This window comes from Engraulis encrasicolus, chromosome 20, assembly GCF_034702125.1.
Source record: "Engraulis encrasicolus isolate BLACKSEA-1 chromosome 20, IST_EnEncr_1.0, whole genome shotgun sequence".
NCBI lineage: Eukaryota > Metazoa > Chordata > Actinopteri > Clupeiformes > Engraulidae > Engraulis > Engraulis encrasicolus.
The window spans coordinates 18,032,402-18,176,580 of NC_085876.1; the positions used below are offsets into that span (position 1 = coordinate 18,032,402).

At 43.0% G+C, this 144,179-nt stretch overlaps 3 protein-coding genes across 3 annotated transcripts in view; 2 read left to right on the forward strand and 1 right to left on the reverse strand.

Annotated features, from left to right (window-relative positions):
- Positions 1 to 5,370: 5,370 nt before the first annotated feature.
- enpp2l (ectonucleotide pyrophosphatase/phosphodiesterase 2-like) lies at positions 5,371 to 57,292 on the reverse strand. The gene is made up of 25 exons (XM_063185538.1): positions 56,948 to 57,292; positions 55,708 to 55,798; positions 53,084 to 53,233; positions 52,044 to 52,169; positions 50,539 to 50,599; positions 49,730 to 49,827; positions 49,210 to 49,289; positions 46,813 to 46,932; positions 46,428 to 46,483; positions 38,259 to 38,324; positions 37,535 to 37,607; positions 32,977 to 33,085; positions 32,382 to 32,504; positions 32,149 to 32,180; positions 31,114 to 31,241; positions 29,680 to 29,770; positions 29,470 to 29,557; positions 28,771 to 28,940; positions 27,660 to 27,699; positions 26,511 to 26,650; positions 22,948 to 23,083; positions 20,570 to 20,647; positions 16,148 to 16,280; positions 14,719 to 14,872; positions 5,371 to 6,778 (listed from the first exon to the last, which is right to left on the reverse strand). The coding sequence occupies exons 1-25, from the start codon at positions 56,966 to 56,968 to the stop codon at positions 6,605 to 6,607; spliced, it is 2,538 nt and encodes an 845-aa protein (XP_063041608.1). The 5' UTR covers positions 56,969 to 57,292; the 3' UTR covers positions 5,371 to 6,604.
- Positions 57,293 to 82,625: 25,333 nt separating this feature from the next.
- On the forward strand, positions 82,626 to 94,341 carry LOC134435773 (DEP domain-containing mTOR-interacting protein-like). Its single transcript, XM_063184819.1, has 5 exons — positions 82,626 to 82,785; positions 89,108 to 89,212; positions 91,325 to 91,395; positions 92,286 to 92,390; positions 92,583 to 94,341. Exons 1-5 carry the CDS (start codon positions 82,767 to 82,769, stop codon positions 92,709 to 92,711), a joined length of 429 nt encoding a protein of 142 aa, XP_063040889.1. The 5' UTR covers positions 82,626 to 82,766; the 3' UTR covers positions 92,712 to 94,341.
- Positions 94,342 to 101,175: 6,834 nt separating this feature from the next.
- LOC134436371 (collagen alpha-1(XIV) chain-like) overlaps positions 101,176 to 144,179 on the forward strand; it is a 160,939-nt gene continuing 117,935 nt past the window's right edge. The window contains exons 1-5 of the mRNA XM_063185539.1: positions 101,176 to 101,255; positions 101,838 to 102,015; positions 106,906 to 107,022; positions 114,806 to 114,949; positions 115,231 to 115,326. Coding sequence (XP_063041609.1) covers positions 101,937 to 102,015; positions 106,906 to 107,022; positions 114,806 to 114,949; positions 115,231 to 115,326 — 436 coding nt within the window. The 5' untranslated portion in view covers positions 101,176 to 101,255; positions 101,838 to 101,936. The remainder of the gene's footprint in view (positions 101,256 to 101,837; positions 102,016 to 106,905; positions 107,023 to 114,805; positions 114,950 to 115,230; positions 115,327 to 144,179) is intronic.

Genomic DNA, 144,179 nt, shown 5'->3' on the forward strand with positions numbered 1-144,179 from the left:
CGTAACTTATTACTAAAGGCCATGTGCACTGGCATAGTGGTGTAGTACTATGGTAGTTAATTTCTTTCAGTGACTAATCTGACTATTGCAACATCGCAGTGGATGTCAGTGTCTGATAAGGGGCTACGATTGGGAGCAGGAGTGTATATAGTATTTTAGTTGTCAACCTGATTTCTTAGGCGCAAACCTCACGTCCCACAGATAAAGCTTGACGTTCAGTTGAAAGTCATAGGGCAGTCCACCCATTAACATTGAAAGTCATAGGGCAGTCCACCCATTTCCATTGAAAGTCATACCGTAGGGCAGTCCACCCATTTTCATTGAAACACATAGGGGAGTCCACCCATTTTCATTGAAACTCATGGAGTCCACCCATTTCCATTGAAACTCATGGAGTCCACCCATTTTCATTGAATCACTGTCATAAAACGGCTGACCATATAACGAGAAATGTTTTCATGAGCAAAATCACACACACCCAGGGGACAATATTACAGCATGTCATAATGAATCCTATCTTCATCTCTCCAAGATAAGATTATGTTAAAACCCAATTTTAGTAGAAAGTGACTTCTGAAAACATCTTCATGCTAGATCATGTTTGATATTGAGGAGTGCAATGACAGACAGGTGTAAAAGCCATATCTATGCCCATATCTGTGTATATATGAGCATTGTGCATCATAGGCCTACTGTATCTCAATCTGTAATCCCCCCAACCAAAAAAAAAATCCTGGAGTTTCGAGAGACTAAGAGGTACAGTAATTGAAAAATGTAGCCCCTTAAAGTGATACTGTCCCATTTTTGGAAATAGGCTTATTTTACACCTCCCTTTGAGTTAAATAATAGGCTTTTTACCTTTCTCCTGTATTCACAACCGTTTTCTAGTTATGGCAGTGCACATTTTACCTCCAAGCTAACAGTTAACATTGAGTCCTATGAGACCAGTTAGCCGCGAACTGGTCTCATAGGACTCAATGTTAACTGCTAGCATGGGGGTAAAATTTGCACTGCCATACCCAGAGAACGGTTGAAAGTACAGAAGAACAGTAAAAGCCTATTATTTAACTCAAGGGGAGGTGTAAAATAAGCTTATTTCCAAAAATGGGACAGTATCCCTTTAATGCACCCCGTACCACCAGTGGCATGCTGTAATAGCCATTGAAAGGTTAATTTCCAAAGTATTACTCTCCTATGAGTGGCTTTAGTAAGGTACTACGACTTAGTCATTGCCATTCTGGTAACGGCTTATTTAAAACGCTGCGTCTTAACGGAATAAATTGGTAGAGTACTTACAATGAATTTCTTTCTGTCCACGCTGATTGTCTTTAGCCCCATGGTTGGGTGTCATGCGAGTCGAGGATGGACCAGCTCTGCTGTGAGTGACAGCTGGGGAGTTCTGACCTCTGAAACGTGGTATGAAGGAACAGAGAGCTGCATACCTTATCCAGGTAATCGATTACCTATCTACTGCCCGCGCACGCACACACATACAAGCGTGCACATACACACGCGCACACACACACACACACACATGCACGCACACATGCACACACACACATACACGCACACATGCACACACACACACACCCGCGCACACAGACACATGCACACACACACGCACGCGCGCGCGCGCACGCATGCACACACACACACACACGCACGCAAGCATGCACATACGCACACACACGCACACACACACACACACACGTACGCAAGCACGCACATACGCGCACACACGCACACACACACACACGCACGCAAGCACGCACATACGCACACACACGCACACACACACACACACACTCACACACACAGACTTTCTTTATCTCTTGGGCCTGGCCTCGCACACTCGCACATATGCATACACACACGTACACAGGCAGGCAGGCAGACATGCACGCACGCACGCACGCACGCACACACACACACACACACACACACACACACACACACACACACACACACACACACACACACACACACACACACACACACACACACACACACACACACACCCAGTACAGTAGAAGCCACATGGGAGGGGGTAAACCAGGACAATTCGGGGACCCAGAGATGTTTGAACGCTACAATGTCTCCATAGTAGATTTTGAGGTGTTAGTTCAACACTTGGAGACTAATAGTAATGTAAGAAGATTTTATTGTTATTATTGTTAATGTGATTTGTATGAAAAGGGTTAAATTGACCTCTAAGTGTTGAATCAAAACTGTAAACTGTCCCTGCTGGAGTCGATTACTCTGTGTGATTCAAACACTATCCACATAAAACACATCTGGATAATGCACACACACATGTAATAGTACACACATCTGCAGCTTGCACACACACATTCACACACACATGCACACACACATGTGATAGTACAGTACACACATCTGCAGCTTGCACACACACATGAACACACACATGAACACACACATGCGACAGTACAGTACACACATCTGCACAATTCACACCTACTGTACTGTATGTGCACATGTACAGCAGATGCACATGGCATAATATTGAACACACACACACACACGCGCTCACGCGCACATGCACGCACACAAACACACACACTCACACATACACACACATGCGCGCGCACACACACACACACACACACACACACACACACACACACACACACACACACACACACAGAAAGCTGTAAGGGCTGTCCATATCTTTATGGACCCCTGTGAATGGACTGGAGGAGAGAGTGGAGATGGCTGGTGAGCAGTGTTGCCAGATGTGTCTGATCAAATCACGCCCAAAAGGTCCTCAAAAACCGCCAAAATGCGCTAAATTCCGCCCATTTTTTAAAAATTGCATTGATTTCAATGGGCACAAAACTGCAGAAAAAAAAACGCCAGATGGCCAATCTTTCCCGTTTTTACCCGCAGAAGGCCATCCCAAGTAGCCCAATCGGACGGGTAACCACCCAATCTGGCAACACTGCTGGTGAGAAGTGATCATTAACATGCCCGTGGAACAAGTACAAAGGACTAATGACAGACTATTGATAACTCACTCACGTAGAAATTAAGATAATGCGGTCATGTGGTTTTATGGGAGATCAGATCATCACATTTATGATTATTTGGAAGGAATAAAGCAGCCTTCATTTATTACACGTGACAGAAGTTTCCTCAGAACTCAGAACACATTTTTATATCTGTTTATCTATTTGTGTGATTATTTGTCATAATAATTATGTGTTACGTGCATAGAGACAGTAGTATGGGAGTAAGTATAGGTGTGGTGGAGGGCATATGGCAGGTGGAATTTCCCTTTTAAAGGAACAGTGCACCTTATTTCAGGACATTTCTTATCTGTAGTTGAGGATGTTTTCCCTTACTGTTTGCAAGCCTAATGGATGCCAACTATCAGAGTTTTACGTAGAGCAATAGTAAACCTCCCTCCTGAAGCCTCATACAATGTCGGTAGTGGTCTGGACCCTTAGCTCAGTGGTATGGGGCTCTTCCTCCCAGGCCTGAACAGGAGTGTTACCTAACTGGTAGGTTGTCGTGTGTGCAGCCAGGTTGTTGTCTTGACTCCAGCATGCCAGCTGCTCCACCTCCCCTCTTTAGGCCGTGTCATTGTCAGAGATCAGGCCAATCACGGTTACAAGTGTTACCAAAATTGAAATTGTGATGGGGTTGGGAATTGAATGAAGGTAGGCTGTGCTGGAACAATTTCATGGTAACATAAACATAAAACATTTTCCTAGATTCAATGAAAATGTGTCAGCATTATTATCTCCGTCAAGGAGGTTATGTTTTTGATCGAATTGGTTTGTCTGTTTGTTTGTCTGTCTGTTTGTTTGTTTGTCAGCATGATAACTCAAAAACCTATGAACGGATTTGGATAAAACTTTGTGGAGTTGCTGGAAATGACCAAATGAACAAAGGATTACCTTTTGGTGGAGATCCGGATTCCTCAGCATTGCTAGCCTGCGAATCTAGACACCCCTAGTGACAGAAAGTTGAATTGCGGGACAGGGCGTATTTTGACATTTCTAACTAGTCAAATGTTCTATCAAACAGCTTCCTTGGCGGAGGTCTGCACTCTCTGAGTGCATTTCTAGTTCATGCTGTATTTACTTCAGCCTAGCTAACACTAACCACCATGAAAAATATCTTGCGGTTTTCAGCACACGCGCACACACACACACACACACACACACACACACACACACACACACACACACACACACACACACACACACACACACACACACACACACACACACACACACACAAACTTAAATTGACCCTGAAAGGAAATTTTTATTGAAATCAACGTACCATATACTAGAATCAGCACTCGTCATTAACACTAGGGTGTGGAGTCTGGCCTTCCTTCCTGGCAGCTCCAAGGAAAGCAATCCAAAGGTGTAACCTTGGTCATGAACCCCTCTCTGCAGGGTGGGGCTGGTATGGGGTCCAAACATATCCTGGGCATTTTTAACATGGACCAGCCCCTCACATAGATAGCCCCCTCCTTTTCTACGATATTATGATAATCTCAGACCACTGTCTATATTGAACATAGACTTGTCGGCAGACCCGTCTACATTGAGGGCCGGTCTCTGAGGAAAAAAACAAACAAACAAACTAACAAAAGACAACAGCATCACAGGACCATCAGCCCACCGGGAATTTTCCCTGCAATGTCAGATGACCAGTCCAGCCCTGGCTCCCTGCCATACGTTGCTTCCTTGGTACTCTGGTTAATGGGTTAATCTATTGCACATTAGCCCTAATGACTGGGGCTACAACAGTAGGTATGATTACACTAGCTACTTAATTGATTAATAATCTGTATCTCAAAGATAAGTTTTGTCTTTTGACACTGAAGTCATCAGGTTCAGCCTGACTTGCTGTAAAGGGTAAACTTCAGTCGAATAGTAGGTCTACTATTTTTAGAATTCTTGCACACCTCCTTTTTACCAGGTGCGTAGGAGTAGAACCACTGGGTCACCAACGTAGAGACAAAGAAGCTCTCACACACTGTTCACATTTGCAGATTTTTTACTTGCGACGTTTCGGTCTATGACCTTCTTCAATCAATTCAATAGAAATATGACAAACCAAAGGTTATTTATTTGCCATGCGGTACTACATTGTTCATGCGCACGAATTTCCACATCTTAGTCAGCGTATGTGGAGAGAATCCAGTGACATAACACAAAAGTATGTTTGACATTACATGACTTTATTCAAATCACAACCATGCCACATATTGATGGATACAGTATTTCAAAAATAGGGGAAACTACAACGATCAATACACATTTATTTCGTTATTTACCTTTGTCTCATCAAAAAAAATACAGAAGTTTATAAATGCTTAGTATGAGATTTATTATTGCGGTAAGATTTCACATCGGAAAGGGTTAAGAGTTTTTGTTTTTGTTTTGTTTTTTTAACACAAGATCCTCACATATCGCCATGACGGCATTCCTAGAGTCCATTGTTTTTTCACATCCCAATGCATCATGGGAGGTGTCGACTTCCGTGAAGAGTTCAAGTTCTTACACAGTCACCTAGTGGTCAGTCAGAGTGTAAACGTTGTGGTATGGCCAATGGGAGATATACATACAGCTCCAATCAGCTACCCACAGGCCGACACTGCTGCAACGTACTGCAACCAGTCCTATAATACTATCTCAATTCTCAACACACTTAGATCAAACGTCGAGACACACAAGTGCTCTCTCTCTCTCTCTCACACACACACACACACACACACACACACACACACACACACACACACACACACACACACACACACACACACACACACACACACACACACACACACACACACACACACACACACACTTACTTTCCCTCTCTCACACACAATCCTAATTGCTACTCTCTCTCACAGTCTCTCTTTTTACACACACACACACACACACACACACACACACACACACACACACACACACACACACACACACACACACACACACACACACACACACACACACACACACACTAACACACTAACACACGCACACAAAATACAGGACAGAACAAATTGTGAGATGAATGTTACCTCAGAGACATATACAGGAAAAGCTATGGGGGCTAATGTTAGAGAGTGGCACAGTATTGTTATTTTCTCTTTTCAATGAATAATAAATATGACAAATTGTATAAAAATATACACCCAAGCATCAGAGATGTATCAGGACAGGAGAGGTGAGGTGTGAGAAAGAAGAGATAGGAGAGAGGTGTGATAGAGAGGAGAGAAGAGAAGAGAGAGAGAGAGAGAGAGAGAGAGAGAGAGAGAGAGAGAGAGAGAGAGAGAGAGAGAGAGAGAGATAGAGAGAGAAAGGAACAAGTGAAGAGGGCAAGAGAGAGAGAGAGAGTGATAAAGACTGAGATATAGAGAAAGAGAGCAAGAGAATGAGAAAGTAGGAGGTCAAGGTGCCAAAGAGGAGGGTGAGGAGAGAGAGAGAGAGAAAGAGAGAGAGAACACGGCAGGTTTTTCGTTTAAACTTTCTTGTCTGTCTTTCTTTTGTTTGTGTGTGCTTCTTTTATCTATTTCTACTGTGACATGACGCCCCAGATCTCCTCCTCCTCCTCAGATGTCGGGCTCGAAGGTGTGCAGGTGGGTCTTGAGGCTGAGGATGTCCGTGTACTCCTGCGAGGGCGTGTCGCGGTAGAGGTCCAGGCCCGTCAGGATCTCCACGTCGCGGATGCGCGCCGTGTGAAGCTTCAAAACCTCCTCGACCCAGCGAGACTCCTCCTCTCCGCTCTGTCACGCCAACGCCACAACACACAGGGGGGGGCGATAACCATGACGATGACGATGATGATGACGATGATGATGATGAAAGGAAACAGGACAAGAGAGAAGAGATATATCATAAGCTTAGATGTCAATAGTGTTTGTATTATCAGTAGAGTAGAGTATAGAGTAGAGTATCGTTTATTGATCCCAGGGGGAAATTAAGGTGTCAAGTAGCATACACACATAAATAAAGACATTGCCCACAAGACATAACACACATATTTACACATAAAATAATCATATATAGCTTACTGTTGCATACATTTTGCCAAGACATCTCTCTCTCACACACACACACACTCACACAACACACACCAAAATATAAAGTGTTAAGTGTCCACAGTGTTCACATGTGCCAAGTGGCACATAGAAGCCAAGACAAAGTGGCCATAAATCATCATCATACAGAAGAGGCATTCACACCGCTCTGCCACGCCCTGCCGGGGGGACAATGCCCATGACAAAGATGAAAGCAAAAAGGACAGGAGAGAAGAGATGTATCATAAGGTTAGACAATCAATGCATCGACGTCAATATCATGAGTATTTGTATAGCACATTATCATACTGTAGACAGTCATACACAATCACACCACTCTGCCACGCCACATAAGGGGACGATGGCCTTGACGAAAGGAAACAGGACAAGAGAGAAGAGAAGCACAAGATTAGATGAATGGTCGGGTTGGCTAGCTGTCAATGCATCAATATCAATATCAACTTAAAGAAACTCCCGCACACTGACCATTTTGCTGTTTTTAAGAGATTGCCTGATGAAGGTCTAGTATCGGAACGTCGTTCATTAAAGAAAAACAGCGAAATGGTCCGTGTGCAGGAGTTTCTTCAAGTTGTCTATTGAGTGACCCTTGGGCCATCTCCAACGCACCTACCAGCTGAGGTGTGCGAGAAAAATCCAAGTTTATCAATATCAATATCAACAGTATTTCAATAGCTCATTATTATCATACACAAGCGTCATTCACACCGCTCTGCCATGGCACGTGGCATTTCTACCCATTTGTGAGGTCTAGGCCAAATATACAGTAGACATGTGGCCCTTTTGAATGACTTTGATTTGCCAGTATTTACATTGGAGGGGCTGCCAGACAGCCTTATAGGGGCCCGGGCTACAGAGGACAGCTTTCATCCCGGCCATGTGCAATAGCAGAGTCTGACTATTGTTAAAAGCAGCTCTGAGAAAAGTGAAGGATAACACTACACAAAGGGGTCGGGTTACATATAGCAGTCACCGCCATGTGTGTTAACACAAAGGTTGGAGAAAGGGCAAGGTTGGAGCGTGACCGTAATAACCAATCATGCTTTCCTTTCCTCCCATAATATTACATCACTAGGCAGTGAGCAGGGGAGATTTGACCATGAACCTTAGCCCCGTTTACTCTCATGGACAGAAATGCAATTTGCAAACAACACTAGCCCATGCACTTCTTTATTGTATATATCTTTTTACACTGTCTTTTAAATGTTTTCTTTTTCTTTTTTCACATATGCTTCTCCGTGTTGTTTTCTGCTGTACTCTATACTTTTCATGTACAAATTGTAAGGTCCCTCAAAGAACTTCCAGTTGCACCATGGGGAAGTCTAAACTGTCTCTGAGAAACCCCAAAAAGGTTCTCCGAAGAAGCCAAATGTTCTGGAAAGAACAACCACCCCAAGGTAACCTGAAGATTCCTCATAGAATAATACAATACACCATGCTGCTTACAATGCTGCTACTCCAAAGCTCACCACTTTCATATATAACTATTATTACCGTTACTATTGTTACTGTTACTATTATTATTGCCATAATTATAATGTCTTTCCATTCAATTTTTTATCATATTTTTCTACATGTTAAATGTTCAATGTTAAATGCTCATTTGTATTTATTATTAATCACGTTATTGTTGCTAGTTCATCACTGTTACATTTCCTGTCTTGCACTTTAATGTCAGTCTGTTAATGTCAGTCCTGTGTATGTCTATGTACTGGCATGGTATAGAGCAGGGGTCAGGAACCTTTTGGGAGAGAGCCATAAACGCCAAATTTTTAAAAAGAAATTTTCATAAGAGCCATACAATTTTAAAAACACTGAATACAATCAAAAGCATGTAGTCCCTATTTCAATTAAGCCCAACAATTTAAGAGAGTACTGTCAAGTTGTTGCTTTTATTGATAACAGGTAAGTATAGGATTGCAAACTGTCAAATTCATTATGGTGAGGTCTGGGAAAATGTTGTATTTCTTAGATGTAATTACCTGTATTTTAACCCTTTTTAACGTCCCTTGTCCTGTCCTTGTCTTTTTAACCTCCCTTGTCCTGTTTCAACTCAATATGGAACCCGTACTTTTATTTATAAATACAGGACGATTCCATATTTCAAGGCAACCCTAGATAAGTAAGAGCCATATACAGTTCCCAAAAGAGCCACATGTGGCTCTAGAGCCATAGGTTCCTGACCCCTGGTATAGAGAGAGAACCGTAATTTCATTTTCCTTGTATGACTTGTGCATACTGTATGAAGAAAGTGACTATAAAAGCTGACTTGACTTGAGTTGAGTTCTTGCTTCTCTGAGGAAACTTCAAAACGAACAAACAAACAAAAAACCTTCGGATTCATCCACGAACCAATGTGTCAGTGTCAAAGATATAACTTCAGAGCAAAATTCCTTACAGAACTTTTAGGGATTTGTCAACAGTAGCTATCTGATGGTACTTCAAGGTACACTTAGCAGGAAATTGTCAAAAAAGGTACTACAACTATGCTGGTCCTTGAAAATGGGCTGCCTATTGCCAAATTTGATCTTTACATGAAAGTTTAATAAGTAATAAACAAATATTTTCTAGTGTGGTCCAAGTACAGTCATTTTTGCAGCTAAAAATGGCTGTTTTTGGAAATTCAAAATGGCGGAACATGGAGAAGATCCCCCTTTTCATGTATGAAAAGTGCAATTTTTCCATTCATAATGAATACTTAGAATTTGATGGTGGTGGTAAGTATTCATGAAAAATGTAACATTAGTGAATGGGTAGCATGAATTCTGGAAATAAACATTCATTCATTCATTCATTCATTCATTTATTCATTCATTCATTTATTCATTCATCATCACTGTCTACACATCGTGAACTGTCTAATACACCCATTCCCAGACACACTACACATCATAGCATCAAATCCGGGCCCTCCTCAAAGGAAATTACTTTCATTAGGTCCATTAAAAAGCTTACTGCCACGAAAGAGTTGTTGTACCATTTCGGAACTCACAGTCACCTCGTAACTCTTTCAACACGTTGCTTTCATAATGACTGGAATTTAACCACAGCAAGATGATATGGTATACTGGTGGCATACTGGGATACTGGGAAATGGTTTGAACGAGGACTTCATGACCACACACCATAATAAATTGAGTGATTTTCCCACTTGAGCTTTATTGCAATTTCATGACAACATACTGTACTGTCTATTAGAATAAACAAAAAGATGAAAAGATTTAACCACAAGGAGCTGAAAGATGTTAGAAAGAAGTGTTTTGAGGTTTTGTTTTTCCTGTAATAGTCATTGAAAAGTTAAGTACCACAGTACTTCAATACCATGACATAACACATGGCCTTTAGTGATGCACTACGACTTTTTTAATGTACGTCATCGCCATTCTGGAAACAGCAAATTTATAACGCCATGTCTTTACGGGTTAAAAGACATTTGAAAGTTAGGGTGCACTGCACACACATCCACAAAAGTAGTAATGCATGTGGCGACAATGGTAGTCATGCGTCACACTAGAGGAAGATCCCATAGGTGCATCGAAATTTTGCCATTTGTTAAATACATAGGCCTAAGTACATATATTGTATATATTTTTGAGTTTCTACCCAGTGTGCAGACCATTCTCTCACACTGTTCCTTAGAGGAATCATAAGTGTTGCCGTCAACTGCACACAAGGTCTGTTTCGCAACATGTAGGTTGAAGGGTGCTTAGACCCTGATAAGAGCCATTCCTTCCTTGTTGTAAAGACAGACTGCTTGATCACATGGATGGCTTCTATTCTCGTCAGTAAGTTATCTGCTGTATATAGCAACATAATCTCTCTGTTTTTGTAAGAGTCCTGGCTCAAAGGCGATTGCAGTCTCTCTCTCATGCTACCGGAAGATATAGACACAGTTCAGATAGCTTTTGATCAGTAATTCCAGAAGGTTTGTTTTCCCTTTGTTTCAGTGGTAAGCTGAGGTCTAGATAAACCTACCTCATGCTGTCCACTTGTTAAGTTAAGCAACTGGACTTTTTCTTTGGGGTTTGAGAGAGGTATCAATTCCACAAAAGAGGAGCTTCATCTATTTCTGGTTCAAGTTTGTTTTGATGTTTCTTTGGTGGTTATCTTTGCCTTCTGTTTGTCTTACTGGTAATGTATGCACTGTATACGGTATGATACTTTTTCTTTATTGTCCGTTTGGTGCTGCGACCTCCCAGTCTCCGAGACAAATTTCTCCCTGGTGGAGACTACAGTACAAGGAATATAGAAACCTAAACAAACGGTTGGCATGGCAACATCTAGAGTAGCCTAAGTTAAAGTCCGAACATCCCAACGTCTGACCTGGGAGCAGGACAAGCAAATGACCAGATAAAAAAAAAAGTTTAGCTTCAACCAGGACTTTCTGCTGCCACTTATCTTTTATTTTTTTCTGTATTCAATATCAAAGAAAATTGAGATGTCGTACACTCTGCTCCATGTGAAGTGACGTTTCACCCCCCATGCCTTCTTTGGTTTGAAGAAGGAATAATACTTCAAATAAAACATGGAGCAGAGTGTGAAAGCCCCATTGGGAAACTCCAACTCACATTGTCATTGTCACACAGCACTCCACAGCACACAAGTGAACACTGCACACAACGAAATTGCATTCATGCCTCACTCTGGGGCAGCCCTCAATGGCACCCCAAGGGAGCAGTGCGGCGGGACGGTCCCATGCTTAGGGTACCTCAGTCATGGAGGAGGATGGGGGAGAGCACTGGTTAATTACTTCCCCCACCAACCTGGCAGGTCAGGAGTGGAACCGGCAACCTTTGGGCTACAAATCTGACGCCCTAACCGCTTACCCATGACTGCCCAAATTTTCTTGGGTCAATTGATATTGCCTGGATCTGGCAGTGGCTCTTACTGTAATCTGGCTTGCATGCAAACAAGCACAAAGGAGCTGCTCTGTAGTGCCTGAATGAATCAAGTTTGACATTGTCAATGTCTGATGAAGTAAGAAAAACTGGAGATTGGAGTGCAGACTTTGTTTTCGCTGTTCATGTTGATTTGCTAATCCTGCACCCAGGCCTTTTCTGAGACGGATGACTTGCATACACAAGTTTTTCCCATTTAAACTGACATGCCTTGATGTCCTTTCTGGTCCATTTTAAACCGCAGGGGTTGCAGGTCACTAAACATTAAATTCTGTTAAAAAAAAACGGGTGCGTGTTGGACTTTAGCTATAACAAAAGGCACTGAACCTGTAGTGAGTCAGTGCTTACCTACTGTAAGTGCTTACCCAAGTGCTTTGAACTGGGCTGTATGTTCATTTCCTTTCTTCTTGATAAATAACCTAAAGTTCACGTAAACCAGCACAGGCAGTGGTTCAAAGAAACGTTTTACTGTTGTCATTCCCTCCCCACCTCATTATGGTAAGTGGAGACGCCAATCAAAGAAGCTTGGAGATTACGCACATGGCCATGCGTGGAATACTACAAGAGGGAGATATCATCGCTCTTACTCTACAGTACGTCACCATCTAATAATATTTACGACCCAGCCTTAAGGGCAGACACTAACAAGGTCATTTATCTACTGTACAGTGCAGTATAACAGCCTGCCCTGAGCTAAGCATCAGCTAAGCATGACCCGGCCTTCTCACCCAGGGCTGCTCGATTATGAGAAATATCAATATCACGATTATTTCAGTCAATATTGATACCATGATATTTTTAGATGATATTTCTTCTAAAGGCAAATGAATTGTGCTAAACAATTCACAATCTTCCCTCCCTTCAGCATTTTGCAGTATTAAATGACAAAAATATAGTTTCAAATCGATATTATGAAATTTTATATTGTTTACATTATTACATTACATTACATTTCACTTAGCTGACGCTTTCATTTGTTCAAAGCGACTTACAGCTATTATTTTTCAGGGTATTGGTTACAGTCCCTGGAGCAATGTGGGGTTAGGTGCCTTGCTCAAGGGCACTTCAGCCATGGATGGAGGTGTAGGGAGAGGTCGTGGGGGATTCGAACCGGCAACCCCTAGATTGAAAGACCAACTCTCTAACCACTTGGCCATGGCTGCCCATATTTGACAGCAATATTGATATCACAATATTAAGACAATATATCGCACAGCCCTATCCTCACCCAATACATGCGATGTGATGAGGACCCAACTCCAGCCCCCTCCAGTCCCCTCTAACTGGGCCCAGGACAACTGACCCATTTGTCAGCTTTCTTTATTAGGAAACGCAGCAGATGTTTCTCTTCAGACGCACCTCTGTTTAAACTTTAGAGTATCCAAGTGAATCGGCCTGTTTGCTCTATTCTGGACCCATTTAAGCCTCCTTATATATGGGGAATCCTCTGAAAAGGACACGGACACTGTGGAGCCAACCGTCTTTGTTGCTGTGCGTGTATGTGTTGGAGACTGAGGTGGTGTGGGTATGGATGCTAAATTAGACAGAGAGTCGTAGTAGATGTAAATAGAAGACGAAAATAGCACATGCTGAAGTATACAATTTGTGTGTGTGCGTGTGTTCGTGTGTGTGTGTGTGCGTGTGTGCGTGTGTGTGTGTGTGTGTGTGTGTGTGTGTGTGTGTGTGTGTGTGTGTGTGTGTGCGAGCACGCACGCGCGTGTGTGTACACATTTGCATGCGTGTCTGTGTGTACTGTATGTCTGTGAGCATGTGCATGCATGTTTGCATGAATAAATGCCTGTGCATTCATACACTGTATTTGCATACCAACATGTGTATGTGCGCACATTTGCATGCACGTCTGGGTGTACATGCAAGTGCTGTATTTGTGTGTGTGTGTGTGTGTGTGCATGTGTGCGTGGTGTGTGTGTGCGTGCGTGCATGTGTATGGACATGCACTTGCATGTTTGCATCCATATACAGCATTTGAGTGCCTGCATGTGTATTTGTGTGCACACATTTGCATGCACGTCTGGGTGTACATTTTCAAGTACTGTGTGTGTGTGTGCGTGTGCGTGTGCGTGTTTGCGTGTGCGTGTGCGTGTGTTTGTGTGTGTGTGTGCGCGCGCGTGCGGGTGCGTGTGCGCGTGCGCGCGCACATTTGCATGCATGTCTGTGTGTACATGTATGTCTGTGAGTATGTGCATGCATGTTTGCATGAATAAAGGCCTGCACATGCATCCCAGTGCAAGGTACAACCCTTAATTATTATACGCACTAAAGCCGCTGACATCTTTGGCTGGGGCCAGGACAAAAATGAATCTGAAAGCCCCCCCACACAAGCACACTCAATATAACAAGAATCCAAGTATTGGGCCCCCTCCACCCTCCATCCCTCCCTGGGCCTAGGAACAGGGCCGGATTAAGAGGGCCTGGGGCCCCTAGGCTACAGTTTGCTGTGGGGCGCCCCAAAAAGCAAATTGTGCGACACATTTACATAGTGTCATAATTACGTACTACAAATTAAGGATAACATGTCTACCAACTCTACTCAACCTGACATATTAATTTTTCGATATTGTATCTTGTCATAATTCTGCAATGTTTCACTTCTGACCAATCAGTGGGCTCCTGGCAGGTGGGGGCCCCTAGGCTGCGGCCATATCTAGCCTGTGCATTAATCCGGCCCTGCCTGGGACAACTGTCCCTGGTAGTTAGTTAGGGACTCACGTTGCAGCTCTCGTCGTTGTCGGGGCGATGGGGCAGAATGAAGGACAGCACCGTGAGAGGGGCCTCACAGGCCTCTGCAGTCTGATTGGCCTCCGAACAGCTGGTGATGACCGCATAGTAGTGAGAGGGCACCGGCGCCGAGTCCCCTGCATGTCTGGAGAGAGAGAGAGAGAGAGAGTTTGACGCATGTCGAAACGTTAGTCTTACTGCACTGAAAAAATTAATACCAAAAATAGACATCCGTGTGGCACTAGATTATTTTTCCTTGGTACATGTTTTGGGACATTTTGCACAACCCTCTGTTCTTGTATTTGCTACAAGACGAGGCCTGGATTTAATCAAATATTTTGTTTCAGTACAATGAACTGGAAAGCAGCTGTATTTCATTATTCATGGTCAAGATACGCAACATGTTTTGTTCGTAAGGGGTAATGTTTCGACATGCAGTACATGCTATGTTTGTTACAATTAGAGTAGATTTACAACCACAATATATACCAACCATATGTGAAGTACTTAAAAAGAACTGCCACAGTCAACTCTCATGCTTGTATAATGATCAATGTCTTTTTCTGAGCGTTTCGCTCTGTGCGTAATTCCAAAAACAGTAAAGGAATAAAGGAGTCGCACACAAGAGCTGAATACAAAATCAAAGCTATATTAAACAAAGCCGAATAAAGTAAATACAAGGGACAAACGTTTCGGGTCTAACCCATCATCAGTGTTCCCCATAAATTGATCCAATTGCTGTTCCAAAAAAAAAGACATGTAGATTTACTACCACAATATATACCAACCATACAGGTATGTGAAGCACTTACAAAGAACTGCCACAGTCAACTCTCATGCTTGTATAATGATCTTTTCAGGTGCTAGTTAAAACAATTACAGTTCATTCAACTGAAGCACTGCAGTCGTGATTTTTGTGCAGATGTACTGTATTGCAACCAGTATTCCCAGATGGAAAATGTGGAATTATCTTACCAAATCCTCAAAATTATCGTTTTTTAGGGCTTTTGGGGAGGAAATTATTGTACAAGACCCAAATTGTTGTTTCGAGGCATCTAAATGAACTGAATGACAGCTCTGAAATTATCGTACATCATGTTTTTTGATCGTACAGAGGAAAAAAAGGACAAAATGAATGGTACAAATACGATAATTATCGTACATCTGGCAACACTTGGAACCAGTCATGTCAACAGACACCGCAGTGACCATCATACAATTGCAGTATGTGAACCAGTGTCTGCAATTGCTGTTCCAGGAAACCACTTTTGGCGTTATTCACAGAAGTTACTCAGGCCACCCAATCACCAAAAAAGGGAGTAACATGGAGGAGTGTAGAGTTTTTCCGCCCCATTTTTGACAGTGTACCCAATCAATGACAATTAAAATGTTGAGGGGAACACACTTCTTTTCAACTTACTCTTTGATTTTCTCCACTGTGTCTCTGAGACCATCGTAGTTATGATCAAAAATAGGTCCAGCAATGACATTAATGCCATTCAGTTCCTCTGCGTAGCGTTTTAGCAATGAATCTTGGAAGTAGCTCCATATTCCTGGAGGGAAAAGATACAGAACAAGGCAAGGTTTACACACACCATTTCCACTGCATGCAAAAAAAATACATATGAACATATGCATGCTTTTGAAAAGATTACCACAGGTATGGGTATGTATACAAGACACAGTGTGTACAGTATAAATGTGATGTACAGTAGGTTCATTTATAATACACATTAATGGAGTCATTCACTGTACCAATCCAGGAGCTCCATTGCACAGTGTGCAGTAATGCACAGTGTGCAGTAATCCCAGGCCCTTATAAATGAACTGCCTTGGTCTCCAAACAAAGACCCGCGGGCCAAATCTGGCTCGGGCATGGCAAATATTTGGCCCATCATGAGGTCAGAACAAATGAAAACATAAATGTGTGTGACTTTCGATCACTAAAACTTCAGTGGGTCATATCTCTCCAAAGCATTCACAGAGAGTTAAATCTTATGCCAACAGTCTCATAGCAGACATTGACAAGGAAAAGCGAAAATCTTTTCTTCTCTGTCCAGAGATTTAACTTGTTTCCCATTGGGTTGGGGCGTTGTTTTTTTGGCCCGCAGCCTCACTTAAAGTGGAAATGAAGCACTGACAACTATTATCATTTTTTGGCGGCTTATTTATTTTCATAAACGAATGGATGTTCATTGAACTGCACTTTTAAGTAGTTTTGCTGAAAAATGACATGTTATTACCGAGTTTCGCCACAAGGGCGCAGCCATGTTCGCCGCCTACGTAACGCGAGTGGTAGAACTTGGTGGCTAATGTAGCCTTCCATTCACTTAACGTTAGCGTGTGCTAACTACAGCGCTAACTGACTCTAATCGTGGCAGTAAAATTGAAGAAGGACGAGGGGTTCATTTTACATTGTCCCTGGGTTTTCTATGTTATATACCTACTATCAGATGAAAGAGAAATGCCAAGTGTCATTATCACTTTGTGTCAAAAAGCCTTTGCTACGAGCATGGTGGGATAGCTGCAGCCATCCACCCATTGCATCCACCATAGGACAGGAGTCAGGACTGGGGCTGCTCGATCTCATAGTTTTGTAGTGACAGACCGTCACCAATAACGTCTTTTTCCTGCATTGTTGGACGCTAATCTGAAAGCCCATGTCTTTAAGTTGGCTATGTGGTTCAATTCAGTAATAGAAAATAACTTGCGAAATTGGCGGAAGTTTGGAAAGCTTTGTGAAGGGAAGGGACGCAGCCTGTGTGTGTGGCTATCCCATCCCCTCTCTCGTCTCGCTCTCGGAGTTGGAGGAGCTTTGGGGATTTGAAGTTGATGCCACGGGAAATGACACGTTAAAACTATCATGGCCTACATTAAGTTATGGCATGCTTAAAGTAGCTGCATCTATTGTAGTAAATTATTATGTTATTGAAGTCGCGGATGCATCCTCAAACTGGCTGGAATAGCGTTGTTGCCTTGGATTATTGTTGACTGGATAACACCGATAAACGTGGGCACGGAGATGTTAAAGTAGCCTAATTCAGGTGCTTGGAAAATGTTGGCGAAATCATCGGAAGATGAAGGTAGGGAACTGCAACATTGCACGACATCGCACGATTATGAATAGTGATCATGTTGGCTCATACCAAAATGTGTTAGCGACTTGTCACCTTAGCAAAAAAAGCTGCTTGTTTACCTGTGGTTCATGTGATGGGATGTCTTGTCTGCCTTCATGCCTCATATTTGTTCTGTCCCACCCAAACACGTATTCTTGCTTCATTTGGGTTAAGCAAATAAGCTCATAATCAGCCACGCAAGTCCCAAATGTTTAATTCACTACTATCATAACAGCATTAGAATAGGAGACTACCATTCGCGTGACGTCACCCGCTGTTGGCTGGAAACGTTAACAGAAACGTTACGTGTTTGTGCTTTATTTTTTTATTAACGGCTTAAATTTCAGACTTCAAAAATATATATATATTTGCTGGCTTATCTTACTGGTGTTATAGACCCCTATATTAGGTCACTGCTTCATTTCCACTTTAATCTACATAATTTGGCCCTTGGAGAAAAAGAATTGGAGACCACTGATGTACTGTAATGAGGAACTATGTGAAGAGAAGTGAATAAAGAAGCACTTATCAGATTTCTTTTTTCTTTTTTTAATTGCCTACATCACAGACGTTTCGGGCTTACACCCTTCTTCAGTATGAAATCGCCAATTTGCGAAAATTGTGAGGCGATTAAAAAAGAAAAAAGAAATCTGATGAGTGCTTCTTTATTCACTTACTTTTGAGATTTGAATTCATTCATTGACGAAGTTAAGCACCCAGTGTAAAGTATTAGACGACAAGGTGTTGAGCGCGCTTCCTGATCCTTCGAAGTATGTGAAGATCACACAGTTACAGTTTGCCTGGTTAGCACCAGACGATCTTGCATCTGAGATAGTCTGGAGGCTACCCCTATGCAATTTCTCATAGGAAAATTGGGGATTATTAGGGATTATTAGGGATACATCTATAAACACTAATACATACAATGTTAATGCCTGCATAAGTAACTTGTAAGGCATGTACTAAGCAAACACTAAGGCCTACTAGGTCCTTACTAAGGTTAAATTGGTAATAAATCCCTTATTGTGCATGAACAAGACATTTGCGAATACATGCCTAACAAATGTCTGATTTTGCTTTGTACATGCCTTACAAGTTACTTATACAGGCACATTGTATGTATTAGTGCTAATAGATGTATCCCTAAAATAAAGTGTTACCGGAAAATTGTGGTTTATCATTGCCCATAGCTGTTTATTGGGCATTAGGAATGTGTCATAGGGCATGTAGAGTACGTAGCCCATAGCCAACCGCTTTAGTTCATTCTATTCAAACAAACTACTGTCATTGCCTGTCCACCCCTTCCCGCTCTCTGACTGGAGCCCAAGTTCTGGTACAGCCCGCTGAGGGGATAGAATCCATGCGCATGCCCAAGGTCATGTTTGAGTGAACACGTCAACCCATTTACACTTCAGCATTTATTGTACTTGAACTGGCATTTTTAAAATGTATTTATTAAAGATATTTCTTTGGACTTGTATGCCTTCATTTGGGACACGACCGTGAAAGAGTGGTCGAGATTGATAAGATAAATAAGTGGGAGCGACAGACAGGGGAAGAATTGGGAAATGACCTCGGGTCAGAATCTAACCCTAGTGGCCCTACCGTGTCACTAAAGGTACGGCACTCGTGTGCTACATTACATTGCACATAGCTGAAGCTTTCATTTTATTCAAAGCGACAACGATTATTTAACAGGGTATTGGTTACAGTCCCGGGAGCAATGTGGGGTTAGGTGCCTTGCTCAAGGGCACTTCAGCCTTGGATGAAGATGTAGGGATAGGTCAGGGGGGATTCGAACCGGCAACCCCTAGATTGAAAGACCAACTCTCTAACCACTAGGCCACGGCTGCTACGCGGCCAATCCTTCCCCGCCTATCTCTCTCCTCTCGCTTCCTGTCCCATTCTCGACTCTCCTGTCCAAATAAAGTTGATAAACCCCCCCAAAAGAATGTAACCCTATTCCCCCATTGTTATGGTACATAATCTCCGCAGCGCTGAGCCATCGTTCCCCTAACTTGCCTCTTTTTACAAGAAAGGAGCTTACAGTACATGATGTCACAATGAACTTTTCCATTGCGGGTCCAAGTTATTTCATGCTCTGTTATTTCAGTTCTGTAATACACACAACATAATTTCCTGAGCTCTGAGAAAAGCTCCCTACGTCAATATCAGCCTAGTCATGCTTTCAGATGAAGTCTCTGTCACTCTGTGTGTGCACTATGATGTTACAGTCTTCAAACCGCTACATGTGTTAGTCTAACACCCTGCTGGTCCTTGTGTAAGCGTCCTACGTCTACATCAGCCTAGTCATGCTTTCAGATGAAGTCTCTGTCACTCTGTGCACTATAATGTTACAGTCTTCAAACCCCTGCATGTGTTAGTCTAAGACAGTGGTTCTCAATCTTTTTTGAACAAACGCCGCCTTGGCCTCATCTCAAGCCTCCCAACGCCCCCTTGACCTCATCATACGCCTAACAACGCAACAACAAATGGACTCATGCCTCTCAATGGCAGCTAATCACCACCCCCTTTCAGCTGTATCCTTCTCAACGCCCCCCTAGAGCTCACCAACGCCCCCTGGGGGGCTGTACCGCCCCCGTTGAGAAACACCAGTCTAAAACCCTGCTGAACCTTGGCCAGAAGCATCAGGAAACCCACCAGACCACCAAGACATGCAGCACTGTGTGGTACTCTGGTGTAGCCGTTTAAACAGGAATACTCACTCTTGAAGGCGGTGTACATTGGAACAGTGTTTGTAATCAGAGATGCGTCATACTTGGCTTCAGGTGTAACGGCAAGCTCTGGTGATGAGAACACACAGACACACGCACGCACGCACACGTGCGCAGACACACGTACACACATTCACGCGGACAGACACACACGCACGCTCACATGCAGAGACACGCACGCATGTTTGCGCACACGCACACGCACACGCACACACACACACACCAAAGTTGGCAACGTTAGACAAAAATCCCCCAGTTAAGTGTAGACCATTATAATTACAGTATCAAGATACACTACTATGATTCATAATTCTGTAAAACAAAAAATCCCGGTGAGAAGTAGACAATTCCCAGTAGACCACCCTTGAGTTAGAAGTGAAGCATGTCAAAACTTTGTGTAGTTTAAAAAAAAAGGCATGATAATTATACAAGTATATTTTAACTTGATATGTGCTTTTCTTTCTCTCTCTCTCTCTCTTTCTCTCTCTCTCTCTCTCTCTCTCTCTCTCTCTCTCTCTCTCTCTCTCTCCCGCCTTCAATGTTTTTGGGGGGTCAGAAATAGCTTAAGGGCACATCAATCTTGGATTGAGCATGGAGGTGTAGGGAGAGGTCAGTTGGGATTCGTATCTATAACCCTAGGATTGAAAGATCGACTCCCTAACCACTAGGCCACAGCTGCCTTCAGTTGACATTTCTTTATTCAAAGAGTGAAAGCCGAAAGTGAAAGCCCATTGGGAAACTCCAACTCCCATTGTCATTGTCATTGTGACACAGCACACAACAAAATTGCATTTATGCCTCACCTGTGCAAGGGGCAGCCCTCAATGACGCCCCTAGGGAGCAGTGCGGCGGGACGGTACCACGCTCAGGGTACCTCAGTCATGGAGGAGGATGGGGGAGAGCACTGGTTGATTACTCCCCCCACTGACCTGGCGAGTCAGGAGTCGAACCGGCAACCTTTGGGCTACAAGTCTGACTGCCCAACCGCTTACCCATGACTGCCCGAGAGACTTACAATTATAATTTTTCAGGGTATTGGTTACACTCCCTGGAGCAATTGCTGGGTTAGATGCCTTGCTCATGGGCACGTCAGTCATAAATGGAGGTGTAGGGAGAGGTGAAGTGGGATTAGAACCTACAACCCCCAGACTGAAAGAACAACTCCTTAAACACTAGGTCACGGCTGCCCATTTTGAAAAAGTCTGTCTGTCTATCCATCTTAGGGTTGCCAATTGTCAATGAATACAATAAGTGACACTTGGTTTTGATGGGGGTGTGAGGTCCTCTCCCAGAAAAAATGCATTTCTTACATGTCAGGTAAAAGATAACATTTTTACATGTCGTAGCCCCTTAATGTGCGCCGTACCTCCAGTGGCACGCTGTAATAGACATTGAAATGTAACTACCATAGCACTACAATGCCATGACACAACACAGGCCCTTTAGTAATGCACCACGACTTGGTCATTACCATACTGGTAACAACAAACGTATAAAGCCGCGTCTTAAGGGGATAAGGCAAAAGAAAATCTAAAGTGTTGTGTATTTCTTACAGTACATGTAATTTCCTACATTTTAACGTCCCATGTCTCGTTTCAGATCAATACGGAACCCGTTCTTTTGTTTATAAATACGGCACAATTCCGTATTTCAAGGCAACCCTAATCCATCTATTAATCAATCAATCAATCAATCAATCAATCCATCCATCCATCCATCCATCCATCCATCCATCCATCCATCCATCCATCCATCCATCGATCAAGACCGTCTGACTGCTAATTGTTTGCATTATTAATGATGAAGATATGAAAGGACCCATAAGCTGTTAATGTGTATTTGTTACCTTCGCCAATGAGCTTATGTTTTCTTTCTTTATGGATTTGTTGATTTGTTTTTGCAATAGGCTATTTATTCTTTCTCTTTTTTAATTATTATTTTTCTGTTGTTGGTCTTTAATTTCGTTAGTGTTTGAGTGATGCTATTTGGATGTAAAAAACACAGAATAAAAATCACCTACCTACCTACCTACCTAACTACCTACCTACCTACCTACCAACCAACCAACCAGGTCTGCGTTTCCCAAGAACGCTTAAGTAGTACTTAAGTATGAGGGGCCTCCTAGGCAATATATCAGATATAGGTCTCAAATCATCACTAAAGTTTATAAATACACTTTTTTACCTCGCACATGCACTTGGCACAACCATTTTATTTGCATGTGCGAAAAAAATGTATAATATGTAGGCCTATAAAAGGATTGTATGCGTAAACTTTTAGTGATGTGGTATATCGCCTAGGAGCCCCTTAGGCTTAAGCACTACTTAAGGGTTTTTGGGAAACGCAGCCAGTGTGTGTGAGTGGCTCACCTGGTGGGTAGAGGAAGCCGTAGGAGAGCTCTGCGTTCTGGGTGTAGGAGGAGCAGGCCTGGCTGTTGGCCTGGGGGATCCGCACGTCCGCCCTCACGCAGTCACTCACCGGCAGCGGAAGAGGAGTGCCATCTGTCTGGAAAAGCAAATGCAGCATGGAGAGGAGAGTTATGAATGGGAAGCATCATGATATGTGTGTGTGTGTGTGTGTGTGTGTGTGTGTGTGTGTGTGTGTGTGTGTGTGTGTGTGTGTGTGTGTGTGTGTGTGTGTGTGTGTGTGTGTGTGTGTGTGTGTGTGTGTGTGTGTGAATGAGATGCATTAAAATGTTGTGCTTTCGTGTGTGTGTGTGTGTGTGTGTGTGTGTGTGTGTGTGTGTGTGTGTGTGTGTGTGTGTGTGTGTGTGTGTGTGTGTGTGTGTGTGTGTGTGTGTGTGTGTGTGTGTGTGTGTGAGAATGGGATGTTGTGCTTTCGTGCGTGTGTGTGTTTGTGTGTGTGTGTGTGTTGCTTTGGCACACTGCCCAAAGACCCATTAAATAGTCCAGAGTTCAAATCAGGTCATCTCCCAGCCAGCCCTACCCCATCTCTCGCTCCCCATTATGTCCCGTCTACTCTTCTCTTCCTATTGCATTATTCTCTTCCTTGTATTCCTATAGGCAAAATAAAAAGTTGAGTGTGGGTGAATGGGAAGCATTAAGCTCACGGATCAATGGGATGCATTAGTATAGTCGCCATGTCCACAGTAATGTGGTGGATCCTATTGCACTTACTGTCACAGTTTGGTTTTATTGTAACTCTTCCCGGTAAGGTACCGTATTTTCCCTCTACAAAGATGTGCTACCATACGAAACAACACACTACTGTATGCGTACAGCCAAAGCAACAAACTGGTAATACAGGTGTAGAACAAAAAACATTATAAGGCACAATTTGAAGAAGTATGTACTGTATAAATGTATAAAGCAGAACTTGCATACAACTAATATACGTAGGTTAGAATGGTTTAAAAAAAAGGCCGGGTGCCAGATAACGCAACTCTACTCATTTGCAATTGCTTAAAGGGATACGCCACCCCCAGGTCAAATTGAGGCTCTCCCCACACTCCCAAGACTTAAACAAGTGGCTGGAAGCGTTTTCCTGGTCACCCCGCCATTGTCCGAATCTATCAGCACTGATCATAGCGAAGTTTTGCGAAGTAGCTGCATTCTGCCAACGCCATCGAAAGATTTCGCTCCAAAGTCTACTCATTTACTGCATTTCTTCCCCCAATTATTTTCCGCGAACTGTTCCTTCACATCTAATGAAAATGCTGGTATAAATCAACACGGAGGGCTTGACTTGGTTGTTTCATTTTGGGACCAATGCTCCGGTACGGAAACACAAAGCCAATGAGGTGTTCTTCCCAATATGGTGTGTTTTTCCGCACCGGAAAATTAGAAGCGCCAAGAGGGGTGGCGTCTCTACACGATGACACTCCATGCTGATTCTCTATAATAGAATACATATGCAATGTCCTCATGACACTCCATGCTGATTCTAATACATATGCTCCTCATGACAAATGTTCTCTATAATAGAATACATATGCTCCTCATGACAATTGTTCTCTATAATAGAATGCATATGCAATGTCCTCATGACAAGTGTTCTTCTTGTAAATGAATTGCCACGGAGAGGATTACAACAGTGTTTTTTCTCTGGAATGCCCATGACGTGATTGCCATCAAAAGGGATTTCAACATTGGAAGCCAACTGTTGCCACCACACCACATCCACAGGTCATGGACTGAGGGACAGGACGGATGAATAGTAACAGGTCTGTGAAGATTGCTGTTAATCTGTTAGTGTTTCGCAACGGGGGCTCTACAATGAAACTGCGAGGTACAGTATAAACACAAAATGATAGCGATCTGTATGTTTGAAAAAGAATAACCTGCAAATGGTAAATGGTCTGCATTTATATTGTGCCTTTGCACTCCTTCGAGCACTCAAAGTGGTTTACTGTACAATGCATGCCTCACATCCACCCATTCACACTCACATACTGTACACACACCAGTGGCTTCCACGCAAGGTACCACACTGCCACCAGGAGCAATTGGGGTTAAGTATCTTGCTCAAGGACACATTGATGTGGTCAGACAGGGCGGGGCTCGAACCTGCAACCTTCTGGCTCCTCTACCACCTGAGCCACCACTGCCCCGAAATGAATCTAAATATATAAATAATGAACATAAATATACAAATATTACGTTTTGGTAAAAATACATAGCTGTATATTTGATGATGTGGAAGCATGCAAGACTGTAATACAACTGAATATTAAGAGCAGGGCTCTAAATTAACGTTTTCCACCACCAGCCAATTTGGCTAGTAGACATTTAAAGTAAAAATAGCTGTATACAGATCCTGGCCATATAATTAGAATATCATTAAAAAGTTGATTTATTTCCATAATTCCATCAATAATGTTTACTTTATAGATGCATTGGCCACATTTTGAACTATTCCAATCATTCGGTTGTTTATTTTTACATATTTAGGCGGCCTTCCAGCGTCAATTTTTTTATTGCATGAAATATGTAAAAATAAACAACTGAATGATTGGAATAGTTCAAAATGAGGACAATGCATCTGTACAATCCATGAAAGTAAACATTATTGAAGGAATTATGGACATGCATCAACTTTTTCATGATGTTCTAATTATATGGCCCGGATCTATATTTGATTATGAGGAAGTGTGTAAGACTATAATAAAACAGGCCTGCTGTGAATGACGCACAAAGTCTGTGACACTTTGCCCTGGTAACTCATTTGAAAGTTTCCACTGCGCTCATTTTCACTCTCACTTCATTTGGCTTTCAAATATGCAGCCCTGAGCTCTTCCATGTGTTGTTGACATTTTGCGGAAGTGTCTGACCAAGTAAACAGACGACAATGTCAATAGTAGTAATCACCATCATCATTATCATCTTCATCATCCATAAGCTGTATACATCATCAATTGACTATTACAGTTTGTCACCACCACCAGAACCATCATCATCATCATCATCATCATCATCATCATCATCATCATCATCATCATCATCCTTGTTCTTCTATGATTTTCTTGGTATTAAACCCAAATTGGAAAGGGATATGTGTGTTGTTGTTTTGTTTGTGAAATGTCTTTTCCATGAATAAAAATATATTCATAAAAAACATCTGCTATTACAATAATTATTTTCCATAGGCTACCTGAGGGTGAGTAAGTGCTTTGGGGGAGTGCATTCCGTAATTGTATTCTCTAATCAATCAATTCTCTGAATCCATCTAAAACTGTTAAAAGAAAAAAGAAAAAGGCCCTGCCTTGGCCATCCGGTAGGGCACTCGCCTGCCATGCGGCTGACCCAGGTTCGATTCCCGGCCCAGGTCCTTTGCCGACCCCTCCGCGTCTCTCTCCCCATTCGCTTCCTGTCACCTCTCATACTGTCCTGTCCATTATAAAGTCTAAATAGACCAAAAAAAGAAAAAAGAAAAAAACTCCTCATCCTCCTCATCTCCATCTTCATCATCTTACCTGTGCAGGAATAGTGAAGGAGGTCCAGAGCGGCATGGCCAGCTCCTCACTGTAGCCACTGATGAAGTCGCCATGGCGAAGCAGGAAGTAGGTGGCCTGGAAGAGGGCAGCTGGGCGACCATACGGGAGGTGTATGGTGTCTGGGAAAATAGATTATGTTTTTTTTTAAAATGACGTCACATCACAACAACAAAAGAAAGAAGTTTACAGCACAATTGTTTAACCTTTTGCTCATTTATGCATGCCTGAGTGACTCTGATTACGGACAGAGGCGGAATGCGTTGTTCGCTCTGAATAAACAAGCAAAAAGTCAAACAAGTGTGCGGTAAACTTCTTTCTTTTGAAGTACTGAACACTCAAGCGTTAAGCAGCACCAACTGGGCATGGATCTTTGAACTGTTACATCATGACAACATTGCTATGACATTACCAAGAGCCTTAGGTAACAGATTCAGTCTTGCTCATTACAATTTTGTTGACAGTGGGCTAACAGACGCTTCTCGGAAAAGCATAGGCGTGCACAGATAGGGACGAGGTGGTGCTGAAGCACCTGCCCCCATGCCCCACAGCACAAAAAAATGCCCTTTTTGAAAAAGTTTTTTTTGTCACAATGTACGGTGGTCCATGTTGACATGATCATCTATAAAAATGTGTTAACACATTGAATACCGGCGGTGCGGAATAATGTCGTAGAATACCAGCGTTCTAAGCCCTTTTTTGACGTTTTTTTTGTAGACTCACAGCGTATTATGTGATAGGGCCACTGAAACATGTTACGGCTCGTTTGAAAGTGAAGACTCTGCCCTCTTTGACTGCAAATTTTGTCATTTATGTCCATCACAGAGCTCCCAAAATCATATATTGTCCATTGAAGGGTGTTGATTCGAAATATGACATTAAAACGCAAAAACGTATTTTTACTTTTTGGTATACAACGCATGGGCGTGAAAAACGTATTATTACGTCGTCGGTACTCAATGTGTTAAAATAATGCTTCGATATACTATGTAGCGATGTGTGAAGTTCCACATCCCCCCCCAGGAAAATGTCTGTGCACGCTACTGCGCAAAAGGGTTAATGGCATTGATTGATTGTGACAGATATGTGTGAGTGATAGATGACAGTAAAAGGAATATAACTGAAACAAACCATCAACTGTAGATCTCTGTTTATTCTCTTCCACTTTGTTCTGTAAAACAATATCAGCATATTTATCAGCATATTTGCCAGAAGTCAATGCCAAGCATCATTCATCACTTCATTCATGCTAGTTGTATGAACAGTGTGTAAGGTCATCGTAATAGTTTGAATGTTTCAATCAAAATGTTCAAAACATCACTAAGCAATTAAAGCTTTATAGTTTTCATCAGGTATTTCCCATTAAGAAGCATAGCGAAGACAGTTTGGATATGAAATGCGGCAAAAGATGCACACAAGAGTGAGACAGAGAAGAGGATGAGAAAGGGAGAGAGAGGGGGGAAGGAGGGAGGGATATGTAGAGAGAAAATAAGAAATGGAGAGAGAGGGGGAAGGAGGGAGGCATATGTAGAGAGAAAAGAAGAAATGGAGAGAGAGGGAGAAGGAGGGGGAGAGAGAAAGAGAGAGAGAAAAGAAAAAATTGAGAGATGGATGAGTATGCCTCAAAGAGTATGGCTCCACTGCCCTCTGCTGGCGTTTCATTGTATTGCAGGAGAAGCTGTGTGGCTTTAAAGGTGCACTGTGTAATATTTTTAGTAGTTTATTTCCAGAAGTCATGCTGCCATTCACAAATGTTACCTTTTTTCATGAATACTGTACATAAAGACATTTTTAGCTGCAAAACTTACTTTGATTTGGTCATACTAGTAAATATTGGTTAATTATTTAGTAAATATTAATGAAAATATCAAATGTGGCAGTAGACAGCACAGTTTCAATGAGCAGCATAGCTGCGATACCTACTCTGGACACCATCCTATTTTGACATTATAAAAGTATAAAGAGAAAGACTATGAAAAAGAATATGACTTCTTACATTATGAGTGTGTGTGTCTGTGTGTGTGTGTGTTGTGTGTTTTTTATGTGTGTGTGTGTGTGTGTGTGTGTGTGTGTGTGTGTGTGTGTGTGTGTGTGTGTGTGTGTGTGTGTGTGTGTGTGTGTGTGTGTGTGTGTGTGTGTGTGTGTGTGTGTACACACAATCCAAATGTATTCAGATTTGTGAGTGTAAATTCAAGTATTTGTAAATGAAAATGTCTGCACTTCACTTGACGCCTTCACTGACCTCATCATCGCAGCTGCAGCCCAGGTCATAGACGGTGGCTGCGGCCGGGTCCAGGGGGGTCGGGGCCGCCACCTCCTCTGGCTGGGCAGGAGTGTACGGGGGGTTGCGCAACACCGCATTCAGACTGCCATGAGTGCCGTTGTTGGGTGCCGGAGTCAACCCAAGAAGGTCTGAGAAAAATAACAAAAAAACAACCACATACTGTAGTAATGCAGTGTTGTGTCTTCTGCTTCTGCTTCTGGGTCAGGGGCTGGAAATCACAGGACTGATTAGAGAAGTGTTTTTTAACCACTGTGCCGGGGCACACTAGTGTGCAGTGAGAGATCATTTAGTCTGCCATGGAAGATTATAGAATGACTATAATTTTGAATACATTTTTAATATAGGCAACAGGGTTTTATTTTCAGTTAGCATTTACAATTGGTGGTGTGCCTTGGCATTCTGTCCTTGAAATGGATGTGCCTTAGGTCAAAAAAAGGTTGAAAACCACCGGATTATACCAGTGGTGTTGAACATAGGGCCCAGAGGCCTGATGCGGACTGCCAGATGGTTCAATACAATGTTTTAACAACTAGTGATGTTCATCTTTTTTAATGACTTGATATGTACACATAGAAATATTCAGTAAGGTCCTGTTGATTATCAGACAAATCTTTGAGGGAGCTTAAAATGAACATGAAAATGCAGAATTCATCTTACCACACATGACATTGTAAAGTTCAATGTTTTCAAACACCGGCACCTTTGTCTTGAACTTAAAACTAGGCCCATAGCCCATGAAGATAGTCTGTGAAAAAAACACACAAAAAAACCGAATACAATATAAAAATACAAGATTCAAAAAATATTAAGTATCCTTTTTATGAGTATTAACAAGTTGGCAAAAGCACAGTACGGAAACTTGAGTACCTGCATACTATTAATCTTGTTGTCATAGCCGTGATCCCCAAAGAAGCCACATGACCTCTGGACATACATTGGATTCACCTCTGGGGGCTTGCTGAAGGCAGGAACAGAAACAGAAACAGACACAGTTGGGAAACAAATACCAGCAGGTCCTATAAAATTTCACAATTCTAGACCAATGCAACACAAATGCTTTTCTTCTACTGTTAGTTGGTGTTTAGAACCAAAGAGGTTGGATTAATAAAGAGGATTCAAAACCCACCCACCCAATGCAAAAGAGAGTGTTCAAGTTGGGTCTCCTAAGGGGGCGTTGTCCCCGCCTTCTTCTTCTATTTTTGACGTGTTTGTGCGAGACGTGCGCTACCGACATCTACAGCGCTAAAGGGACTCCATTTATTCTCAACCTCAGGACTCCTAAGGTCTCCTAACCGAAGGTCTCCTAAAGGGGCGTTCACCCGACATTAAGAACCGGGAAAGAACTAGAATGACGTATCTCTGTCTATAAGATCTCTGCTAGAACTACACTACTCATGAGCAGTGGCGGAACAATTGCACATAGGGCCCCAGGGCAAGACACTTGAAGGGCCCTCCATACGGCCTTCTCTGGTCACAATAGGGCCCCACTACCAATACAGGAGGGGCCCTGGGCCCAGGGGCAGATGCCCTGCTTGCCCTCCCTATATCTCCGCCCCTACTCATGAGGCTTATATTGGATGCCAGCCAGCACCCCAGAGGAGTATACTAAGAAGCTGGTTCAGGAGTAAACCAGGTTAAGTTATGAGGTAAATCATCTAATAAAAGAGTCTGGACTGAGTCCTCATATTCGAAAGAAAATGACATTACTCTGCCATGGATTAACAATCAAGACAAAAGAAAAGGATTTCAAGTGTTACTGAAAAGGAAACAAAGCAGAACAAAATGAAATGACACAAACCAAACAAAAACAAACGAAACGAAACAAAACAAAATGAAATAAAACCTGAATAAGACTTTGTCCTGCACCTTGAGCAGGGATGTGCTCAGTCTCCCTGCTGTACTCCCTGTACAGTATTAAAGCGATGGTTCGGAGTAGATTCACCCTAATGTCATTTGAACCATGACACCCATCCAGTAGTCCACCCAAAGTGTTTTCTGGCTTGGGCGAACATTAGCAGAGTTACTGAGTTATTCAATGTTTAATCTGAATATCTTGACACAGGCGCAAATGCATCCTGGGCAAACCATCTAACCATCAAACTATCACAAACCTTCCAATGTGGCCCTGCCGTGGCCTTACGGGTAGGGCACTGGGTTACTACACCGGCAACCCAGGTTCAATTCAATCATTTGCAGATTCTTCCCTGTCTCTCCCCTCAACTCATTTCCTGTCTCTCCTCCACTGTCCTGTCAAAAAATAAAGGCAAAAAGCCCTAAAAATATTTTTTTAAAACCCCAAACCTGCCAATGTGCCACTTTTTCTCCACTAGCAGGTGGACGTCCTCGATCCTGCGGTTGTTGGCGTAGTGCAGACGCTTGGGGAGGTCCTTTTTCAAGTAGGGCTTAAAGTGCTGGTTTGGCATCTTACACTGAACACAGGACATGAAAAGAACAAATGCTCAGATATACAAGGTGTACAAAGTGTACATGCATTATGATGATTTGGATTATATGGTTGAAACACTACAAGTAGGGCTGTAACGATATTGTATCGAACCGAGAAATCATGATACGCAGAGTCACGATACTGTATCGCGGTGCGAGAAGGCAGTATTGTGATACATCCTGCAGTCCCTTCAGTCCAGAAAACAAAAGCAAAAAGCAAAGTAATTAATTTAAAAATATACATTTAAAAAATTGTTGGGTGTATCAAACTGTTAGACATAAATTGTGATACAAACCGAATCGTTAGTTGAGTGTATCGTTACAGCCCTAACTACAAGGAAATTGATGCAGCCCATTACTAAACCAGCTGATTAGTGTGTAATGCCATTCATGCTCCTCAGCCAGGACTGTCAAATCATTTGCAATTGACAGAAACAATATGCAGTGTACAGTTTTGTGTGCCACTCTCTGAAGCTATGGTTGATATTTCTAGTAGACACATGAACAACATGGGTAACACTTTATATTAATGTCTGCTTATAAAGGCTTAGTAATTAATTAACTAATGATGAACAAAACATTAACAAATGTTTTTATTATTAGCTACATTTTGTTCATACTTTATAAAATATCTACAAATAATATGTTCACGATTTCACAAATGTTTTAACAGAGTATTATTAGTCATTTAAAAACAATGTATAAATGTTTGATAAATATAAAATATTAATGTAACACTTACAAATATTTACAAACATTTGTTAATGCTTTCTTCAGCATTTGTTCATTATTTACTAAGTGTTATTAATGTTTTATAAGCAGACATTAATATAAAGTGTAACCACAACATTTTCAATGAAGACTGGGTTTAATGCCTTGAAATGGACATACCGTGAGGTTTGCAACAACGTCTTTGGGATCATCTGAAAAGGGTTTAGAACAGAATAGTAACAATACTGTAAGTACCAATGTACTGTATGAACATCACACACGTGGCCAACCCATTAAACCCAATAAAAGGTACTGACATGGTGCTATGAGACATTACAAGACAACTGATGACCTTGGCTATGTGATATGTGTTACGTGAGTGACATGGTGTTGGTATGTGTTATGTGACTGACATGGCGCTGTGAGGTTCTTGGGTCGTAGGCGTCCAGTGGAGCGGGTGATGATGTGGTAGTCGTCTGGGTTGATGGGGAAGGTGCTCAGGTACTCCGTCCTGTCACAGTGGGCCTCCTCCATCCCTACAGCACACACAAACAAATGGTGAATATAATGAAATATATAATGAATGCCCGAAACAGTAATCTCACATCAGTGGCACAGTAGCTGGATAAAACAAGATAACTTTCATATAACTTTAATGCATGACACTGTTCTATGCTGCTCCCAAATATTAAACGACACGTCTGCAAAACAGTTCTACAGTATAATCCCAAATATTTAATGGCACATTTCGGACGATCACTCCTTAGAAGGACTGAGCATCCGAAACGTCGTACGATTAAATATTTGGGAGCATAGAACAGTGTTGTGGACACTGTTATCTTGCTTTATTCAGCTACTGTGCCACTGATGTGAGATTATTTTATGCTTTTTTAGGCACAGATGATTTATGATTCTTATACATGTATGGAGGACAATATCATTTGTTTATATGGTTTATATTATTTATGGTTTATATGGTCTGCAGTAATGAAAAAACAAATGACATACCGTGATCACCAACTAACATGAAATTGACGCAGCGATGGAGATTCATCTGTTTGAGTCCGTTCATGAGTTGCCCGATGATGTTGTCAATCTCCCTCAGTGGATTGTCCAGCTGAAAGACACACAGTAGAGTAATGTGGCACAACTTAACAACTGTACTAAAAACACAAACTGAGTTTAACACATTTAACAAACAACTGAAACACTGTCTGAAGGAAAACCAAAAATGTAATCATCAACACACAGCATATATAGGTCACACTCATCATATTGTTTTTTGTTTTTTATTTCTACACATGCTTTTTATGTTATAGGAATGATCTTTTAAGATACTGTATATTTTGTATAATTGTATAGTCTAGGTGACTTAGTATATATTTTATTAGAATAGCTAGCCTGACCAGGGAATGAGGTTGCAAATTAGCTATCTAGCTACAAACCTTTTATGTACTCACATCTGCAAGCTGTGTCACGACTCACAACATTGCCATGTCATGTTTGTAATAATGTGCACTGCATTGTCCCTGACAAATAAACTACAAATAAATAGAGAATGGCTCTCAGTACCACTAGTGTGAGATTATCCATTTTAGAATTACAGCAACACAGACATTTTCCTCAATCACCAGGTGTGACACCAAGGCCCGGGATGCAAATGTGGTTTTGTGTGGCCTGCCATGTCCTATCAAATGATTATAGCAGCACACACCATTTATACAATATAGTAATATGATTTAAACCCAACACTTTGTGAGGCACAGGCATTGTGATTAGGCCCAGGACAGTGTAACAGCACATACAACAGCATAAGTGCAGTAGTGATATCTCCCACTCAAATACCACAGAATATGTGCAGGTACATTTGAACTATAATACAGGTATTTGATACGAAAGAGTGTCCAAGTACCAGGTCAGTCCAAGCCAAGTGTGTGCATGCACAATTCCCGTCCATTTTTTCACAAGTATTCAATTTGACCTGTGTCGTAGTGCCAGATTTTGATTTTGCCCCACTGTGTTGTGTTCTGTATCAGTTACAGTATCATTTTCAATATGACTTCAATATCGTTACATACTGTACTGGGTCGGCCTGTCCTGCACTGTTGTCAAAATGTGCTGTCCTTATGCAGTGTTGTTATGTGCTGTCCTTATGCAGTGTTGTTATGTGCTGTCCTTATGCAGTGTTGTTATGTGCTGTGTCTATGTGTTGTTATGTGATGTCCTTATGCTGTGATTGCACTCTCATGCAACATTTGGTTGTATTACATGGATTGTGTTCATGTTTGCACTGTGGTGTGTGATGTCATTTTGTGTGGCCCACCAGATCCTATCAAATGATTACAGCAGCACACACACCTTTTATACAATATATAGTAATACAATTAAAACGCAACATTTTGTGAGGCAAAGAGGTTGTGATTGGGATCAGACCAGTGTAAGAACACTTACAAGTCAGTATCAGTAGTGATATCTCCCACTCATATACAACAGAATTTATGCAGACGAACTACCACATATGATGGGAATGAGTGTCCATTGCAAGTAATCAAATAAGTCCAAGTCAAGTGTGTGCATGCACAATTCCCATCCATTTTTCATAAATATTCAATTTGGCCTGCGTTGTAGTGCCAGATTTTGATTTTGCAACACTGTGTTGTGTTCTGTATCAGTTACAGTATCATTTACAATATGACTTCAATTCTGTTACATACTGTACTGGGTCGGCCTGTCCTGCACTGTTCTAAAAAAAATGTGCTGTCCTTATGCTGTGTTGTTATGTGCTGTCCTTATGCTGTGATTGCCCCCTCATGTAACATTTGGTTGTATTACAATACATATTACAATACATGTAATATACAGTATATACATCATGTATATACTGTATATTACATGTAGGCCTATTGTGTTCATGTTTGCACTGTGGTGTGTGTGATGTCATTTTGTGTGGCCTACCAGATCCTATCAAATGATTACAGCAGCACACTCACCATTTATAGGCTACAATATAGTAGGCCTAATATGATGTAGACACAACATTTTGTGAGGCAAAGGGGTTGTGATTGGGATCAGGGCAGTGTAAGAACACTTACAAGTAAGTATCAGTAGTGATATCTCCCACTCATATACAACAGAATATGTGCAGACGAACTGCCATATAGGCTACAATGGGAATGAGTGTCCAAGTAATCAAATAAATCCAAGTCAAGTGTGCATGCACAATTTTCATCCATTTTTTCATAACAATTCAATTTGACCTGCCAGATTTTGATTTTGCACCACTGTGTTGTGTTCTGTATCAGTTACAGTATCATTTTCAATACGACTTCAATTCTGTTACATACTGTACTGGGTCGGCCTGTCCTAGCCTCGCGAGCCATCCTACGTACTTCCGCCAAAGGATTGGCTCCACTACTGTAGTCTGGCCGTGCTTCTCTGTGGAGTGTTTGGAGCAGTAGAATTTTGATTGCAACGCCCCCCCAGAAAACAGCCAATAATCGAATACGCCCCCCACGTGGGGACGAAAGGGGGAGAACGCTCGTGACAATGACGTACACATCTGCGCCAGAGCCATTGGTCTGCGCTATGTTGTTGTTGAGTAACTGCCAGCGATTGGGTGAGAGGTGTCCAATAATTTCAAACTATAACTGAGTGCAAACTTCCTGCTTCCTACAATTGCTTCAGAGCAAACAAATGCCAGACCATAAATACGAAATGAAATGGTAGTATTATGGGATGGTCAGGACCAGGCTAGGCCTGTCCTGCACTGTTGTCAAAATGTGCTGTCCTTATGCAGTGTTGTTATGTGCTGTCCTTATGCAGTGTTGTTATGTGCTGTGTCTGTATGCTGTGTTGTTATGTGCTGTCCTTATGCTGTGTTGTTATGTGCTGTCCTTATGCAGTGTTGTTATGTGCTGTCCTTATGCAGTGTTGTTATGTGCTGTCCTTATGCTGTGTTGTTATGTGCTGTCCTTATGCAGTGTTGTTATGTGCTGTATGCAGTGTTGTTATGTGCTGTCCTAATGCAGTGTTGTTATGTGCTGTCCTTATGCAGTGTTGTTATGTGCTGTCCTTATGATGTGTTGTTATGTGCTGTCCTTATGCTGTGTTGTTATGTGCTGTCCTTATGACGTGATTGCACTCTCATGTAACACTTGGTTGTATTATTGTGTTCATGTTTGCACTGTGCTTTCATGTAGCTCTTCTGGTTATGAAGAAATAGTTTGTTTCGCTCTGTCTGTACTGTGTAAATACATGAGAGATACAGCATCAGACAGAGTGGAGGGAAAACAGAATGTTAAATCTTTAGTTGCTTCATACAATCAGAAAATGTTTTTCTCCTTCAGTGTTAAAGGTGCGGGAAATGGTCGGAAAAGGTACTGCAACAATGCTGCTCATTGAAACTGGACTGCCTATTGCCAAATTTGATCTTTTCATGAAAGTTTACTAAGTAATACACAAATATTTTTTAGTATGGCCCATGTACAGTCATTTATGCAGCTAAAATGTCCATTTCTGGAAATTCAAAATGGCAGACCATGGAGAAGATCATGTATGAAAAATGCAATTTTTCCAGTCATAATGAATACTTAGAATTTGATGGTGGTGGTAAGTATTCATGAAAAAGGTAACATTAGTGAATGGGTAGCATGAATTCTGGAAATAAACAACTAAAACCCTTACATAGTGTACCTTTAAAGGACATGATATACGTGAGAGAGAGTGTGTTTGAGGATCTCTAAAGCTTGTACTGTCACTGCAGAGCAATGTGGCAGGCAATGGAGTAGCCATTTGTGTTGATTTAGTAACCCCTGTCCTAAAGCTCAATGTCATTTGGAAATGGCAACAAATACGCCTGACTTGTGACTTAACTCCTTGGAGTAGAACCTATGTTATAACCTTACTGTCCCCAAAATTGCAATGGCTATGTCTTACGCTAGGGATACATAGACTACGAATTTGGCCAAGCGAAGCGAACTTCGCCATTCATTCCTATGAGGGAGGCAAAGGCAAGCGAACAGGAGTGAAGCGAAGCGAAACTGAATTTCACCTCTCTTCGCCTCGCTCGTTTCGCCTGCTATGTGTCCCTAGCATGATTCTGTTACTTACTAATAAAGGTACACTGTGCAGGAAATGGTCAAAAAAGGTACTGCAACTATACTGCTCATTGGAACTGGGTTGCCTATTGCCAAATTTGATTTGTTTGTTATGATGTACTGTACAGTTAGAGTATTTTCAACAAATAGTGAATAGGTCCACCGGCGATCCCATCTGCAATAAGAGGCTGTGCTATTGAGTATGCTTGACTTCATACCACATCAAATACTAGGTAAGGTGTTGACAATATCTTTTTTTTTTTGGAACTTTATTGCCCATATCAAACTTCCAGGCAATAAAAACACACACGTTCAATGTAAACCTCCCCCCCGCCAAAAAAAACAACCTCAAAACAAAAACAAAAACAAAGCCAATTACACTAAATACACTAAATACACTAAACTAAATATCATACCACAATGCCACCTATCATACTGCACAGAACAAGATTTCAGAGATGATTTCTAACCTCATTGCTGAGTGGACCAAGGCGATGCCCAAACGTGTCTGGCTGCTCTGAGTGGACAGCGTAAACATAGGGCCTGAAATTAAACAACATGACATGATATTACATGCAATTACACATGACATGACATTACACAACATGACATTACACAACATGACATGACATTACATGACATTACACTACACGACTTGACATTACATGCCATTACACAAAATTACATTACATCACACGACGCGACATGGCACGGCATTACACATCATGACATGACATGACATTACTGTTCATAACATTAAAACATTAAGCAAACCCGTCAAGTGTTTCAAAGTGACTTAGTTGTAGCAAGTAAGAATCAATGTGTGTGTGTGTGTGTGTGTGTGTGTGTGTGTGTGAGAGAGAGAGAGAGAGAGAGAGAGAGAGAGAGAGAGAGAGAGAGAGAAAGAGAGAGAGAGAGAGAGAGAGAGAGAGAGAAAGAGTGAGAGAGTGTGTGTGTGTGTGTGTGCGTGCGTGCGTGCGTGCGTGCGTGCGTGCGTGTGAGAGAGAGAGAGTGATTGAGTGTGTGTGTGTGTGTGTGTGTGTGTGTGTGTGTGTGTGTGTGTGTGTGTGTGTGTGTGTGTGTAAGAAGGAGAGAGAGAGAGAGAGAGAGAGAGAGAGAGAGAGAGAGAGAGAGAGATATTGAGAGAAAAAAAAAGAGAGAGGGGTAGCGTAGCGTGTGGGGCAGCCTTCATACCTCTCCTCCTCAGGCAGGTGGAGCCATTGCAGTATAGTCTGGATGCGGCGCTCTAGTGGGATCACCCTGCAACAGGCAACATAGCACAGCACACATCAGACTGGCGGACAGGCCACCAGAAATATTACATTGTGCAGTATTACATTTTGCAGTATTACATCCAGAGTTGTAGAACTAGATGTAGAAATAGAAGTAGAAGTATGTAATTACAACACTAGTAGTATAGTATGATACTACAGAGTTGAAACCATGTCACATCATACCACTAGTGTTGTAATCCAGGCTCTAATTTAACACCAGCCAGCCTGCCTAATGCTGATGAAATTTCAGTTTGGCTGGTGGAAAATACCAACTTACTAGCCACTTTCACCCATTAGTGAGTGTGAGTTTGTCTAGTAAGATTAGCATCTACTAGCCATTTTGGCTGGTGATGAAAAAACTCAATTTAAAGTGATACTGTCCCATTTTTGGAAATGAGCTTATTTCACACCTCTCATTGAATGAAATGATTGAGTTTGACCTTTCTCCTGTATTTTCCGCCGTTCTCTGTGTATGGCAGTGCAAATTTTACCTCCAAGCTAGCAGTTAACATCGAGTCCTATGAGACCAGCTGGCGGCTAACTGGTCTCATAGGTCTCAATGTTAATTGTGCAATGTGCAGTATTACACCCAGAGTTGTAAAACTAGAAGTAGAAATAGAAGTAGAAGTATGTAATTACAACACTAGTAGTATGATACTACAAAGTTGAAATCATATAATATCATACCACTTGCTGTAAAACCTTGCTGTAAAATGTACTTTGTGCCTGCTCAACTCTTAAAAATCCCAACACGGAGGTTCAATTAGTGTGTTGTCATGGTATGTTTTTTTTCTGACAAGACATGCGCTTATGTAACATTAGCAATAGCTCTGTGTAGGGAGATTTCGCTTGAGATATGTGTGTGTGTGTGTGTGTTATATGCAGTCAAGGCAGTTTGGAAAGCACATCAATAACTCACACGTCATTCCACCTGTCTTTCAGAAACACTGGCACATCTTAAAATCAGACCGCAAACTCACACACATCATGAAAGAAATGCCCCTTTCTGTCCACAAGAGGGAAAAGAACTTAAGAGACATGCTAGTTCACGCGGACTTTGCACATCACAAACCAAGGTGCACATCTCAAAGACTATTATGCCCACTCCCGAAGGGGAATTACAGATGCGGTAATTACGCACAAGTGCAATAACACATACAGAACACATACATTCCTTATATCAATGGCTCTTAAAATCATCGTACTGTACCCTTCCTATATTAGCTAAGTGGGAAAACGATTTAGAGACAGATTCTATAGACTGGGAAGGGGTATGGGATAATGTTTTCAGTGCGTCAAAGAACCCCAATCACCAGTTGATTCATTTCAAGTTTTGTCACAGGGCCTACTGGACGCCCATCGATAGGTTCCATGCGAAGCACACAAATAGCCTATGCTGTTTATGCAATAAAGATATCCCAGGTACGTATAAACATATGGTTTGGGATTGTAAAGAGGTTAAGTCTTTTTGGGAAAGGGTAACTTTTAATTTGTCTGAATTATTAGAACTAGAGATCCCATTACAACCAAGCTTACTATTACTGAATGATGACTCTCATTTTGAATGTACAGAGAAAGCGAAAAGTGTTGCTTGCAGGCCTAACAGCCGCAAAAAAACTAATTGTTCAGAGATAGCTCCCTCACATAAGCTTCCAATTAGAAAATGGCTGTTGTACTTTCAAGATGTTATAATGATGGAACTGTCTACTGCAAGAATCCATGAAGCAAGAGTCTCCACAATACAGATGTGGGAAAGAACTGCAGAGGGAGTTACAGACTTGCTGACGTATCACGCACAATGAGATGTCTCACATGCTTTGTTTTGTTTTTGCTTTTTTCTCTCTTATTTTTACATTTTGATATTTGTATGTCATTACTGTATGGTAGGTAGCCTAAATAACATGCTGTGACTATTGCTAGTTTTAACTTTAGGTTTTTTTGTATCCTTTTTTTCTTCAATTTTTCACTTATGACCTAATGGGTCATGTTGATTTGTATCTAATATTGGGGTGGGGTGGGTGAGTATTGATCACTGACTTTGTAATGCCTTTGTTTCCCAGCTTGGGAATTTGTTCATAAATAAAAAAAACAGTGAATCACAAAAAAGAACACATACATTCCGCCACCCTCATAGTAACAAAACATTGCCCATCAAAAGTATGATCACTTGTGCATCCACACATGTGATTTATATTTTAACATGTCCATGTGACCTGATGTATGTGGGCAAAACAAAAAGACAATTGAAACAACAAATCAGTGAGCACAAAATCACCATCCAAAGAAATGACCTCGACTATCCAGTCACGGTCCACTTCAATGACAAAGGGCACGACATCTTAACCCTGCGCTTTTGTGGCATTGAGCGGGTCAACCTGCCACGCAGAGGAGGGGACCATGACCTACTACTTAGAAGACGCCATGCATATTGGATTTTTACACTGCAGACACTTATGCCTATAGGACTTAATGACGAGTTCGATTTAAACATTATGCTGTAGCCCAACTTTCATTGTGATTAATGGGTTCATGTAGTAAGCTTATTCAGGTACACCTAAGAGCTGTGGCCTATTCCTTAATGTTCTCTCGCTGTCTCTGTGAGATCCAAATCTTGTGAAGTCTGACTGATTAGTGCATTAATTTTAAACATAAGGCCGCTTTCAGCGCAGTTTCTACTAAAACCCATACATGTCAGTATAATCTAACCAAAGACCTTAACCCAAGCTAAACTCTTTATAAACACCTAAACAACCACCTAATGATTAGTGTAGTGGCTACAATCCTTGTGCCACCGAGAGGCTAGTAAGGGAGTCACGAAGCTGACGCGCAAACATTTCTCTCTTCGTTTGTTGTCCTTTATTTGTTCAATGTTAAGATCCAATACAAAAGTTAAAACCTCCTTAAAACCCACCACCGTGCAGTTGGCTACCGGTGCGAGGGTAAAGTGCGGTCGTGCGTAATAGAGAGCAATATTTCAAATTGTGCAAAGCAAGCGGTCAACAAATATTGTGCTCTCCCATTCCTAACCCCTCTCCCTGCCAGTCTACCGATGCCCAGGTGCCTAAATACAAATTCTAATTGCCAACTAGGAGTCACGTGACACCACGGTGAACGTCAAGTTAAAAGCCAATACAAAAACGTACAATGATAAGGCATATGGACGCTACAATTAGTGTCACAAACATAAACCCAGTAAAGCCACCACGAGCCTGCACTGAACACAGGAGTTTTCCCCACACTTCAAAGCTAAAGGAGGACTCAAGTCAATGTGAACATGTAGTTGAGTTGCTCACACTACCCTTGTGAGCCTAGGTCAGTTTGTACAAAGTTTGTGAGCCTAGGTCAGTTTGTACAAAGTGGGCTCAAAATGCACACCGTTCTCCCAGTGCAATGTAGTAATATGTAGTCACTGAAAAAACTTTACAACAACAGTATTACGACATTATCACCTGTACACAGAGACTTAAGTAATGTAGTACAAGACACTTTGGTCACTGGCATTCTGGTAACAACCAAGTCATCAAGGGGGCCGTGTAATAACACATTAAGCGTTTGCCTTCATGGAATTGGCAGAAACTCAAGCCCAAACCCAGGCCTGCAGAGTAGACAGGGGGACAAATGAACAAATCGGTCAGTCATCCCGGGCCCAGGGAAAAAGGAGCCCCATTGGGTCCCCATTATATTGTACGGCAATCTTTCTGAAGATTTTGTCCCTGGCTTGGTACTCAAAGCTGTCAAACCCTTCAGACTAGGGGTGGGCAATATGACGATATCAAATTGTGAATCGTGAAAACGAGTACAAGATCGTCTCGAATCTGCCCAAGTGGAGAAATCGTATAGATTTTTTATGACATATGGCCCACCCACTTCAGACCTCCAGGAGAGCTAAATAGATTCAGCCTGTGAGGCCTGTGGATCATTTTCACTCTATTACAAACCTCGGCAGGGGCTTAGCCAACCGTAGGAGTCTTGCTGTAGCTGAACTGCTGTAGCTCAGGGAAACTAGGCCAAATGTGTCAGTTTTGTGGCCAGGGCTTATATTAGACAGACGCACCGTAGTAGCAATCGCTAAAGCTGCACACTTTCACATTGACATGCGGGGAAAAACAAAACCTTTGGATATAAAGCATGGTGAAATAAGCCACTGCATCTGGACATTGTTATAAATGCCCTAGCACAGTGGTTCTCAACCTTTTTTGAACAAACGCCCCCTGGACCTCACCCTAAGCCCTCCAACACCCCCTTGACTTATTCATTATAAGCCTCCCAACACCCTCCTTGGTATTAAAAAACAAAATAGACAAATGAACCTCAATAGCAACTAAGCAACGCCCCCTCTCAACTGTATCCCTCTCAACGGCATCCTTCTCAACGCCCCATGGGGGGCTGTACAGCCCCCGTTGAGAAACACTACCCTTGCACGGGTCTTCACAAACTTAACAAAGTCAAGGCCCTTCATATACCAGTAGATTCCAGCCTTTACATGGGTCAGAAGAACACTTTTTTTCTGTGCACCCCCTTTCACAACCGTAGTGTCGGACTATGACGGCGGGTCTAACTACGTAATGGGAATATTGTTTAGCTTTTGGTTTATTTGGTTAGTCAAGTAATTCAATTATTTATTTTGTTTTGCTATACTTTTCCTGCCAAACCTTCCGCCAAACCTTTCCATCATTCCCCCCTTCAGAGGGTCTGAATGCTTCCGAGCCTCCCCAAGAAACAGCAATTGGCTACTCGCGCAGACTGATTTTACGACCGCTGCGCAGAATCAAATGAAAGTTGACTGGTGAGATAAAACAACGAGGGACTGCAGTCGAATGCAGATGTGTGTTCATTTCCTATGGCATTCAAATGAATGACAATTAATAATATAAATAATGTTGGTGAGGGCTTTAAACTTATTGACTTATTGGCGAGACAGGAAATCATTTCCTTGGGGAAAAAACCCAAAATCAGATGTCACAAGCCCCCCCTGAGATGCCTCTGCGCCCCCCCAGGGGGGCTTACGCCCCACTTTGAGAAACACTGCTGTACATCCTCTGGCACATCGAAATGTTACATGGTAACACTTCAGAATTCTCTCTAAAAAAGTTGTAAAAACATTAAGTAAATAATGAAGTAACAATCAACAAAACATTTACAAATTATTGTAAATGAGTATGAAATACTATGGTAACATAACATAACATAACATAACATAACATAACATAACATAACATAACATAACATAACATAACATAACATAACATAACATAACATAACATAACATAACATAACATAACATAACATAACAGCCGCAGCAGTCCTAAAAGTTTGTCCTCCAAAGAGCAAAAGACATGAAACCACTGGATATAAAGATATAGATATATAACCTGGGGTGCGGGCACCCCCTGGAGGTGCGCCAGAGATTTCAGGGGGTGCACAGAATTTTGTTTGTGTTGAGGTTGTGACCAAAATTCTGCTAGTGAACATTACAATTAGGCCAAATCAAAACCAAATTAAAACATGTTTTGGTCCCCATGTAAAGTCATTAAGGTATTGATTCATCTCTCAAACAATAATCATTGTAATTAATTACTTAAATAATGGGTTGGGGGTGCGCGGCTTCTCTTGGGCACAGGTAAAGGGGTGCGTTGAGAAAAAAAGGTTAAGAACCACTGCTGTATAGTGTTCGTCAGGTAAATGCACATAAAACTCATCTAGTAGGAGCCGATTTGTACACCGCTGTCCAGCCAGTCGTAAGTTGATTCTTATTCATTTATAAACATATATAAATGTTTTGCTTATAATAAGTCCATTCATAGTGTTTTATGAGACCGTTATTCTAAAGTAGCTATCACAAAACATTTCATAAAACGGTTAATCTGCTCAAGAAGCTGTATCAACACACCAAGAACTCTGCCAACAGGACAGTATGGCACACACAACCACTTAGCCTATCAACAACAAATAAATACCGGTACATCAATAAACTACTTCTGATTTAGGCCTATTTGTTTTTGCCATGTGTCCTTGTTGAATAATCAGATCAATTCAACAGAAAAACACCTGGTAACACTTGACGCCGGTGTCATAGGCATGTCATTACAGTGTCATAATAGTGTCATGGCACAGTTATGCATGTGTCATAAACATTATATCCATGTCATGAACAGTTTATGACTGTTGGCCTTTAAGTGACATTCGAATATCTTTTGAAGGAGGAAAAAAACGCACACCAGAGGTTTCGAGGTGCAGGTAGCGGGTGCAAGATCAATTTTGTAGAAGAAGATTTTGAGAAAGGCCATACGGGCCGAAACGTTGTTTTGTTAATAAATTGCAGCACGATGGACAAGATGCGCGGTATCTTCTTCTACAAAACAGCCATAACCGAATGTCACGTAAGGCCAACAACAGTCATAAAATGTTTATGACATGGACATAATGTTTATGACTTATCTATGACTGTGTCATGACACTATTATGACACTGTGATAGCATGCTTAGTGTCACCGAACACTTTTGCATATCATAAAAAGTTGTACTGCAACACAGAGTACATATGCCTTTAAGACGGCATTTCCATACAAAGTTCTGCCACATTATTAAAGAGTTAAAACTTGTGTAATTTAAGAGAGAGAGAGAGAGCGCGAGAGAGAAAGAGAAAGAGAGAGAGAGAGAGAGAGAGAGAGAGAGAGAGAGAGAGAGAGAGAGAGAGAGAGAGAGACGGCATTAAGACGGCATTTCCATACAAAGTTCTGCTACATTATTAAAGAGTTAAAACTTGTGTAATTTAAGAGAGAGAGAGAGAAAGACAGAGAGAAAGAGAGAGAGAGAGAGAGAGAGAGAAAGACAGAGAGAAAGAGAGAGAGAGAGCTCGCAAGAGAGAGAGAGAGAGAGAGAGAGAGAGAGAGAGAGAGAGAGAGAGAGAGAGAGAGAGAAAGAGAGAGAGAATGACTCAGGCTACTTCAACTAAGACAACAATGTCCACGTGTGCATGCGTGCAAGTGTGTGCATGGCATGCGTGCATGAACTTGTGAGTGTGTGTGTGTGTGTGTGTGTGTGTGTGTGTGTGTGTGTGTGTGTGTGTGTGTGTGTGTGTGTGTGTGTGTGTGGGTATGTGTGTGTGTGTGTGTTCTTCTACTACATACGTATGTGTGTGTGTGTGTGTGTGTGTGTGTGCCTGTGTGTCGGCCAGTCTGTGTGCGTACTGCATGCGTACGTAGGGGGCCATTCTCATTCTCCATTGTGGGGCCCCCACTACATTGCCTCTTTGAAATGTGCTCCCTTGAGATAACACGTCTTTGCTTTCTATTGCAGCATGAAGCCAAGTCAACGCCACACAATGCTAACAATAGCAAACAGAAACACAGCAGCTCCACACAGCTCCACAAAGCCCCCAGCTCCACACAGGACAGGGGAGGCTCTCAAGAGATCAATGGCCCCTCAGTGCAGCGTGCGTGTGGGAGGCTATTGTTTCCCCAGACGCCTGCCTGGGAGCATGGCTAGACTGGGACCACAAACCGGCCTGGGCTTTTCTGGCATAGACCAGCCCCTCACCCCCCCACCCCCTTTTCTACAATTATGGTTGGTTCAGTCCACTGTATATTATTAAGGATGCACCGATGAAGCGCCCCCCATCTAAATTCCCCAATGGAAATGTTGAAACAAATGAAAACAATCAAAATCATTGCCCCCTGATGCCTGTCGGCCCACCGGGAAAATGCCCTGTATGCCAGATTGCCAGTCCATCCCTGCCTGGGAGCAGGGGTGGACCAAGAGAGACATGTGCCTGTTAGGTCATGTGTATGTAAATACGTCCTGACTGACTGACTCCAAGTAACATCCAACGCCTCAGGGGAAGGGGAAGAGAGAGAAAAATCTATGAATCTGTTAGCCAGAAGAAGAAGAAAAAAAGCAGCCGCCCAGCACAGCATTTGGGATAGTTCCGCACAGAAAAACAACAGGTTGCCAAAAAATCCATCAATCACATCATTTTTTTCTCATAATCACTTTATGTACTGTTGATCAAACTCATAACCAAGTTTAATTATAGATCCAGTTATAATTATAAAACCACACATATTTCCAAGAGGCAAATATAGCTCACCATGGCCAAAAGAAGGTTCCAGCTTTCACTCCTTGCTTGACTGAGGTGATCCAGATCTGGTGAAATAAGTGTTGCAATCAATAATCCTTGGATATAAACACTCAACACATGCTTACAGTACACACCCTTATAAAAACGTATTATGAGACAGAAAAAAAAACGCACACTGTTGCTTTTTAAGGCGTACAATCATAAAATATAATGATCCCTCTCGGTGTACACACACACACACACACACACACACACACACACACACACACACACACACACACACACACACACACACACACACACACACACACACACACACACTGTAGCCATTATGCTGTGTTTGTGAAGGCCTGGCAGGCATGCAACTGCACTGTGCTGTAATAGTAATGCTCACCGGCTGCCCCCCCCACCAGCGATGGTTGAGCTTCTCCCTGCCCTTCAGGTTAAAGTTGGCGTCAAACACCGGGTCATGCATGGTGTTGCAGACTATGCCATGGGACTCCGGATAGAGACCCTGAAGAGAAAGAGAGAGAGAGAGAGAGAGAGAGAGAGAGAGAGAGAGAGAGAGAGAGAGAGAGAGAGAGAGAGAGAGAGAGAGAGAGAGAGAGAGAGAGAGAGAGAGAGAGAGAGAGAGAGAGGGAGAAAGGGGAAAATTAAGTTTGTGTGAGACAAGTGTACAGTTTTGTTTTAACAGGGCCTAAGATATGACTAGTAAGGAAGTACAGTAGGTATTACTAGTCTACTCTTTAACACATCTGAGGCATAGCAGATTTTATCATTAACAGTAATAGCGCAAAGAAATCCCGCACACTGTCCATTCCACCAACAAACTTCTTCAGGTAAAGAAGAAGGTCGGATGACCGAAACGTTGTATTAAAGTTTGTTGGTGGAATGGACAGTGTGCAGGATTTCTTTGCACTTGACTGACAACCTCTCTGGGATAACATCCTACGCACCTGCCCAACTACAGAGGTGTGCAAAAGCGTCTTTGTTGAACTGATTATTAACAGTAATGAGTTTTGTGGGGGTTGCTGTGGTGTACTGTGTAGAGCACCCGCACTATACTACACATGAGGTCCCGGGTTCGAGTCTGGTAGTGGTGTGCATTGGCACTGCCCTCATGATTCTATTCGATTATGATTCGGGAGGTAGCGATTTTTTGATTCGATTTCATTCGATTCTACAATGCATTGCAATGCATTACATTTCTACTGAAAGCAAAGCAAATGTTTCATCAGTCATGATGAGGTAATACAAGTAGTCAGTAGTCATACTGAGCAACATTTTATTGGTTGTTTTCTGTATCAGTCTTGCAGTTTTCAATGCTTTGAAGTGCTTTTATTTCATTTAACAGTCAGTTGCTCCTGAAATATCCATGGAAGTAATTGAAACTTAAAAAATTGCCGCATTGATTATGGAACTTGCCGCATTGAATTGAATTGTCCATGCCCCGCATTGCATTGCATTGTCGAATCGATTATTGTTGACATCACTAGAGTCTGGCGGGGGTCATTTCCCAACACTACCACATCTCTCTCTCTCTCTCTCTCTCTCCCTCTCTCTCTCTCTCTCTCTCTCTCTCTCTCTCTCTCTCTCTCTCTCTCTCTCTCTCTCTCTCTCTCCTATTGCTGTCCTGTCGCCATCTTCACTATCCTATCACAATAAAGACAATAAAAAGCTCAAAATATGTACAATTAAATCGTTCAGATACAGTGTTATAAATTGTTATAAGAATGGCAATGAAAGTTGTAGCACATTACTAAAGGCCCTGTGTTGTGACGGTATTGTAGTGCTATGGTACTTAACTTTTCAATGACTATTACAGCGTGCCACCGGAGGTTAAAAAAACTGTAATAACTCAACACCACATTCAGGAAAATGTTATCTTGAGACAGCAAGATGATGTGTACCAGGACAAATTGCACATTCATGAACAACATGAACAAAATGAGAGTAAGAAGACAAGACAAGATTAGTACAGTGCGATTAGAAACAGGACCAGATAGACTGTACACACAGTAGCAAAGACCACAGCCACGATGACATTTCTGATGTGCCACTTTAACCCATTGATGCCTGATGTTGCGTTGCGCAACATTGGCCTTGGCGCCTGGAGCTGCATTACGCAACATTCAGGCTCATGAGATTTGAGACAACATTATTAAAAATCTCTGTTTGCTTGAGATGAATGAACACATTCTAATGAAAGATGAGGGTCTTACTTAGCTTAGTGCATATTTTTATGTGCTTCAGAAGCTGAGATATTTAGATTTTTATAGGCTGAGGGCAGCTTTTCTTAAAAAGGGCTCAGGCATTCAGCACCCTTTTTTGCCGGTGCCTTAGGCGTCAATGGGTTAAATCACCAACGCCGTGCAGTAAGAGCTATTCTGGGCTTGGGGATGTTCATCCTGAATAATTCAGAGGATGCCAGTGTTGTATCGAGATGGGCTGTGGTGCATTTCTCGACAGCGTAGTTGTTAGAAGTTAGCAACTTCGGTACCCAAATGCTAACACCTCTAGGGGGCTCTACTGTAGTGCGTTGTAAGTTAATAGCTTGGTAGTTCAGGTCTACAGGTAGTTCATATCGACATGTCTCCAGCCGGGTGTATTGGAGCGTAGCGCAGTGGCAGAACAATTGCACACAGGGCCCAAGGGCAAAAGACTGATAGGGCCCCCCATACTGCCTGCCATTGTCACAATAGGGCGCCCAACACCCACACAGGAGGGCCCTGGGCCCCGGGGAAAATGCCCCTCTTGCCCCCCCCTATAGCCCCCGGCGTAGCGTACGTACTGTGGCCAGGCTGTAGAGGTTGGGAAAGGTCTTGGCTGGGTACATCGGCCTCATGTGGGGGGAATGCGTACCACATGTTCCTGTGGACAAACACGAGTGCACTTAATTAGTTTATTTCATTTCATTATGACTCAATTAGGGTCTGCATGTTTTATCATATCACACATACTATATATGATGCTCAGTTGAATGAATAGCAGTTATCAAGGGATTCATCATCAATGGTTACGTTCTGTACATACAACCACACACACACACACACACACACACACACACACACACACACACACACACACACACACACACACACACACACACACACACACACACACACACACACACACACACACACAACTCACACACACACACACACACACACACACACACACACACACACACACACACACACACACACACACACACACACACACACACACACACACACACACACACACACACACACACACCCACAAAACAGTAACAACAGCACATACAGTACGCATCTCTTACAGTAACGTACTTAGTTTCTCGATGTTTGGAATGACAGCTTTGCCTTTCTTCAAGTATGATGCCCGGAAGCCGTCCAGAGACATGATGATGAGGGGCGGCCGGATGAACCTGCACACCAGGGGTCAGAGGTCACACGGCTCAAGGTCATGATGACAGCCATGCAGCAATAATAAACACTGACTGTAATAATAACTGTATTTTTAAAGCGCAAATCATACTAGTCATGTAGCTCAATAGCTCTAATAGTTAAATTAACAAAAATATTGAAAAGTACTGTAGTAATGAAACAATAAAAAAATAAGTAAATAGAGTTTGTTGATTAAACAAGAAGACACGTAAAAGGCAAAAGTTAGGGTCAAAACATGCTGAGCAATAATAAAATACTAAAATACCATAACATTCAGAGGAATCAAACAGTTTACAAAGACATCCAGACATAACTGTAACTTCAGACATACAGTGCAAAGTAAACTAATATCACAAACTAATATACCATCAATCACCAATCACCAAATCACCCTGAATAACAGTGTGCAATGGCAGGAGAAGTGACAGATGTCTAGAGTGTCAGTTCATTGTCAGTTGGTTGGATGTGAAGGTCAGACCATACACACACACACACACACACACACACACACACACACACACACACACACACACACACACACACACACACACACACACACACACACACACACACTCACATGTGTGCATCCACACACACACACACACACACACACACACACACACACACACACACACACACACACACACACACACACACACACACACACACACACACACACACAGATCACTCACCCTGCAGGGCACTCAGGAGTCTGGATCTCCTCACAGTCTCCCTCCAACCACGTGGTCTCACCTGACCCCCAGAGACAGAACAGAGGACACGCACAAACACAGGGCTCAGCTAGCATCATACAGCACTACTGAGCTAGCACCATAGACATAGATTAACCTAGACTGGCAATGGGCGGTTCAAGACACTAGCAGAATTTCGGATTGACTGGGCGCAGACATCTTTGCGATTTTCGCGCCCCATCGTTTACGTAAAATTTTCTGGTTACGGGAGTCTTCACCAAGATGGCGGTCTGCTTTGGTCTGACTGCTGAGAAATCCAAAAATTTCGAGGCCCATTGCCCAGTCTAGGTTAATCTATGTCTATGGCTAGCACATTACTGGGTCAGCTCTATGTTCCCACAGCCATTGGTCCCAGTGCCCATTGGTCCCACAGCCCAATGATCCCACAGCTTATTCCTGCTGCTCCATGTTCCTATATTTTGAAGAAATGATTGAAATATAGGCCCTATGTTCCAAAACTCCATGTTCCCACATTTCCGAGTAAACTAAGAGAAAGTGTCTTTCTCTCTGCCTAAATTTGAATAAATTCTTAGAAATGTGAGAACATGGAGCAGCAGGAATATGTTGTGGGACCAATGGGCTGTGGGACCAATGGGCCTGAAAATTAATGATACAAATCTTAGTGAGGTTTGACCAATGGGCTCTGGGACCAGTGGGCTGTCGGAACATAGACACACTCCCCATCTCACAGCACAACTGAAATCTGACTGCACGTTACAATTGAACCCCTGCTCTGGAACCTCCCTAAGTGGCCGCTACAGATTGCCCATCTGCAGTAATAGGCTACAATCAGGAGTGCTATTACCTCTGCCAAGGAGGTTATGTTTTCGGTCACGTTGGTTTTTGTCGGTCTATTTGTTTGTCAGCAAGATATCTCTAAAACTTATGAACGGATTTGGATGACACTTTGTGGAGTTGTTGGAAATGACCAAAGGAACAAGTGATTGAATTCTGGTGGTGATCCGGATCTCGAACCGGAACCAGGATTTTTTAAAAGATTCTTCATCATTGCTAGCCTAGAAATCTAGATGCCCCTAGTGACTGCAAATTAAAATTGCGGGACAGACCAAATTTCGACTTGCCAGTTTCTAACTCCACAAAAAGAAGACAGAAATACTTCAAATAAAAAAAAATAGGGTGTAACATAGTCAAATGTTTTATCAGACAGCTTCCTTGGCGGAGGTCTGCAATCTCTGAGTGCATTTCTAGTTAGTCATTCAGTAGTAGGGGCGCTGTGGCGCAGCGCACTAAGCCCCCGACATTTGGGCTTACGTTGCCCACGGGGACCCCGGTTTGAGTCAGTGCAATCATTTCCCGACCCTGCCCCATCTCTCTCTCTCAGTCATTTCCTGTCTACTCTCACACTGTCCTATAATAATAACGACTAAAAAGCCCCAAAAAATACTTTTGCAAAAAAAGTTATGCAGTAGTAGAGGCCAGCTCACCTTTGCATGTGGCCTTGTAGTTGGTGCAGCAGTCTCCTCTCTCCAGACAGTCTTCCGAGCAGTGGCACGCATGGTCCGGGTTCCTCACCTCGCCACAGCGATCCGGCGAACACTCGAAGCCTCCAGCTGGCACACACACACACATGCAGAGAGACTCGTAAACTCAAATCATGCCCCTACTCATGAGCAAAGCATTAGGCAATAGTTTCCCCCACCCCCCCTGTTTGACTGTGATTGCATTTCTGTTGATGCAATAAAAGGCACTTTCTCTTTCTGCTTTTCCCTTTGTTGGCGGAGTGGGGGGGGAGTGTTGTTGGAGCACATTTTTATACACACTTGGACACCTACACAAGCACACAATCCTACAGGCATATGCATGCATACATACTGTGCATGTATGTGCACGCATGCATGCAGACCTTCACACCACTACACACACACACACACACACACACACACACACACACACAAACACACACACAACATACACAGAAGTATGTATGCCCATACTCAACACAAACGCAAACACGTAAACACACAAACACGCGTGCAAGTATACACATACACAAAACACACCATGCCTCAGGCATTGCTAAACACACGCATGCACACAGCACGCGCAAGTGCACACAAGTAAAAAACACACCTTTCTTGAGGCATTGCTAAATCCACACATGCACACGTGAAAGTGAAAGTACAGGCACACAAAACACGGCGCGTTTCACAAATTGCTGAACACACACAGGCACACAGCAAGCGCAAGTACACACATGTACAAAACAAAACACACCTGCCTTGAGGCATTTGCTAAATAAACGCACCTATGGAGACAAAGAAGCTCCCGCACACTGTTCACATTTGCAGAGTTTTTACTCTTTTACCTTCCTCACAGACCGAAACGTCGCAAGTAAAAACTCTGCAAATGTGAACAGTGTACAGGAGCTTCTTTGTCTCTATACACTGGTGACCCAGTGGATCCACTCCTACGCACCTGGCAAAAGGAGGTGTGCAAGAATCCTAAAAATAGTAAATAAACGCACCTGTCTTGAGGCATTGCTCGTCAAAGTCCCTGCAGCACTTGTAATACGTCTTGCAGAGGTTGTCGCAGCGGCAGTCAGGCGCCTCCTCGTTCAGCTCAAAGCAGCGACCCTTACACGACCCGTTGGAGCTCACAAATGGAGCCTCGAAACCTGAGGGGTAGTCCAAGAACATGGTTAAAGGAGAACTTCTGCCAATTTCAATATGCTGATGTATTGCTCATGCTACTCTTGACTTGTCAGTACCCGGTGATGCTGCATTTTTCAACTCAGCCCTTTCCAAACGCTAAGCTAATGGGGGCAGACTTTGTTTATGGGTAAGCGGTTAGGGTATCATACTTGTAACCCAAAGGTTGCCGGTTCGACTCCCGACCCGCCAGGTTGGTGGGGGGAGTAATTAACCAGTGCTCTCCCCCACCCTCCTCCATGACTGAGGTACCCTGAACATGGTACCATCCCGCCGCACTGCTCCCTTGGGGCGCCATTGAGGGCTGCCCCCTTGCATGGGTGAAGCATAAATGCAATTTTGTTGTGTGCAGTGTGAAGTGAACACTTCACTGGAGTGCTGTAGAGTGCTGTGTCACAATGACAATGGGAGTTGGAGTTTCCTCGTTGGGCTTTCACTTTCACTTTCAGACTTTGTTTACATTAAAAATCTTCTTAACATAGGCCTATTCCAAAGAAGGTATCACTGTTTGCTAGTTATCTGCTGATGTTGCATAACCTAAATCAATATGTTTTTTTAAAATGTAAAAGGCTTCAATAAGATGTGCGCTACCGCCATCTACACTGCCAAGGGAATTCCATTTCCTAAGGTCTCCTAACCACAGGTCTTCTAACCACAGGTCTCCTAAAGGGGCGTTCACATGATATCACATGGATCCAGGAAATGCAGAGGCTTGAATCATCTTACTCTACAAAGAAAATGAGTGCGTTACAATATGCAACCTTGCCTCCTCCACTTGTGCTTGTGGCCTCGCCCCGCCTCCTGGCCCCTCCTCCGTGGAGAAAACAATAAAGTTTCCCAGCTGTCAGCCTAGCCACAACAACTTTTGAGGGACTGTTTTTCATTCATCATCCCAATTGCAAATGAGAAAAAGACTTCACAATTGAGCTTTTGCAAGATATTGAAATATAATGCTATTGTCAGTGATGTCATCATGACATATTACTTCCTGGTACGAGGAAACAAGCACAAGTGGAGGAGGCAAGGTCGCATATTGTAACGCACTCATAGATTAACTCACCCTATTTAACCTACAGGAAGTATAGGTAATTTACAGTAAACCTGCTAATAGATGCCCGACAGGTTTAATTTAGTTAAGTAAATTGAAGACTCCTGGCTCTTCTATTAGACGACTTACTACTACCTCAAGGTTTAACTTAACCTGGTTTACTACTGAGCCAGGTTCTAGGAATACTCTCCTGCTTTAGAGAGACCACATGCTCATGCACTCGCCACACAATAGAGTGAAACAGTGGGGAAATGTTGGTCAGTCTGCTCATTGCACTTAAACGTGGAGTTACACTGTAATTCATTGAAGAAACATGTTTCTTTTTTAAATATTGAATATCTTTTAGAGAATATTGCACTGTGTAGAGTATTCTGAACGTTTCGTAGCATCTTAGTGCAGATGGGGTAGCCGGCGGGCCTATTCACTATTTGCTGAAAATACCCAACTACATCACAACAACATTGCTATGACAGTTCTGAGAGACTTAAGTAACAGATTAAGACAAAGACATTACAATTTTGGTGACAGTAAGGTTATAACATAGGCTCTGCACTAAGGGGTTAACCATTGAAGTGGTGCGATATGGCTTGAATTGGGGAGTCCAGGAATACTAGCAAACTGTGCCACAGCTAATGAGGATCCTTTCATAACTTTTTTTTTTTAATTCTCAATGTCAGCGCCAGAGGCGTCACACATCAACACAATACAAAGTCCTCTGCCCCCCCCCCCCCCCCCCCCCCCAGAGGGCTCCCAAGGGGCCCCCTAAAAACTAATGCAGAACAGGCCCAAAATCTATGTAGAACTAGCAGGGGGGTGGGAGGGGGCAGTTAAATCTTTTTTTCAAAAGCAGGCGCTTACGTAATGTGCAATTTTCTTGACCAATGCTTGAATGCATCCAATCCCTTTCTCTTGAAACTTTTGCTCTGTTTCTTGAGCCAACTCAGTGAATAAATCTATTGCTTAACCTTGTCACTGTGCGCGCGCGCGCACACACACACACACACACACACACACACACACACACACACACACACACAAACACACACACACACACACACAAACACACACACACACACACACACACACACACACACACACACACACACACACACACACACACACACACACACACACACACACTGACACATCCACCCACGCACAAGTACACACACCTAAACACATACACCCACACATGTGCACACGCACACACACACACTGCATGTAAACACGCATACATACACTCACTAAAACACACACACTGACCCCCCCCCACGCACGCACGCACACACACACACACACACACACACACACACACACACACACACACACACACACACACACACACACACACACACACACACACACACATACACACACACACACACATCTCACCTTTCGATGACCCGTCTACATCTTGTCCAGCTTGAAATACATATCCCAAGGAGACTTCAGTGCCAATCAGGAGTGCAGAGACAATTACTACCTGTTGACAGAAATGAAGGTCACATAGATAGATAGAAGGCCTACTAATGTCTGCTTGCACATATATTTGTCTTGCACAGCACTTCACCTCCCCACAATCCTCACATGACATTAAAACAACACATAGCCTATAACACAGCATGTAATATCCCTGTAGTAGGCCTATGTGGTGTGTTACAGCTTTTACATGGAATGGTGACTATACTACCATGTCATGGGATGGCAACTAATGGTCACACTTTACTTGACGCCGGAGTCATACGTATGACATAACGGTGTCATAACATTGTCATAATACAGTCATGACTGTGTCATAAACATTATGTCAATGTCATAAACATTGTATGACTTTGTCTTTAAGTGAGATTCGGTTATGCCAAAGACAGGCCAAGCAATGTCAACTTTTTATGGCCATAAAACGTTTACGGCATTGTGTTTATGACTCATTCATGACACTATTATTAACTGCTATGCTAAACCTGGATGCAGATGGGGTGATTACAGGTCTTGACATGTCTAAACACGGCAAAGGCCAGAAACTGTCACTGATAGCAGAACAACATTGACCGGTCATTGGGGCGAGCGCATTTACGCACACGGGTTTTCCACATCCTTACATCAGAATCCACATGTTGAACACATAGTATCACACCACAGCTGCTGAATATCATGCCGCAATTTTGAATCAAATGCCTTCATTTACAGCGTGAAAAAGAAACGTTGCGTGAGGTTAATGATTAACTGATGCGCCCGTGGTCCATGCAGCTAAACAAACACATGTCCGCTTCCACAAGTCGTTTCAACTATATGCTACTTCTTATTGATCTTTTGATCATCTGTCTGAAAAGTCTTGTCAATAGCCTAACGCACACGAATACACAACATCTCCGCTTGGTTTAAGCAAGGCTTAAGACGACCAAAACACCAAGACTGTTACAACTACAGCTAAATAACAATTGACCCAAATCCCATACTTAATCGTTACAAAGCAAACGTCACAGTGGGTTCTGATTTCACCGGCAAATAATAATAATTAAAAAAAAACTCCAGACGCACTGCAACTACAAGGACACTGCGGCACAGAATAAAACATGACGAGGATATGTGGTGGCCGAGACGCACAGACATACAAAACATTTTCTCTACATACCCAGTGTCCTACTAGTAACATGTTCCAACAAAAACCGTATCCCCTTGGTGCATTCCCAGAAGAATCCGCGATCCCAGCACCACTGCACTTCTGACCGGGGAGATCGAATGGTCAGGCAGTGGGGTCGGCTCTGTGGCGTTGTTTACCTTGCACAATGTGCGCCTTTCTGCAAGCCAATGCGAGCGGAGTAATGATTACGACTGAGCTCCCCCTAGCACAACTGCTCTATTCGTGATGTGATGTGCTCTCCAAACAACAGTCAGCATTAAACTATCGCCTCACTCACTCCTACTCATGTTCTAGGCTATGGCAGGGCTGGCGGCTGAGTGAGTAGGAGGGAGAACGAGAGATTTAGTCAGACTCACTCAAGGTCATTTAAGACTTGAATACTAATAATTGGAAACAAAAACATGCTTATAACACATATCACACCTTAGTCCAGGGAAGGTAGAAATAACTTCAATATTTTTTTTTCTCTACAGAAAACTGGAAAATATGACATGATGCGACAAAATCTGATATTGACATTTGGTATCCTCTCAGTAGGCTACGGTGCAGGCTCTACATATGACAGTGTGTATTGTTGGTCAAGAACTTCAGTAAAAAAATATAGCTGCAAGCAGCAATGCGGGGCCAAGCAGTAAACTTGCCCAAGTCGCCACTGCAACAAAATTAACTGCAGCGCCCCCTTTAGGCCAAATCTCACCAATGTTGGTGTGCAATCTTTGGAGGGGAAGGTGATCATGTGAACCAAGTTTAGTTTGAACAGACATTAGAATAGAGGTGAATCTTCAGTCTGAGGGGTGCAGGGGCTGGGGCAGTGGGTCTTTGGTTGACACTTTAGAGCAATAACAGAACTACGCACACACATCAGCTCTCGTCTCTTGTGTGTCCCGACCCCCTGCCGAGAATGGTGTCAGTGAACGTGCGCAAGGGGAGCAGAGGGGACAGAGAGATGAGAAAAAATCCCTCCATTCTTTCCACAATTTTGAATGTCTGCTGTGAGCTGATAGTTTTTTCAATCGTTACGAAAATCCATACCTGGGTGCAACATGGTGTGAAGATGACCTGTGTACCAATATTTTGAAAATTGGGAGTACGGTTCAAAAGATACAGGCAAAAATGTAGCTAAAATTTTGACCTGCTGGTGGCGCTACAGAGTTTGAGCTGGGGATTTGATTTTTTTTGTGGTAGGTCATGGGATGGACTACTATGTGTGTACAAAATCCCAGGCTAATTCAAGAAACGGTTGCTGAGATATGACCTCACTTCCTGTTTCACCACTTTTACGACAATTTTGATTGGCTGTCACGGCTAAACGATAAAAGATATCCAATATTCCTTGAGACCCCATGTGTACCTCAGTCCAGAGATACTATATACCAAGTTTCGGGCGAATTGGTCAAAATTTGTGGGAAAATTAGCATTTTTATTGAATTTTACAAAATTCAAAATGGCGGGAAAACTATCCTGGCGGAAAATGACGTCATATGGTGCGTTGGATTCGTCTTGGCCCAAGGATTCCAGGGATACCAAGTTTATGAAAATTGGCCCAGCGGTTCAAAAGTTACAAGCAGAAATGTACCTGCAACTTTGACCTGCTGGTGGCGCTAGAGCGTTGGGACTGGGGACCTATAAATCGCTGTGGGTAATGCTGAGACTGTCCCTAATGTGTGTGCCAATTTACAGCATTTTCCTACCTACGGTTCTATGGGCTGCCATAGACTTGCTAAGGAGAAGAAAGGTGCCTATACAACAGGGGTACTCAATTAAAAGTCCCCGAGGGCCAGTTTTTCAAAATTCCTCCCAATAAAGGGCCGGGCCGGGCCGACATGACCCCCCCCCCCAAAAAAAAATAAAATAAATAAATAAAATAAAGCATGATAAGTCCTTTGTAAGCACAATACACAGGCACTCACACCCACAGCAAATATTTAGTTTCTAGTGACAGGATGGGAGAACATTTCTCTCATAAAGGGCCTGCATTGTGGGGTGAGGTGCCTGCCTTGCTCTCATTGCCACCCACCCTTCAGTATTTTTTTTAAATAACATAAGATTATCTGTTAGCCTATATTTGCAGACTACGTTCATAAAGATTTATTTCTTAGTGAGAAAACCAATAAGCCTGAAGATAACACTTTTCAAACACGTTGCTTATTATGACTTTGTTTATGCAGCTCTCACATGCCATGTTGATTAAATGCAAAAGCCAATAATACATTGTCAAGTTGCTCATAACTTTGTTTGCAGTCTTATGAGGGTCTTTGCATTCCAAACGAACTATTTGGGGACTGTTTAAAAGTGTGAAAAGTTTATTAAGCAATTCGTTTTTAGGCTACAATAGTTAGCTGCCAGCAGAGTTCAAACACAGTTTGCCTTCATTTGTGTTAGCAACTAGCTACAGCTACTGCTAAACCAATTCGAAGTCCTAACACACTGTTTGCAATCAAATGTGGACCATTACTTTCAAAAACGATGCATAGAGAACTTTGTGAATAATTTATTTACAGGCTCTGATACAGTCCTTCCCTTGTAGTCTACCCACAACCTCTAATGCCAGCGTCGTAGGTGCTTCTGTCTGGAGCCTGCAGTGACTGACACAGAGGGAGAAACTGCCTGAGGGGGCGGGGCACGGCACGCTTCTTCATTGCGTCTGTGGCGCGATTTCAAAATAAGAGCCGACAGCGCGATCGGACCAAAAAAAAAAAAAAAAAAAAAAAAATTTTTTTTTTTTTTTTAAATTTTTCAAAATGTTTCGAGAGCCAAAAAATAGATGCCCCGCGAGCCACAAATTGCTCGCGAGCCGCTATTTGAGTATGGGGGCTATATAATAATAATAATAAGCAGAAAACCTACTAACTCTAGAGGGGCCTTCGCCAGCTTCGCTGCTTGGCCCCTAAAGAAAAAAAAAAATCAATTCCACTGAAGTAACAGTGTCTTGATAATGTCAGGTTTTCGCTTTCCCAAGAAAATAGGCGTACAGCACAAAAATGGGTTTCACACCACAGCAAAAAAGATCTAGGCCTACAGCAGTTATTTTAAATTAGTGATTTCCCATGCGAAGCCAACTTGACATTTTTAACTATTCTTAACATTTCCATAAATCCGTATAGCATGCAGGACAAAATCAATGGATCTGTGTCCTCTTGGAGGTGTGCTGAGGCACTGTGAGCGGTTTTAACTGTGCTCTTGTCTGTTTACAGAGTCACTAATGGATGTCCCAACGTTTGAGAAACGGTTGCTCAACCCCTCTATGGCTGTTCCAGTAGTATTTGGGTTCAAACCGTCTGCACACATTACTCAGACAAATAAGTGTCTGCCTAACCCTGAATGCTTTACTCTGTGCCAGCCTACAATAATCTGGGGTATTTCTCAAAATCACTATTGCATGCAAACATACAGACTTTGTGTGAAATGGTGGGACATTGATATGATAACCTGTCATGGACCAATTTCTCCCTATTGACTGTGGGAGTCAGAGGCGGACTTCCCATTAGTCAAACCTAGGCAATTGCCTGGGGCCCCGACCAAATCTGTCCTCCATAGGGGCCCCACAACTGTCACACCAGTAAACACACCCAAAAAATGCAGGCTTGATCTTAATGTGTCACTTATGTAGGCTAAGTAAGTTATCAAAGATCTACATAAGACAAAACTCTTATGTCTATATAGAGGGCCCCATGTTTATATTTCGCCTAGGGCCCCAAAACGGCTAGATCCGTCCCTGGTGGGAGTAGAGTGGCACAGTAGAGCACCTTTGCCATCACTGGGCAAGTGGCCATGGGGATATAGACTTCTCAAATCTGCTCTGGGACATTTCCCAAATCTTCCCAAATTCTCCTTCTCACTCATTTCCTGTTGAGCGTCTAAAATGTAGAATGTGCCGAAAAAAAACCCAAAACAAAACAAAGCAAAAATTCAGACTACAGATTAGTATGGAAGGGAAAAAGTTACCAAAACGCAAATACAGTACGTTATACAAAAAGGTGCTTGAATGAACGAATGTGAATTTGAATCAGGACAAGACACAAGATTTGAGTGTTCATAGGCAATAAGCAGCTTCCCCGTCAGACGGTGACCCCCCAGGATCAAAGCATACTGCTGCAGGTAAACGACATTTGGATGATGCCTCTTGCCCAGGACACCCTGGCAAAGAGATGATTAATCTGAATGGGTCTTTTCTCCTGGTTAAATAAAGTAAAACATTTAAAAGACAGACAGGTGAGCTGAGTACAGTTTAAGAAGGGTGGTTGGGATATCCCACTTTGTTTTCATGCCTGCCTGCCTGCCTGCCTGCCTGTTTGCCACAACCGTCCAAGCCTGCCTTCCTGCCCTCTGCCACATCATGACAACTATCATCAACACATCTCTGGAATCTGGTGTTGTGCCTGCCAGCTTCAAAACTGCTGCTGTGATCCCCACCCTGAAAAAACCTGGTCTGGACCCTGACGACCCCAACAACTACCGTCCGATCTCCAACCTTCCTTTCCTCAGCAAAATCTTGGAAAGGGCAGTGGCGGCCCAACTCCAGCAGCATATGTCCCACCATGAGCTCTTTGAACCCCTGCAATCTGGTTTCAGAGCCCACCACAGCACAGAGACTGCACTTGTCAAAATCACCAACGACCTCCTCACTGCTGCTGACAAAGGCCACCTTACCATCCTCATCCTCCTGGACCTCTCAGCAGCATTTGACACAGTCTCTCATTCCATCCTGCTTGAACGGCTCTCAGGGTTCACTGGACTAACTGGCACAGCACCTAACTGGTTTCATTCATATCTATCCAACCGCCAACAATATGTCACTCTCAAAGACTCACGCTCCACCACAGTTACCATCAGCCACGGCGTTCCGCAAGGTTCGGTGCTTGGCCCCCTTCTTTTCACCATCTACAGTGAGGAGAATAAGTATTTGATCCCTTGCTGATTTTGTTGGTTTGCCCACTATTAAAGACATGATCAGTCTTTAATGTTAATGATAAAATGTATTCTAATATGGAGAGACAGAATATCAAAAAGAAAATCCAGAAAATAACTTTGAAGAATATATATTTATTGATTTGTATTCCATTGAGGAAAATAAGTATTTGACCCCTCTAGTCAAAGAAGACAAAATACTTGGTGGCAAAGCCCTTGTTTTCTTGTACAGAGGTCAGATGTTTCTTTCAGTTAATGACAATGTTTGTGAATATATTAGAAGGGATTTTTGTCCACTTTTCTTTGCAGATCATCTCTAAATAATTTAAGTTGTATGACTGTATCTTGGCAAATGGGAGCTTCTGTTCCCCCCACAGGATTATTATAGGGTTAATGTTTGGGAAACTGTCTAGGCCACTCCATGACCTTAATGTGCTTCTGCTTGAGCTACTCCTTCGTTGCTTGGGCTGTATGCTATGGATTATTATCATATTAGAAGGTCAATCCATGACCCACCTTCAGTCTAGTGGTGGTGGGAAAGAGGTTGGCATGCAGCATTGTACGTTTACATGTCTCCCTCCATTCATTTCTTGACGATGTGAAGTTGTCCTGTGTCTTGGTCAGACAAACAACCTCAAAACATAATGTTACCACTTTCATGTATGATGTTGGATAAGGTGTTGTTCTTGGGATCATAGGCAGCATTTGTTTTCCTCAAAACACATCGAGTTGTGATTTTGGTGTCATCTGATTCCAGCACCTCCCAATCATATCCTAATCCAGTTTGATGTTCATTGGCAGACCTCAGGTGAGCCTGAACAGGTTCCTTCTGAAGCAGGGGTACCATACATGCACTGCAGGATTTTAATCCGCTGTGGTATTAAGTGTTTCCAATAGTTTTCTTAGTGATTAAGGTCCCAGCTGCCTTGAGATCATTTCCTAGCTCTTCCCATACAGATTTAGGGTGCTTTATCTCTGTTTTTTCTGGTTATTGAATCCCCACAAGGTCAAATCTTGTATGGAACCACAGACAGGCCTAAGATTGATGGTTGATTATCATGTTGTATGTCCTAAAGTTTGGAAAAAATGCACAAACAGTTTGCTCCTTAATATCCAGGAGCCCATTTCAGCCTTGTTGAGTTCTAAAATCTTGTCCCTGACATCCTTTGACAGCTTTTTGGTCTTTCCCATGTTGGCGAGTTTAGTTTGATTAATTGACTGATACTATGGACTGATTCTGCAGATTCAATGTGTCTTTTGTGCAGGTTGCTATTAACAGGTGTGTTCAATTCAGATAACAAGTTGATTGGAAGTGCCATTTGATCTGCGGGATCAGAACTCTTAATGGTTGGCAGGGGATCAAATACTTATTTCTCTCAATTAAATATAAATAATTTAATATATATTCTTTAGAATTAATTTCTGGATTTTCTTTTTGATATTCTGTCTCTCCATATTATAATACATTTGATCATTAACATTAAAGACTGATCACGTCTTTATTAGTGGGCAAACCAACAAAATCAGTAAGGGATCAAATACTTATTCTCCTCACTGTACATGCTCCCCCTTGGTCGTATCATCCGCTCCCATGGTCTCAGTTTCCACTGCTACGCCGACGACACACAGATATACATCAGCACCAAACCCTCTCCTCTGTCCCCCCCCACCCCTCTATCCCCCCCACCCCTCTCGTCCACTGCCTGCAGGACATCAAAACCTGGATGACACACAATCTCCTCAAACTGAACAGCAATAAAACTGAGCTCATGGTGGTGGCACCAGCAATGCTGCAAAGGAAGGTTGGAGATCTCCACCTGGACATCGATGGATGCACCATCACCCCATCCCCCGAAGTACGTAACCTGGGTGTCATCTTGGATTCATCACTTTCACTTCACTCCCACATCAAAAAAGTCACCAAATCGGCATTCTATCATCTCCGAAACATCTCCAGACTCCGGCGTTCACTCTCTAAGACAGTTACGGAGACGCTCACTCACTCCTTCATCTCCTCCCGTCTGGACTATTGCAATGCCATCCTGCTTGGTCTACCCAACAAGGCCCTAGACAGACTGCAATATGTCCAGAACTCTGCTGCCAGGATCATAACAGGCACTAGACCCTGGCAGCACATCACCCCCATACTCAAGCAGCTTCACTGGCTCCCCATCAAGTCACGGATTACCTACAAAGTCCTCCTCCTAACCTTCAAGTCCCTCCATGGTCTGGCACCCCACTACCTCAGTGACCTCCTTCACCCCTATGACCCCTCAAGATCCCTGCGGTCCTCTTCCAAGGGCCAGCTGATCGTCCCTCGTGCCAGGCTCAAGGCCACCAGTGACAGAGCCTTCCATGTTGCTGCTCCCATTCTTTGGAACAATCTGCCCGACCACATCCAAAATGCCCCTTCACTGGCCATGTTTAAGCAACACCTTAAGACACATCTCTTCCTGGAGGCTTATGGCTGCTAGTTCCACAAGCACTTTCACGCATTCACACACATGCTCACACACTGACGCGCACACACACTCACACTCTCCAACACAACACTCTGTGAAGCGTCCTTGGGTGTTTTGAAAGGCGCTATATAAAACGAAAGTATTATTATTATTATTATTATTAAGCCAACTAGGCAATTAGTAACCCCAGCTGAAAGGGGACCCCTTAGTAATGACTAGTTATTTAAGCTTACTTGTATTCAAATGACAGTAATGACTTAGTGAACGAGACAACATCTTCCTGAAATATGATATTGCAATCAAAATATCTCTCACCCTAACCCTAACCCTAACCCTAACCCTAACACCCCCCCCCCCCCCGCCCGCCCCAATACTTAAAGAAAAAAGAAGAAAATGACCCCCAAGTGAGTCTCTCTTTGCCTAGGGCCCCCAAATACCTTGCAATGGCCCTGCCTGCCTGCCTGCCTGCCTGCCTGCCTGCCTGCCTGCCTGCCTGCCTGCCTGCCTGCCTGCCTGCCTGCCTGCCTCTCTGTCTATGCCGAGTCTGCCTCTGCCCCCTGGCATGGATTACCTGGCCTCAGCATCACATCCATCCCACCTGTGACTGGATCCCATCCCAGCTCGCGTCTCGCCACGGGCCACGATTAGCTTCCACATGACAGGTTGCCAGAGAGCATGATTAGCTGCCAGATGACAGGTTGCCAGAGAGCATGATTAGCTGCCAGATGACAGGTTGCCAGAGAAGGTCAGCTTTCATCCCTTCATACCTAACCAGAGGTGGAGTTTTATTAACTCCTCTTTGGAGAGCTCTCTCTCTCTCTCTCTCTCTCTCTCTCTCTCTCTCTCTCTCTCTCTCTCTCTCTCTCTCTCTCTCTCTCGCTCGCTCTCTCTCTCTCTCTCTCTCTCCTTGTCTCCTCCTCCTCCTCTCCCTGTTAGTTCATCTGTCTCTCTATTGCTTTCTTGTCTCGGCTCCATTTCTCCCTGTCTGTCACTCTCTCTCTCTCTCTCTCTCTCTCTCTCTCTCTCTCTCTCTCTCTCTCTCTCTCTCTCTCTCTCTCTCTCTCTCTCTCTCTCTCTCTCTCTCTCTCTCTCTCTCTCTCTCTCTCTCTCTCTGTGTGTTGTGTTGCTTACCATCCTGTATGTCTGCCCAGGGCTGGACAGAGACATAAATATGCCACTGGCTTTCTTGAACTCTCACAGGCTTTCTTGAACGGCCTCCTCTAAATTGTGGGCCAGCCTCAAATGCTACCTACAGACCAAGGGCGACCTATGCTGCCTAGTAGTGGAGGTAGCAGATGTTTTACCGTGAATTTGCTTTATTCGCTCGGGACGTGACATTGACATGCATGATTTAGCTAATCACATAACAGCTCTGGCTTTACAGCGTGGGACATTGAGAGAAATGAACATTCCAATTAGTTTTTGCATTAATGTTTTCATTTGTTCTGAACTAATGGCGGGCCAAATGTTTGCCATGCCCGGGACAGATTTGGCCCGCGGGCCTTTGTTTGGAGACAACGGCCTTAGTCCTTCACAATAGCCCTGTGTGCCAGAACACCAGTCCAACCCTGTGTTTACTCGTATGCCAGAACACCAGTCTAGGCCTGTGTTTACCCGTATGCCCGAACACCAGTCTAGGCCTGTGTTTACCTGTATGCCTGAACACCAGTCTAGGCCTGTGTTTACCTGTCTGTCTGAGTGCTTTGCCTTTTGCTGGCCTTGCATGCTGGCACGGCCCTCTGTCACCTTCAAACGTGACACCATTTTGGTCAACAAATAAACAATAAAATGACTGAATAAGCAGACCATTAAATCACATAATTTAACGATTAACCTCTCAGCAAACAAGAGGATACTGCACCAAATTAACCTAATCAAGCCCCACCCTGCCTGGGCACTGGCAGAGGAGACCTGCAGGAGAGCCGCACTGGCAGGGAATGGCCTGGAGGGGGAGCACAGGGGGTTGTAACGTCATTCTCAATACCAAATCATTTACTACTACCCAAGCAGCCTCCTCAATACATTACACACACTGTACAGAATATGCTGTCAATTCACCCCTCCGCTTGTGAGCGAAAGTTTATGAAAGTTACTTTCTTCAAATAAACTCGTGCTGCCGTTGTTTGACAAAAGTCTTCTAAGCACGGACGGGACACACGTTGACCAAAGGTTATGCAAATATTGACTTCCTAAAGTGCGCACCAAGTGAATTTCAAATGCATAGTCAAAGTTGAAAGGTAAAGGATAGGCTTGTGACGTTTGCGAAAGAGACGATTCTTTTGAACGGCTCCCAGAAGTGAACGATGAGAACAGCTGGGGGAGCCACTTAACCGCTTTTTCGTTCATTTTTCATAAATTGTGACCTTGACGTGAGTACTTTAATTTGGGGAAAAAACACAATTGTCTGCCGTAAAGAGTGGCAGAAACTGTCTTTCTCAGCACGAGGATAATCAGTTGTTGTTTGGACAAAATTTAATTAGAGGTGGAATCAAAATATTACATTCTAAACACTGAAGAAATCATTTTAAAAAGAGCCAAAAGAGGCAGTTTTTTCAACAGCTCTTTGAAAGGAACGAGCCACTATGATCCGGATCCCGTCAAAGAGCCATAAATCCCATCACTAGAAAGGATGTGGTTCTGCTACATGGAGTCCTGGCCTGTGAGTTCTCTTAAAGAGTTCGGGTTGCTACTGTCATTCTGTTCCCTTTGGTTTTGCATTCCTGGTCAGCAACAACAACATTGTGGTTTTGTGGTGCCAATTGTCAGCACACACGCAAAGAAAAGTGTACGCTTGCCTCTGACATTTCCTGTCATCGTGAATCCAGTTGAGGACTTGAAATCCAGATTTAAACAAATTTCTTTAGCAAAAAATACAACTCAGAAAAGCCTTTCAACCACTAAGGTCATACTCAGAGTCCCCCTATTACTAGAGAATCTGGACGCACGCACGCACACACGCACATACACGCACACACGCACATACACGCACGCACGCACGCACACGCACACACCACTGGGCCCAGTACTGACCCCTTTTTGGCACTGACCCTGTTGGCTTCCCCGAACATCAACTCTCAAGTTCAGTACTAGCACAACTTCAGGCTCTCGCACCCTCCTAATGAAAAGAACAATGGCCCCATGGTCTTTGCGGTTACTGTGTCAATAATCCCAATTCTCAGATCTGGTTGTTTTGTTTTGGTCCCGTAAAAGGAGGCCTGGTGTAACTATATCTCCATCTGCGTGTGCTGTGTGCTGTGTGCTGTGTGTGTGTGTGCATCTGTACTGCCAGGGCTGCTGACAGCTTTAATTGGGCCCAGGACAAAATCATCTGAAAGCAGGGGCGTAAAGTATACCCCCGCAGCCCACACGAGGCGGGGGCCCCACATGGGCCCTTGAAGAAACGGGCCCCCTCCACAAGCCCTCTTTTTTCGTTCGGGGGGCACATTCTTGGAAGCTTGCAGGGGGGCCTGAAGTACTTGCGTTAAGTCAGTGTCTGATAGGGTCCCCCTTCCAATACGTACAATGTAATTGGGCCTGAGACAACTGAGCCGGTTGTCTCCCCCCCCCCACCCCCAATCCATCCCCAAGAACAAAGCCCTGAACTCACTATGACCGAATGGGAATTTGGTTCCCAGAAAAAAAAAAAAATTGAAGTAAAGAAAACAAGAGCAGTTTTGCAGACTTTGTTAAAGGAACGGTTACATACTCATTACAAGGCGCCCTCCAGGTCACAACTTATTAAACTACAGTACAGTACATGTGCAGAATATATAGTGGCATGTCCAAGACAGACAGCCATGTTTCGCTTCATGTAATTATGATGCTTGTGTAAACAAGGAAGTCAGCCTTATTTCATCTTCTTGTCTAAGCAGGGCCTTAAAGTATACCCCCGCAGCCACCGCGAGGCAGGGGGGCCCATACGAGGCAGGGAGCCCACATGGGCCCTTGACTTGAAGAAACGGGCCCCCTGCACATGATATTAGGCCCTCTTTTTTTCGCTTGGGGGCCCATTCTTGGTAGCTTGCAGGGGGGGGCTGAAGTACTTGCGTTATGCCAGTGTGTCTAAGCCTTTGTATGTTGTAGAGTATATTGAAAAAAACATGTAGGCACATCCGCAGACAAGCCCTCGAGCGTCAAGATCCAACAGTTGTGTAACGAGGGTACCTCACTCTCAAAATATACACATAAATACAATAACAACGAGAGAGAGAGAGAGAGAGAGAGAGAGAGAGAGAGAGAGAGAGAGAGAGAGAGAGAGAGAGAGAGAGAGAGAGAGAGAGAGAGAGAGAGAGAGAGAGAGACAGAGACAGAGGCAGAGGCAGAGACAGAGACAGACAGACAGAGAGAGACAGACATGTCAGAGAGAGAGAGAAAGAGAGAGAGAGACAGAGAGAGAAAGAGAGACAGAGACAGAGGCAGACAGAGACAGAGCGAGAGAGAGAGAGAGAGAGAGAGAGAGAGAGAGAGAGAGAGAGAGAGAGACAGACAGACAGAGAGACAGAGAGAGAGCTTTGCCTCTGTCCTTTCCCCTCCTATGTATTAAATATAAGTGGGCGGTGTCATTGTATAATGTCACTGATGCAGAAGAGGATGAAAAGAAGAAAACCTCAGCAGCATACAGTACAAGCATACAGTGAGAACACAGAGAAGCACTGCTGACCTGTCCTGTCTTGCACTTTATGTCAGTCTGTAAAATGTCAGTCTTGTATATGTCTATATGTCCTGGCATGGTATAGAGAGAAAACGTAATTTCATTTTCCTTGTATGACTTGTGCATATGAAGAAAGTAACAATAAAAGCTGACTTGACTAGACTTGACTTGACTTGACCTGCTGGGTTAGTTAATACAAGGAACATCAGCCAGACTCACCACACACACACCCCAATATGTGTGTGTGTGTGTGTGTGTGTGTGTGTGTGTGTGTGTGTGTGTGTGTGTGTGTGTGTGTGTGTGTGTGTGTGCGTGCGTGCGTGCGTGCGTGCGTGCGTGTGTGCATGCGTGCATGCGTGCATGCGTGCGTGCGCGTGTGTGTGTGTGTATGTGCGTGCGTGCGTGCGTGTGTGCTTGTGCATGTATGTGCTGCCGACAGAAAGATAGTGAGAAGCATGACACATAGACAATGTTACCACAAGTCACGTGTGCGCATGTAGAGACTTTGTTGTGTAATTACTATGTTGTCAATGTGTCCACCATGTTCCACTGACCAGAAGGACTTCTCGTTCTGTTGAACAGACAGAAATGCTGCCTGCACATGTCAACATCAACAGCGTGCAATTTGTAGGAGTTATCCCCCCCCCCCCCTTCTGGTTTTGATACCTCCACTTCTTGTATTTGATTTTATTCTCGCTTTAATGGAACTACAAACCCCAACTCCGATGAAGTTGGGACGTTTGGTAAACAGTGAATAAAATCAAAATGCTATCATTTTCAAAACATTCAATCTATTCATTAGATGGAGAATAGTGAAAAGACAACATATTAAGTGTTAAAACCGAGAAAAAATATTGTTTTGGGGGACATATGTACTCATTTCTAATTTGATAAATCTAACACGTCTCAAAAGAGTTGGGACGGGGATCAGTGAAATTTAGTAAACATCCAAATAAGATAAAACAACAAAGAAGAACATTTCAAAATGAATTGTACTGACGGACAATATAGGTGTCCAGGTATAAGATCATCATAGAGAGGCTGAGTCACTCAGAATTAAAGATGCAAAGGGAATAATTACCATAGTTATTACATACATTTTTGAATTCCCTTTGATTTACCACGATTGAGTGTATATAAGACATATTTTTGTTAATAAAATCATTGTATAGGTTCATGACATCATGAAATATATATTGGCTGTAGTCTCACTCTAATTCCTGAAGTGCTAGAGCTATTGAAAATTGACCATATTAAGAATGCTTAATGCATGAAAATGATACAGGGGTTTAACATTCTCCTAAGCACCTGAGCTCACTTGAAATAGACCCAGAAGACATGGGAAACTGTCCTTTGCTTACAGAAGTCAGCAGAAGTTGTAGAAGTCCATTCTTTTTGACAATAATAGAGCATTGCACATCCTGTGCTACAGTGAAAATGGACCATCCAACTTGTGTTAGTGCTAGCTTCAAAAGTCAGCCTCCATGATGGCATGCGGATGCAGTAGTGCATTGGTTAAGATGTTCTCACTCATCTGTAGAGTTAAATACAGTGCTGAATGGTATAAATGGGTTTTAAACAGCATGAAAAGCCACTCATGCATTATATTTTGAAGGGAGATCTTCGATTACTGCCACATAGTAAGGTCAAATTGCATTCTCTACTATGTTTTAACAGTTTGGCTCCATCATAAGGACCAGCAGGTGATAAAATGGTGGGTTTTTGGTCAAGACCTGTCACACTGTAAGCACTACAGAAAGGAAAACATTGCAAAACATGACAAGGAATACACCCACCATTTAAGCTGGTGAAATCATGTCCAAGATAGGAATTAACACTGTTTTTTATATACAATCATCTCATCGGTTAATGTATTAATCTGTTAAGTGTTGTCTTTTGTTTTGCTTTTAGTCTTCCTCGACATTTGCTGCCATTTATTGTCCCCGTCCCAACTCTTTTGAGACGTGTTGGATTTATCAAATTAGAAATGAGTACATGTGTCCCCCAAAACAATATTTTTTCTCGGTTTTAGCACTTAATATGTTGTCTTTTCACTATTCTCCATCTAATGAATAGATTGAATGTTTTGAAAATGATAGCATTTTGATTTTATTCACTGTTTACCAAACGTCCCAACTTCATCGGAGTTGGGGTTTGTAAGATTTAGCTTAAAATCTATCTGAAAACTATCCCCCTCCTACCTGTTTTGTTCTACAACTCACACCCCACCTGGTTTTTGAGAGAGAGAGAGAGAGAGAGAGAGAGAGAGAGAGAGAGAGAGAGAGAGAGAGAGAGAGAGAGAGAGAGAGAGACAGAGAGACAGAGAGAGAGAGAGAGAAGTAGTATCAACATGCACCTTGTTGCGCCCTCTGCAGGTCAAAGTAGAAAGTGACAGTATGAGCATCTGGGATACTCAAATGATCTCTCCAGTACCACTCTGTGCACATCACCACCACACCAACTGCTGTCATTTCCCTTGTGGCCTACAGGGGGCAGACTTTGTCCACCGAGTTGCTGTAGTCATCTTCTTGGCAGTGGCACATATGGATTTAAGGTTATAGTGCATAGGCCTTTACACTAGCCTGGTTCTCACTGACGATGCATGTGTGTAGCTCTGGAGCCTAGTTTGTGTACACAACCGCACTGTCTGTGACAATCAGGCTACATTTATATACGGTAGAGTAATTCAAAATGTTGTGATAACACTCATAGCCTTCCACTCATGTAGACAAGTCAGTTGCAATATGAACATGAAGGGAGATTGTGCCTCATAATTGCAGTGGGGGAACAGAGACAATGGTTGTTATCTAACTCCAGGGCTGGACTGGCCATCTGGCATAGCAGGCATTACCCAGTGGGCCCCTACATCAGGGTGCGGGGCCCACAGGTGACTCAGTTCTGCACCGCTATTTATGAGGGGCCCCTTTTTGTTAAAGTATTTTTGGTGGCTTTTTAGCCTTTATTATTATAGGACAGTGTGAGAGTAGACAGGAAATGACTGGGATAGAGAGATGGGGCAGGGTCGGGGAATGACCTCGGCCGAATTCGAACCCCATGGGCAATGTAAGCCCAAATGTGGGGGGCTTAGCGTGCTGGACAACAGCGCCCCTATGAGGGCCCCCTTTAAGCCAAAAGTGCCCAGGTCCTATTTCTCCTCCAGTCCAGCCCTGTCTAACTCCCTTCTGAATTACTGCTCTGCTCTGCTCTCCTACTGGGTGTGACATCAACAGCTGTTACTTACTGTACAACTTGGATTTTTTTTTTTCATTTCATGGGCAGTCATGGGTGAGCGGTTAGGGCGTCAGACTTGTAGCCCAAAGGTTTCCGGTTCGACTCCCGACCCATCAGGTTTGTGGGGGGAGTAATTAACCAGTGCTCTCCCCCATCCTCCTCCATGACTGAAGTACCCTGAGCATGGTACCATCCCGCCACACTGCTCCCTTGCACGGGTGAGGCATGAATGCAATTTCGTTGTGTGCTGTGGAGTGCTGTGTCACAATGACCATGGGAGTTGGAGTTTCCCCATTGGGCTTTCACTTCACTTTAAACAGATGATCAACATCATCGCCCATTCAAGTAGCAATCATCCTGTGTGTTGTTTGCCTTGTCTCCCTGTCACTGCACTGAGAGCTCTCCAGTCCTTTCGCAATCTCCAATTTCCTCTGTGTGACGTAGCCTGGGAAATCCCATGTAGCTTTGCACAATCGTTCCAATCTGAAAAGACAGCATGGAATCTAGTCTACCCTCAGCGAGGGTACCAGATCATGGTCCCTGTCTCTCTCCAATCAGAAAACAGGGAGGCGTGGAGAGGCACTTTGTTAGAATAGATACTGCGCCACTGACATGATTGGTTACGGCTACGTATGCCAAATGATTCCATTCGTAATGTCCATTAAACAGCCGTCGTCAATCGTAAACCACACACCCCTAAGAGATTTACAGTAGGCAGGTCTCTAGATCTTATCTCACTTGTGATTAGGTCTGGTGATAACCAGGCTATGTGTGATGTGGTCTATTGTCCCAATTAGACCAAAAATCTAAAACTACGGGTCGTCATCACCCTGGCAATGCAGACTATAATATGAAGTGGATAGCCTGGTATCGCACCATTGATTAAAGGGGTATGCCACTATTTTGGGGCTGAATACGGTTAAAATCATTGCCCTGGGTTTATAAAGATGGCAAAGTATCTTATCCCCTTAAGACGCGGCTTTATACATTTGTTGTTACCAGTATGGTAATGACCAAGTCGTGGTGCATTACTAAAAGGCCTGTGTTGTGTCATAGTATTGTAGTGCTATGGTAGTTAGATTTCAATGTCTATTACAGCGTGCCACTGGAGGTACGGCGCGCATTAAGGGGCTATTTTTCATGTTAGGCGTTTTGTTTTAAGGAGGGAGTAAGTATCTAAGCTAGTGAGAGTCAATGGATCACACATGCTACAGTGATCTATTGACTTTCACTAGCTTAGCTACATACTCCCTCTTTTAACTTGTCTTAAATTAAGACAATGCCTAACATGAAAAACAAGACACTTTATAAACCCTGGCCAACGATTTTAACTGTATTAAGCCCCAAAATAGTGGCATACCCCTTTAAGCCAAAGATTGTGAATGGAAATATTGGCTGCGTTCAAACTACTTAACTCAGGGGTGTCAAACATAAGGCCCAGGCGCCGGACGCGACCTACCAGTCTGTTTAATGCGGCCCATGACTAGGACGGGAATTTGATTCAGTATCATACGTAAACAAAACAAAAATATTCAGTCCAAAAATAAACCAGTTGTTTGTGAGTGAAATGCATTTTATTTGAAATCTGTTTTTATCTGTGAATATACAGTATACTGATCATTCATCATTATGATCAGTAATTAAGCAACATAATGTAGGCATAAAGCTTATACTGTAAGCTTTCTGTAATAAAAAGAGAACAATAATATAATGGCGATATTAAACAATAATACGATTAAGAAGAATATTTCATAATTACGTGGCCGGTCCGGAACAACTGAGATCAAGTGGGCTGTATGTGGTCCCTGAATCAAAATGAGTTCCACAGATCTTCTATACAGATCTATACAAACCTAGGCAGTTGCGTGGGGCCCCGATCAAATCTGTCACCCATAGGGGCCCCAACTATCACCCCAGTCACAGTAAACACACAAAAAAGTAGGCTTGATCTTAATTAGTCACTTATGTAAAGTAGTCAAAGATACAGTATATGAGAAAAAAAACCTCTAAAATAGCAGCAAAACACAGAATTGTATGTTTATATAATGACTTTTGAGGGCCCAATGTTTATATTTCGCCTAGGGCCCCAACATGGCTACATGCACCACTGAGGGGGAGTTAATCATTGACACCCTATACTGTTTTCACTCCCCAGGTACAACCAGGGAGTCGGTCTGGATTATGTGGAAACAGGGTGCCTACATCTAAATTGCCATCTCTGGGGAAACGTCCAGACACACATCTCCACTGCGAGCTTCCCTCAGTCTCTCCTACTACTCAAACACTTTTCCTCCTCTTGCTCACTGATTTTAGTGGTGGCCACCTCCATCGGTCACACAGGAAGTGCTTTCTCCACACAGCCCACCATTCTCATACTGTAAGTTGTCATCAATGAGACATCAATGTACATGTGTTTTAACCCCTTAAGACACAGCGTTATAAATGTGCTGTTACAAGAATGGCAATGACCATGTAGTAGTGCATTACTAAAGGCCCTGTGTTATGTAATAGTATTGTAGCACTATGGTAGTAACTAGTAGTAGGACACAGACCTATGTACATACATCACATACATACCGACATACATAACATGAGGACAATTTTCTCCATGGGGTGATTGTACTACATACAGCTCTAAGACTGCATATTCAACAAAATAATTGATTGATATGTGAACAAAATTCAAAAGACACCGCACACTGCTTACTGTTCTTTTTCTTACTTTATTTTTCGGAGCGAACAACGAGTAAGTAGTGTGCGGTGTCTTTTGAATTTTGTTCATTGTTCACCTTCTCCTGCCTCACACCTGCACGCGCATTGCTGAGGGCTTGTGCACATCTTGAACTTAGATAATTCATTGATATGTATTTACATGTAGGCCTAGGTACAATATCACAACATTGAAGTTGACTCAAAGTGCTTTCAAATACACATTCACACACCAGCTCTAGAGGCTGCTGTATGGCATCAATTGTCCAGAGTTCATGTGACAAAGTGCACACACACACGCACGCACGCACACACACACACACACACACACACACACACACACACACACACACACACACACACACACACACACACACACACACACACACACACACACACACACACACACACACACACACACACACACACACACACACACACACACACACACACACACACCTTTGGTGTTGCTTCTAGACTAGTCAGGTCAAGAGCAATGCATCTTTCTGAGCTCTGGAGAAATCAGGAAACTCCACCCACTTTGTCGGGAAGCAATCAACTTTGAACAGCTCCAACGGTGGAGGCGTGTTCAAGGCAGTGATATTGTTTAAGCTGAAACGTTCTATTGGGACCAATGACACAGAATAGAGAAACGTTATTCGTTATCTTCTTGGTCACACCTGAATCTCGGTTTGAGATTTGAAAGTCGATGATAATCAGGCTGGCAGGTTCTGCCCTTTGGTCTGTAAGGATGGAATGTTGTTTATGTGTCAGGAAAGGACACAGCTGCACTACGCATAGATACTGCTGTGGTGTGATGTCACAGACAGTACGTATAGCCTATAGCATTTTGGAAAGAGAGCTCTTCACTTGTTGTCATGACATCATGTATTGACAAAATTGACCTGTCTTCTGGTCCTAGAGGGAGGGTGGGTTTTGTGTTTGTCTATTGTGTTTTTGTCTATTGTAATGTCTTTGTATCAGATGCACTGATAATGGCACAGAACAATTTCCCGAAAGGACAAAAAAACAGTCTATCTATCTATCTATCTAGTCTCTGACACTCTGGGATGAGATCCCTGCTGTTCCAGGGCCGACCAATGCTGTCAGCGCCCTGCCTGCCCCTGACCGCGACTTTCATTCATCTTTTATAATTTGATTTGATTAGCATCAGGCACTGTTAGATTCATCGCATCTGATTTTTCCTTACCAAGTTCAATCAACACAACTGTGATTTCACTGATATTTACTGAGAAGTACAACAAAACATGTCATTATTTTGGGGCTTTCATGCCATTTTTGAACATTATAGTACGGTGACAGGAAGCAAGTGGGAAAGAAAGAAAAAAGTGAAAGTGAAAGCCCATTGGGAAACTCCAACTCCCATTGTCATTGTGACACAGCACTCCACAGCACACAAGTGAACACTGCACACTGCACACAACGAAATTGCATTTATGCCTCACCCGTGCAAGGGGGCAGCCCTCAGTGGCGCCCCATGGGGAGCAGTGCGGTGGGACGGTATCATGCTCAGGGTACCTCAGTCATGGAGGAGGATGGGGGAGAGCACTGGTTGATTACTCCCCCCACCAACCTGGCGGGTCGGGAGTCGAACCGGCAACCTCTGGGATGCAAGTCTGACGCCCTAACCGCTCACCCATGACTGCCCTAAAGAGAGATAGGATTAGGAAAGAGTTTGCCTGAGTTTGCCCACATCTGTAGTATAGCGTTTTGGAAAGAGAGCTCTTCACTTGTTGTCATGAGATCATGTATTGACGAAATGACTCAGCTGTTATCTACAAGAGAAACGTGGCATGATGTGTTTGTTTGTTTGTTTGTTTGTTGATATGAGGAAAGCCCTCAATTCAAACATCGCTGATAACTGGGCTCATAGACATCATATAGAATATGCCTGGGCTTGTCCAGAAGGACCATCCTGCTGTAGAGACTGAAGATTACGTACAGTACTTGTGACACTACACGCGTCTACTTGATTAATAGTAGGGGCTCTAAGCCGAGAAATCGTTACGCGCTGGATAGAAGCATATAATTCGGTAAACGTGTTCCTTGACTGATTTGAAGACATCCTAGAAGGGGTGCCCCTTGAAAAAAAAATGTCTACCATGTCATATACAATATGTCATGTTGGTAACGCATTACATTGTTATTACATGACATTATACTTAGCTGACAATGTTAATATAGTCCTCAGAATAGATGAAGCAAGGGTAGCCTGCTAGACCAGATTGATAAAACTACAAAATGTACCTAGTGTATGGTAAGTATGGGCGAGTCTGTGCTTACGTGCTTGACAGCATGTAACATTGTGAACGATTTGAGAAGATTCTTGGTCTGAATTAAAATGAGCATTGCCAACACTAAAACTATGGTGAGAATAGACTGCTGCTAATGCTCGATTTGAATGGGATAGTGTCAGTGCAAGATGCCCTAGGTAGCAGGTTCTCCATCCTCTAATTTCCATAACAGATATACATATTTTATTTGTATGAGAGAGGGTAAAGGACAGGACCTTTCCATATGTATGAAGAACCCCATAAGATCACCTAATTCTATATTTTTACAAGTGCATATTGTGAGAGCATTTCAGTCATCTTTAGAATGGCATTACAGATTACTCAATATAGGCCTACATGTAGGCCACAGTATGGCTTCAGTTCAAATAAAATGGGAATGATTTCTTAGTGTATGTTGAGTAAGAATACAGAGATAAAAAAAAATGTTTATTTGCAGACAAGTCCTCACCTAGTACTTGTGTCAAAAGTTGTATTAGTTAGCTCAGTAATCATTGAGTACTTAAACTGCTATCAAAACTGACAGCTGATGGACAACATGTACTGTAGGTCTTTTGCCACCCTTACCCATAGGAGAAATATCTATATAGAACAACACTTCTCATATGGTATATACTATGAAAGTAAATCATTACCTGGACTCATTTTCTTGATATGCAAGGCATATAAATAGTCTGGGCGGAAGAATAGTCGATCATACCCCGCCCCCCAAACAAAATGCCACAAGACTTTTTTTTAACCTTCAAGATTTTGAGTGGTAACAGTAACATAACTCATTCCCACTACACCTTTTTGCATAATATTGTACATGTCCTCAGAATGCTCTACATCAGTGGTTCTCAAGCCTTTTGTGTGAAGTACCCCCTGAGAAAATATTGAGCTCTCTGAGTACCATTTTGACAACCAACATTAGAATATCGCAGTAAAGGCCTTCCATATTCACTTTTGCCAGTCAGTACAGGAGAGGTTTATAATGGCATTCCAAGTACCACCAGAGATGTCTGAAGTACCACCAGTGGTACGCGTACCACAGTTTGAGCACCACCGCTCTACATGTTTCAGTTCTATAGTTGTACTGTACAGTACAGTGCAGTGCAGTGGAGTGCAGTACAGTACAGTAGCATACAGAATGGTGCAGTATAATAAAGTACAGTAGAGTATAGTACAGTACAGTACAGTAGCATACAGTACGGTGCAGTACAGTACAGTAGCATACAGTACGGTGCAGTATAGTACAGTACAGTACAGTACAGTAGCATACAGTACGGTGCAGTACAGTACAGTAGCATACGGTACAGGAAAGTACAGTACAGTACAGTAGCATAAAGTACGGTGGAGTCTAGTTAAGTACAGTACAGTAGCATACAGTACGGTGCAGTCTAGTACAGTACAGTCTAGTACAGTACAGTACAGTACAGTACAGTACAGTACAGTACAGTAGCATACTGCACGGTGCAGTAGAGTACAGTACGGTATATCACATTACAGTACAGTACAGTACAGTACAGTACAGTATAGTAGAGTACAGTACAGTGCAATACAGTAGAGTACAATATAGTCTTATAGACGTTAGCCCTACAAAGCCAATAGGATTTCCACATGCTGTTGTTTTAAGTTTTTGAAAGACTATTTTAGTAGCCTATGTGAGAGAGGGAAGGCAGGCAGACATGTTTTAAACAAAGGACCACACCCACAAATAAAAAATAACGAGCAAACAATAAATTAAGTGGTTAGGTAGCCAACATGTCATCTAGATTAAAGCCAAAAGTAGATGGAAAAACAGACATGTTACCATTTTGCTCTTTTAAAACAAAGTATCTGTCAATATACTGTATGGATGGTGTATTGCATATTGATTATTCATAATTTCCTAAGCATAAATGCCCTTATCACTCCATTGTACACTTAGGACTGCGATATACATATCTGAACATTAATCAGCATACATTTGTCATTTGACAGCTGTCACTGACACTTGATATGTACATGTATTATTGACTTGATTGATATGAATATATTTCAGTTGGACTCCTAGGGTTAAATCATTGAGGGGGTCCTAAGGAAGTAGTAGTAGTTTGTGTGTGTGCGCGCATGTGTAAGTGGGATTAAAATTATTGTTTGCCATCTTTATCTGAAGAGCAGACTGATGCTGTGTTCCAATACTCGTACTGTCCGCCCTTTCCGCACTGTGTTTGGGTACGCAGGGTGTTCCATTTCTAATCGCAATGGTTAAGTGTACTGTAAATTACCCAGATAACGCCCCAAAAATGGCCATTTTTTGAAGTGTGGAGTTACTGTACACTTTCGCACTCAACGGCTGCACTGTTTGTTACGTAGTTGAGTGCCAGATCTGTCAAACGGTTGAATCTCCGTGATAACAGCATAGTTTTGATTCCAAAGACAATCGCCATGTGTATTAGAGGCAGGGGTAACTTTAAAAAGTGCTAGCATAACAAACAGTGCCTTCCATGTTGAATTGCATATTGGCGGTTGGTAAACTCGGATAACACGCGACCAACCGTCATTTCCGTTAAGTGTATCAGACAGAACGGGAATCGGAATGTACTCGCCTCGTGAATTGCGGAGGGTGGAAAGGGTACTTCACTGCACTCAAACAAGGTACACAGTACAGAGGGTGAATAATGGAACACAGCAAGAGTGTCTGAACCTGCTAAATGCTAGTATGCTAACATTGGGACAGTTATGTCAGAGATTTCTCTCTACTCTCTCTGGTTATGTGTGGCCCAGTTCAAGGGTTTATCTCTTCTCCCCTAAATTTTCTAACCACAATTTTCTTTTTGGATGTTATAGATATGACCCACTGCAAATTTTTAAAACTCTTAATGAATGTTGGTTCAATAGCTAAATGCCCAGAAATGAGCTCTCAATTGTAGAGTGATCTCATTCTGACCATGGTTTTTATGATTTTCCTGTTTTTGAATCTAAATAAGACATATATAACATTGTTTTTATGGTAAGTTTTGTACATATTTTCAAAGTTCAGTTTGTATACATCACACACAAATAGGTGGATTGGCCCATAACACCATTATGTCCAGGCAGTACAGCATTTTACTACTATTGGCTGGTTTTGGGCAGCCATCTTGGATTTACCCCATAAAAATGACCTTAATGACATTGAAATTTGGGGCACCCCTTCTGAAATGATGGAGAACACCCTAAGGAAGGTCTACACCGATTTTGGTGCTTCTATCCAGCGCGTAACGATTAGGCCCTTTTTGGACGCTAAGAGACCCAGCTATAAGTGTATTCGACAGTCAGACAGGGAGGCTGACAAGGGTGGGTGGGTTTAGGGTGGGTAAATGGGTCAGTTGTCCCTGGCCCAGGGAGAGCAGGGGCCAAGAATTGGGTCCTCAGTCATTGCACTGTCTGTGTGTGTGTGTGTGTGTGTGGGGGGGGCGTCAGATGACTTTGTCCTGGCCCTGTTTACCTGCCTTGGCCTTTGTTCAAACAGCTGGGGCACCATACTGTTAAGCCAGGGACCTGGGTGTGATTCCGCCCCGAGGTCATATTTTTCAGGACAGGAGAGTGGGAGATGACAGGAAACGAGATGGGAGAGAGAGACGGGGAAGGATCGGCAAATGACCCGGGCCGGGAATCGAACCCGGGTCGCCTGCGTAGCAGTCCAGTGCCCAGCTGTTAGAGCCACGGCCGTAACTACCATTGAGGACACAGAGGTCATGTCCTCAGTATTTATTTATTTTTTCCAAAAATGTGAACTCTATCTATGATGAAAATCGATGTATGATCAACAATGATAAATTCAGTCTGTATACGCCTACCTTTATCCTCAAGACAGTGATGAATGAAAACAGACTGAAGAGTTTGACTGAAGAGTTTGAAGCATTCTAAATGTACAGTATGCAGTACAGTACGCAGTTGACCTTGGTATTTGAAAATGTCTTGTTACGGCCCTGGTTAGAGCCACAGTCGGGCCCTCACTGCTTCGAGTTGACCAGCAGACACGTATTGATCTCATTCCGATCTCACTAAGTCATTCTCTGATTCATCACCTCTGTGGAATACAACGTGTCAAGTCAATACATTTGCTTTGGTTAAGATTGACATGACCCACGTACCTGTAGATGAGGCATTCACTAAATAAATACACCAAATTTTGACCTGCGTGAAGCTGCCCCCCCTCAGACCCAAAATGCTGAAATAACACTGCAGATTGTGTGTGCTATATTTGTGCTGGATAGTGCTGTACATTTTTTTGTTTGTGCTATTAATAAAAAATAGCATAATAATAGAATGAAAATAATAATATAAAATAATAAAATACTACAATAAAACGGCTGTAACTTTACAAAACAAGTGATTGAAGCGTTCATTTTCACAGCACAAATGAGCACAAACAAATTCCCTTCGATTGAGACTACTTTGGAGAAATTTGGACATGGAGGGGGGGTTGTGTGACGTCACAGGTCAGAAAATGCATTAAAAGTATCTTTAGTATTTAAATTACTCAAAAGCACAAACTATTTTTTTACAGCACAATCCGGCACAAAAATAGCACAAACAATCTGCAGTGTAATTTCAGTATTTTGGGTCTGAGGGGGGGCAGCTTCACGCAGGTCAAATTTTGTCATCCCAAGAAACCCAGGCTTGGCCGTGCTTGGGTGTTCAAGGAGCTGTTTATGTTTGATGAGGGACGAATGATCTAACTCCATATTGGATAGCACTACTCATTCACCGGAAACCACAAGAGCCATTCACACATGCCTTTGTGAGTCTAGCTAGTATTTTAAACAAGTGTACATGGTAATACCAATTTCATATTTGGAAAAATAAATAGCCTTCTTTTGTGGCATGTGCCATATGAGTAAACAACCATACACATTCTATATATAATATTTACGTATGTTGCAGTACATGTAATGTCCATGTGTGCTTAATTATATGAAGAAAATGATCATTAACAGGCGACTTTCATAGAGCATAACAGACAAGAAGTGTGCAGTCCATATCTGATTGATATAATAATGGTACAGTCCATATCTGAATAATACCATGAGCTTTTTACGTAATTTTGCCTTTGGCATGTGTGTTGTTATATGAATCCACCTTGAATGTCTATTGATATTGTGCTGTGACTGTTTTTTTTTACACCTTGAGGAAAAAAAACATCTTGTAGGTACATACTACATCTGAACTTTGACTTTCTTCCAAGTAAGCAATGGAAAAAGCCTGCTGCCTGTGGTCCTCCTGTGTCTGTCCAAGGGGGATGAGTGATTCCTGCTCTTTCCTGACCCCTTATCTCCTCCACCTTCGCATTGCCTGGCAACAAGGCACACAGGCCCCTCCCAGCGTGTGCCATGTGGCTCGCCGGCTGTTTGCCTTTCTAGTTTAACATTTACACCAGATCAGTGCACTCTCTGCGCTGTGTTGCTCCGATCCGAATCGACTAGAGCGAGCCACGGACACCGAGCTCACCTTGCTTGGCTTGCACACTCTCTCGACTTGGCAACTTTCTGTTGGTCTGTGGGTCGTCGAGAACAAAAACAAAACAAAACATGGGACCCCGCACATCTCGTAAGTCTCAGGGACTGCACACAGCGTACTGTTGATAACAACTGGAGTAACTGGAAAAGGGACAGAGTGATTTTTTCGTATCCTAATCTTATCCATAACTGATTACCTATTCTTCGATTTTGTTGCTTTTTTCTTTTTCAGTGGTTTTGCTCTCATGCTGTAGATGTGTTGTAAAAAAATGCATTGTCACCTCATTTACTAGATTCATTGTTAGATTTCTTTTTAAAAAGTGCCAATCAATGTTCCTAAATTTAGGTTCTGTTTAATCACTGGCAAACAAAACCAGTAGTCAGTGTGCATAATTTCAGCTTTTAGCGTGAAGGAAGAAGATAACACAGCATGACTCTCCTGTCCCCTAGGATGACATAGGCATCTGACACCACAACACTTGACACACTGATACGTATTGTTCTGTAGAGCTGGCAGAGACAGAAGAGGAAGAAGAAGAATAAGTGTTCTTGTTCCAGCATGTCAGAGTGTGGCCACACACACACACACACACACACACACACACACACACACACACACACACACACACACACACACACACACACACACACACACACACACACACACACACACACACACACACACACACAGAGACACACAGAGTTTGTTAGTGAGAAAGACACTCTTGACAAATAGCTGGGCCGCACTGCACATTGCTGTGTGCAGCATTGGGGATTTAATTTAACTCGTAGGCACTTAATCACAGCTTGATAAATATAGTGTTGTGCAACAGAAGTCACCCGCTCGCTGCCAGGATAGTGGGTAAATATTAGCTTGCTTGGAATGCAGTGATGGCACAAATACAGGGAGTAAACAGTGGCACTTGATAGAGCCAGTTTCCAGATCGACCTTGGAGCTTACAACACAGACAGCTGGCTTTTAAAAAGGTTGACGGCTGGTTCACTTGTCAACACAAAAACTCATCTTGTTAACATTTATTCGCCCCTATGGGTTATATATTTCTTATTTCTTTCAAACTATTGCAGGAATTTCTTCTCTAATTTGTTTTGATATGGTGCTATACTATGGCAACGAAAGTGTCAACAATGGCCTCCATATCTTGTAGAGATGAGAATGGATGATTCATCTATGCAGCATGCACTTCCTGTTTTTCTGTCTATCTCACCAAGATCAGGACACTGCTAGTCAACAATTCATCACACTGCTACTAAGGGGGTACTCCAGTCTCCACAATGCCGGTTAAATAGTAAACCAGGTAATGTTAACCTTGGGGTAGTGGTAAATCATGTAATACAATGGCATCTAGGGTTGCCACATTTCAGTGATAATAAACTGGGACACATTGACGTGCAAGCGCAAAACATTAATGATATGTGTTTATTTCAATGCCGTGATATGAAGACGTGCATTATAAAAAAACGGGACGGTTATTACATTTAGCTGGACAGACCATAAAAACTGGGACAATCCAGGAAAAACCTGGACATGTGGCAACACCAATGGTATCCTCATTGTGTTAACTTAATGAGACCCGTCCCGTGGTCTACCTATTAGCAGGTTTACCACTTCCTGTAGGTTCATTAAAGGATAACTTTTGCCAATTTCAATATGCTGTTGTATTGCTCACTCTACCTTTGACTTGTCAGCACCCGGTGATGCTGCATTTTTCGACTCAACCCTTTCCGAGATCTGGGCTATTCTAATGGGGGCAGACTTTGTTTACTTTAAAAACTTTCTTAACATAGGCCTACTCCCAATATTATCCCAAAAGGTATCGCTGTTTGCTAGTTGTCTGCTGATGTTGCATAATCTTTTGGATGTTATTGGGAATCAATCAAGACGTTTTTTTTAAATGTAAACATACGCCTGCCCCCATTACAATGACCAAGATCTCAGAAAAGGTTGAAGAAAAAAAAAGAATCTCAGGTACTGACAAGTCCATGGTAGTGTGAGCATCACATGTCAAAATTGGTACAAGTTACTCTTTAAGCCTGATTTATCACTTAACCCATTTTAGCCTGATGACTCGTTTATGTTGTTTGACCTTTGGTGCCTGGAGACACATATACGCTGTATTCAAACTCTTGAGGTTTTAGCTTTTTAAAATAAAAATGTGGATATGTTACAGCTGAATGAACACATTCTATTGCAAGATGAGGGTCTTATAAGGTTTAAATGTAACTTATTTCATGTTTTTATGTGCATCAGAGGCTAAGCTATTTAAGTTTTTATAGGCTGAGGGCAACTTTCCCAACAAGGGCTTGGCATTCAGCAGGTGTTTTTGCAGGGGCTTAAGGCATCAACGGGTTAATATGTTCTTGGAATACTTATTGTGCAGTTGAGTAAACACATACAGTAACAGTATAGGTCTACATCATGCTGTATTTCACTGATTCTTGGGGATTTGGCAAAAAAACAGTTTTAATTTTTAAAGAAAAAATGTAGTTAAATCCAAAATATAGAATTATATTATAGACAAAAGCCTTGTGCATTTTTGGAAAGCGCAGTTGCTTACTACATCAGCTACTTTGTTGTTTGCAATGCATTTTCCCATTGGCAACTAACGAAGTAACTAACAGTCTAACAACTTCTCTTTTGAGAAACGCACCCCTGATGTGTAATAAATCAAACGGTGCATCAACTTCTACTTTATGTAGCGTTGGCAAATCTTCAATGCTCATTTTCGTAAAGAGAGCACATGAGTGTCATCACAGCTTATAGTCGGGGAGGAACGGCAGCCTACCATGCACCCCCCCCACAACAAAACGCCATATGATTTTTTTTGATCATCAAGATGTCCTGAATAAGAATTTGAGTGGTAACAGTTATATAACTCACTCCCACTATACTTTTTCACATCATATTGTATATGACCCCAGAATGCTCAATGCATTCTAGTAGTACACTGCCAAGTCCTCTAGAGCCATGATTCAGTTGGTTATCATAGCTTATGATATACCATATGAAAGCTTGGAGTCTGCAGTATACATATATTAAACTGTATTTGGTGTAGCTTTTTGCATAGCAACGGTTGCTAGGCAAAGCATCTTCCTTAGCAACCAACATCAGTGACACAGTTCCTCTGTGATTACATTGCGCTATGATGTCTGGATCTAGACCACTTTTCCAAGGTTCAACATGACTTGTTTGAACCTCCAAGATGTCCTTAATAAGAATTTGAGTGGTAACAGTAATATAACTCATTCCTATTATACTCTTGTACATCATATTGTATATGACCCCAGTACGCTTTATGCGTTTTAGTTCTATGTAGTAGTAAACTGCCAAGGCCTCTACAGCCATTTTGCAGTTGGTTATCATAGTTTGTTATATACAATATGAAACATTGGAGTGTGTAGTTTATGAACATTGTCATATTTTTGGTGTACTTATAACATTTGGGAAAATATACTTGGTGTAGTGGTATGATGTCTGAGAGCTCTGTTTTTTTTTTTCCTTGATTCTTTAAATGAGCAATTCTTACATATAAAGACCTTAAAAGGAAATATATTAACAATTTGGAAAAGTCCAAACCGTAAGCACTAACTACTTGAACTATTGACAATGTTGCAATCTGTACGGTCTGTGTCACTGTCACAGTCCATGCAAGTTGGTGCGCAAGACCACAAGACCCCAATAGAAGGAAACCAGTTGAATCATAAATAAAGTTTATTGAACATTTGGGGAAAGGTATAGTCCAAGGTGGAAAGTTCATTTACTGCTACTGTCACTGTCTGTGCTTGACCAATCACTTTCAATTTCACTCTCACTGCTACCACCACAGTGCACTTTACAGTGATACAGCTGGTGATGATACTCTCAATGGTTCCTCTGTAGAAGGTGGTCATTATGGCTGGTGGGGCACTGGCATGCCTCAGTTTGCGCAGGAAGTAGAGGCGTTACTGGGCTTTCTTGGCCAGTGATGCAGTGTTGGTGGTTCAGGAGAGGTCCTCGCTGATGTGTACTTCAAGGAATTTTGTGCTGCTCACCCTCTCCATAGCAGCACCATCGATGGTCAGTGGCAGGAGTTGGTGGTGACCTTTCTGGAAGTTGACAACAATCTCCTTTGTCTTGCTGACATTCAGTAGGAGGTTGTTGTCACTGCACCACTTGGCTAGGTGGTCCACCTCTGTCCTGTAGTGTTTCTCATCAATGTTGGTGATGAGACCCGTCAGGGTTGTGTCATCTGCAAACTTCACCTGGTTGGTGATATTTTGCAGTCGTGTGTGAGCAGGGTGAAGAGTAAAGGGCTTAGCACACACCCTAATGGAGCTCCTGTGCTCAGCGTGATGGTGTCCGAAGTGTTGTTGCCAACATGCACTGCTTGTGGTCTCTCGCACAGGATGTTTAGCAGTCAGTTGCAGAGGGAGGTGCTGAGGCCCATATTGTCCAGTTCGCATATCAGCTGTTGGGGTATGATGGTATTGAATGCTGAGCTGAAGTCAATCGTTGAAGCAGGATGGAGATGACTTCTTTGGTACCGATATGATGGTGACGGCTTTGAAGCAGGAGGGGACAATGGCTTGTTGTAGTGAGGTGTTGAAGATGTCAGTGGAGACATGCTTTAGTTCCTCAGCACAGTCTTTCAGCATCCGTCCAGGGATGTTGTCTGGGGCTGTTGCTTTGTGTGGGTTGATCCTGAGAGCCCTCTTCATGCTATCAACAGGTAGACACAGGTATTCTGTGGGTGGGTCTTGTTTTGTTCCTCGAAGTGTGTGAAAAAGCTGTTGAGGTCGTTCAGCAGGGATGTGTTGTTTTTGCAGCTCCGAGGTGATGGCTTGTAGTCAGTGATAGCTTGGATGTCCTTCCATAGGCTCCGTGCATCTTTGCTTGTGTGTATTCTTGTTTTGCCTTTCTAATGCCTTGTGACAAGTTGGCCATAGCTGTTTTCAGGCCCGCTTTATCCCCAGCTCTGAAGGCTATGTCTCTTGCCCTCAGCAGCCTGTAGACGTCCCCTGTCAGCCATGGCTTCTGGTTGGCTCGAGTGATTATTGTTTTTGTGTCTGTGACGTCGTCTATGCATTTGGTGATGTAGGATGTGACTGTATCTTTATACTCCTCGATGTCTATTTGGTTGTTGTTGGTGGCAACTTGTTTAAAAATATCACAGTCAGTTATTTCAAAGCAGTTTTGGAGGGCGGATAAATCCCATCCCTAATTATGATGCGCTAATTAATTCTCAAAACCCTTTAAATAATTAAAAAACTACAATATTTAAATATATGATAATTGGCTAGCATTGTGGAAGGGAGTCATTTAAAGAATCGAAAAAAATCAGAGCTCTCAGACATCATATCATAAACCAAGTATATCTTCCCAAATGTCATAGGCCTACACTATACATATGTAATATTCATAAACTACACACTCCAAGCTTTCATATGGTACATAACAAGCTATAATAACCAACTGCAAAATGGCTGTAGAGGCCTTGGCAGTTTACTACTACATAGAACTAAAACGTGTAGAGCGTACTGGAGTCATATACAATATGATGTACAAGAGTATAGTAGGAATGAGTTAAATTACTGTTACCACTCAAATTCTTATTAAGGACATCTTGGAGGTTTAAACAAGTCATGTTGAACCTTGGAAAAGTGGTCTAGATCCAGACATCATAGCGCAATGTAATCACAGAGGAACTGTGTCACTGATGCTGGTTGTTAAGGAAGATGCTTTGCCTAGCAACCATTGCTATGCAAAAAGCTACACTAAATACAGTTTTATATATGTATACTGCAGACTCCAAGCTTTCATATGGTATATCATAAGCTATGATATCCAACTGAATCATGGCTCTAGAGGACTTGGCAGTGTACTACTAGAATGCATTGAGCATTCTGGGGTCATATACAATATGATGTGAAAAAGTATAGTGGGAGTGAGTTATATTACTGTTACCACTCAAATTCTTATTCAGGACATCTTGACGATCAAAAAAAATCATATGGCGTTTTGTTGTGGGGGGGGTGCATGGTAGGCTACCGTTCCTCCCCGTCTATTAGCTAAAAGTAACAAAACATTAGCTTCAGTTCTGTCTGTAAAGTTACAAGGTCTTCAAAAGCGAAGCATGATTTGAGGATTGCAAATAAACATGTCAGTTAGAGCATGGCAAGGTTCCTATTCGCCAGAAGAAATTGGGTTATGTAAATATTAGAATTACCAACATGAACAGTATAACTCCTTTTCATCTTTTATCTCCCCTTTTAGAACACATAATCTCTCCTTCCTTTGCTCACCCTCATTATTATCCATCTCTCTCTCTCTCTCTCTCTCTCTCTCTCTCTCTCTCTCTCTCTCTCTCTCTCTCTCTCTCTCTCTCTCTCTCTCTTTCTTTCTTTCTTATCTTCAGCCACTCCAGCAAAAGAGGTGAAGCCCAGGTCGGGGGGTCAGCCAGGCAGAGCAGGTGACGCTGAGTGCCATGGCACCTCGCCCGTGTTGAACAACCCAAAGTCAGGTAGGACACATATCTGGGTTTTAAGGCCTGTCTCAGTAGCCTTGTCCTGACCATCCCATAATACTACCATTTAATTTCGTATTCATGGTCTGGAGGTTGTCTGATCTGACGCGATTGAAGGAAGAAATTTACGGAAAAATCAGGATAAGTTGTTGAACAAACATGTCTGATGTCTATCTTTGGCGATGTAGGACCGTTTATCAGACATGTCTGACATAACATCCTACCGTAGGATGAAATTACAATGTAGGACCGTTTGTCAGAACACCAGTCAAATCCTACCACTCAACATCGCTCCACAGAAAACAGTTACCAGACGTAGTGCGGAGCCAAGTCTCTTGTCCATAGGATGGTGCACGAGGCTACTGTCTCAGTGGAATCAAACAACATATTGTTTCAAATAATGTTACAATAGAGGCCATTGGCAACTGGCCAGGGGTGTGTTTCTTGGCAACTTACTTGGTGACAATGCAATTTGTCATTGGAAACCTATTAAATTACTAACTGGTTAGTAACAATTCTTTCAGGGTCCAGGGGTCCAGGTCTTGACATTGGCACCTGCCAATCGGCCAAATGCTGTTAAAACCTGGCTGTGGCTTAGCGTGGCCAGACGTCCGTCTTAAGGATGGACAGTCCGTCTTTTCAGTGTGTTGTCCGGCGTAAGGCATAGCATTAAGCTGGAGAAAAATGCATTAGAATGCATGAAATTGCATCTGAGAAACACATAATTTTCTTAGGGGAGGATCCCCAAACCCCGTGTCCAGAAATATGTCCTCCTTTTACCTGTCACGGAGATGGTCACCCTACTGTGATTTGTAATAATCTCAGTGTCATTAGCCACTTTGGCAGGTAGTTTACTCTTGAGTATGTCAATCAAAAAGAAAAAAAAGAAAAACAAGATCACCCTGTCCAAAAGTGTGGCTTGTAGAGAGGCTGAATGGCTAGTTACTTTGGAAAGGCAGTCAAGCCCTGCAACCGGGGTTGAAAGTATATTTTTTATGTCTTACTGGTGCACAATTCAAAGGTCATTTTCTCATTTGCAATCGGGATATTGAATGGGGAAATGCCCCTCATAAGATGACCAGACAGACGGACAGCAGGGAAATGTCATTGCTTTCTCCACAGAGGTGGGACACCAGCGAAACGTGAGGCCATATGCACAGGTCAAGGACGGGAGTCAGGCTAATAGATAGTGGTGTGCATTTGCACTGCCCTCACAATTCGATTCGATTACGATTCGGGAGGTAGCGATTCGATACGATTCGATTCGGGAGGTAGTGATTCGATACGATTCGATACGATTCGATTCGATTCGATTCGATCTGATTCAATTCTACAATGCATTGCAATGCATTACATTTCTACTGAAAGCAAAGCAAATGTTTCATCAGTCATGATGAGGCAATGCAATTAGTCAGATCCTGAGCAACAATTTATTGGCTGTTTTCTGTATCAGTATCACAGTTTTCAATGCTTTGACGTGCTTTTATTTAATTTAACATTCATTTGCTCCCGAAATATCCACGGAGGTAAATGAAACTTAAATAAATTGCAGCATCGATTCTGGAACTTTGCCGCACTGAATTGGATCGCCCATGCCCCGCATTGCATTGCATTGCATCGGCGAATCGATTATTGTTGACACCACTACTAATAGATATGTTAAAAGGTAACTTCAGACAAGTTCAACATGCAGTTGTAATGCTCACACTACCATGGACTTGTCAGTACCTGAGATTTTTCTTTCTTTTTCTTCAGCCTTTTCCGAGATCCTGGTCATTGTAATGGGGGCAGGTGTTTGTTTACATTTCAAAGAAACATCTTGATTTATTCCCAACATCAGCAGACAACTAGAAAACAACGATACCTTTTGGGAAAATGTTTGGAGTAGGCCTATGTTAAGATTTTTAAAAATGTAAACAAAAGCTGCCCCCATTAGAATAGCTCATATCTCGGAAAGGGCTAAGCCAAAAAATGCAGCATCACCGGGTACTGACAAGTCAAGGGTAGCGCGACCAATGCAACAGCATATTGAAATTGGCAGGAGTGCTTCTTTAACTCCATATAATAACATATGACATATAAACTCCTGCACATGTATCTCTCCCACAGTTGTGAGGAGGCAAGTCAGTCCCCAGGAGCTTCAGACGCCAGGAGGGCCGTACATCAAGCGCACATTCACTGTAAGTGCTCTTACTAACCACCACATTTCTCCACATAGCAATAATGGTGCTGGGTGACATGGAAAAAAAACATGCCGGTATATCACGATATGGATTATGCTTTATCAAGATGATATATATCACAATATACAACAATTCCGTATGTTTTCATTTATTCTCTTTACTGTGTCGTGAAAGCAAAACCATGTTTCTTTAAAATGAGAATTTTTATTCTTCTTTTTACAGTTATATGAACTGAGAGTGTGCATAGGCACTTTGAACAAAAGTCTAAATGTAATGTACTATGTGCTGCAGTGATTCTTAACCTGGGGCGCGGGCACCCCCTGGGAGTGCGGCAGAGATTTCAGGGGGTGCGTGGAATTTTGTGTGTGTTGAGGATGTGAACATTATAATTAGGCCAAATCAAAACCAAATGATGGAAATCTTGGTCCCTATGTAAAGTCATTAAGGTATTGATTCATGTCTACAGGGTAAAGCAAGAATCATTGTAATTAATGCCTTAAATCATTTTTTAGTGCGTATACACCACCCTCTCTCACACACACACACACACACACACACACACACACACACACACACACACACACACACACACACACACACACACACACACACACACACACACACACACACACACACACACACACACACACACACACACACACACACACACACACACACACACACACACTAACCTCCAGTATTTGGTTGAGATTCCAAGGAGATTAGATTCAACCAAATCTCTTGTGAGCCCTGTGCCCTGGGTCACTCTCTGTGCCTCTCTCTCTCTCTCTCTCTCTCTCTCTCTCTCTCTCTCTCTCTCTCTCTCTCTCTCTCTCTCTCTCTCTCTCTCTCTCTCTCTCTCTCTCTCTCTCTCTCTCTCTTCCCAGATTGTGGGGGATGATGTGGGCTGGGGCTTCGTGGTGAGGGGCAGTGCCCCCTGCCACATCCAGGCCGTAGACCCCAGTGGCCCTGCCGCAGCAGTGGGAATGAAAGTAAGGAATGTTTATTACAGATTATTTGTAGTACATTACATTACACTTTAAAACCCTATATATATTATATAATAGAGAGAATATTATAGAAAATATATTATATTTTTAATATATAGTATATATAAAACCCTAGAAGTAGGCCTACATTTTGATTCTTGTCCATTTTTGTTTTGTTTTTGCTCTGTACCGTAGATGCGCCAGTTTGTGGTGTCTGTGAACGGTGTCAACGCGTTGTCTCTGGACTACCGAACGGTCAGCCACCTCATCCTCACGGGACCCCGCACCTTTGTTATGGAGGTCATGGAGCCTCTTGACCCCTGAAACCAGAAAAAAACATCTTCCTCTGGGACCCCTGAGACCAGGAAAGAACCATCTTCATCTGGGACCCCTGAAACCAGGAAAAAACCATCTTCATCTGGGACCCCAGAAACCAGGAAAGAACCATCTTCATCTGGCCCTCGGAGACCAGGAAAAAACACTCATTGTCATTTAGAACCCTGAGACATGAAAAACCCCATCTTCAACTGCACTCCTGAGAACGAAAAAAAAAACCACGGGACCCCGCACCTTTGTTATGGAGGTCATGGAGCCTCTTGACCCCTGAAACCAGAAAAAAACATCTTCTTCTGGGACCCCTGAGACCAGGAAAGAACCATCTTCATCTGGAACCCTGAGACCAGAAAAAAAAATCTGCAACGGCTGTTGCTTCTGTTGCTTCTGCTGCTGATGCTGCTGCTGCTGCTGGTATGTCGAGAAAAATTGATCACAGTAAAATATCATCATCATGATATGTAAACTCTGGCTGCATTCTCCTCCTCTTAATCCTCCTCCTCCTCCTCCTCCTCATCCTCGTTCTAGTCCTCATGAACCCCAGAAAGAGACCAGAATACCAGAATACATCATCTGTGTCTGCCGCTGCCATTACCAGTGGTGTGTGGACTCGAGACATGTTGATCACCAGGAAAAGGTGCAGGACAAAGGCTGACTGTAAGTTTGGAGCCAGGAGTCCGTACATGGAAAATCCTTTTTTTTATCAGGATTATGTTTCGACCATTGTCTTCATGTCAAGTCAAGTTGGTTTTATTGTCAATTTCTTTACATGCACTGGTCATACAAAGAATTTAAATTACGTTGCTTACTATCCCATGCAGACATAGACATCGACTTTAGGTGTGGACAATTAGACATAGACAGTACACATACTTTACACCTAGAGTACCTATACAATACACATGAAGACATATAAAGTGCAAGACTGGGCAACAGCAGACATGCATAGAACATGTATTAAAATGTCATCATGAAGACAATGGTCGAAACGTAATCTGCCATGGTATATAAAAAAAGGATTTTAAGTGTGCGGACTCCTGACTCCAAACTTACAGATCTACAGTGGACATTGAGCCTTTCCCATCCCATCCACTTTTCTGGGGACCACACCGCATGTCCAGGCCTAGTTCATTGCATCTTAGAGGAGGGGAGATGCAACAATATTACAGTCAAGATGAGAGAAGATGCACAAGAGGAGTTTCTTTAACTCTCAAAATGACAGCAGTACAACATTTTCTCTTACAGTTGTCTAAAAAAAAGTTTAGAAAGTTTGGGAAAAGTTACCTAAAAAAGTTGGCAGCACTTTAAATAAGCCAGTAATGTTTAGTTAATTTTCCCCCCCCGTTTTTTTTGCATTTGGGTCATTTAGAGGTAAAAATATATATATTTGTATTATCTAGAAAAAGGTTATGCTAGAAAAAGGTCAGTAATTGTACACCTACCGTAGGATTGTTCTATATTATGTGATAAATTGAAAGGTCAAAAAACAAAGCTGACTGACTCGTGAGTAAGGAGTGGCATGTATAGATTAGTGACTGGCCATATTAGTGTTGTATGTACGGTATGAAGATGAATTGGAATATCGTGGACAAACAGCTTTGGCCTACTGATTTATTAACCAGCGTTTCCCATACATTGAGGAAACTATGGCGGCCCGCCATAGTTTAAATTTGGCCGCCATAGTTTCCGAAAATTTAAAAAAAAAAAAAAAAAAAAAAAAAAAATATTTTTTTTTTTCTTTTTTTTTACGATTTCCGTGTTTGTTAAAAGCGATTTCAATTACGATTTCCTTCGCATGTTCCTCCTGGAGTAAATACATCCTATAGAGAAAACCACAAGTGCTTGAAAGAGAGAGGGATCAAAAGCCTTGTCAAGTTGTTGTAGTTAACTTGGGTTTGGGAGCAATAAAAAAAAAAAAAACCTTCCGAGAAGGGACAGTTGGGATGAGTTTACTAACACTCCCCAGCCCAGGCTTTGTTTTACAGTTGTAATGAGTTAGGTGACAGGCCTTCATTGACAAGGCAGAGGAGACATCGGGCTGCATATAGAAATGAATGTGTATAATGAATGTGAATATAGACATAAATGTGTAATATGTTGTTCAGCCCTTTTAATGGGAGGAATTTTGAAAAACTGGCCCTGTGACCAGCACCCCTCATGTAGAATGTGTGTGTGGGGAAAAGGCATAGCCTACCCTCTTAGACCATTTTTGTTTATGCGTTAACAATTTCACAGCGATCTTAAATTCTTATCTCTGCTCCTATTTTGTTTTATTATTTTTTTCATTACATAGACCCCTGCATGTGTATTATGTAGCCTTATGTCTCAAAATATAAATGGCTGAAATGTAGGCGTAGGCCTATAATTTCTTCATGCGCCAATGTCATACTGTACTCATTGTTTTGCCATTTTGCATTTACACTTCGGAATAACAACCCCCCCCCCCCCCCCCACCCCCCCCCCCCTCCCCACCCCCCCCCCCACCCCCCCCCCCAAAAAGGGCAGTGAAAAGACCCCCCCCCCCCCCCCCCCCCCCAAACAAAAAAAATCCCCGCTGCCCCCATAGTTTCCAAAATTTCTGTGGGAAACACTGTTAACCAAGAAAAAGTTCAGAACATCTTAATTCAAGATGCTTTTTTTGTTTTGGCAAAGCATGTGCAATATTAAGTACAATATCAAGGATTTTGACAATGTATCATTTCCACTGAACCAACACCACTGAATGTGTAATGTATGTGATTATGTGATTCTTCCTTTCAGTTTAATTTATATGTTGTTGACACCCCCCCCCCCTTTCAATTATGTTGGTACAACAATTGATGGATGTATTGTATGTAGAAGGGATATATTCCAGGAAATATTTAATTTTATTTAAGAATATGAATGTGCCAGTGCTTCAGTTGGCATTTGTCAGCCATTTTCTTTCAAATGTAATTGATAAAGTTCCTTTTATTGATCAACAATCTTATCTTGGTCACTGGTTTGTGTTCTGTGCAATAATCAGAGGTGGAAAGAGTACTAAAATATTGTACTCAAGTACAAGTACTGTTACTCTGTTGAAAATGTACTCAAGTACGAGTAAATTTACCAGTCAAAAAATCTACTCAAGTAAAAGTAAAAAGTAAATAATTTAAAATGTAGGCTACTTTGAGTAAAAGTAAAAAGTTACTTTTTAACAATCAGCATTTTCTGCCTCTAGATGTGCAAGGGGTGCACTGGGTTAGAGGAAGAACAGCTAATGTTGATCTCCTCTGAGTTAAGTGAATCTCCATCGTCAGCCTCCATGTCAGCCAACATCGTTTGAGTGAGAGACAGGTCGCACGCGCCAACTCTTTATAAACTAGGCTAGAATTCTAGAGGTTTTTTGTTTGTTTGTTTGGTTTTTTTACTCAGTAACGCTTGTGCTGAAAAATGTACCGAAGTACATTCCTCGAAAGAAAATGTACTTAAGTAAAAGTAAAATTACAAATTTTAAAAAGTAGTTTAAAAAGTACAAGTACACAAAAAAGCTACTCAATTACAGTAACACGAGTAAAGTAATTAGTTACTTTCCACCTCTGGCAATAATACAGTATATTCATGTAAGTGATTATTCAACACTATCTGGCATGATGACCACACTACTCAAGTAAGTGCTTGAAGTCAGTAACCACTAGATGGCGATGATGATTCAAAAGCTTCACTCTCCCACCCAAGATGTTAACCCAGGTCTCACAGTAAATCAGTGACAGAGACTATGGGTTTGCTTTTTTTTTTTTGGAGCAACGCTTCCTTCCATTTTGGTTTTCAAGCTTCACCTGCAATTTGGGAAGAAAACCTCAACTTGACCTGTTCTCTGACCCCTTTAACTTTAAACGAGGGCTAACTGCCTGGATTGATATATTGCGGGCACTCAGCACTTTGCGGATGACTGTAGGAATTTACGAGGACGGCCTCCTCTCCAAGCTACCGTTTTAGAAGTCCACACAAAATTCATTGTTTCTTACAGGTTGCTACTCTCAGTGTAATAATTTCATCAGGCCATAAAGCTCCAATCTGAATGTGATTGCACTAGAAGAAAGGGCTTTCAGAAAGAAAGATTTCTTTCTTTTTTTTACACAGCACACATGCTTACTCCCTATTGCAGTGTCTGTCTAAGCGGGATTCTCTCGACTCCTTTGTGCCGGTTTTGAATGTGTGCCTGTTGCCTCTTTCACTTTCAAAAGCCTGTAGAGGCACCAAAGCAGAGCAAAACCCCAGATGGAGATTTTGTGCGTCTGCATCAGCAGATGGCAGTGTGTGCCTTGCCTGTTACCGATTGTTTATTTTATTCCAGTGAGTCCTCATGGGGTGAAAATAAGGTCTTTTGTGCCAGGTCTTTTGATGGTGAGAATTTGAAGTTGTCCTGATTCTTTGCTCATTTGTGCTGCATCACCTGTGCCAGTTTGTATAACTAACCAGCATCTATGGTATTAACTAGGTGCGATTAGCATTTAAATTTCTGAAAATTGTTCAACTTTTTTTCCAGGTTTATTTATTTTTTAAAATATTTGGGGGGCTTTTTGCCTTTTTTTGATAGGACAGTGAAGACGTTGACAGGAAGTGAGTGGGGAGAGAGATGGAGAAGGGTCAGCAATAGACCTGGGCCGAAATCGAACCCGGGTCAGCCATGTAGCAGACAAGTGCCCTACCGTTAGTGCCAAGGTAGGGCCCCCAGGTTTATTTTTTGAACACCTATTCAGGCTGTAACTTAGTTAATTTCTTTGCCACAGGCGTCTGGTCCAGTTGTCCATTTTTTTACACTGTTGTAATTGTCCAAAAGGGCACTTAACGACGGCTAAAGTTAAGCTGTCTTGATTGCTATTAGTGTTTATTAAGCTGGGTTATTAGCACTTGTAAAATGACCCACTAAACTGACAAAAAAGAACGTGTCCTGGAGTGAAGGGGGTGTGGGGATATGGTCAGGTTCAATGGTACTAGTCCTCCACTAGTCTCCACTGGAATGTTTCCAAAAGGTCAAAGGTCAAGTCAGTATTCTGATGGGTTTGGTGGCAATTTACCTTTAGGACTGAAAACTCTTTGGAAATGTTGGGGTGGGGTTAGGGCGGCTCTCGTGGCCCTAAATCTTATCCTGGCCTCCACAGTAAGTGCTTCATGACATTGTGCTAAGAAGATGTCTGGGTTGGTTTAGCACTGATGACGTGTCCAGTGGTTGGTCCAAGCCACACACACCACTGTAAAGTCTCTTGCAGCTGCCGTTGTAAGCAAGTGGACCTCTTTTAGAAGGGCCAAGATATAAGCCACTGGAATTCTTGTGAAAGTGGTGAGTTGTAAGCAAGTTGGCCCCTTAAAATTAAGTTTTAAAATTAAGAATTACAACCGAGCATATGACGAGCTTCACTCAAATGACATAGGTATATCCATTTTGGAACATTTCGGGGAAATTCACATTTTTGTACTGGGACTTGCATTGCATTGCATTGCATTGCAAAAAGTACATTATTTGAATGGTAAGAATTCAAACATATAGATGATAGGATGTCTGAGTAGTCGTTTCCAATAATAAAATTCAAAAGTAAAAAAAAAAATGGTGCTTACATCAATTTGCAATGAAACTCTTCATATTCACCACCTCTAGCTTTTTAATTACATGACCTTGATCTTGATCATGAACTTTCACATAATACATACACGTAGGCCTATTCAAAACTGACTCCCTCCAGACAATATTGAAGTGTCATCCTCTACAACATGATGGAGTGAGTGTAAATTATCAGTTTGCACTTCAGTGTTTGCATTTAAAAAGTTACTGATGTGTACAGCTCTGAATAATGGATAAGGGGAAGACTTTTGACCCTGTTTCACCTGCCAACTGTGACAGTGTTTTCCGCAATATTTAAAGTAGAACAGCTAAAATGGATCATTTCCTTCCATCTCCATCTCCATCTCTACAATCTCAATCTTTTTTTTTTCAGCCTCCGCTTTATTTATGTGCAGACCCATACCTGGGTTGTCACTCACCCAAGCGAAAGCATGAAGCCCGGGGCCTGGAGGTTGAAGAAGACATGGAGCTCGGAGCCTGGGGGTTGATTCCAAAGCAGACTTGCCCTGCATCACACTGAGCCGCACCGCACTGCACCGCTTCTCTCTTGCACTGCGCATGGCCTTGACCTTCTGGGAAAATGACTTCAACATTCCTGGCAACCTGTAGAGACACATAGCCAGCACCTACCTTCAGGGCTGGCCTGGGATGAAAAACAGGCCAGGCATTTTCATCCAAGACCACTCCAAGCTATGCATTGAGAGAGACAATGTAGCCTGTAACTATCTTTTTAAGTCATGTAATATCAGTTCTTTTTACCCAAACAACCGAAATGAATATTGAAATCAGACTCAGAGAGGTTTGCCGTAGCGACATAAGGCACGATACCATTAGGCTACATAAAGGGGAAGTCCAGGCCAAAATCATCAACAATCCACCGGGCAAATACCCTGCATGCCATATGGTCAGTCCATCCCTGCCTACCTTGCTGGGTGTAGTGTGGTGTGGTGTGTGCCTGCCTGCCTGCCTGGCTTGACAGAACGCTGGAGGGGGATGTCTTCCTTTTACTGTTTGTAGATGGAGAAAGGGGCCAGTTATGCAACTAGATTGGCATACACAGAAAAAAATGAAGTGTTAATTCCACACTTACAGAGTCGATTTTGGCATCTTCTAGATTGTATTTGGTCCCAGAATAGGCCTAAGTGTTGAATTGACATATCATTTTTACTGCCTGCTGCTGTACTGTTGCTACAACCCATTTGATGACAAATAAAGTGATAAATGTTATAAATGTGCTCAATTATTTTTTAATAGGCTACCTTTGCATGCCCATGCCCATGCATTTTGCCCATGGGAAATATTTTCATTACTGATTAGTTACGTTGTTTTCATGTGCAGCTGTCAGAATCACTCCAAATGTTTTTTTGTGGTGATGCATGTTTAGAATGTTTCCCCAGGGTGCCTACATATCATAATTATAGTTGTCATGATATAATTCAATGAAAGATTAATGATAGGCTATATAGGCACTGTGCCTTACACATGTATAAAACGTTAGGACTAGGCCGTAAACCTGTTCAAAACAAACGTCTAGGGGGGTGCTATGGCGCAGCACGCTAAGCCCCACACATATGGGCTTGCATGGGGTTCCACGGGGACCCTGGTTCAAATCCGTCCGGGGTCATTTCCCGATCCTCCCCTGTCTCTCTGTCTCATATAGGCATAACAGGCCCTAATATATATAGGCCTATATATATATATACACACACACACACACACACACACACACACACACACACACACACACACACACACACACACACACACACACACACACACACACTGCTGCTGGTGTACTTGATAGACCCTTTTTAATATTTATTTTTCTTCAAATGCTACTATTACTATGTCAGAACGCTACAAAGGACTTTTAGAAAAGCACAACAAAATACCTCCTCTTAATGTATGTTCTCTACAAGTCTTCTGTTGTCCAGTCTTGCACTTTAAATGTCTGTATGAGCACTGTCTATGTCCATACTGTCTTATGTCCATGTATGAGTATTGTCTATGTCTATACTGTCTATGTCCTTACCTAGATTAGTCTATGTCTGCATGGGAAAGCAAGAAACGTAATTTCAAATTCTTTGTATGACCAGTGCATGTAAAGAAATTGACAATAAAACCAACTTGACTTGAACTTGATATATATATATATATATATATATATATATATATATATATATATATATATATATATATATATATATATATATATATATATATATATATATATATATATATATATATATAAAACGTCTTGAAACAAGGAATAATATCTCACCACCATTTCCCTTCTTCTCAGTGCAAGAAAATGTGTAGGCCCTACAGTAGGCTATCATGATGTAATCTCTTACACATGTTCCACAAGATGACAGGTAGATTGTTGGATTGAAGCCTGTTTGGTCCAAGCCTTTCCTTGCAGGTGATGTTAGGACAGAGGAATGTGTGAGCATCAGAACTTGTGTGTAATTGTAGTCCATGCGTTATCCCTACCCCATTAATAAGTCTGAAAACAACAAGATCTATGTTCAAATGTGCAAATAAACATCTTAATAAACATAAAACACAATTGTATCTTAGTTAAGCAACTGTGACTTATTGTCTGATAACTGTTCTGAAAGAGACCGTCTTTGTTTGTAAACTCCATCACCACACAAACCCACTATAGCCTTTTGGGCTATAGCAAATGAGGTCGAAAAGAAAAGAAATCTTGTTGCCCAGAGAGACGTTTTCTCACACTCAGGAATAAATGAGCCGCCCGGTGGAGAAATGGATAGCTGGGAGGGATGGATGAATGAATAGAAGCGCAAGCTACACCCACCCTCGCATGCATGCCTCAACTGCCAGCGCGCGAGCTGAGGATAGTTAAGCTCGAGGAGCCCGCGGTGACAGACTCAAGGTGCAGTGCACAGGAAAATCCCGTCGCTGCGTTTTGAAATCCATCTGTTTTACAGGTAAGCGTTCACGTTTAACCGAATGACTGGATGTGTTTTGTCTGCTTGAGATTATCACCTTCTAATGCGATTTCACTTTGTGTTGGTGGTGTGTGGACCTGCATTGAATGGGTTCGGACAACCATGCGCTGCACATTTGTTGTTGTCTTCTCGTACCTGTATTCAAGGTGTTCACAGACGCGCGAGCTGACTTTTTAAATGATAAATGTGTAGGTCGTGTATTTGTATGTTATTTAAAAAAATAAAATAAATAAGGCTTACGGTCATTTTGTCTCTTGCCTCTAAATGTAACCAACACTTCTTTACATAATAGTGTAATCTAATGTAACAGAACGGTCACTGTTACACGTAGTTTCCTCCTCCTAGTGATAAACTATAACTCAGGTGAACACGTAGAGGTCTTAATCACAGGTTTAATACAAGTGTGTTCACCAAAAAAAAAAAGAAAAGAAAAAAAGAAACCCAGATTAGCCTGAATAAAGAATAGCCTTTGATGTAGCATACCCAACTTTTGGTAGCTGGAAAGTTTGTTCCACAAAGCTACCTGCAACAGATGTTGTTTCATGTATGCTGTAATGTCAGCCTGCACAGGATTCAATCAACTTTTGGACTGAGACTTCACTTGAGTGATCTTGGATCGGAATTCGGGACCTGCTCTTGGTGCCCACTGAGTCCATAAAGATGAGGGTGGCAGCGGCGTGCAGCTCTCTGCTGATACTCGCGCTGGGATGCCTGGTTTCCCTGCCCGTACAGGGCCAAGGTAAAATCTTTGCATTGCCTGGCTGGCACTTGCATTGCCTCCCCATCAATGCATTGCCAGGCACTTCCAGAGCTGTATAAAGTACTGTAGAAGTAGAAGTACTCTTATTGGTGTAGGCCTACAACTCTATAGTAGCCTACTACATTATCTTGCACAGTTTAAAAGTACTTCTGCTTTTACTTTTACTTAAATACAGCTCTGTACCTCCAAGTGCCTTCTCTGACTTACCTCTCTCTCATTGATGTGCAGAAGGGTCCATGTCTTTTTTTTGGCAGTGTGTGTTTTGTGTCACTGATGTGTCATGTGATATCACTTTTTTTTCTCTCATGTCTCCTACCGTATGTGTTTTTTGTGTTTATTCATGCTGAACTCTTAATCCCCTAATATCTGACAGCTCTGTTTTATGTATTGCGTGTTTGTTTTCATGAAAGCTGCTGAGGAACTCATGTGTATGGCTGCAAATCATCTCAAGGCAGCTCCATACATCTCGAGTTCACGACTACTCTTGCAAGAGACATCACATATTGTCCTCGTGACGGGAGGAGTTGTTGTCTCTCTCTCTTTAGATCTGTCTTTCGATTGAATGAAGACTGACTGACTGACTGACTGACTACCAAGGACCTCCTGGCTGCCCCAAGGGTGGTTTCACACTTTCCCAAACCCCAGTTGAGTTTAGACTTGACTTGAATGCCGGCCTTGCCTGCGAGGCATCCAGCCAACAGGTTACGAGTAAGAGAGATGTTAGTTGAGGGGTGTAGGCCTACATCCATCCCTCCAACACTTAAGTTATTACCCTCCATGTTTTCATTTGAAAAATTCTTTGTGGTGACAGTAGGATTTAGTGAGGAGTCCTGAGATTTGTCTTAACACAGGCTCTCACTTGGAGGATGTTTTTGATTTTTTTTTTTAAGTAGTTTTTCTGCCATGCCAAATCTAACTTAATTGCATGGGATTAGCAAAGTGGTAGGCCTAAACGGCATGCACCTGTTTCAGATGTATGTGTAGAGAGAGAACCTCTGAAATAGTGTTACTTATTACTTATAATAATACAATTTCTGCATGCTTGGTATGCCATACTATTGCATTGAGAAATAGGCTGAATATTTTCTTACCTGTAGCCTTCCATTTTTTTAATGGTGTGGCCTACTGTAGGCTTACATCAGCAAGAAAATAAGAATATACTGTGTTCCTTTTGAGAGACGTGACCGGCAAAAGTCGCCTTAGAAACCTTTGTAACTTTTGAACAAATGAAGTGCGTTTAACAAGGACAAAAGGAACAACAAGCCTTCTCTCCCTGTGCTGCATCTGCACTGTCAGCTTGCAGTAGGTCTCGCCCCATTGGCAAGACAAGTGCAGCATAATCCTTCACTGAGTTCAGACTCAGAGATCTTCTTTTCAGAAGCATTTAAGATGCACCAAAGCCCTGTTGTCTTGACCAGGTTGGTGAGCCCACTCAGCACAGTGTTTTTTTGCTTGTGATTGCATCCCAGCACTTCAAATGTGCCTAATGTTAAGAGCATTGAAAAAAACTTTAACTCATACTTTTTTGGGTGTGCTACATCTGGTCTTGCTATGTTTTATGTACTCCAGCGCACGGTGTTTAAGCCACACTTGTCACTTCCGTCCTGCTTCCTGTTGCTTGTGACCTGTTGCCTTGGTGACGCCCCGCCTCCGTGGAGAACTTTGTCACTGGGGGGACGTGGTCTAACGATAGGGCACTGGGTTACTATGCCGGCAACCCAGGTTCGATTCCGGCCCGGGTCATATTTTGCCAGCCCTTCCCCGTCTCTCTCTCCCCACTCGTTTCCTGTCTCTCCTTCACTGTCATGTCACAAAATAAAGGCACACACATTAAAGTTAAGAAAGCTCCCGCACACTGTTCTGTCTTTGGTGCGCGCACTGAATCGCGCTCCTATTCCAGGTATTGGCCAGACTGGAGACTGGAGCCGCCTAGCGCACAGACAGAGCGCTCTATTCTTGTGAATGACTTACGTCATTCAGGAATGGGACATGATTGGTCCAAGACCACAAACCGAATTATTTTAACCTATGTTTGTAACCATTTGTAAGTTTGAATTGCTTGAAGAAGATCGGTAGACCGAAACGTTGTAGTAAACCATGCAAATGTGAACAGTGTGCGGGAGCTTTCTTTACTTTAACGTTGGTAACCCAGGGGCTCCACTCCTGCGCACCTGACCAAGGAGGTGTGCAAGAATTCTTCACTTAGCCTACTTAATAAAATAAAGGCACACAAGCCCTAAAAAATATCTTCAAATGTAGTCAGTGGCGGGCTTTGACCCATTCACAATTTTTTCATCCAATCTTTTTTTCCTTTTAATATATTTTTTGGGCTTTTTATGCATTTATTATGACAGAGACGGTGAATAGCCACAGGAAATTATCAGGGAGGGCTTGACATATTACCTCGGTCTGGAATCGAACCCGGTTTGCCGGTGCAGAGGTCAAGTGCCCCACTGGGTGAGCCACGGCCGGGTGCCCCATTTGTGTTCTTGATTGCAAATTAGATAATGACCTTTAAAGTGATACTGTCCCATTTTTGGAAATAAGCTCATATTACACCTCCCCTTGAGTTAAATAATTTAGTTTTACCTTTCTCCTGTACTTTCAACCGTTCTCTGAGTACGGCAGTGCAACTTTTAACTCCATGCTAGCAGTAAACATTGAGTCCTATGAGACCAGCTGGCGGCCCGAAAATGGGACAGTATCACAGTATCACTTTAAATTGGGCTTTTGTGAGATATTGAAGCCTGTTGCGTCACGAGGCCACAGGCACCAGGACAGGACGAGAGGCACCAGTTTGACTTACAGCCACAGTGAGCTGGTAGTGGTGGGTGGAGACCAGCGGTAGCGATCCAAAAAGTGGAGTGGCGATATCAGAAGGTGTCATGTCATCGATGATGATGAGCGCACAAACAGTGTAGTGTTTGTGGGGATTGTTTGCTGCACTGCATCCTGGTTTTATTCATTTATTTAATGACTTATCTCTTTCTATGGTTGTTTTTTTTTTTATTCGATACTTATTGGCCTTGTTTGTGGATGGAATTTGCACTGGGCCTGGCAATAGCAATGTGAAGTAGTGGATGTGGAGTCATGTGGAGTAGTAGGTCTACATGAATGAGGAATGAGGAATGGTGAAAGTGGTTTGCTTCTCTCTTGCTCTTTGGATGGACGATCTACTGGCACGAATAGCCTTTAGGACTGCTATTTCTGTATATCTGTCTCTCTTTCTTTATAGTTTTCCTTCCAGACTTTCTTCTCAGCAGCCTCTAATGAAAAAAAGTCTCATTCTCTTGTAAGAAGTACAGAGTAAAAGTTCAGTAAAAAGTCAGGTGAAAGCGTGGTTTACCATGGCATACAGTACCGTGTGTGTCCATGTATATAGATGTTATTTTCAGTTTCACACTGTTAATTAGTCTGTGAGACAAATGGCACTGCTTGTTTGTGTATGTATACCCAAGCAGTTCTTGAGTTTCCAGCCTTGAGAGAGAATGAGACTTTGCTTGAATGTGACGTGTCTACCTTCCGCCATATTCCTTGTCTTGTTTCGTGCTTACTGTACTATATATATTTATATATATATACATAATCTCCTCTGACTCCCTATTAAAACAGATGGAGATTTCACTCCTTTGAAGCAGTAGGTGGGGTTCAGTCCGTCTCAAAGCCATCTGCTAACATTAACTTTAATCATTTAATTTCAGATTTAGCAGACTGAAATGCCTTACAGGTGCCTAGATTGGGTCAGTGTGTCTGATAGAGCCTACAGCAAAATTAAAGGGGTATGCCACTATTTTGGGGCTGAATACGGTTAAAATCGTTGCCCTGAGTTTATAAAGGTGGCAAAGTGTCTTAATTTTAATATTATGCGTTGTCTTGTTTTAAGGAGGGAGTAAGTATCTAAGCTAGTGAGAGTCAATAGATTGCACATGCTACAGTGATCCATTGACTTTCACTAGCTTAGCTACATACTCCCTCTTTTGACTTGTCTTAAAGCAAGACAACGCCTAAGATGAAAAATAAGACACTTTACCACCTTTATAAACCCCGGCCAATGATTTTAACGGTATTAAGCCCCAAAATAGTGGCATACGCTTTTAAGACTTTTTTTCAAATATCAAAATAAGCCACTGAATAAAGTTCAAGAGAGTCCTTGTGCACAAGCCCTCAGTAATGCAGGTGCAGGTGTGAGGCAGAAGAAGGTGAATCAATGAACAAAATTCAACAGACACCGCACACTGCTTACTTTTCTTTACTTTAGTTCGCTCCGAAAAAATAAGGTAAAGAAAAGTAAGCAGTGTGCGGTGTCTTTTGAATTTTGTTCATTAAGTCACTGTGAATGTTGAAGTAAATGGTTGCATCTGCTGTGGCACTAGACATTATACTGGCATCTGCTCAGTCTCCTCCAATTAATAATGATAGTGGTTATCGCTGTTATCCCCCCCCCCGCGGCTGCGGGCCTGTTTTAATATGAAATCTTGTTGCTGCAGAGCCAAACTTTATAGTACAGCACACTCATTTTCCCTCGTCCATCTCCTTGTCATTTACTAGTGCTACTCACTGCTGACTGTAAACAAAGCTCTGGCTCTGTCATATGAAATTGGCACAGAAGTACACAAGTACGAGCAGTTTGACATCATTTTTACAGTGCATCACAGTTATGTTAACTGGTAGCAGAGTCTGAGTCTGAGACTGAAGCCCACCCACTGTCCTTTCTTCCACGGTTTGTGCATGTGGCTATGTGCATGTGACAATGTATTCAGACATGATTATACATTGTGCATGTGGCCAAATTAAAACTATACATTGTTGTAGTCTAGTATCCACAGATGACTGAGAAGAGTTTTGTTATTGTTTAATTGTTTTCGTCAGTTTCATCCCCAAGAAGACTGCGTTTTAAAGTACTGGGCACAGATAAACTCAGTGTGTCCTGGAAAGAGCCCAAGGGAGACTTTGATGGCTATAGGGTTATCTATGGTCCAGAATCAGGTATGTATGATGCTTTGTATCATTGCATGCATGAGAACTGTAACTGCAAGATATAAAAACTATTACAGTGAGTAAAAAAATGTTTCAGGATTGTTACAGAATGAATGACTATTGTTACGTCATGAGTGTACGGTATCTCCTTCTTGTCCAACTTGCAGCAACTGCTTTATTGTAAACAACCTCACATCCAAGTTTTAGGATAAAAGTGTTGTCTACACTGAACGTTCTCAGTGTAGAAAGTTTCTTCACCCCAGAAGATTACTCAGTGTTCTTTGTTTTACTTGCGCTGATTTGGCCTTAAAATGTTTACAGGACAGGATCAGAATTCACTGATTGTTAGCAGCAATTAATGACAATAACCATAACTTAAACCATTGAAGAGGGATTGGGAATGGTTGTTCTGCTTTCACCTCTCCTCTCCTCTCGTCTCGTCTCGTCTCGTCTCGTCTCCTATCCTCTCCTCTCCTCTCCTCACATCTCCTCTCCTCTCCACTTCTCTCCTCTCCTCTCGTCTCCTCTCGTCTCCTCTCCTCCTCTCTCCTCTCCTCTCCTCTCCTCTCCTCTCCTCTCCTCTCCTCTCCTCTCTCCTCCCATCTCCTCTCCTCTCCTACTCATCTCTCGTTTATTCCTCTCTCCTGACCTGACCTTTCTTTCCTCTCTTGCCCTCCTCTCCTAACCTCACCTCACCTCACCTCTCCTCTCCTCTCCTCTCCTCTCCTCTCCTCTCCTCTCTTCTCCTCCCCCCAACAGCCTGACCTCACCTCTTGCTCAGCTCCTCATATCCATTAAAGTCGCACCTGCGGCAGTGCCCCAGTTGTCTGGCTGTGTGTTGATTTAAGGTGCGGGAGAAGGGCTCATTTCTCCCCACCGGTGTTTGGCTTTCACTCCTGTGCAGTGTGAGCAGCCAACACTGGTGGCCTGGCCTGGAGGGAGCGTTGATCACAGAGATGGAGTGAGGTGTCAGGAGGAGGGAGAGAGAGAATGAATGAATGAGAGAGGAAGAGAGAGCAGGGAGGGCAGGGGAGGGGAGGGTAGCAGGTAGAGAGAGAGAGAGAGAGAGAGAGAGAGAGAGAGAGAGAGAGAGAGAGAGAGAGAGAGCTGGGAGGGGAGAGAGAGAGAGAGAGAGAGAGAGAGAGAGAGAGAAAGAGACAGAGAATGGATGAGAGATGAAGAGAGAGCGGGGGGAGAGCTAGGGAGAGAGGGAGATGGAGATAGATAGAAAAAAGAAGAGGTGTACGAGAGACAGAAGGAGGAAGAAACGGCTAGAGCTGCAGCTGCCTTGCTTATTCATAGTTGCAGGATCGGGGTCAAGAATCTTCAGCCACCGCCTCTGGCTTCGCATAGACGTCACATAGACATGACTACGTAACCTCATCTGATGGAGAGAGGCAGGACAGGACAGGACAGGACAGGACAGCAAAGCAGTGGCGTCTTCAATGCCACAGGATTGGGGCAAGAGTCTCCGGTGACCGCCTTGGGCTTTACGTAGACATCACATAGGGTCCCTTCGAAACGGGAAAGGCAGCTGTCCTTCCAGTGAGCTAACTGGACATTGAGTCAAGTGTGATTCAAAACATAATTGCTTTATTTCCTCCCTTGGCAGTTCACTGCAATTGTGGGCGTAACGGGGATATTTGAGGGCAACATCAGATGCTGACTTGGTGCTGCCTTATACCCAAAATGCTGTGCGCCACCTCTCTCTCAACAGGGTACCTGAAAACAAATATGGCTACCACCCAAGCTACTACCTTATAATGCTCTTTATTCTGACACTTATGTACATAGATATTGAGAATCGAAGGGATAAATCAACATTGTCGTATCTAAATATGCGGTCACTAGATCTACGATTCCGCCATTTGACAGTCATTCACCGCTCAAATAGCATTCGTAAGCTAAGCGCTAAAGTGACGAACATAACTCCCACCATAGAATAGCCATAACATCAAATGCGCAGGGCAGCGCACTCGTTAGTGCTGTTCGTAACGGCAGACTCATCAAGGCAAGGCAAAGCAAGGCAAGGCAAGTTTATTTGTATAGCGCATTTCATACACAGGTGCAACTCAATGTGCTTCACAAAATTAACAAATGCAAAAAAGAAAGGAAACAGGGAAGAAAGAAGGAAATAAATTAGAGTCAAAGAACATTTAAAACATTAAGATAAAACACAAGGTAAAAAAAATAAAAATAAATCATCAGCTAACTTCACCTATCTGATCAGAGCCCTCTTTATGTAGGAGGGGAGTCATCGAGTCACTGCCTTTTATTCCAAACGCCACTCATACGTAGACATACTGCACCTAGCCGAGCGGTTTAATTTAGTAGATCGTTTACCTAGCCAGACCTAACCTAGCTTTGTGCAGACTCCACAAACCTGACACTCAAGTCTACAGTAAAGCCACAGCCTCCATTGGACATAGTCATTACATTGTTGTACAGACAGACAGTAGACAGACAGTATGGCATACAGTACACAGACCAAGCCTGGTGGGAGTTTGTATCCTGATGTAAAAGCATTACTCTGAACTGATACATGATCATTACCGTGATGGAGAACACAAAAGAAACTTCAAGCTAGCGACATTTTAGGTGCCGGAAACGGGGTTGCTATGGTACTTTTGTAGCCTGATTATCATCGACTTTCAAATCTCGTCTGACCAAGAGCATAACAATTAACATTTCCCAAACGGTATGGTTGACCCATCTCCCTTAGTGGGAGGAATTCCCGTTTTTTTCCGGAGCTCAGAATCGTATTTGTATTGTTCTTGGCCTGACTAGAGGCAACGCTGAAGGTGTTGCGTCACTAGGAGGACACAGCCTGGCTAGTACTTTTGCATCCCCACTTTTGGGCTGCCTAAATGAGGCTTTCTCAACTTGCACTGCAGACAAATGAATGGAGTGCAGCAGCAGTAATATTGTTAAGGATTAAAAATTCTGGGGGAAAAAATGCACCACCACTTGTAAACTTGGTCAGGCGCCCTTGATCCCAAATCACATATTTCTACAGTACTGACTTTTACAGTAATAGCCTACAGGTGATGTGATGAATTAACTTTTCTGCCTGGACAAATAGCTACAGGTAGCTGTGCGTACAATCACAGGTAGTTGATTAAACGGTAGAAATGTGTGGCATGTGGATTGTATCATTCCCTCATGATCCTGATGCTCTCATCATTGTACAACTCATTGCCCTGTCAGGGCACTGCCACGGTCAATGGTTTTCTACTGACATGGCTGACAGCTCTCTAGTTCCAACAGCGTGTTCAGTCATAGGGAAACATATTGGGCTGCTGCTGCTCCGCTGATTGTTTCTTTACCCCTGTACTGGGTGGGAACCAAGGGGAAACCTTCAGGTTCAAGACATGAAGACAGTTTTTTCCCCGTCATGCTGGGGGCTGGGTACGGAAGCAGACTTTCAGGCTCTGGAAGTCTAAAAATCACATACTGTAGACTCCAATGGTAACCCCTAACCAGAAAATTTTCACACTTCAAATAAACATATACTTACAACCTGGTTTAAATATTATTATTATTATTAATAAAAATAAAAATATAAATAGTTAGACAAGAATAAAGTAGAATACATAAGCTATGTATATAAAGTAAAATGAAAATAAAGTAATAATTAAAGGAAGTGGAAGTGCATGTCAGTGGTGTACATGATTGACTGTAGTGACCTGTTCTTTCACACCTCGGAACACTTGGCAGACAGAAGTTCCAGTGTCTGGTATAATAATTGCAGCCAGGGTTCTAAATTAACACCAGACAACCATCCAAATTATGGTGATGAAAAAAGTTAATTTAGAGCCCTGCTTACAGCCATATTTGGAACTGGATGCGAGCCAGCGGATTGCAAACGATGCTCAGGTGCACGAAAATGGCAGCCCCCTGTAGTTCTGTGGTTTTGGCTTCATTCGGCTCTGCTAAAGCCTATGGGTGATGATGTCACTGATACGATACGATACAATACAATATGATACGATAGTACTTTATTGTCAGTTTGCACTGAAATTCATTTTGCATCCCTGTCAAAGACTCATTTAAGACAGGACATACACATAACATCACAAGACTATTGCACATGTGCCATGCTCCACATGCATAAGCACTAACTGGCAAAAACAGACAGAGGACAGAGGCCTACTGTATATACAGACATACAGACAAACATGGATGCTGAGATGGGAACAGACCTTTGGCTGAAGTACTGTAGGGGGCACAGAGTCCATAGTGATATTTAGACGTTGTGTCTGCAATGGCGTGCAGTTATTATTTTTTGAAAAACAAATATTTTTGGGGGGCATTTTTGGCCCTTCTTTTGATAGTGCAGAGAAGAGTTGAACCGGAAGTGAGAGGGGAGAGAGAAACGAGGAAGGGTCGGCAAAGGACTCGGGCTGGAATCAAACCCGGCTCAGCCGCGTAGCAGACAAGTGCCCTACCGTTAGCGCCATGGTACGGTCATTTTTATTGTCCCTCTTATCTTCCTTCTAAGGCACTACAGTACAGAGGGAATATACGTAGCAGGCATTGCTAAAGCCTGATGAATCTCTCCTTGCATAGCACAAGGTTAATGTTAATTGTTTTTAAAAAAAAAATGGAATTAACACTAAGCTCGTAAAAGTCTGTTGTGATGTTTGGAGTTTGTGCCGTATCTGCAATGATGGATACAGTAGATATTGTGTATACTGTAGTCATGGAAGTCTTTATTGTCGCTGGTGTGGCGTATGCACTTACAGGTATCTTTGTTGGCCATATTTTTAGTACCCCGAGGCATAATCATTTGTAAAAATCTGGTGGTTTATTGCTTGTGTTTTGCCTAGTACAGTAAATACAGGTTCAAGATCCATTATCATATTTTACTTTGCAAACAAGGCTCAACAGAGGGTTTTAAAACGTAACAAAATAAATATGTGTGTACGGCAGGCGCATGCACGCATGCACATACACACACACACACTCACACACACACACATGCACACACTTTTCTCTCTCTCATCTCTCTGTCTCTGTCTTTGTCTCTGTCTCTGTCTCTCGCTCGCTCTCTCTCTCTCGCTCTCTCTCTTTCTATCTCTCCACACACACACACACACACACACACACACACACACACACACACACACACACACACACACACACACGCACACGCACACGCACACGCACACGCACACGCACACACACACGCACGAACGCACACATGCACGCAGGCAGGCAAGGCAGGCATACACCCAAGATGGAATTCTTCTGTAATTTGAATAACTAAAACGTTGGTTCTGGCATGCCTTGCAGTTAAATATGCTTGACGGCTCCGGTCGTACAACATGCCCACACAATATCCTCTGCAATCTGTAGCCCCAAGGCAAGCAGGCAGGCAGGCAGGCAGGCAGGCAGGCAGGCAGGCGGGGCTGGAAGTGGAGAGAGTGAAGACGAGAAAAGAAACCCAAGGAACGACAGCCACAGCAGATTACTTTGTCAGATTATCGCTGTACAGTAGATCCTGGCACTTATGGGGTACAGACTGAGGAGTTGGGTCAGGTGACACCTCCCAGACACCACCAGCACAGCATGTGGTGCTACAGTACTGTACTGTGATGGTTAGTCATTACAGGGATACGGGATAAATGACAATCAAAAGCCGACACTTTTCGGATAAGATAGTAGAGCACCGCCGCCAGCATTAGAGATCCTTATCCACATATCTGCTTGTCTTGTGGTCTGACCAAACAGCCGGTTTAAATGGAAATAGTCATTAGGAGATTACTTTTAGCGGTCTTCAGTAGTCTTCTGGGTTTTAGCCAGCGGTGTAGTCAGAAAGAATAATATAGTAGTGGTGCAATGAAGAGGTGGTTTAAGTATAACCATTTGGTGATTACGATGCGGTGAATGGATGCACAGGGCAATCTTTAACCGATGCTTCAAATAGGCATGCAAAACATGTTTGAACAGTCCCAGTGCAATTTGCCGGTCTAGTGCACAGATACTGTACGAAGATGACAAAGTGGGATGTTGGAATGTGACAAATTGTGCTTTGGGTTCTACTGCAAGGTGATGGATAAGCGGCATTTAAAGATTTTAAAAACTCCACTGTAGTGTAAGGTGGATACTTTAAACCTTTTTTCTGAAATTTGAGGTGGTCTTGTTATAATATTATTGTAGTATTACTGTAGTATTACTGCAATATTACTGTAGTTTTAGGCAGTGACTGCAGTGATTTGAATACAGCATACTGTTCTAAAAAACCCAAACAAAAAACACTGCAAAAAAGAATGCATTATGCAGTATTGTGGATACAACACTTTTATATTCTTGAAAAAAAAAAACCTTCTGTGTGTCTGTGTCTGTACAGTATGTATAGTATGTATGTATGTATATATGTATGTATGTATGTATGTATGTATGTATGTATGTATGTATGTATGTATGTATGTATGTATGTATGTATGTATGTATGTATGTATGTATGTATGTATGTATGTATGTATGTATGTATGTATGTATGTATGTATGTATGTATACAGTATATGTATGTATGTACGCATGCATGTGTATGTTTGTATGTAAATGCACATACCAGAGTTACAGCAGTAGGCCGCAGGCCCATTGTAGGGGACAGTGCATCTTATGTAAAAAGGCCCCCTGTGCTCCAGTAGAGGTATGGAGGAGTAAAAGCCGAAGGCTGTCTGTCTGTCTGTCTGTCTGTCTGTCTGTCTGTCTGTCTGTCTGTCTGTCTGTCTGTCTGATTATTAGTGTGTCCCAGCCAGGGTTAATTAGGCTTCATGCCTGGCTTTCCCTTCTGTCCTTTAGGGCCCACAGCAGCTTATGTAACAAGACCTAGCTCCTCAGGCCTGTACCGGGGGTTCCTCAGGCCTTTACGGTACTCCCTGGGCCCAGGACAGCTGACCCATTTGTCGGCTTCTCTGCATGCAGTACAGTACCCTGGTTGGGCTGACCCATTTGTCGGCTTCTCTGCATGCAGTACAGTACCCTGGTTGGGCTGGGCCCCTTGTAGGGTACTGTACAGACCTGGAGGTGTTGAAGGCGAAGGCTCTCCTGTCTGTCTCTCTCCTCTCCCTTTACCGTCCTTATAAAACATCCAGTTCTTGGAGCTCTCCTGGGGGGCATACAGCCCCCCGCCCCCCATACTGTAGCTGTGTGGAGAAGTAAAAACCCTAGCCTCTCATTAAATTAGTGTTTCCCAAACAGGGTTACGTGTACCACTAGGCCTAGGGGTACGCGAGCATAGCCTCGCGCACCATCCTACTGTATGTACTTCTGCCAAGAGACACTACGTCTGGTAACTGTTTTCTGTAGAGCAATGTTGAGCGGTAGGATTTGGCCAGTGTTCTGACAAACGGTCCTGCATTGTAATTTTATCCTAGGGTAGAATGTTTTGTCAGACATGTCTGTTAAACGGTCCTACATCGCCAAATATAGACGTCAGACATGTTTGTTCAACAACTTATCCTGATTTTTCCGAAAATTTCCTTCCCGCTTCCTGCAAACACGTCAGATCAAACAACCCCCAGACCATGAATACGAAATGAAATGGTAGTATTATGGGATGGTCAGGACCAGGCTAACGCGAGTACATTGTACTTGGAAAAAAATAACCCAATGGCGCATTGAAACAAGAGCAATGTTACTGTAATTAAAATGTGTGTCTGACTCAGAAATTAATGTCTGAATGGTGCTGTTTCTATTGTGCTGTGCTATAGGGGGAGAGCTATAATGTTATGATGCTATAATGTAATGTAATGAAATGTAATGTAATGATGCTGTGCTATAGGGGGAGAGGAGAAGGAGATCCGCGTGTCTAAGGCGGAAGGCAAGACTGTGATCGAAGGCTTTAACCCCAGCCAGGAGTATAACTTTAAAGTGGTGGCTTTGAGAGGGGGAAAGGAGAGCAAACCACTCACCGGACAATATAAGGGTAAGTAAGGATATCACCAGCCAAGGATTCAAGCCAGGTTGACCGAATATTACAGAATTAGATTTCAACTTGATTGTAAATTATTCATAAGAAAACATTATTTCATAGGGTGGTCTCATCTATGTCAATTACAAGCATGTAAGATCTTATATCAAGCAGTTTTTTATTGATTCCTTTCTTTCCCTGCCCAGGGACTGCAGATGGAAATTAGCTGTTAAGATATAATCTGGTGCAGGTCATCTCTTTACTGTGTGATTCATGTATTTTTTTCTCTATTGCAGTACAAGGGGCCGACACAAACAATGTAAACGTGCCACAGCCACAGAAACACCAGAAAGATCCCTCGCCTAATGAGGAGGACAATGAGATCAGAGAAGGTAAGGTCAAAGGTCACTGTCATATCATGTCAACGATGCAGTTCTCTGTCTAGTGACGTCGCTGGTAATTGTTTTTTTTTATAGCCCTGAGTGTAAGTACCCAAAGCCATCTATAGAGGGGAGTTGGACTAATCCCATTGACCTCTGTTTATTCATAATGTCTGTGAATTTAAACGAATGAAGCATAAATAAGCCAATTACGACTCGAGTGAATACAGTATGTTGGTAATTGCCCAGAAATGTAGTTCGTTTTCTCTTAATTTTGCTTGTTATGTAGTGGTTCTGGTTCAGTGCAGTGAACAGAAAGCCACTTCTTGGCAATATTTCATTCTACATAGAAACAAGTGGCAAATCTACTTCTGGTACCTGATTCTTACCACCGGATATGCTTTCGGTAGTGAGGCATGGGAACGCCCCCGCGTGACGTAGCCGAACGCAGCCAGATGATGTGAATCAGGTTACTACTTCTGGTACCCCTGTTGTCATAACTCTCCCTATACATGGCTCTGCAAGTACCCACAGAAGAACCTAAAATATACAGTGTGCCTCAGGATCGTGGAAAGGAGTGGAATGGGATGGTTTTAGTTATCAAATGTTCACATGTACTAGACAAACAAAGCAATGTGTTGTGGTATGCAAGCCAGACCAGGTGTGTATGAACAGGAAAGCTGTTCAGCTGTAATGTGACAATGTGTAGGGATTATCATATTGATTAAGAGAGGACTTTGAGATGTAATAGCCTATTTTTTGTCGAGACATAAATAATAGCCTACTGTTTTTAGTCTGGGCCTTGTATAAGAGCAACTGAACAATGCATCAGAGGGGGAAACTTTCACTTTCAGAAAAAAAGAGTCCTGCTATGAAATGACCCAACCTGCAGTAAGCACATGAGTAATTATAGACAGTTACTGTATTTAGTACATGACAGTCCTTGACACTTTTTTTGACACTTTATCACTTTGTTTTTTGGCTGATCTGTTACGCTGATATCCCTTACAAATCAACCATGGGAAACCATGATTTCATGTTTTTTGAGCATGGTTCGGCATGGTTGGGTGGGTGATCTGCCTTGGGTGCTAAAATATGTGGAATGATGTGTGTAATGTCTGGTGTGTAATGTCCTCTGTATTTACCGTATGTATGTATGCTACTTGACACCTTAATTTCCCCTCTGGATTAATATATGATACTCTACTCTACTCTATGAGTAATTAAACAGGGATTGTATTTAGCACATGTGTAATTAAACAGGTACTGCAAGGTAGAGTATACAGTATCGTCTGCTTTACTTGTCTGACAAATTGATGTAATTAAAATCAGCTGATCCACTAAATGATTGCAACAGATACAGTCCATTGGATATGTTTTTTGCTGTCTGAAGGTTTTCCATCACACAGCAGACCTACTATGATAGTACCGTGACGTCAGCTTCCAACGGGTGCGCATCTCTGTGTGCAGTCCTCTGCTAACAAGATCTACTTCTGGTAACTGTGGTGGCTATTAAAGAAATCACTCAATCGTCAGATCTTTGTGAAGTTTCTCGCCAGCGGGAAGCCACCAGACAGTAGACAGTCAGAGAGAGAGAGAGAGAGAAATGGAGAGAGAGAGAGAGAGAGAGAGAGAGAGAGAGAGGGAGAGAGAGAGCAAGAGAGAGAGATAAAAAACCACCCACAGGGACTCTAAAAAGCTCTTTTCTTTTTGTCTGAGGAACTTCGACAAAATACATGGTGTTGGGCACCCAGTTGGATTAAAAAATAAATCACTAACAGATTTGTTGTGCTGGAAACTGAAGTGCTGGTGGAAGGAAGTCCATTACAAAAGTGGAACTGGGGCCCGAAAAAAAAGAGACTGTGAAACTTACTAGAGGCAAACAACTACACATGGAGCCTTATCTGCACAAAAGGATGCGATTCGATGCGATGGGGAAGGATCCTGGCCCCAGCCAGTCAGTAGACCACACCACATAGAGGCCATGACCCAGACCGAAACCAGCCACCATCATCTGAGGATGGAGGCTTTGGGCTGTGGTATCCATCAACCAGACTCAGAAAGAGCCAAGGTAAGCTCAAAGACCTCACTCACTCACTCACTGACTCACCCTGCCCTGCCCTGCACAGCACACATACCTAAAACCCCCACTCTCTCAGCCCGCCCTGCACCCATGCCTGAAACCCCCACTCTCTCACCCAGCCTGCGTGCATTCCTCAAAGATGCACCACTTACTTACTTAACATTCCACGTCAGCTTAGAGTTGTTCCTAAATGCAACGCGTTTATCCACTGTCATGTCTTGCCGTAAACATTGGCTTTATCACGCGCGGCATCTGAAGCGCTAAATCACTCATTCACTATACAGTACAGGGTATTATGCAATGTGACTGACACCCTGGTACAGTAAATTGCATGTTCTGAATTGGGATCAGGTTATTATTTTGGGCAAAGTAATGGTCTCTATCGCTGCCCTACAAAGGCAAAGTGCAGTAACTATTCCGATATTGAAACTGAGAAAAATGCCTTCAAAGCCTTAGTATTAGGTTAGATATTGTAGAGAGATACTGCAAATTTGACGTAGCAATATCTCTAAAACGGGATTAATTTGGTTTGTCACAAGATAAAGACCATTGCAGACCATTTTCAGTCTTAAGTCAATTTAAGTCAGTGTAGTTACTGCACTTTGCCTTTGTAGGGCAGTAATGGTTATATCATGTTCTGCATGATGTTTCTTTGGCCTTTAGCACTATTGTCATACATTCTGTAGGAAGTGTTTGACAACAATGTCAGGTTTAGCTTGTAATGTTACAACAGTGTGTGAGATACTGAACGGTGCTGGTGAAGTTTGAACATTGCAACATATAGGCTGTATTTTTGTGTGTTTTTTTGTGTTTTGAGTGTTGTCTTTTATACTGTCTCGGATTATTTTCATCGTACATTTTACTTACACTCAAGTGTGATGTGCCCGGGGGCCATACAAAGATGCTGTATGTATGCAGTATTTTAGAACAGGAGCGTGGTTACTAAAAGTGAGCATCGAGTGGGAAACGTGCTATTAGCGGGAGACTTCTGGAGAGCGTTTTAGCGACACAGCGGATAGTAACAGGTTGCTGTAGAGCTCCCTTGGTGTTGGATCAAGACAGCTTGGCTGTCGACGTGTGTCTGGCTGCTTAGACTATCATTTTGGGGAGATTGGGTGGTGGTGGTGGTGGTGGAGTGGATCTTGGGGTGTGAATGTGTGTGTGTGTGTGTGTGTGTGTGTGTGTGTGTGTGTGTGTGTGTGTGTGTGTGTGTGTGTGTGTTTGTGTGAGTGTGTGTGTGTGTGTGTGTGTGTGTGTGTGTGTGTGTGTGTGTGTGTGTGTGTGTGTGTGTGTGTGTCTATGTCTGTGTGTCTGTGTGTGTCTGTGCACTGTACATGTGTGTTTGTGTGTTTGTGCATTCATTCATGCAAGTCTGCATTCATCCATGCAAGTCTGTGTGTGTGTGTGTGTGTGTGTGTGTGTGTGTGTGTGTGTGTGTGTGTGTGTGTGTGTGTGTGTGTGTGTGTGTGTGTGTGTGTGTGTGTGTGTGTGTGTGTGTGTGTGTGTGTGTGTTGAAGGAGGAGGGGGTGAGAAGGGGTTCCGAGATAGATGCTCAGGCGTTGCGGAGAAAGTGAGAGATTCACGGCGGGATGCTGGAGAGGGTTGAGGACAGATCTGAGGAGGCCCCTTTGGCAGCATGAAGAGGAGATGAGAGAGGAGAGGAGAGGAGAGGAGAGGGGAGGAGAGGAGAGGAGAGGAGAAGGGGAGAGGAGAGGAGAGGAGAGGGGAGGGTAGGGGACGGGAGGACAGGAGAGGAGAGCAGAGGAGAGGAGAGAGGAGACGAGAGAAGAGGAGAGGAGAGAAAAGGAGAGAAGGGAAGAAGAGAGGAGGGGAGGAGAGGAGAGGAGAGAAGAGGAGAGAAGCAGAGAGGACAGGAGAGTCGAGGAGAGGAGAGGAGAGAGGGAAGAGGAGAGGCAAGGAGAGGAGGAGGGAAGAACAGAGGCAAGGAGAGGAGGGGGAGAGAGGAGAGGCAAGGAGAAGAGAGGGGAAGAGGAAAGGAGGAAAGAGGAGAGAAGCAGAGAGGACAGGAGAGTCGGGGAGAGGAGATGAGAGAGGGAAGAGCAGAGGCAAGGAGAAGAGAGGGGGAAGAGGAAAGGAGGAGAGGCGAGATGCAGGCGGTGCCCGTGGGCACAGGAGCAGACAGCTTGAGCAGATTTAGGCAGCAAATGCTACTCTTTATCTACTTCGGCTAACAGGCTCTCTTTCTCTCACATTCTCTCCTCCCCCACCTTATCCCTCACTCTTCTTTCCCTCTTTCTTTTCTCTCTGGCTCTTTCTCTCTCTCTCTCTCCTTTTCTCTCAGCCTGCCTGTCTGTGTGTGCGTCTCTGTCTATCTGTCTCTTTTTATTTCAGTCTCTCTTTCTCTCTCTCCCTCTCTCTCTCTCTCTGTCTTTCTCTCATAGTTCTGCTTTTCCTCTCAAACACTCTTCCTTCTTCATCTTTTGTTGTTCGCATGGCTGCGTGCCGCCGCTCCACTGCCCATGCATTCTGGTTTACTCCCTGTTTTCCTTCACTCTACTCTATGAGCTTTCATGCAAAACACCTAATGCCTTATCTTCAGCCATGCACTCATCCACATTTTTCTCTCTGATATTCTGTCTTTCTTTATTTCCTTACTTCCTTTCTTCCTTCCTTCTCTCTCTCTATGTTTTGTTCTGTTCTCTCCCTCTCTCTCTCTCTCTCTCTCTCTCTCTCTCTCTCTCTCTCTCTCTCTCTCTCTCTCTCTCTCTCTCTCTCTCTCTCTCTCTCTCTCTCTGTTCTGTTTTTCTTTCTTTCTTTTTTCTCTGCACTACCTACTTGCTCATCTCCACAGCTCTCCCTCTGTGCTGAATGTTCTCCCGAGCTGCCTATGCCCACACTTGCAGAATACCTTTGAAATGCTATCATGACTGAGCTGAGCTTGGGGTGCCCACTCTTTCCACTCTCAACTCCCGTTTTACAGGCAATTGCTTCGCCTCCTCTAGCTTCCTCCAATGTCCTACTGTAAGTCCTATCCTTTTCTTTCTTTCTTTCTTTCTTTCTTTCTTTCTTTCTTTCTTTCTTTCTTTCTTTCTTTCTTTCTTTCTTTCTTTCTTTCTTTCTTTCTTTCTTTCTTTATCTATCTCTCTACTATCTCTGTAGCTCTCTCTCTCTCTCTATCTATCTATCTCTGTATCTCTCTCTCTCTCTCTCTCTCTCTCTCTCTATTTATCTATCTATCTCTATCTCTCTCTCTGTGTGTGTAGCTCTCTCTCTCTCTCTCTCTCTCTCTCTCTCTCTCTCTCTCTCTCTCTCTCTCTCTCTCTCTCTGTCTCTCTCTCTCTCTTCGCAGGCATGCCTTTTGGCTTCTCGGGCTAGGCTGGATGCCCTTTTGCTTCTGGCATTTAGCCGTTTATGTACAGTAAAGCGGGGGCCCACTAACTGTGTTGCCAGATTGAGCGGTTACCCGCCCAATTGAGCTACTTGGGATAGTCGTCTGTGGGTTAAAACTGGAAAAATTGGCCATTTGGTGTTAATTTTCTGCCGTTTTGGGCCCATAGAAATCAATGCAATTTGTTGAAATTGGTCGGAATTTAGCGCATTTTGGCGTTTTTGAGAACCTTTTGGGCGGGATTTGATCAGACACATCTGGCAACACTGCCCACTGAGGACAGAGGAAGGCAGAGAGTGGCAGGCAGCCCTGATATTACAGTGAAGGGGCCAATGGAGACACTCTGTGAAGGGTGAACAGAGTTTTCTGTGAACACCACAACAAAAACGATGGCTTGCTTGCTTAGTGTGTCAGCCAGCAACAGCTGTGTGAAAGTCACATGACCACACGAGCAATCATGACTCACTCACACACCAGCCACGCTGGAAATATGGTGGAAAGGGGTGTAGTGTGTGTGTGTGTGTGTGTGTGTGTGTGTGTGTGTGTGTGTGTGTGTGTGTGTGTGTGTGTGTGTGTGTGTGTGTGTGTGTGTGTGTGTGTGTGTGTGTGTGTGTGTGTGTACTGTATGTGTGCTGACTTGTGAAGGTGAGTGAAAGATAGCAGATAGCAGAAGCTAAATGATATCATGATGACCTCATGAGCAATACAGCTGTACAATACCTTTGCAAATTGCTGTAACAATTATCACGACACAGTACACATTACTGTAGGCTATATAGCGCTCTACCACCTATTGCATTTTTGCATACTTGTATGATTTTGCATACTTGTGTTGCAACACAAGCGTGCTCTCTGTACAGCAATTAACATGTCACATGAAAAATGCTTGTGTGAATATTTTTAATAGTGTAGTACTGTATATACAGTATATCACGAAAGTGAATACACCCCTCACAGTTTTGCAGATGTTTGAGTATATCTTTTCATAGGAAAGCATTACAGAAATATAACTTTGACACAATGATTAGTGACCTTTTAACAACATATTTAACCGCTTACATTTCTTGTTCACTCAGAAAAAAACAAAATACAGCCATTAATGTTTGAACATGTACTCACAAAAGTGAGTACACCCTAGATTAAAATCCGGTAGAGAAGGGGCTATGTTGGCTCGAATCATCTCGAAATGAAACGAAATGAAAAGGGATGACAAGGGAGGTCATCAGTGTGCGTTTCATCCTTTTCATGTCGTTTCATTTCGAGACGATTCGAGCCAACATAGCCCCTTCTCTACCGGATTTTAATCTGGGGTGTACTCACTTTTGTGAGTACATGTTCAAACATTAATGGCTGTATTTTGTTTTTTTCTGAGTGAACAAGAAATTTAAGCGGTTAAATATGTTGTTAAAAGGTCACTAATCATTGTGTCATAGTTACATTTCTGTAATGCTTTCCTATGAAAAGATATACTCAAAAATCTGCAAAACTGTGAGGGGTGTATTCACTTTCGTGATATACTGTACACCATTCATAGTTAAGATGAACATATTGCTTGTGACAAGTAAAGTCACCAAGTAATAAAAAATATCTTGTCCCATGGACAAATGCCTTAAAACAAGTATAAATCGTCAATTTCTAGTTCTAAATTCTTGTTAAAAGTACTAGTTATTTGGAGATTTTCACTGAAATTAACATTGAGGTTTCTGCTATGAGGCACTGTGCGTTTCTGCTATGAGGTACTGTGTGTGTGTTGCGTTTCTGCTCAAATGAGGCACTGTGTGTGTGTGTTTGTGTTGCGTTTCTGCTATGAAGTACCGTGTGTGTGTGTTGTGTTTCTACTATGAGGTACTGTGTGTGTGTATGTGTTACGTTTCTACTATGAGACACTGTGCGTGTGTTGCGTTTCTGGTATGAGACACTGTGTGTGTTGCGTTTCTGCTATGAGACGTTGTGTGTGTGTGTGTGTGAGTGTGTGTGTGCGTGTGCGCATGCGTGTGTGTGTGTGTGTGTGTGTGTTGCGTTTCTGCTATGAGGTACTGTGTGTGTGTGTTACGTTTCTGTTCAGATGAGGCACTGAGTGTGTGTGTGTGTGTGTGTGTGTGTGTGTGTGTGTGTGTGTGTGTGTGTGTGTGTGTGTGTGTGTGTGTGTGTGTGTGTGTGTGTGTGTGTGTGTGTGTGTGTGTGTGTGTGTGTTGCGTATGTGCTGGGAGGACAGTGGACGCCTCGTTTGTTTCCCCTTAATTACGCGATCATTTGTTTACACTCCAAGGAAGGTATCTGAGGAGACAGGGGGGGGTAATGAACTCACAGTATGTCGCGTAATATGGTGCACACGCACACACACACACACACACACACACACACACACACACACACACACACACACACACACACACACACACACACACACACACACACACACACACACACACACACACATGGTAATATGGTGCTCATCAGGGACATTTACATACAGACACATATACACAAGACGTAGGTACGCAGACATCTGCACAGCACACGCACGCACGCACGCATGTACTGATAAGCGGACACACACACATCCATACGTCTAGTATACGTAAACATGCATACACACATACACAAACACACACACACACACACAAATGCACACAGAGTAATATACAGAAAAATATATTCATACGTATGCACAGATACATACAGTACAGTCAGAGGTGTCGAAAGTAAAAGTAAAAGTACTTTTGTGGTGTAATTACAACACTAGCACATGGCATTACATAAGCGTTACACCATTTACTCCATTGTACCTAATGAGATAGATAGACTGTGTTGCTACTGAAAAACGCTGATCGTAAGACAAGTACTCAGATCTACTTGTTATTCAGCTAAGCTTCTTGAGTTGGGAGGAAACTGCTTCTTTTTTTTACTTTTACTTTTGACACCTCTGAGTACAGTATGCATTCACACAGACACACGTTTCATTGCTCAGGCAGTGAAGTACAGTGCATATACAGTACATGCTTGCTGTACACTCCATACGCCAGGAGCACAACAACACAAACATAAACAAACCAGGAGAGCTGTTGTAAAAATGTAAAAGCACTCTACAGACTACAGTAAATATCCTTTGGCAGCTACAATATGAGGCCTAGAGCAGGGGTTCCCAATCTTCACTGTGACAAGGCCCCCCATTCAGGTCAAGGGGTGTGTTCAAAACAGCTCGAACCTGATTGGAGAATTCACGTGACTTTTTTTAAAATCACATACTACAAACCCCAACTCCGATGAAGTTGGGACGTTTGGTAAACAGTGAATAAAATCTGTGTAAAGCCGGATCACACCGCACTCTCGATTAAAAGGTGCCAAACATAAACAAAAACTGTGTAAAATTGAAAGAAAAATGTCTGCACACTTAAATCCCCTTTGTGTTCTTTTTAATAGGCCAAGCTTTCGGTCTACTGACCTTCCTCAGGGCTCAGTAAACTGTAAACAGTGAATAAAATCAAAATGCTATCATTTTCAAAACATTCAATCTATTCATTAGATGGAGAATAGTGAAAAGACAACATATTAAGTGTTAAAACCGAGAAAAAATATTGTTTTGGGGGACATATGTACACATTTCTAATTTGATAAATCCAACACGTCTCAAAAGAGTTGGGACGGGGATCAGTGAAATTTAGTAAACATCCAAATAAGATAAAACAACAAAGAATAACATTTCAAAATGAATTGTACTGACGGACAATATAGGTGTCCAGGTATAAGATCATCACAGAGAGGCTGAGTCACTCAGAATTAAAGATGCAAAGGGAATAATTACCATAGTTATTACATACATTTTTGAATTCCCTTTGATTTACCACGATTGAGTGTATATAAGACATATTTTTGTTAATAAAATCATTGTATAGGTTCATGACATCATGAAATATATATTGGCTGTAGTCTCACTCTAATTCCTGGAGTGCTAGAGCTATTGAAAATTGACCATATTAAGAATGCTTAATGCATGAAAATGACACAGGGGTTTAACTTTCTCCTAAGCACCTGAGCTCACTTGAAATAGACCCAGAAGACATGGGAAACTGTCCTTTGCTTACAGAAGTCAGCAGAAGTTGTAGAAGTCCATTCTTTTTGACAATAATAGAGCATTGCACATCCTGTGCTACAGTGAAAATGGACCATCCAACTTGTGTTAGTTAGTGCTAGCTTCAAAAGTCAGCCTCCATGATGGCATGCGGGTGCAGTAGTGCATTGGTTAAGTTGTTCTCACTCATCTGTAGAGTTAAATACAGTGCTGAATGGTATACATGGGTTTTAAACAGCATGAAAAGCCACTCATGCATTATATTTTGAAGGGAGATCTTCGATTACTGCCACATAGTAAGGTCAAATTGCATTCTCTACTATGTTTTAACAGTTTGGCTCCATCATAAGGACCAGCAGGTGATAAAATGGTGGGTTTTTGGTCAAGACCTGTCACACTATAAGCACTACAGAAAGGAAAACATTGCAAAACATGACAAGGAATACACCCACCATTTAAGCTGGTGAAATCATGTCCAAGATAGGAATTAACACTGTTTTTTTATATAAAATCATCTCATCGGTTAATGTATTTAACTGTTAAGTGTTGTCTTTTGTTTTGTTTTTAGTCTTCCTCAACATTTGCTGCCATTTATTGTCCCCGTCCCAACTCTTTTGAGACGTGTTGGATTTCTCAAATTAGAAATGAGTACATATGTCCCCCAAAACAATATTTTTTCTCGGTTTTAACACTTAATATGTTGTCTTTTCACTAAAATGAATAGATTGAGTGTTTTGAAAATGATAGCATTTTGATTTTATTCACTGTTTACCAAACGTCCCAACTTCATCGGAGTTGGGGTAAGTACTTAAACCACTGACGTGTATATACCCCGCCCTGTGATCCCACCCCGCGATTCTAATTGGACAGATTGTGAAATTTCTGATTCCGTTCGGGCTCGTCTAACAGGGCTCTAAATTAACACACGCTAACCCGCCAAACACGGGTGAAAATTAATTTTGGCCGGTGGAAAAAAATACCTACCCGCCCATTTGGCTAGTAGCGCCCGAGTAGCCTACAGTAAATTGTGAACGGTAAACGGCGGCTTGAAAATAAGACAACGTACGGCGAGATTTCCTACATTACCCATAAACACTCCCGTCATGACCCCACCCCACCGTGAGCTTTCCGAAGCAGCAGCCACTCCGTGCTGCTGTTGCGCGCGCCAGGACAAAAAACATTTCAGAGTTCTTGTGCGCTCACATTATTTTGACAGGCAACTCTGCCCTGCTCCTGTCGCTTTCGCTCCACCACTTTTAACGTAACTATTAGGCCTACTGTTACTATTAGCATTCACCGACACCGACACACCTTGCTCTAACAGGCTGCCTTTTTAAGCTGTGAGGACCTGACCGAAGAGTTTCAATAACAGGAGTGTTGTGGAACGAAATAGCGACAAGGGCAGAGGAGGAGAACGGGCTGTCAGAGTAGTGTGAGCGTAGCTGTCAGTTGTCTTCTGAAATGTTTTAAGTCCTGGCGCAAGTTGGAAAGCCCACGCCATCGGAAAGAAAGGCAGACCTTATGCCCGTGCGAGTAGGCTACGTGCGCTACGTACGCTATGGAAGTAACAAAGGAAGCGAACATTTCCGTGATATTATTTGCTTTTAGTTAAACATAGCGTAGGCTTCTTGTTATTTTGTTGCGCATGGTAGAGAAGAGCTCCTGGAGGAAATAATGGTGCCTATAGCATCATACTGTGTAGGCCACATAAACACACAATAGGCACACACGACATCATATCCATTATTGCACAACGTGTGTGTGTGTGTGTGTGTGTGTGTGTGTGTGTGTGTGTGTGTGTGTGTGTGTGTGTGTGTGTGTGTGTGTGTGTGTGTGTGTGTGTGTGTGTGTGTGTGTGTGTGTTGACCTCTCCTCTCCTCCTCTTCTTTTCCTCTCATCTCTTCTCCCTCCTTGGAGTGTGAGGTTTTGTAGTGTTTGGCTGTGTGTTTGGTTTAAAGGTCTGTTGTGTGTGTGGCTGGTGATTCATTGTTTTCAGAGGTAAAAATAAGTTAAGGTAAAGTTTTAAAAAGTTTATATAATATGCTTATTATAGACCTAGTATGTAAGGCAAGGCAAGGCAAGTTTATTTATATAGCGCATTTCATACACAGGTGCAACTCAATGTGCTTCACAAAGTTAACAAATGTAAATGAAAGGAAAACAGGAAAATGAATTAGAGTCAGAAAAAACATTTAAAACATTTAAATTTTATGTAGGCCTATAGTGTTTATGTGTTGTGGAAATTTGAATGAAATAACCATAATAATAATAATAATAATTTAACAAAAAACACAACTAGCCTAACGCATAGCCTATTTTGGCAATATTAAAAAATGGCTTGTTGAACTTCTGTTTGGCTGTTAAGAAAAAATGTCTACTAGCCAAATTGGCTGGTGGTGGAAAAAGTTAATTTAGAGCCCTGTCGTCTAAGATTTCCAGACCCTCATGCGAGCTCACGAAGTTGACACGAAGTTGACACGAGTTCAGGTAGATTCCAGCCAAGGCCCCACTTGACATGGGCCGTGCCACACACTATTTCTTTCTGGGCACCCAATCTCACAACTCGATGAAGTTGGTGCATTTCTAAACCCATTCGAGTACCTCAGAAAGCATAACACATGTATAAACTTTGTAAAAAAGAAAAAACATTCCACTGGGATTGTTTAGCTTATTTTTGGTTTATTTTGTCTACTTAAGTTATGCAAGTTATTAAATTATTCATGGGTGTGGGAAGTACTTTTTAACAGGGGGTGCTGGGGCATCTCAGCATGTTAAAATAATCGAAATATTTCAATACTAACAGAAAATAGTAGTTTTGAAAACGTATTGCTTCAGGGGGTGCCTGCAGCACCCCTACTTCCCACCCGGCATCTCCTCGCGGCCCCCCGGGGGTCCCTGGCCCCCCCACTTTGAAAACCACTGGCCTAGAGTGCAGTACAGGAGGTCCCCTCAGCATGCAGGCTGACTCCATCAATCTGTGACCATTAAGAGGCTAGAGAGAGACTAGACTATACACTGTGATAAACACCACCACTGTCTCCTGAAAGAAAAAAACATAAACTGCACTATTTATTTACCAGAGGAGAAGAGCAGGAGGAGAATAAGAAGAAGACTCCTTCTTCTTGTTGTTTTTTGTGCCTGAGAATTGTCAAGTGCTCAAGAGCTGATTTGCATAGCCCACGGATACTGGCAAGCATCTGTGTGTGTGTGTGTGTGTGTGTGTGTGTGTGTCCTCGTGTTTATCTGTGTGTGTCTTTAGGTGTGTGTGTGTCTGTGTACCATGTGTGTGTGTGTGTGTCCTCATGTTTATCTGTTTGTGTGTGTGTTTAGGTGTGTGTGTGTGTTTGTGTGTGTGTGTGTGTGTTTAGGTGTGTGTGTGTCTGTGTACCATACCGCGCTGGCGTCTCCGTCTCCCGGCCGGCTGGCTAACGGGAGCCAAGTGCTGGCATGATTTACAGGGTACCGTACCGGCTCCTTTCACTTCACGCTGCTGTTGTTAAGCACTGCCAGAGAAGCCGGCAAGGGAGGAGCCGGGCGGGTGAGGAGGGGGGCAAAGGGGTCAGCTGTCCTGGACCAAGGGAGACAAGGGGCCCAGAATTGTCATCCCATTGCATTGTATGTATTGAGGGGTGGGGGTGTTCAGACAACTTTGTCCCGTGTCTGGAGGCCCTAAGCGCTAGCCTGGTTCTCTTGCAAACATTATCAATCGCTTAGCTTTGGAAAGGCGTGGGTGTGTTCAAAACAGCTCGAACCTGATAGAAGAATCCACGTGAATCCAATAGGAGAATTCACATGACTTTTTTTAATCACGTACTACTTCAACCACTGACTTGTATATACCCCGCCCTGTGATCCCGCCCTGCGATTCTGATTGGACAGGCTGTGAAATTTCTGATTCCGTTCGGGCTCGTCTAAGATTTCCAGACCCTCATGCGAGCTCACGAAGTTGAGCAGAAATACACAAAGGGTCTGCCTGAGAGCCAGGCTACCTAAGCGCTGCTGTGGTGCGTGACTTGATGTAATGGCCCGAAAGTACAGGCATGGCTTGGCTCGACTCGACTCGACTTGGCATCCCCCATAACAAATGACTGGCTTTTGTTGTGCAGTTCGCCCTGCAGAGCTTGATGCCTGACGCTTGACCCTGAGAGCTATCCTGGCCTGGCGTTACCTCTGTCTGACTCCTATAATTCTCTCATTGCTCCACCATACCCACCAACCGACAAGCCCTCCAACCCACGGCCTTCACCATCCCCACCCAGGGCTGGATTAAGATGGGCTGGGGCCCCTAGACTACAGGTTGCTGTGGGCCCCCCCAGAAGGCAAATTTCGCTACAAATTTACATAGACAGTGAGCAATTACGAGCTGGGAATTAAGGATAACATGTCTACCAATTGTACCGAGCACAACAGAAACATTTTCAATATTGCTTCTTGTCACAATTCTGCATTTTTTTCACTTTTGATCAATCAGGGGCCCCCTGGCAGGTGTGACGGGGGGGAATCCCACAATTGGGTTCTCATTATATGAAGTGGTGGGACTCTTTCAGATGGCTTTTACATTACATTACATTATATTAAATTGCACTTAGCTGTTAGCTGACGCTTTCATTTATTCAAAGCGATTTACAGTTATTATATTTCAGGGTATTGGTTACATTCCCTGAATTAATGTGGGGTGCCCTTGCTCAAGGGCACTTCAGGCATGGATGGAGATGTAGGGAGAGGTCAGGGGGGATTCGAACCTGCAACCCCTAGATTGAAAGATCTCTAACCACTTGGCCCACGGCTGCCCACAGGCTTTCGGACGTCCTGGGCCCGGCCAAGGCTGTGTTACTGTACGTATCGGCCCTGTCAAGTGTCCACCCCTGCCTCAGGATGGTTCTGAAGGCAGCAACAGGAGAGAGGCGAAGGGAAATGAATGGCTAGGCTAGGCAAGGGGGGCTGTGGGGAAATGAATGGCTAGGCTAGGCAAGGGTGGTTGTGGGGTCTGTCGTTCCAACCCACTTCATCTGAGCGATGGATCAACAAATCAGGCCCATCCTGCAATAAACAGCGCTTTGCAGATTGCAGGCCTGCATATCAGCGCTGGTCACACACACACAAATGCATGCGTAGAAGTGCGCATGCACACACACACACGCACGCATGCACGCACGCACGCACGCACACACACCCCCACACGCACACACTCTCTCCATCCAAACGCGCATGCGCACACGCACGCGTACACACGCACACACACACACACACACACACACACACACACACACACACACACACACACACACACACACACACACACACACACACACACACACACACACACACACACACACACACACACTCTGCTTGCTTGCTCAGCCCCCCTCTCTCTCTGTCTTCAGTCTGAGGAGGTAAACACCCTCTCAGTGAATGTTCAGCCTCTTTGACAGAGTCGTTTAGAGGTGCAGGAAATATTGCTGGAGCGCACACAGCCCCTTACCTTAGTTGACGGCAGAGAGCTTGGGATGGGGAGTTAACGGCAGCAGCGTTCCTTTGACAGGAGCGGCACACAGGATCCACCTTTGAGGCTTTCTTGCAAGTCAATTAACAAAAGATTTTGGGCGGATCGGATCCTCTAGCCTCCAGACACATTGTCAGCACATTGACAGGAAAACTAAAGGGAGAGAAAACTGAGAGAGAGAGAGGGTGAAGGGTTGGGATGGGGGTGGGCGTGGGGGGGGTGTAGACGTGAGAGGAGGGAGAGGATTTGAATTTTACTCGGTTACTCAAGTGGGCTCAAAAGAACAAAAAAAAAAACCAGCATTCCTCTAAACACCTATCTGCAGCGACAAACTGACATTTACCAATTCGAACGTGCTGGGAAGGAGATTTTATTTTTAGATAAACAAAAGGGAGTAGTATGGTGATATGTAATTAGCATTCTGTTCGGAGAGCTCAAGCGGCACTTATGAAGTGAAATCTCTGCTGTACCTGACAGATGTGGGCAAGGGGACCGCTGGGAGTAGTCTGACATTAAAAGGGAGCACATACTGTATAAACACACTAGCACACAGATGCACACACATTACCGGGCGAATAGACCAGCCGTGACACGTTTGAAGCGACAGAGGATCGCTTCTGTGCAGCAAAAGCGATACAAGCGATTGAAGCGACTAGAGTATGTCCGTTGAAAGCAGAACGCAAACATTCCAACATTTCCATTGGCTGTGGTTACTGACCTCTCTACAGTCATTGGCTGTGGCGGCTTGTCACCGAACCGCGTCATAGCTCATTTGCACAGCATTTCCAGGAGTTCAACTACAAACTGTCTGTTGTCGAGTGAATTGCCTCTTGTCTCCAGAATCGCTTATGTCGCACGACTCAATACAAAGTCAATTGCTTCCGTAGCTCACCTCGCTCATGTCGCGGCTGGTCTATTTACCTGGTTAGCGCATATAAACAGACTAGCACACAGATGCACACACATTAGTGCATATAGCCATACTAGCACACATTAGCACACATTAGCGCATATAATACACAAGCACACAGAGGCACACACATTAGCGCATATAAGGTTACATTCCGCCATTCAGACATACCTCCATTCCGACATTGACGTTCAATTGTCTGAATGACGGTATCGATTTTTCCATCTCCGTGCATCACTCGGAGCAAATGCAGATTTCAGCACCACACACGTGGACAGCTCCGGTCACACCGTTTAGGTGTAGGCTCGCGCGTGGACAGCTCCCCACAAGAGTAACGTGGTGTCGGAATGGCGGTATGATTAAGTGTGGAGGTGTGTCGGAATGGCAGTATGTCGGAATGGCGGTTGCCCCCCGCATATAAACACACCGGTACTAGCACACAGAGGCACACACATTAGCGCATATAAGCATGCTAGCACACAGATGCACACATAATAGCACCTATGATACAATAGCACACGATGCACACATATTAGCGCGTATAATACACAAGCATACTAGCACACACATATACACACGTTTTACAAGCACACAGATGCACACACATTAGGGCGTATAATACACAAGCACAGAGGCAAGGCAAGGCACATTAGACTATGAAACGCAAGCACACAGTGTCAATTGCATTATGCACACAGATGCACATGCACCCATATAATGCACAAGCACCGATACAAGCATATTAGCACATATAACAAACGCACAAGCACACTGATGCACTCACATTAGCGCGTATAATACACAAGCACAGATGCAAGCATACTAGCAGACAGATGCACACACAGACGCCTGTAAAAAACAAACAAACAAGCACACAGATGCAGCCGCAAGCACACCAGCGCAACGTTCATAAACCCACAGACGCATACACACACACACGCGCACACACACACACACCTTTGCAAATGAATATAAGCCATACTCTGACATAATAAATTCAACACACATACGATACAGCATTGCAAACATCAAGCATACAGACACACGCAACAGAGTAAGTATATCAGACATGAGACACATGAGTACCCGCAGACATACGCATACCATACATTAGTGCTGTCTTCATCATGTTGGGGGAGTGCTGCTTTCAGTGTTGCTAGATTGGGCGGGTACCTGCCCAATTGTGCTACTTGGGATGGACGTCTGCGGGTAAAAATGGGAAAAATTGGCCATTTGGCGTTTTATGCCCGTAGAAATCAATGTTGAAATTAGGCGGAATTTAGTGCATTTTGGCGGTTTTTGAGAACTTTTTGGGCGGGATTTGGCCAGACACATCTGGCAACACTGGCTGCTTTTGTTTCATACAGGGCGCTCCGCAAACCGCTAACTGCACGGCAGACTAGACGTTCATTTGAATACGTGCCAAACGCGTGTGGCGGGATGCGGTAATTTCCCCGGGGCGGGCCTCCAGGGCAAACAGCAGCAGAATATTTCATCATAATGTCAGAGGCTTGTTTGTTTGTGTCACTTATGCTGACGGATAAAGACGTTATATTCCACTGTTGGTCCCCACGCTGTTGCTACAGACTGAGCGTGGCAAGTCTCACCATATGCTCAGCTGGAGCAGAAACACACGCGCGCACACACACGCGCACACACACACACACACACACACCATATAGTCTGCTGGTGTGCGCACACACGTGACGCGCACATACGTGACGCGCACACATCACACGTGACGCGCACACACACACACACACACACACACACACACACACACACACACACACACACACACACACACACACACACACACACACACACACACACACACACACACACACACACACACACACACACACACAGACACACTCACACCATATACAGTAGTCTGCTGGTTGCCTCACTTCACATTTGGGAACAAAGGACCACAAAATCATAGAGGAGAATGGCTGGGCTGTCTCAGTACTGGCTGTGGTCAGAAACGCCCCGCTGGTTTATGACCGGACTGAGCACCACTTAGAGACAATATTCAGGGTCAGGGAAGCCGACAGGAGAGGACAAAGGGGTCACTTGTCCCGGGCCCAGGGATATAGGGGGCGTAGATTTGGGCCCTCATTACATTGAATATATTGGATGAGGGTAACCTATCAGATGACTTTGTCCCGGGCCCAGCCAATGCTGTCAGTGGCCCTGTTCGGGGTGACACAGGTCACAGAAGTTTCACCTGACTTATGCCATCTGGGCTGCGTTTCGCCAAACTACACCAAGGCTTGACACTGGCACCTGCCAACCAGCCAAATGCTGGTTGAATGTGGCTGTGGCTAGTAATAATTTCAGTATCACTAGCCATCTTGGCAGTAAGTCTAAGACTTATGAGTTTAAGCATATACTATAGTGGTAAAAAAGATAACTATATCCACAAGTGTGGATAGTAAAAAGGTTGAATGGCTAATGACTTGCGAACACATTAGCCACAGTGGCCGATGAGTGATTTTTTTTTATGTCAAGCCCTGACACACGTGAGTGGGTTCTGGTTTACTCATGCAACCATCTGAGGACCGAGAAATTCAGAATAATTTCTGAACGATTGAGCCAATCAGGATCATAAGGTGGGATTTTCCATACCTGTGTTATGGCTCTTTTTTTCCACCTATGGTTTTTAGCTGCATCATGGGTCGAATTTAATGTGAGTGGCTGGTGATGTGGCACGTCAGTTAAGATGCCGGACAGATTGTTTATCCAATCACATGCAAGGACTTTTCGAAAACCTGTCTGTTGTGGAGGATTCCCGGATGGCATCGTGAAGATGAAGGCAGAGCATACCAGCTGGCGAGCGTCAGGTTGAGGGAAGCTGACAGGAGTGGACAAAGGGCAAAGAGGTCTGTTGTCCCAGTCCCAGGGAGAGAGGGGGACAGAATTGGGTACTCATTACATTGCTTATATTGGTTGAGGACCCAGCAAAAGCTGCCGGCGGCCTTGAACACAGTTCAACTCTGCAAATCAGATTTAGTCAGGCAAAATGACTTGGACAATATCACTCTTTTGTATTGCTGTGTATAATCGTTGCAATACATAACCACGTATGTGAATTTATTTTATGTCATTTGTTCAAATGTAGAGTTTTTGGAATTCGGTTGATCTTGCAGACAGTTGTTTTTCTTTTCATTTATGGTTTGTCTCAGCCCAGCCAGCCACGCAGGGTCCCAAGTTTGTGGTTTCCAAGGAGTGTCAGCGATTGCATCAGGTATTGGCAGCGTAGCTCGACATTTACAAGCATTATCCTCCTCGTTTTCACAGTAGCAGAGTGGTAACTGGCAGCTCCGATTCCTTTCTCCTCTGCTGGTCACGTCACGTCTCTTCACATTGCTGGTTTTTTTCTTCTTTTTTTCTCTTTTCTCACACTGTTACTCAGGTGATAGTGCCACAAAGCCTTGTTATCCCTCTATCTAAACAACATGTCATCATGCCAGAGCACGCCGACTTGAACCATCTTTTCGCGTTTATGCATCACGTGTTTTCATGTTAACTCCTGCTCCACAATGTGTGTGACAGGTTAAAGTGTAGGCATGGTTTTGGTCCGGGTACAATTTTGACACAATTTCACCATTTTCCTAGCTTGTTTTGCTATTCTTGGCAAAAGTAAAGCAGCAGAAATGTTGATGACAGGTTAAGGTGGGGTATGCTTTTGGTCCTCGTCACGTGACAAAACTGGGGTGCATTTCTGGAAAGCGTAATTGCTAACTATGTTAGCTACTTTGTTGGTTGCAGTGCAATTTCCCATTGGCAAGTCCCGAAGTTGCTAACTGCCAGCAACTACGCTTTCCAGAAATGCACCCCTGCTTGGAATGCACTTGGGTGAAATACATGTAAATATGCCTTCACATGATGACTGTCTGCTGTGGAAATCAGCACGTCTGTGTGCAGTATCTGATAATCACAGAGACTCCCTTATAGTTTTTTTTTGTTTCTGCAACAGTGGCAGCCGGCGTGGTCTAGTGTTGCAGGAGATGGGCTTTAGATCAAAGGGTTGCAGTTTCGAATCCCAGCCTTTCACTCCCTACCTACCTCACTCCATGACTGAAGTGCCCTTGGGCAAGTCACCTAACCGTACACTGCTCCAGGGACCGTAACCAATACCCTGTACTCAAAAGAACTGTAACTTGCTTTGGATAAAAGTGTGATTTTAATTTTAATTTAACCTTTATTTAACCAGGAAAAATAAACCCGTTGAGATTAAGAACCTCTTTTACAAGGGTGTCCTGGCCAAGTGGCGGCTCAAGTTACAAAATTAAAATTACACAGTTGCATTAAAATAACAAATCAAGTAAAATAAAACGTCAATTGAAACAGTTACAGACAATAGACTCTGTCTCAAGTGATCTCATCTTGGAATTAAAATCGTTCAATGGAATCAGATCTGTTAGTTTCAAGTCCTTTTGCAGATTGTTCCATGAGGTAGGGGCTGAAAACACAAATGCCCTCTTCCCCAGTTCTGTGCGGAAGCAAGGGACAGAGAGTAACAAATGGCCTTTAGAGCGCAGACCATAAGACTCAATATTCCTCACTGTGATTAGGCTGCAGATGTAGGGTGGCAGTAGTCCGAGTATTGCCTTGTAAATAAATGTATACCAGTGAGTAAGTCTCCTGGTAGTCAGTGAAGACCATTTAACTCTGGCATAGAGTTCACAGTGATGAGTTTGGGCCCTACAGTTAGTGATGAACCTCAGGGCACCATGATACACAGAGTCAATCTTACTCAGACATTGGGATGAAGCATTCATGTACAGCAGGTCTGCATAGTCTAAAATGGATACAAATGTTGCAGAGACAAGGCGCTTCTTAACATGAAAGGAAAAACAAATTTTATTTCTAAATAAAAAACCTAACTTTAGTTTAAGTTTCCTCACAAGATTTTCAATGTGGGCTTTGAAGTGATGTAATGTAATGCAATGTACAGTGTATATGACACTATTCTGAAGCCTCATACTATTTCAAAACTTGTTTTGAGGTACTCTCAAGGTAGCGAAGCCTACCGCTAATGCTCAACCTTGACACTATTTGCGAATCAGTACACATATCATTTCTTCCAAATTTGTTAAGGTTTTGAAAACTGTTTCATTTTGGTGGCATGAAAACAGAGCAGTAGTGTAATTAGTGTGCAGTGTTTTGGAAAAAAAACACAGCAAGTGTGAAATATGTGTGTAAGTAATCGAAAGGAAAACATTTGAACATGTGTCTCACGCACAGTTGACTGCCCGTCTGTCTAGCATCGGTAATGACTTTCTGTTGGGATTCAGAGTCGGCCACAGTGGCAGTGACCGGGTGATTGACACGTGGCTGGACTTAGAGATTATGAAATCGATTTCCTCCCCAATGTCTCTGTGCTGCCGTCCACCGATTGATCCTCTGGAAAGGCAAGGCAAAGAAGAAGACAAAAGGGGCCAGTTTTGTTATTTTTGGAAGGATGGTTTTGGGGTGTATGGAACATGGTGGGGAAGGGTAGACAGGCTGTGGCCTCCTAGTGACGCAACACTTTCAGCGTTGCAACTAGTCAGGTCAAGAGCAATGCAAGTACTTTCTGAGTTCCCGAAAATACGGGAACTCCTCCCACTTTGTCGGTAAGCAAACAACCATAAGCAAACCAAGGGAGGCGGGTCAACCATGTCGTTTGGGAAATGTTAATTGTTATGCTCTTGGTCAGACCAAGTCTCGAAGAGATTTGAACGTCGATGATAATCAGGCTAGGGGAAGGGTGGACATTATTTTTTATCTGTATGTATGATTTTCTATTGTATACAAGGTTTGTTTGGAAGTATTCTTTTATTTGAGTGTGTGTGTATAGTGTGTGTGTGTGTGCATGCATGTGTGTGTGAGAGAAAAATACAGTAGAGAGGGAAAGAGAGAGATGGGGCAGGGAAAGAGAGAAAGAGAAATGAATGTGTTATTGCGGGTATGCATGTGTGGAGAGGTGTTTGTGTGACTCTGGGTCACCGAGGATATGTCTAGTCGTGAGGTGTTGGATGTATGATGTGTGTGAGTATGTATTTACAATATCTGCCCGGGAAAACTGTATATTCTGCAGTCTGTGAGTGTATAATAATATCGGCTCACTGAAGCAGATTGAAGAAAGTGGCTTCTGAGCTACATTAGATGCTGATGCAGGAGATGTTTATGCAGGAGATGCTTTACACCGCTGTCACCGCCAGCCTGAGCTGACTTTAGCCAAGTATATATTATTTAATGTACACAAACAGCACATACTGTATACATCAGACTGCTGTGCACATCTTTGGAAGATCTCATTAAAGCAGGCAGTTGACTACTTATTAACTTAAAATGGGGAACAAACGCTGAGAAGATCCATTACCTTTTGTAGGAAGGTTGGCATTTGTGTTAGTCATAGTATATAGGTAGGGAAAACCTTGCAGTCTGTCCACAAGTCTTTGTACCGGTAAATTGATTTCTGAATGGAAAAAGAGAACGCAGTGGGAGTGTAACCTGGCCACAACTGTACATAACAACTTCCACACTTGTTCTTCAAGGCAGACCATCATCCGTTTCCTGAAATTAGTCACAGTAATTTTGCTTCAGAGAATCCTGATCCGGGCGAACTCTGTCACCAGGGTAGTCGACTCGACAGGGGTGGGGCAAAGGGGTCAACTGTCCTGGGCCCAGGGAGAGGGGAGACCCCAGAATATGAGTTTTCATTGCATTGCATTGGATTGCATTTCATTGCCTCAGGTGCAGGGCAGTGGTGTAGTCTACTTTTTTGAAGTGGGTATACTGTATATTTGAGCATTTTTTGAAGTGGGAATACTGTATATTTGTGCTATTCAAAACAATGGATCAATCAATTTTAAGTGGGTATACTGAAATCCCTGAAATTTAGAAGTGGATATACTCCATATACCCGCGTTCTACGTAGACTACACTTGTCCTGGGGCCGGCCAAAGCTGTCAGCAGCCCTGCCTGTCACACACTCCAACAGAACACAGGTGTCTGTCAGTCTTTACCTGGTTACAAATCTTCCTCCTAAACTGGAGCGGGACAGATTGACTCTCTCCACTCTCCCCCCATTGGCTACGCCCACCCACCGGCCGACCTTTCACCTCTCGCCCCTTTGATCCCCCTTGAACTCCCAATGCCCCCTAGGCTGGATGCCCTCCTGGCATACGTAGTTCTGTGCTGTCAGGAGAGAGAGAGAGAGAGAGAGAGAGAGAGAGAGAGAGAGAGAGAGAGAGAGAGAGAGAGAGAGAGAGAGAGAGAGAGAGAGAGAGAGAGAGAGAGAGCGATCTCCTTAGCATAGCCCGGGGGTGTTTGACAGGCAGTGAGTGGAGGGGAGGGGCCCCTGATATTAGAAGACACTGTTGACTGCTCCTCCAATTTGATGCATGCACACGGAGGGGCCCCTCTGTCCTGTTCTGTCTGCCGCCGGCGCGTGAACTGTAAAAACCAGACAGGGTAAACTCCATTCACTTTCATTTTGTTACACGCTTCCCCTCAAATTACCCTTTACCTCTTGGCTTGGCCTCTGTACTCCCTGTGCGTGCCGTGCGTGGGTGTGTGTCTGTGTGTCAACACTCATAATTTATTTTTATGTACTGTATGTATGTATAGCCACAAGTTTTTTTCTTCCCCTTGTTTGCTTTTTTTCGTGCTGCTTCTGTGGTGTTACAGGCAGTGTTGCCAGATTGGGCAGTTACCCACCTAATTGGGCTACTTGGGATGGGCGTCTGTGGGTAAAAACAGGAAAAATCGTCCATTTGGCGTTTTTTTCTGCAGTTTCATGCACATAGAAATCAATGCAGTTTGTTGAAATTGGGCGGAATTTAGCGCCTCTTGCCGGGTTTTGAGCACCTTTTGGGCAGGATTTGATCAGACACATCTGGCAACACTGGTTACAGCGTACTGTGTGAGCCAAGGACTCTGCAGGGACATGTGGGGGGAATAGATCTGCATAGTCGCATAGAGGGCTAGACAGGCCTGTCACAGCCAGACAAGCAAACTAGGCAATTACCAAGGGCCACCCCCAACCACCCCAGTAGTTTGAAGAGAAGAAAAACACAGCACACAGATAAGTTAGAATGTACACAAGTGTGAATGACACAATGTAATGCAATGCAATGTTCACAAGGCAGCCTTGGCCTAGTGGTTAGAGAGTTGGTCTTTCAATCTAGGGGTTGCCGATTGGAATCCCCCCTGACCTCTCCCTACATCTCCATCCATGGCTTAAGTGGCCTTGAGCAAGGCACCTCACCCCACAATGCTCCAGGGACTGTAACCAATACCCTGAAAATAAATAATAGTTACAAGTCGCTTTGAATAAATGAAAGCGTCAGCTAAGTGAAAATGTAATGTAATGTGTGGCACTAAGTCTCTCTGTACTTAGGGCCCCCAAATTCCTTGAAACGGCCCCAGCGGTAGGGCTCTGTCTACTGCTGCGGCTGGCTGCACTCTTAACTTTGTCCTGGGCCCAGCCAAACCTCTTTGCCTAGGGAACCCAAATACCTTGAAACGGCCCAGGGGTTAGAGCTCTGGCGGCTGCTTCTGCTGATGCTGAAAAAAATAAATGAATAAAGAAGCACTCATCAATTTTATTTTATTTTTAAATTTTTATTTGGTTTGTTTAAAAAAAAAAGAAGAAAACTGATGAGTGCTTTCCTTTTCCATTTATTTTTGAAATTTGAGTTTATTCATTGAAAACGTAATGCGCCCAGTGTAGAGCAGTAGGCTACAAGGTGTTCAGCGCACTTCCTGATCATTCTGTGCTGCACCCTTGACTGCTGGCTGTGCTGCACCCTAAGATGTATGTGTATGTGTGTGTGTGTGTGTGTGTGTGTGTGTGTGTGTGTGTGTGTGTGTGTGTGTGTGTGTGTGTGTGTGTGTGTGTGTGTGTGTGAGAGAGAGAGAGAGAGAGAGAGAGAGAGAGAGAGAGAGAGAGAGAGAGAGAGAGAGAGAGAGGGAGAGAGAGAGAGAGATCCTGCTGTCTGTGCCAAGTCTAATGACTAAGGGGAAAACACCAGCGAGCTCCCTCTCAGAATTTCCGACGTGTCGTAGCATGAAGAGGAGGCAGTGCACACACTATGTACATTTACTGTGGGCATGTTTTGTTTTGCACTTTTTGAACCTTATTACATTTTTTGATCTTGGTGCTTTATATGGATCTTTCAGTTTGTGTTCTGTTTAACACGGACGTGATCTGATACTAACTATCCACTCTTCTTTCATCGGCCTCTACAAAACCTTCATTCAAACTCATCAACCCACCAGAAGCAGTGCTGCCAGCTGTACTATAATTACCACATTTGTACCATAATTCTGCCCTCTGTAGGATCAATGCTACACATGATGTACGATAATTTCAGAGTTTTCATACAGTTGCCACTTTTCTGGGGGCGAAGCAAAATGAGCGACCAGAGCAAAATTAGTTTGCCGAAATCCAATTTAAATCTTCCTTTTCTTGAATGTCCGAGGCTGACAAGCCAGAGCCGTGCTGTGATTAAACTAAATCAAACATGTCAATATCACGCACAGAGCAAATACAGTGAAGTAAAGCTACCTTCGCACACAATGCTGATAGTTACTAGCTTCTTGCTCGCTCGCCTACTAGCCACTCTCTCGTGGAACGTTCGCTAAACGTTCCCGCGGCTTTAACTGCCAATGCACAGGCGAGAAGTACCGAACTCTGCATTCCAATTGGTTACTCGCTTACTCGCCTCGCTCAAAGTTAAAATATTTTCAACTCAGGATCTGCCCACATTGCATCGCTTGTACACTACTCGCCTACGCGCCTCCTCGTCTTGCTGGAACACATTGACATTCTATTGACTTCATTCGCTAAGCAGGTAACTAGCAGCGACGTGTGTGAACAAGGCTTAATGGCAAAACGCCTTCATTGACCTCTGCTACATCACTTTGGTCCTTTCTGGTGTACACGTGCAGTTAGTGTTGCTGTAGCCCCCATAATGCACGGTGCACCACCAGTGGCACGCTGCAATAGTCATTGAAAGGTTAATTACCAGTAGTACTACTCTACTATGGCATAACATAGGGCGTTTAGTAATGCACTACGACTCAGTAATTGCCACTCTGGTAACAACAAATGTATAAGGCTGTGCTTTAGTGGGTTAACTTTCCATCCTACTGGACTGCTTTCATGCCCACTCACTGCATGCCTCCACACCTGTGCTGCAGTACACACAGTCTTTTGTTGTTGTCCACTGCATTACAATACATTACATTACATTCGAGAGTCTCTGAGATGCTCTCCAGTCCAGTCGCTCGCTACAACAGCCATTTTCCTTTTTCAAAGTAATCTGCTCAACTTTAGTCAGCACAGTGCCGTGGGAATTCAGGATAATCAGATCTAGATACTAGAAAGCAACAAAGGAAAAAAATAAGTATATCCATCTAATGTATGCTAAGTTTATGCATGCCTGGCAGGCCGGAGGAAAAGAGAGAGAGAGACAGACAGAGAGGGAGGGAGAGAGAGAGAGAGAGCTAGGACTTGGAGTCTCAGTCAGTTGCTTCCCCTCAGCTGCAAGACAAGTTTTGCTGATGACTAAACTGATGCCTTTGTGGTTGTGTGTGTGTGTTTGTGTGTGTGTGTGTGTGTGTGTGTGTGTGTGTGTGTGTGTGTGTGTGTGTGTGTGTGTGTGTGTGTGTGTGTGTGTGTGTGTGTGTATGCGTGCGTGTTTGTGCACAATCAGCTCACCACGTTTCTTCATGTTTTTGCTTATTTCCCCAGGGAGCTCAGAACGAACGGCGATTTTTTTTCGGCATTGAAGATTTGCATTTTTCTCCCAGCCCAGCACACACGTCTTCCTCCTCCACCTCCTCCTCTTCTTCTTTTTTTGTGTAGCGGTCGATTCTGTGAATCCGCCAGAAGGAGGAGGTGGATGAAGATGAGGCGAAGGAGGTGGTGGAGGAGAAGGAGGACGTGAAGGACGTGAAGGAACGGGAGGATAAGAGGAGAGCAAGAGAGAGCAAGACAGAGAAAGGAAAAAAAACATTCTTTCTGTCATTGAATGCTATCGGGGTTGCAGCAATTTACTGCCAGATTGCCAGAGGGGCCTGTGACAAAGGCAGCCAATCAGATCACCCCAACCCACAGAGGACTCCACGGGCCGCGGATCGAGCCACATGTTGATTTGCACTAAATGCATCGAACTGTCTTCTTCTCTTTTTCTTCTTCTTTTTCTTCTTCTCTCCCCAGTCACCCAGGACTTAAGGAGCAAGTGTGTGCTTGGAATGACAATATATCCCCCGTCCCCGCCCTGTCAAGTTAGGCATGGACTGGGAATTTTGTGTGTGTGTGTGTGTCTGTGTGTGTGTGTGTACGTGTGAATGTGTGTGTGTGTGTGTGTGTGTGTGTGTGTGTGTGTGTGTGTGTGTGTGTGTGTGTGTGTGTCTGTGTGTGTACGTGTGAATGTGTGTGTGCGTGCCTGCGTGTGTGTGTGTGTGCATGCGTGCGTGCGTGTGTGAAATGCACATTAATGTTTTTCTCCTTAACATGGTAATATCGGATGTTTGACAAGCCTCACAGGGGTTAAATGACAGCTTTTGGCACGAACCGTTTGTTAGAGAGCCATTGCACAAGGCTAAGCCTGATTTAAGTATTATTAGGGTTTCAGAATTACGCCCTTCCCTCCCTGGGATGGCAGAATAATATATTTGACATACATCGCTCAAGGTGCAACATGTCTAACTCAGTGTGGATTAACAATCCTGCTCATGTCAGATTTATGTCAAGAAAGTTTTAGGTCAAAGAGACGTAGCATTTGAGGCAACAGTACTTTGGAGATATAAGGCAGATATAAGGGTGGTTAAATCTTTGGTAATAAAGATGCCATTCAGATCATGCCAGTAGCTTTTAGAGTCTGATCTGAAACCATTGGTCCTCATTCAGGATTTGCATACACAGTAAAAATACCAGTGTTAATATAACTCAGGGGGTGGGGAACATTTTTCATTCGAAGGGCCACTTCAAATTCATCCGAGGGCCGTAAAAGTCCTCAGAGGGCCGTACTATGAACACAAACCAGGATTTCCCCCTTCACTTTAGGCCTATATTGAAGGCAGCCACCTTTTAAACAAACACCACTTTCTCTAGGTTCTCTGAGTATAACTTAATTGTATTGCAAATGCATTTTCTAAGATTCCTTTACAAAATATGTCATATTTCATGTGAAGCTGAATAACAATAAAATTATACCTTGGGGATAAAACGGCCTCAAGGGCCGCAAACGGCCCTCGAGACATAGGTTCCCCACCCCTGCCTCAATATAACTAAATAGCTTAAATTGACTCTGTACAGATGACATTTTGTTGCATTCAAAAATAGTGTTCATTTTAGTCTTTGGTCAGTGTAAATTCTAGTTAGTAACATAATGTTAAAAAAAAAGTTAATTCTACTCAATATTCTGTAAATATTAAGAGCTGTACCTCTACCCTGACTGTTGACTCCACTATGGAGTGATTTCGCTCTCCACAGTGCTGTAAATACTCAATGTAGGTCTATACACTGTACCTGTACGTTAAAGGTACACTGTGCAGGAAAAGGTCAAAAAAGGTACTGCAACTATGCTGCTCTTTGAAACTGGGTTGCCTATTGTCAAATTTGATCTTTTCATGAAAGTTTACTAAGTAATAAACTAATATTTTCTAGTATGGTCCAAATACAGTCATTTTTGCAGCTGAAAATGTCTATTTCTGGAAATTCAATGCCGGAACATGGAGAAGATCCCCTTTTTATGTATGAAAAGTGCAATTTTCCCAGTCATAATGAATACTTAGAACTTGATGATGGTGGTAAGTATTCATGAAAAAAAGGTAATATTAGTGAATGGGTAGCATGAATTCTGAAAGTAAACAACAACAAATCTTACACAGTGTACCTTTAACAAAAAGTTAATTCTACTCAATATTCTGTAAATATTAAGA

Bases quoted from the DNA above. Each gene is read 5' to 3' on its own strand.
- enpp2l (XM_063185538.1), bottom strand. From the start codon at position 56,968: ATGTTACTAGTAGGACACTGG. The intron at 32,181-32,381 runs GTCAGTCACATA...AACCCTTTTCAG, and splicing joins CAAGAACCTCACAGCGCCAT to ATGATCCCAAAGACGTTGTT. The intron at 20,648-22,947 runs GTGAGCCACTCA...TCTCATCACCAG, and splicing joins CGGCTTCCTCTACCCACCAG to AGCTTGCCGTTACACCTGAA.
- LOC134435773 (XM_063184819.1), top strand. The intron at 89,213-91,324 runs GTAGGACACATA...TCTCTCCCACAG, and splicing joins GTTGAACAACCCAAAGTCAG to TTGTGAGGAGGCAAGTCAGT. The intron at 92,391-92,582 runs GTAAGGAATGTT...TCTGTACCGTAG, and splicing joins CCGCAGCAGTGGGAATGAAA to ATGCGCCAGTTTGTGGTGTC.